The sequence below is a fragment of the Eumetopias jubatus genome, unplaced genomic scaffold (assembly GCF_037043125.1).
Source record: "Eumetopias jubatus isolate StellerSeaLion01/CBP00866 unplaced genomic scaffold, mEumJub1_p1.0 scaffold_5, whole genome shotgun sequence".
In the NCBI taxonomy this organism is placed as follows: Eukaryota; Metazoa; Chordata; class Mammalia; order Carnivora; family Otariidae; genus Eumetopias; species Eumetopias jubatus.
In genome coordinates, this window is record NW_028274811.1 from 18,555,551 (window position 1) to 18,699,729 (window position 144,179).

The following is a 144,179-nucleotide window of genomic DNA, read 5'->3' on the forward strand; positions in this document are numbered from 1 at the left end:
CTACCCTCTGTCAATAAGTAAATCACCACCCTAGGTTTACCATTACAGTTAAATAAAACAAAATATGTGGAAGAAGAGAATGAATGTTTCCTGTTTTTATTTTGAAGGGTTTTCGCAAATACCTTAATCTCATAATTTTGTATTTTATATTTAACAGGTTATCAATTGGCACATGATTTTGGGCAAGTTAATTAAACCTCTTTGAGCCCATCATTCCTCATTCCTAACAGGGAAAAATGATAGCAGCTGCTACATTACTGCACAGGATTGTCAGACTCAGATGGAATAATATAAATGGAATTTGTACAAGTGTTGGTTGTTACATTGTTAGTTGGGAAATACCTGCCTGTGTTTTACTCAGCCAGATTGGCCACATAGTTGATACATTGCACCAAAGTAGAAGGCTAGGTTCATCTTCCCTGCCTATTTGTATTTGGGGGTTACTTCTTGATCAATTTGTGCAAAACAAGTTTGGCTTATTTTAATAGTATGAACTGGGTGTAGGGAGTAAATGACTATAGCACAAACCTATATGTTAGTGCTCTCATAATCTTTTTTTTTTTTTGAAGATTTATTTATTTGACAGAGAGAGAGCACAAGCAGGGGGAGCTGCAGGCAGAGGGAGAAGCAGGCTCCCTGCTGAGCAGGGAGCCCAGTGCGGGCTCGATCCCAGGACCCTAGAATCATGACCTGAGCCAAAGGCAGTTGCTTGACCAACTGAGCCACCCAGGCTCCCTGAGTGCTCTCTTATCTTTAAGGATACCCTAGGAACTTGGAATTATCAAATTTTTTTTGACAAAATGCTTTTTTTTTTTTTTAAAGATGTTATTTAGTTCAGATATAGGGAGTGTGAGAGAAAGTACATGCACGGGGGGAGGGGCAGGGAGAGAGAGAGAGAGTCTCAAGCAGACTCCCTGCTGAGCACGGAGCCCGGATCTAAGGACCCTGAGATCATGCCCTGAATCGAAATCAAGAGTTGGACGCTTAACTGACTGATCCACCCAGGCACCCCAACAATATGCTTTCTTTTCATGTCCTACAAGTTCTTTGCTTGAGAGAGAACGTAGGTATATTTTGCGGAGAGTAAAGCTGGCCATTTTTCCTTCTTTTAGAAGCAGTAAATCTTCAAGTGTGATAAAGAAGGAAATGCAATACTTTTGCTGCTTAAAACTCCAACTGAAGGCCTTAATTCTATCCTCTCTCTATGGGGTGTGTGTGTGTAGGTGGGGCTAGGTACCCAAGCTGAGCATGCAGGAGAGTGAGAGGAAAAGAAAGAGAGGAATCAAAATATTAAGGGAGACACTGGGATATTTACACTGTCTCAGATGTGAAATTAAAGGTCCCCAGAAATTTTACCTTCTTTCTTGCCTCAAACTCCCACTTGGTAAATCCAGATTTTTTTTCTAAGAAATTTATGGTAGTCTTAGGCTGAAGTCATTTTGAAGTAACGCCCCCCCCCCCATTTTAACAGAAATACACGGGCAAAATTCGTGTTGGGTGTTTCATCCTGTTTTTCATCGAAATCATTACAGTTGTTGCATGCCTAAATGATGGAACAAATATTTACTTGTATCAACAGAGATCTACATTGAACAGAATAAAGTTCTGGGGGAAAAACGTGACACTGCTTTGGAAACATGAAAAATATTAATAGAATATAAATATCTGAAGAGTGGCAATGATAGGAAACATAAAAACTAACTGTATTTGATGTATAATATAGATGATGAAGAATTGTGATTTGTCTGCTTATGTTGAGACATTATGCTGCAAAACGAGTTTTGGTTGAGATGCCTGTGGTTTTTCCTTCATTAACGTAAGCAATTTCCATACTGCCAAATTTTTCTTACAAAAGAATATGAAAATCTCATTGGTTTCCCACCTGCACTACTTGCCAGTTTTAATCTATAGCAATTTCTAGGCCTAAGTTTAACAAAAGAGTCTTTACTGAAGTGTTTAAAAATGTAAACCTTTACTCCTATCCCTATCTAAACATGTGATTTGATCATATATTTATGTATTTATACCATATATTTATACCTATATTTCATAAACACTTATCGGTCTTTGAGGGGTGGGAGGGAGGTATTCTTAATCTAAACGGAGTTTTTTGAGGCAGAGTAAAAAAATGGTTTGTTGGTTGTCAATGACAGTATTTATAGTTTGCTGTATTGTAGACATTTCTTTCATTTATTGAGATAGGATTAACTTTGTTTCCTGTCTGGTACTGGAGCCTCGGATAGATCAGAAACTTTGGGATATGTAATTTGAGTAGGCAAATTATTCTCTAGTCAGAGCATGCAAAAATCTTAGTTGCTTCTGACTCTCTAATAAAATGATGGTGGTGTGGCAAACACAGAAGCAGTTCTCTTATTATCTGTACCAAGTAATGGTAGTCACTTCTTCACCTTCAGTTTAGGAAAGAGTGTGAAAAGAGAGGTCAAAAAAAAAAAGTAAAAAACCTATTGTAATAATAAAAAAAACCAAAAACAGCATCTTTCCATATAACTACACCTCTGAAGTTTACACATTAACCTTATCATTAGTCTGGTACAGTACGGAGGGAGAAAAAGATAAATCCTCCATGATTTTAAAATGCATCTGTTTCACTGGAGACTTTTAAGTTTTTCCTGAGAGTGAGAGAGAGAGAGAGCGAGAGAGAGATGGAGAGACTCATGTCTCTTGATACAGTGTATCAAAACACAAATATGTTTGATAAATGAATTTTTAAACAGCGCTGGGCTGTGATTGTTCTTCATGCACACCTTTAATGTCTGACTTGAAAGAACTTTAGACAATAAGTAATATTAGGTAATAATTAACAATTAAAAACGTATTTTCGGAGTCCTCTGCAAATGCCTTCACGGTGGATCGATTTCCACAGCGGTTTTTCAAACTGACACATCTTCATCCCACTTAACCATCTGTAAAGACAGAGTATGGAATCTTCTGCCTTCTCTGTGTGGGCAGATGGGACTGCAAAGTGGAGTGAGAAAACACGGGTTCCACCTTGTGTTCTACAACTTGATAACCTGAGTGATGTTTGGCCTCTCGAAACTTCAGGAGGTTCATTTAAAACACTGAGATAGTAACTATCACGTTACACAGTTCCAAGGACTGATTACCTGAGCTCACAAATGGAGTTCTCTATAGACCGTAAATGGGATGCAAACGTGAGCCACAACTCAGAGTTCCAAGCGGCTGCATCCCTGCTGTAGCACTGAGGTCACAAAAAAGTCGGAAAATGTCAACCCGGTGAGGTCACTCCCTTAGGCCAGGGCCCCAAAATTCTGCACCTGGAGGGCTGTGCTCGGCAGATCCTCGAGAACCTGACTTGGCACAATGGCGCCCTTAGACTCTTTGCTCACCCAAGCCACGGAATTTTTGGTAGCTGTCCTTAATCACGGGAGCATTTTCTTCCAGTTCCCTCCCAGAGACCTCACCAAGCCTCTCCTCTCCTAGCCTCGCCCAGGGAAACATACCCGTATCCACTATTACTCCACGCTCCCCCTCACGCACCGCTCGTGCGGAGGTGGGGATGGAGGAGGGGCTTGGCTTTTATACGCCTTGCCAGCCAATGAACGTGCTGCCTTTCTTCCGGTCGGCGAGCCGGCCAATCCGAGCAGGTCGCTGTAATCTTCGGCTCTACTCGGCTCTTTTCGCTGATGCGGGAGCTTGGGGGCCGCCGCCGCTAGAGAGACGCTTTCCTTTTTTATTTTTTTTCCATGTGTTCACTTCCGGGTCCGGCGCCGATCCGGATGCCCGAGGCAGAAGGATGTTTGACCTCCGGATAAGCGAGGCGCCGCTGTGCATTCATTCCCGGCTGCATCGGTGGCGACAGCAGCGGCCCGGGCGGCGACTCTCCGGCCAGAGGCGGCGGTAGGAGGCACCGGCAGTAGTGCAGGGAGCGAGTCCGAGCCGAGCTGCGTTCCCTCCCTCGCTCGTTCCTTCCCCCCCCTACCTCGCTCGCTCCCTCCCTGCGTGGCTCGCTTTCCTCCTCCGGTCGCCGGCGGGTGTGATGTGCCGCCGCCGCTGCCCCCGCCGCCGCTGACTGACGGAGCAGGGGGCGCCGCCCGCGCCCGGGACCGACCCCGCAGCTCGCGGCCGCGCCTCTGAGGTAAAGCCTCCTCCGCGGTGGCGCGCGGCCGGGTGGCCCGGGCCCGGCGGCAGCCTCGGCGGGGCCGCTGCTCCCCTCTTCCCGGGTGGGGCTGGGTGGGCTGGGGTCCCGGGCTGGGAGGGCTGGGGTGCGACGGGGGCGGCGCCGCAGGCGGGGGCCGCGGAGGACGAGGGGTGGGCGAGGACCCCGGCTGGCGGGCGGCGCGGAGGGAGGGGCCGCGGCCGGGGGGGAGGGGGGAGGTGGTGAGGGCGCCGAGGGCTGGGCGGCCGGGGAGGGGGCCGCGGGCGGCGGGCGGGGCGGGTGCAGAAGTTGCCGAGCGGTGCGGCGCAAGTGGGGACGCGGGGGAGGTGGGCGAGCCGGGAGAAGGCGGGGGCTTCTGCGGGGAGGGGTTTTGAGGTCGGGAGCGCAGCCCCGGCGCTCCTGATTGTGTCCAGACAATTACCCTCGGAGTGGGGGTTTGGGCAGGAGGGAGGGAGGCGTCGGGCTGCTGGAAGGAGGTGTCAGGGGCCAGCATTCATTTCAGGGGTAAACTTCCCGCTGGGGTGTCTGTTGGGGGTGGGGGGCAGGGATTTACCTATTTGATAGAGCTTCTGACTTAGCTCAAAACTTAAGGCATTAGTCGGGGTAACAAAATTTCTCTGCTGACTACTGTTAAGGTGCTGGTTTGTTTGTTTATCCCACATGCAGGGGAAGTGACACACCGAAGCGTCGGTGCTCTTGGTCCACAGCTCCTACCTTTCTTTTCCGTGGGGTGGTGATGGAGATGTGTGTGTGCTTGTGGGGTGGGGGTAGTTAGGCCTGTATTAGGATCATTCCAGTTTTCCCAGGAAAGGAGGAAAAGTTAATGGGTGGGAGAGAAAGAGAGAGAGAGAGAGAGAGAGTCTGTGTGGGAGATGGCTACTGTTGCTATACTGTGGGAATTAGTTGTAACTCTGCTGAAATGAGTAGGGAGGCTGGCCAATAAGTGACCCCCTTTTTAACCTTTTGTTTTAGAACGTCGACTTTAATTGGAAAATTAAAAACCTGATTTTTTAATAAGTTAAGAAAATAAGTCAATATTTCTTGGGCAGTTACTGGTGAATGACATTCGCTCACAGTAAACGATGTTGAACTACATCTGAGTTGGAATACTTTTTAAAATTAAAAATATTTAATTTTTAAACCCGTGGATTTATTTTTGAGCAATATTTGCTTTCTCTCTAAATAAAAAGTGGAGGAAAAATAACACAAATTATAAGAATGAGTTAGGGTTAGAAAGATAGGAGGCCAGTTTAGGAAACCATTTTCCACCAAAAATCAGATGCAGTTTGTGACATTCTTAATAACTTTTTTCGGGGTGGGGTGGAGAGTTCTGCCTAGTGTATTTCATAACTCTTTCCAAACTTTGCTCCAGCTGTATTCTGAGCTAAGATAAAGTATCTTTTGTATGTATTAGCCCTTATCATTGCACTTTAAGGTGAAAATCATATTTATTGGCATTGAAAGGAAGATATTATCAAATCAACTGCATGGCTTTGGCATAGATTCTCTGGAATGTACAGACACTTTGGCTTCCAGGAGCTTGCATTTCTGCATATGCATCAGGTATTAGTACTTCTAATTAGAACGGGGACAGAAAGATTAATTTTAATATTGATATATATGAGACTTTTTGGGGGGATCTTAGAAAGTGATAATCTTCAGTGATGATTTATTGTGCTCTACTGCCATTCATCAACTCAGAAATTAATGCATTATGTAATTATTGTTTTCATTGTTAGGTTTACAAAGGGTTAACTCTTACCGAAATCTTCAACACATGGTATTCATTTATTCCTTCAAATAAAAAGACTGGAATTAAAATCAAGGGATAGTTCAGTTCAGCCCAGACCTTTACTCTGTGGTGAGGATGGAAGAGTGGTTAGAATATGAAGATGAATCAGACCTAGTAGCTGTCTTAAAGGGAGAAGCAGACATGCACAGAAATAATGGCAACACAGGACACCTGTGGGATTTATTAGAGGTGCATGGAAGCATGGAGTGTGTGTGTGTGTGTGTGTGTGTGTGTTGTGTAGAGAGAGAGAGAGAGAGACTAATTTTTGACTGTGGAATTATGAATGACTTCAGAGCTGCTAGCACTCCATTTGGGCATTAAAATATTTTAACGGGCGAATGAGGGCTTGGTGTGTGTGTGTGGGGGGGTGCTTAGTTTTCTAGGCAAAGAGAACAGCTGGAGCACAAGCATGTTGGTTGGGTATTATGGGGACTGTTGAGCTGCACATGAGGCTGCTGGGCCAGGAGGTCTTTATGGGAGAAGAAGCTGTGAAAATAGGTGGAGATCAGGCAGTGGAAGTCCAGAATGCCTTGTATTTAAAAAATGAGTCAGTTTGAGGTATAAAGGTCCAAATGTCCAGATTTTATGCTTCTAGGAAGTAGGTAGGCAAATAAGGATAGTAAGTTCAAGGAAACAAACTATAACAGAATAATCAACTTGTTATTATTTATGGTAATGGAGGAAAGCAGAGAGGTATACAATCTACAACACTCCATACCTGGCTTTATTATATTTCTGTACTTGAATTTGAATATGGGTGTGTCTGGAAATCTGGTAAGTGGTTGTATATGAAATGAATCCAGGGTGTAAAAATGAACCTCTGGAAGAAATGGGAAGCTCTCTGTTTATTTCTCTGTCCCCTCTGTAACCCCCTCTGGACTGGCAATAGGCTATTTTTCTTGTGTAGTTTATTGATTCAGAGTTTTTCAGAAGGGAACAAGTGGTTGTTTAAGTTTTGGAGGGTTTCCCAAAAGGATATTTCAAACTAAATTGAGGGCATGCTGCACTGTTAAACAACAAAACAAAACACAGATCATTGGATAGTTATATTATTGTTAATGCATTTGAACGTGAGATTCACTATGGATAAAGTGAAATGTAAGGGATCTACATACAGGGAGAATTGACCATGACAGTGGGATGATGAAATGGGAAATGTTCACGGTTCCAGATAATATGTAAGGTTTTTAGTTATCTTAAATATTAAATGACCCTAAAATAATTTAACCCCAAACTTTATCTCTATTAAAGAAGTACTTAGAGGGTGCCTGGGTGGCTCAGTCGGTTAAGCGTCTGCCTTCGGCTCAGATCACGATCCCAGGGTCCTGGGATCGAGCCCCGCATCAGGCTCCTTGCTCTGCAGGGGAGCCCACTTCTCCCTCTCCTCCCCACTTGTGCTCTCTCTCACTATCTCTCTCTCTCTTTCAAATAAATAAATAATACTTAAAAAGAAGAAAAAAAGTACTTAGAAAAAGACCACCGTCACAATGACAGTGTTTAAGTCTATGTAGACTCACCTTTCTGGGAAGATTGTTCGATGGATTTTACTAATTATTCCCCTCTAGGTATCCAGAAAGGGTGTATATATTATAACTGAATTTGTGAACCTGCGTATAACTGAATTTTCATGAACCTTCCATTTAAAACACTAATACTTGTTAAAATTTATTTATAACAAGATTTTATTTATTTATTTGAGAGAGAGAATGAAATAGCACATGAGAGGGGGGAGGGTCCGAGGGAGAAGCAGACTTCCCACTGAGCAGGGAGCCCGATGTGGGACTCGATCCCAGGACTCCAGGATCATGACCTGAGCTGAAGGCAGTCGCTTAACCAACTGAGCCACCCAGGGGCCCACTTGTTAAAATTTATTAACTGCCTACTTTGTATGGCGACAATAGATGATACTGTCAAGAGAACTCTTCTTGTTAGATGGTGTATAACTCTTGCTTTTGACAGTTGGAAATAGTCATCTAGAGTTTAAGCAACCTTTTTAAGGTATAGCACAGTGCTTATTTAATTCATTTTTTTCCTGACTTCAGAGTCTTAAACCACCGATAATCTGTTGTTTTCGAATCTTCCGTCCTCTTCCTTTGTTTGTTTTCTCTTGAGAGGTTGGCACTTAGTGGTATTGATTGGTATTGTTAGTATATGTTTGAGTGTTGCTTCTTCAGGATGGAACTTTTTTGGAAATGGCAATTTAGGGGGTATCTGTAGTTCTTTAATTGTAGAGATTGCGTAGGAGCGGACAGTATGGTTCTAGTGACTAAAGCTACCTCAGAGTGTCCTTTTGTGATGATCTATAGGGCAGAACCATATTTGGGATTCTTAATGTGTAGAAATCAAGTGTGTATTATCCATGAATGTGAAGTGACTTGGGAGACGCTCTGCATTACTCAGAAAATAAGAAATGAGAGAGAGATAAAAGGACAGATGAGTTTTACACATACATTACAGGCTGCTATTAGCCATGTTTTTTCTAGCTCCCTTCTCAAAGCTGGGATTTAGAAACCATAAATGTTTCCTAAACTATAGGGTTTCCTCCTCTTATGGGACCTTAGGAAGGTGTGTAGTGATTTGTTCTTAAACTATAGTAAGTGATTGGTTATATTCTCTCCTGCCACTCCCTGCCCATCATCTTTGTTATGAGAAAGAATTCTTAATCAGTGATCTTGAAGCGTTTATGTATTTGGTAGAGAAGACACACACTTTGGTCATTTTCTTGGCTAATGATGGATCACACGGTTATAATTTAATGAAAGTCTGATTGCCTTTAGGATATAGCTCAGTTATATCCACATATTCCTAAATCACATCCACATGTTTTATAGCTTTCACTGGAAGTAAGTAAAATCTTATGATACACTTTTTCTTAAGATAATGATAAAGTGTTAGAAGGTTGATTGGTGGGTAGAATAAGTAAAGACTCTTGGGAACAGCCTATTTCAAGAGACCCTGTTTTAACTGACCTATTCGACCCATTCAAAAGATTGATACTCTTCATTCATTTGCTGATCGATGCCCATGCTATACTAAATGGCAGTATACTCTCTATAGTTTGTTTTGGAATTTTTAATCCCACTAGTTATTTTATACTTAGAAGAATTATTTGTGTTTGCCCCCAACAAATTGTTGATGGCACTTGTACTTGATCTTGTAATTACACAGTTTAATGAAACATTATTTAGTGAAATATGGAGGCAAAAAGTTATTTGTGTAAGAACCTCTGGCTCCTTTGAAAACAGGTGAGTAGCTAAAATAATTATAGTTAAAATAGATGTGGGTGAGATAACTTTAAACAATGAGTGAAATCCTCATTAAACCCTAAAAATCTAAAAAGAATCTGCAGTAAGATTGCTTTTAAGTTTTGCAAGATACCTACCTATCCATGTTTAAAAAACAGAAACTGGAAATCACAGGTGATGTACAATAGGTGTGGTTTTGCAAGAAAGACAGTAGAACTGTGATCTGTAGACCAATACTTGAAGAAAAGGCTGTGGCTTTGCATTAAAAGATTGTCTTGGGAGTGTACATTTTTTATGTTTTAGTTGCAATAAAATGTTCAAGATATGTAGATATTTTTATGATTCCCATTTCATGTTTTTTTATTTTTTAAAGTTTTTTTTAATTTTATTTATTTGCGAGAGCGAAGGAGAGCGAGAGAGAGAGAGCGAGTATGAGAGAGCAGGGGGAGGGCAGAGGGAGAGGGAGAGAGAGAATCTCAATCAGACTCAGTGCTGAGTGCAGAGCCCGACTCAGGGCTCAATCTCACAGCCCTCAGATCATGACCTGAGCCGAAACCAGGAGTCAGAGGCTTAACTGACTGAGCCACCCAGGCACTCCATGATTCGCCTTTTAAACTAACTTAGGAACTCTTGGTTAATAATATGTTAAAGAGAGTATCTGCTTCTAAAATATCTATTTTATACCCTGTCTTAGAGATTGATTTAATAGCATCATCTTATAAAAAAGAAATTCTGGTGTTTCTGACTGTATTCATTCATACCTTAGGGTGAATTGTTTAATTATCTAGTGAGGTGATCAATCTGTGGTTTTCACATATTTCCCTGTATGGTCGTTGATCTGATTTCGTTTCTACCTTTCAGCTTTTATATAGAGAGGAGCCTTCGTAGAATCCCAGCATCTCCTCAACCTGAGTAGGGACTGCTGGAGTCAATTGGTAGAGGAAATTGTCCCTTGGAAGAGGAAATGCCATACCCTTGATGTGTACCAGGAGTGTTTGAGCTTGGTGCAAAGCATGCTGGTCTAGCAGCTTAGAGGAGCTGCCCTCCTGAGCCCTCCTAGCTCAGCTCAAGTGAAAAGGAAAACTTTTAGGTTATAGGAAAGGAGGTCCAGGCGGGGAAAGGAAAGATAGATAGGTTATGCTATTTATCTTGGTGTTGCTGCATTTTAATGCCTGAAATGCAGTAGTTTCTGGTATGGAACACTAAAGTATTGAGGTAGGGCTAGTTTTTCAGAGCTTTGGTCTGCCTCTCTGTGATTTTTTTTGGCTCTGCTCTCCTTTTTGTGTTGGATTCATCCTCAGGCTTGTAGCAAGATCACATCTAGACATGCATTGGCCAGGAAATGTTTTGCACAAGCTTACCAGCATACTTTTCCTTTCATGTTTTATTGACCAGAATTAGGTCATGTGTATTTCCTAACCAGTCATGACAAGGGGAATAGGGTTATCATGGTTGATTTCTGTTAAATCAGGATATATCCCCCTGCAGTTGGGGATGGGGTCACATTTTCCTGAGTTACATTGTGGAGGGAGGATATTTTTAAAAATTGTGGGAAGGAAGAATATGGGGGAAATGGATGTTAGAGAGGCAATCAATAGTGACCACTATATCTACTTGTTTTGAGAATGAAAATAAATAATGCATATAAATGCACTTTGAACTTTAAAGGGTTGTACAGATGTAGCGGATGAAAGATTAGAAAGCTGCTTCTATGTTGCTATCTTAAATGTGCTCAGGTATGAATATTTTAGGAGCTTAAAACAGTGTCAGTTTTTTTATTGACTAACTTTGCCTCAACGAAATCAGTTATTCAAGTTGTAAGATCATATATATCTTTTTTCCACGAAACTCATAAAGCTATTATAACTTTAAATTAAGAATTTCTACCTGTCAACTTACTTAAATTTTTTTGAGTTGCTGCGCTCCCTCCTTTCCAAAAATTGCCCACATCTTTGATCTTGTCGGGTTTCTTTCTTCTTCACACTTAGAGGACTGAGTTGAGGAAATGGGAATTTGTCAGTCAGAGGAAGGGTTTATTTTGAATCACGGAATCCTAGTGAGATAGGAGGAAAGGACAGTTTTTACCTATCTTGAGAGAAGCAAAAAACTGGTGGGGGAATGGGGAGACAGGGGAGAATCCCAGAATTTTGGAATTGAAATGAAATGGATCATGGGAAGGTTGAGGGAAATGCTCATGTCACACACCTGGTGGGTAGACTCTTAGTGTGGCGCTCTTTCTGACCCAAGAGGCGGGAGGCCACGAAAAGATTTGCTGGCTTTGCAGTTTTGCTTGAGACCATGGGGTAGTTCTGTAAAGGAGTCGGCCAGCTGCTGTTAGAACGATATATGTTTCCAGGCTTTGGAAAATTTTAGCTAGAGATTTGGTCTTTTTTTTTTTAGTAAAGCAAACTGACAGATTTTTAAATCTTCCCTCAAGCACAGCAACACACGCAGACGGACAGACAGACAAGTAACCTCAAACCTGTCCTGCTTAAATGAAAATGCAGAGGCAGAATGAGTGCTTGGAACAGCTTATGTATGTTTAAATTCAAGAAAGTTGTTATCTTAAAGATTTCTGTGCCTGTAGTATATGTAAAAGAAGGCATGTGTATGTGTGTATTATACATATATATTGAGATACATGCATATATTATATATAAACACAGGATTTTAATTGTAATACTTCTCATTGTAATTGTGGTGCTTGTAAATATACAGAGTAAATCCAGCCACCCTCTGCAAGGGTATTTATGTTAATGACAGTTATTTATAAACAGTGAGATTTGGGGTGATTTTTATTTTTACACTTTTTATTCTTCTCTATATTGTTTGGATTTTATGCTCTAATTAATCATTATTATTTACCGTTAGGAAAAATAGTAAAGTTTTTTTTAAAGAGGAAGAAAAAGTAGAATCCTGGGGTAGGATGTTTTTTATCAACTTAGATTTTGTCACACTTCTGCTTTTATTTGTATATTACCTTAAATAAAGTATGTCTGGAATGCGGGGCTACTTTGCAATTGTCTTTACTTTTAGAATTGTACTTTTTAAAATTATGTACCTTAAAATTTTAAGTTGAAATTGGCCATTTGATACCTTTTGATACGAGTGTACTGCATAAAAGTAGCGGACTTATGAATATTTTGTAGTTATTAATCGTGTTACCTATTTTTAAGATTTGTTTATTTTTGACTTCAGGTGGTATACTTGGCAGTGTATTAGAGGACGCTGTATTAAAGTCAAAGTTATAGTCAGAGTTTCCTCTAGTAAAAAAGGGAAGTGACAATGTTTTTTTCCCTTAGAGCCAGTCTGTGTCATGTTTATTTTCTATTTTTGTGAAATACTTATATTCTAGCAATGAATGCTTTCAAATGGCAGGCAAATATAGTAGGTAATGTCATAGGTATAGAAGAGAGAAAATTGTGTTATTCTTCTAGATTTATGGTGTGCAAATTTCTGGCTACAAGGCCTTTTAATAAAAATCTTGATTTGAAAAACTAATGATGTATGGTGATTAACATAACATAATAAAAAAAAGTAGTGATATACATATATGCTACAATTGTATTATATATGTGTCTGTGTGCATACACAATGAAATATTATTCAGCCTTAAAAAAAAAAAGTCCTGATTTGAAGTGCAAATATAACCTTGTATTGTTTTGGAGGTGAAACTAGTAGATGTCAGTTGCTGGTGACATTTTTAGAAACTGGTATTTGTAGATGCATATTTTTATAAGACATTATTTTATATTCTTTTATTCTAGAGACCTGAAAACAATGTGAATCAAAAAATGTATACATCTTAAAGATGTGGAATCTTGTAATGCCAATTTTCATTTAAAAAACTGTAGATTATTTACTGAGTTTTTTTTTTCCTGACATATGAATATCTGGGCATATTGTGGCTCATATTCTTTTATACATTTGAGGTTCTGAAAGTATTTGTGGTTAGTGACATATCAAAATGTAACCATTTTTTTTTTTTTAAAGATTTTATTTTATTTGAGAGAGCAAGAATGAGAGAGAAAGAGTACATGAGAGGGGAGAGGGTCAGAGGGAGAAGCAGACTCTCTGCTGAGCAGGGAGCCCCATGCGGGACTCGATCCCGGGACTCCAGGATCATGACCTGAGCCGAAGGCAGTCACTTAACCAACTGAGCCACCCAGGCGCCCTGTAATCAACTCTTTAAAATCATTCCTTTGAGTATTTTCTGATACTCTGTTAAACGTTGGTAACTGAGTATGTGTCATATGCATGTTTATTGTATGTTCTGCTGTTGATACACATTTTAGTTACCAACTACTGATGAAGTTGTTTCTGAAGTCCAGTTGAAAAATAAAGTCCTGAGAATTGGGAATGAGAATGTGAGATAAGTCAAAATGTCTTTTACTATAGGCACTTGTTTAGAATCTTCCAATTGAAAATTAGTAAATTTTTTTCTGTGACAGAGTAAATGAGAACAAAAAGGGGTAATTTTTTAAAAAAGATTTTTGTTTATTTGAGAGAGAGAGAATGAAAGAGAGAGAACACGAGAGGGGGGAGGGTCAAAGGGAGAAGCAGACTGCCTGCTGAGCAAGGAGTCTGATGCGGGACTCTGTCCCAGGACTCCAAGATCATAACCTGAGCCGAAGGCAATCGCGTAACCAAATGAGCCACCCAGGTGCCCCTAAAAAGGGCTAATTTTAAAGATAATCCTTGCTGTCCTTGCTGTAAGGCTGGGAGTGCTACCACTGACTAGAAATAAGAGAAAAGTGTTTGTGAAGAAGGCTGTGTGTACCAGTGGTTCTCAGCACTGACTTGACATTTACATTTTTGGGGGACCTTAAAAAACATGATGAATAAAGGGATTTTACCCCTGCTAATTGATATTTGAATCTGGGCCTGGGGCACTGATATATTTTAGGGTTTCTATAGGTGATTCTAGTGTGTGGTAGGGTTGAAAAGGACTGATTGCTCCTTCTCTTTTTACACATCTCTTAGCTCTTAACTTTAAAGTTCTCTTTTTAATTGGGACGGGGTGTGAAAGTGAGACAAGATATGCATAGGAAACATTTGCAAGAGGACCAGGTTAAAGAATCAACTTCTCTTCATAGTTTCGTACCCAGAATCCTTAGTGATGCCACTATATTCATTGCTTATTAGTTTTTCCTACACAGCACCAAAATTAGAGGATTTTTGAAGTTTGGAGTATTTGTTAAAGGGAAATTTATCAAGAATAAATTAAAGCATCATCTCAGATGCCCCTGAAAATCTTAAGAAACCTAAAGTGATAAAAACAGTTGTATCTTAATGTTATATAAACTATAAGAAGGTAAGCATTGTTGCTAATCAAAAGTTTATTAATCATAGCTTATATTTATCATATTTATAATATCATTGAGTTGTATTTTTCCTGGAACATAAGGTTGAAATAGGCCTTAATAGTTTAGTGTAACTGCACGTGTACTGCTTTACTCTCTTTAATACCATTGTTGATGAGGAATATCTCTGTTTTCCCCTAAGTGGAAATAATTTACTTCAGTTATAGTACATTGTGTATATAGTATGTTGTCTATATCCTGTGTAGTCAGTAATTGTATACATGTAAGTGCACTATGATAATACGGTTTTGTGGTTATTGTATCTTGTCATTTATGACAATCAGCGTCTTTTTTTTGTGTGGGTGCCGCATTTGGTGTAGCTTCCTAGGTCACAAACACCCTTACCAGTTACAGTCTTTTGTGATACAATGAGAACAAGCCATTTTATGATGAGTTCAATATGCTAAATTCCATTCAAGGAACATTGTTTGCCTGGTGGCAAAATTGGGTTTGGCAGTTCCTCTGTAAATTTCAAGGGTTAGACTTTTGTAAACTGCCCTAGAAGGACAATTTGTGGTAAAGAAATTTAAGAGCGGATAGAGAGTAGAGGACATGTTCTGTGTGAACTTGGAGAAGACTTTTAGAATTATTTTGTGTTTCACCAAAATTCCACAAGAAAATCAGCACATGATAACAAGGCTCCCAGTAACACTTTGCACACACAGTGATTGAGCAATGGGTACTGTTCTTTAGGACCATAATTTCTTATCAACACTGTTTACATCCAGAATGCTCTGAAAACCAAAAATATTTTCTTGTATGTTTGGCACAAATTGGTTTTTTTCATAAAACTTGTGTTGAACTGTTATGTCTTTATTTCATGGATTTGTTGGTTTCACTGCAGGAATAGTCAATGTTTGATTATAATATACTGTTCCAGACTTCTGTGTGTCGTCCCAGCCTTTTTACAAAATATGTGGTGTATATACACTGTGTCACCTGTCAAAAATCCCCTAAAATTCCATATTCCAAAACATGCTTGGCTGCAGGAACTTTGGAAAAGGGCTTGTGGAAACTGCATTAATTTGCTTCTACTTCTTGTTTCTTCATAGAAACTACTCAGCATCTTATTCCTCTGAAATGGAGTTTCAGTAAGATGCTAGTAAATTTTAGTTTTTTTTTTTTCTCTTGTAAATACATACATACCAAGGGGCACTTTATTTTAATCTGTATTTGTTTAACAGTTGTTGAAAGCTTTTCTATTTTTTTTGGCACTAAGTTATTAACCCTGGTCCTGTGGGCCCCAGTGTGGTCCCAGGAGCATTGTGTAATTAGGATGCTCGGGATGGAAAATGTTTCGGGTAACTGGCATAGCCGAGTATTCATCACACAGTTTAGTCCTTGGGGTTATATAATTTTACCTCTGCACATGGTAACTTCATGCCAGAACACCTGCAGGCAGTCCTCTTTTCACATATCTTGGCTTCCTTTTTTCACAACAGAAAGAAGCAGGGGTGTGGTTGTAATGCCTCTGTTTTAGTTTCCTTAAACTTCCTTAATTTGTTTTTTAAGACTTCACTGCAAAAATCTATATACTTAACTCTGGCTTTTTTTTTCTTCCCCTGGACCATCTTTTCTGTTTTTTTTTCTTTTCTCTCCTTTTCTTTATTACTCCACCCTCCCCTTCTTTAAAATATTTATCTCAACAAGAGAAGTTCATGGTTATGGTATTCTGAATCAGAAAAAAATGCCCTGCTGGTGGGAAAGGTGACATAAGTCTGCATATTCTGGTATCTCTCCCCCCCCGCCCCCCTAGGAGGACCTTACTATAGGGGAGTGATTATTGTACTGCTTGATAGTGTTCTGTGTACATGGTCTTTGCTTTCTTTGCCTGCCTAGACACTGAGGGGTGATGGGGTGGTGTGCACTGTGGTACACGCTTTTTCAGTTGTGTTTTTGAATTCACCAAGATAGTGGGTATTTTACTGTGTAGTTACTAATGGAAGATTTAGAGCTTACATAGTTAGGTTATGTGCACTTGCTGTGTGCACTGAAAAGTGCTGTAATTCTCTTGTACATAGCATACTTTATATTATTGTTTGTTTAAGCTGTGTGATGTCAGGGATTGTGATTGTCTTGTGTGCCATTTCATTTCCTGTATTTGGCACATGATAGACCTCTTATAATTACTTATTTGTTGAATGAATGGATTAATCATTTCATCTTTTTTGTTAGGGAGAATTAACATGGAAGAACCTTGATTAAATGCCTCCTGAGGCACTGTGCTCACTCCAAACCAATTTAGTGTGCATCATCATAGTTGTGTGAGGTATCTCAAACAAATAAATTGGCCCTACTTTAAATATGCTAATAAACACAAGCATCTGACATAGTTACTCAGGCTTAAAAGTAGAGAAAAACTTTATAGAAAGGTTTTCTTTTTTTAAATAGCAGAAGTCAAAATTAAAGGCATTTATGGGCTAGCCAGAAAATTTGAAGGAAGTATTCAATTTTTTGAACATTTCACTTAATTATGATTTTGTCGCAAGGTATTTTTTTATATTAGATAAATTTTTTCCTGTTTTTAAATTTTTGCACACTAAAGTTCACTCCCCCTACTATTAGTGCACGAAACAATTCCATTAGCTCCAGATATTTCCCTCCTGCTGCCCATTTGTAGTCAACCCCTTCTCCTACTCCCAGCCCCTAGCAACCCCTGATCTGTTCTCAGTTTCTGTAATTTTGCCTTTTTCAGTTTCAGAATAGCATATCAATGGAACCATGTGGTATGCAGCCTTTTAAACCTAGCTCCTTTCCCTTTGCATGGGGTATTTGAGATTCATCCAGGGTGAAGAATGTGTCATTTCTTTTTGCTGCTGAGCAGTATTCCCTTAACTGAATGTACCTCAGCATGTTTATCCATTCACCATTTGAAGCATTTGTTTCCCGTTTTTGGCAATTAGGAATAAAGCTGCCCCAAACATTTGTGTGCATTTTTCTTCTCTTTTTGGGAAATTGAAGTTTTCATTTCACTTGGTAAGTTCCTAGGATTGGAATTGTTGGTCATATGATAAATATATGTTTAACTTCATGAGAAACTGCCAAACTTTTCCTAAGCAGCTGTATACTGTTTTGCATTACCACCAGCAATGTCGAAGAGTTCTAGTAATAAGCAGTTCCTGAAATTTAAATTTGCTATCTTGAATTACTTTTTAATAATTAGCTTGTTAATTTGGTTGCACACCAAAATATCATGACCATAATATTTATTGTGAACATGATCTTTTCATTGCCATAGACCTATCAGATAGATAGTGATTTAGGGGAACCTCAATTTTTAGGGAATGCAGTCTTCATGATGTTTCAGGGCTTTTCTTTCTGGGCCAGGTGAGCCAGCCCTGATCTCTGTAAGAAAAACTAGGCGCCTGGGTGGTGTAGTCTGTTAAGCTTCCGACTGTTGGTTTTGGTTCAGGTCCTGATCTCAGGGTCGTGAGCTTGATCCCAACATCAGTTGGGTTCTGCACTCAGTGTGGTCTGCGTAGGACTCTCTCTCCCTTTCTGCCACTCCACCCTACTCTTTGTCTCTTTCTCAAATAAATAAATCTTAAAAAAAAAAAAAAAAAAAGAAAAATTAGGCCTTAACCCTGGTGCCCGTATTGGGACTTAAATTGTCTTTCAGTTCTGTGTCTTTGTCTTCTGGCTACAGCATTTACTTGGAGAAGGATTTTCGTGGTTTGGTCTGGGCAGAAAGAAATCCATAGTCTGGAGAAGTGGTAGTTTAAGCTTTTCTATCAACTTATTGCAAGTTTCATTCTAGAATCTTATAGAAGTCAACTTGGTTATCCATGATTTATTGTCGGTTATAATATCAAGTTCTTTCTATGATGAGAATTGACAATATCAGCTTCCTAAGTAAATTCTCAAATGTCAAATTCTTTTTCTTTTTAAAGGTTTTATTTGTCAGAGAGAGAGAGAGCACAAGCAGGGGGAGGGGTAGAGGGAGAAGCAGGCTCCCCATTGAGCAAGGACTCCAGGATCATGACCTGAACCAAAGGCAGACACTTAACCAACTGAGCCACCCAGGCATCCCTCAGATGTTGATACTCTTGAGTGAACCTTTTAATTTTGTGCCTTTGCCTTGACGTGACGGTTATTTGTAAATATATATTTTTACAAATTTAGGGAATTAGCACTGTAGTTAAAAAAATGTAATTTCATTATGAGAACTGTGTATGAAGCAGCTACTGACTTTTCTGAAGTACTTTCTCATTTATCTGGCATAATCAGTCAGCGACCTGTTAGATAAATTAGGAGATTGAATCTATACTAAAATATTTTATTTTAGTATTCTTTTAAAATGATCAGCTTTATGAGGTAGTACTCTTCTCAGTGTTTTCTAAACATACTCAGATCTTGCTGAGTCAGGGTTCTCATTCTGCACATCAGTTATAAAGTGTGCTGTGATGTATAGATTGTCTGAATTTATCGAGGTGTAAAGGTTGTCTTTGTTCTCTGTCATATTTTTACTAGTTACTTCAATTGTTCCTACTATGTTTGATTTTCTAAAAATAACCTTACTAGAATTATTTTAAGATTAAAGTAAAATATAGTTTAGGGGCTCTTTTTGTTTAATGAGCAAAATATGCATTTTGTGACTTTTAGTGCATTTTTTTTCTTCTGGTTCATAGCTATGTTTTGAAGATTTGAAACTACAGTATAGGGGCACCTGGGTGGCTCAGTCTTTAAGCGTCTGCCTTCAGCTCAGGTCACGATCCCAGGGTCCTGGGATCGAGCCCCGCATTGGGCTCCCTGCTCCCCCGGAAGCCTGCTTCTCCCTCTCCCACTCCCCCTGCTTGTGTTCTTGCTCTCTTTGTCTCTCTGTCAAATAAATAAATAAAATCTTAAAAAAAAAAGAAACTACAGTATAAATGACCTTTGATTCGTGAGGTGTTATTCCACTTGTTGAATCTTCTTAGAGCTGTAAATTGCCTGCCTGTCCATACCTTTTTTCCTTCTTTCTTTGAAAAAAACATGATCTTATAAATTAACATTCCTAAACTTCTAAGTGGTAGTTTGTTCACTCATTCATTCATTCACTCATTTATTCAACAAACTTTTAATAAACATCTGCTATGTATTATGTGTTATAATAGATAATGAGGAGATTGAGTTCAGTAAAATATCCTTGCCCTTCAGGACATCACATAAAATAAATGGGCTATCTTAAGGTTGAAAAGTAAAAACATTGTGCCTTGTCTTTCCTGTAAATTGGTTGTAAAATGTAAAGGTTTCATCAGGTTCACTTTAAATTTTTTTTCTTCCATCAGGAAGCTCAAAGGTTATCTTTTTTTTTTGAAGTTGGCAGCAAGTGATACTTGCCTACTTCTATTAGTTCATTAGGAATTGCATAGTGACAATATTTGAATTCTATCATTTCTTACTTATTAGATGGGAATATATTTAAAGAGAAAATTCCTCTCATCAGTTAGGGTTGATCCTCATTATTAACAGATTCTATATTTGCAGATTTCTCTGCTTGCTAAAATTAATTTGTAACCCCCAAATCAGCATTCTTGGTGCTTTTCCAGGCATTCATGATATGCACATGTTCAGATCGGCAAAAAATGTGTATTACCCAACATGCATGTTCCCACCCAAAGCTGAACAAGGTGATGCTCTGCCTTCTTGTTTTGCTTTTTGGGGTCTATTTAATGCTTTTTTGGGGGTGATTTTGCTTTTTGAAATGACCCCCAAATGTAGTATGGAAGTGCTGTCTAACGTTCCTGAACTCAACCTGTATGATTTGCTTTATTGAAAAAAATGTGTGTTACGTGGGCTTAGTTCAGGCATGAGTTTTAGTGCTCTTGGCTCTGAGTTCAGTGTTAATGACTCAACAATACATATTAAATAAGGCGTCCTTAAACAGAAACATCCGTGAACAAGACTGTGTATTAATCGTTTGATGAAAATGTTGTGACCAAAGACTTGCAGGAACTGAACCCTTTATCTTCCCTAGGAGCATTGGTCCATTGTTCCTGTTTCAGAGTTTGCTACTTTATAGAACATAACTCCTGGGAACCAACTGTTTTTAGTTTTGCTCAGGTACAGAAGGATATCCTTTTTAATCAATATAAAAAATATACTTCAGCGCCATGGGAGTCATGAAGTCGATAGGCTTGAAAGGGCATGGTGAGACCTGTTCTGGGACAGGTTCATTGCTATATCCCCAGACCCTTGGACCATGCTTGGTACAGGGTAGATATTCAGTAGGTATTTGTTGAATGCAAATGAGTGCCCCAAAACAGAATATGACTTTCCTTGACAGCGTGGAGTTAAAATTTAATACTGTTCCTGTAATTGGGATTTGCAGCCATATTTGTATTCTTATAGTGAGATGACCTGCTCATAGAGATTGATATTGTGAATTTTTCATTAATAGAAATTTCCTGTGACCTCTACTTGATTTTTCATCCCCATCATGCTTAAAGGGGCAGGAGATGAGGGTGAGGTATGCTTCTCTGGCTGCACATGTAATAAATGTTTAGGGGGCTGGACATTTTCAAATTAAACATTCCTTCCTATTCCAACCGTTGAGATTCCTTAGCTGCGGTAAGGGGTATTACCAATGAGAGTATAAATTTACCTGTGAAAATAAAAAGAGGAGGCACAAAAGATATTTTGAAGACCTATGATATAGTTGTATCCTAGTTACTAGAAGAGAGTCAGACCTGGATAGTTAGAAAATTTACTTAATTAGATATTCTGTAATGTTTATGTTTATTAAGAAAATTTCTCATTAAAAATTGACTCAGTTATAACATTATAATTTAGCATGTTTTGATACTCCTATGCTGTCATGTATTTATTACATCTTTCAAACTGAGAAATACTTTTTGACCATAACTCATAGAAATCTGTTAATCACAACCTGTAAAAATGTATTTTACATTGTGACCCGTGGATACATATACATTGATATAAAGAACAAAAACAAAATCTCATTGAACAAAACTATTCTTTTTTTTAAAAAAGATTTTATTTATTTATTTGAGGGAGAGAGAGAGAATGAGAGATAGAGAGCACGAGAGGGAAGAGGGTCAGAGGGAGAAACAGACTCACTGCTGAGCAGGGAGCTCGATGTGGGACTCGATCCCGGGACTCCAGGATCATGACCTGAGCCGAAGGCAGTCACTTAACCAACTGAGCCACCCAGGCACCCTGAACAAAACTATTCTTTATGACATATGTGCATTCCATTTTATTTTCTGTATAATACTATTTCATTTTAAAAAGTGCTGCTCAAGACTTCTTACATTAGTTTAACAACCCACTAATTTAGGGTCATGATCCACACTTTGGAGAACCCTGCTCTAATAGAACTGGTGGCAATTTTTAGACTAGAATTTCCTGGATCTTGATAGGAATATACAGGGGGCATCACTGAAGTCAGGTTTCAAAAATGTAAAGTACTTTTGACTATAGTTACTAAATGTTTCTGAGACAAAATAAGTTTCTGTAGTATGTAATTAGAGAAATTAATCTCCATTTTTGACATTACAGTTAATGATTTAGCTTTTAAAAATAAGTGTTGAGTCTTTTCTTAGACAACCACAGTTGAGCTCATGCCAGAAACCAGTAACTGGGACACTTGCTGCTAATAGAAGCATGTGATATACCGGCTAGCCATCACATCACAAATATTCTTACTCATTTAAATTTCAGAGAAGCCTGGAGACATATATTGTAATGTAATTATTAGAGACTGAATAAGGCATTTGACACACTGAATGGGTCATTTAATATACTAAATATGGATTTTTTCATTTAAGTTATAAAGCAGTGACAAGTTATTAAGATATCAATGCTGTGACATGTAACATGTGAAAAACAATTTTTAAAATTTACATTACTTCTAATTTTGTATTTGCAAAAAACATTGACTAACATATTGAATAGGAAAAGGTAACCATAGAACATTTTCACACTTAATATTACAGATACATGGAACAATTCTATATGTATTGCAGCAATATTTTAGAAGCTAGATGGAGTATTAATAAGCATTTTAAAAAATTTAGAACTGCTCATTAATATTTGAAAGCTTTCGCTAACTCTGGGTGGTTTTTTGAGGTAGAACATACTATACTGATATGTTCTCAGACTGCTTACTCTGTTCTATGTAGTTGCAATCTGAAGAAGGTCAGTTGGCTCTGTAATGTATTAAATTATTGGCCCATGAAGATTAGAGAATCTGATTTTCTCTTTTATGTTTTGAAGATTCATCATTGATCATCAAATTAGAAGTATGCCAGTGGCCTACATTTCTGTTCATCTAATCAGATTATGTCTAATGTTTTCTGTATTTAGCAGCTCTTTTTTTAAAATCTTTATTAGTGGATGTTATGACATCAAAATTGTATTTGTTTATGAAAGCAAAACAATTGATTATTTGTATTTGTATGTCAATTCTTGAGGATAATTTAAAAATACATCCCTTTAATAAATTATGTCTTTTAAATGTAGGTATTTAAGTCAGTATGCTGAGAATAGTGATAGAATCAAACCTAATTTGTAAATATTTTGTTACTCTTTATGCACACTCATGTAGCTTTATGCACATTAATTATAAATCCATGTCCATTCTTTTGGTTATAGATGGTTTAGGGTTTTAGTTAAAAGGGTAGTATCTCTTAAATAAAAGTTAAAATATCCTTAAGCCATATAGATCATTATTTAATTTGCGTTATCAGGTGTATGCTAGACATATTTGTATGATACTTTGTTCTCTCAGTTTTTATTTCTCTAGATGCCTGATTTTTAAGTTTTCAAGCTGTGTTTTTCCATTCTCTTCCTTGTAGTTTTTGAATTTAAAATTTCTCAGAGAAATTTTCTGTTACTACTATTGACTGCCTCTGTAGGTATAATACAGTACTAGGATTATTTGTGGGCTTTTAGCAACCAGGGTAATTTTAATGGTCATTCTGAATCTTGTATCTGCTTATATTTCTGTTTTTGCTTGACTGTTAGAAGTCAGAAAAATAAATTTGTTAAGTATGGGTACTGAACTGCATGGTATACATTTTGTATTTAGTATTACATGGTTATATTTCCAACATGACCTAGCTTCTTGCCTGATTCCTTACTTGAAATTTTTCTCAGTTGTTTTGTAGTGTGTGTATTGTAAACTGCCCTAAATACTTTTCTCTAACAAGGTTGGCTTTTAAATAAAGTACAGATATTATTTAGTTTTTAGGATAGATTGTTGCTAAAAATGTATCTATAATTTCGTGAGAAAATGACACACTTTTCAGTGGTTCTTAACTTTTTTGGGTAATATAATCTTCTTACAATCTGTGGAAAGTTATGGATTCTGTCTTAAAAAAATGCTCAGGAGGTCCATGGATTTCAGGTTAAGAATTCCACAACTGTTTCCAGTGTTAGTGGATTGTATTTTCATTCAAAGTAAAGTAAACCAAACCAAAACAAAAACTATGATTTGTAGAGGCACTTACTACTTTACTTTTCAATAACTAGAAATATTCTTATTGGATTTTGATGGTGATTTTTAATTATTATAGGGTGAAGGCTACTTATTTATTCATGGTAGAATTAACATTTTTATTAAATTAATGACTGCTAGAATATTAAAATAATAGAGAAAGATGTAAAAGTAATAGTATCTTGCCTCATATCTCTAGTATTTGAATTTTTCAGTAGATAAAACCACTTTTTTTTTTCCTTGAGGAAGAATTAAAAGCCTGTCGTTAGGTCATAAGAGGAGAAAAGATTCCTTTGTAAAGGATCGTTTAATTAGGATCATAGATAAAAAAAAATTTGGTATTTAAAGAATGGGTCATTTTGATATTTTTCAGGAAGGAATACTGGGAAGCTGAATAGCAGTTCAGTAAGTTTTCACAGACCTTAATATTTAAGTATATAGATTACAAACTTTCCCATGACTGGTTCTAGATTCCTCTCTCCCAAACCCCTTATGTTAATTAACTATCTCTGAATCTGAGGATGTATGAAAGAACTTTTAATTATTTCAGTTTTAAATGCTTTAGGAGTTATTTCTGTAATTTAAAATAATATGCATATACTGTTCTCTTTAATTCTATGTCAAATTATTTTAAGTAGGCTCCATGCCCAGCATGGAGCTCAATGCAGGGCTTGAACTCACTACCCTGAGATCAAGACCTGAGCTAGATCAAGAGTTGGACACTCAACCGACTGAGCCACACAGGTGGCTTTTGCCCCTATGTGAAATTAATAATTTTTTTCTAATTTTAATTTAATTTTTTTCCAGCTTTACTGAGGCATAGTTGACAAAATTGTATGTAAACTGTACAATATGCTGTTTTGTAGACATTGTAAAACGATTATGACAATCAAGTTATTTAAATTCATTACATAGTTACCTTTTTTTTTTTTGTGGGTAGTAAGGATAGTCATCTACTCCCAGCAAATTTTAAATATACAATACAGTTTTATTAAAATACAATACAGTATTACTAACTGAAGTCACCGCGCTGTACATTAGATCCTCAGAAGTTATGGATCATATAACTGAAAGCTTGCCCTTTGACCTACATCTCTCCATTTCTCCTAGCCCCTGGCATCCACCATTCTACTCTGTTTCTATGAGTTTGACTTTTTTTTAGAGTCTACAAATTAATGATTCCCTATAATATTTGTCTTTCAGTCTGGTGTATTTCACTTAGTTTAATGCCCTCGAGGTTTATCTATGGTGTCCCAGTGGCAGAACTTAGCTTCTTTTTTTATGGCTGAATAATGTTCCATTGATTATAGCCAGTTTTCTTTTTCCATTCATCGGTGACAGACACTTAGGTTGTTTCCATATCTTGGCTATTAGGAAGTAGTGCTTCAATGAACATGGCAGTGCAGATATCTCTCTGAGATACTTATTTTAGTTTCCTTTGGATAAATACCCAGAAGCAGGATTACTGGATCGTAGGGTAGTTCTATATTTGATTTTTTGAGGAACCTCCCTATTATTTTCCATAATGACTGTACTAATTTATATTCCCATTAACAAGTGTACAGTGGTTTGCTTTTCTCCATATCCTTGCCAACATTGGTTAATTCTTATCTTTTTGATAATAGCCGTCTTAATAGGTATAAAGTAATACCTGATTGTGGTTTTGATTTGCATTTGCATGATAACTAGTGATGTCGAGCACCTTTTTTGTATACCTGTTAGCTGTTTGTATATCTTCTTTGGAAAAATGACTATTCAGATCCTTTTCCTATTTCTTAATCACATTATTTACTATTGAGTTGTATGTGTTCCTTATATATTTTAGACATTAACCCCTTATTAGACATATGATTTGCAAATATTTTTTCGCATTCCATAGGTTGCCATTTTATTTCATTGGTAGTTTCCTTTTGCTACAGAAGCTTTTAGTTTGATGTAGTCCTACCTGTTCATTTTACTTTTGTTATCTATGCTTTTGGTATCATATCCAAAACAATCATTGCCGAGACCAGTGTCAGGAAGCTTTTTTTCTATGTTTTCTCTTAGGAGTTCTGGTTTCAGGTGTTATATTTAAGTCTTTGGCCCATTACGAGTTAATTTTTGTGAATGATGTGAAATAGGGATCCAGTTTCATTCTTTTGCATGTGGATGTCTAGTTGTCCCGACACCATTTATTGAAGAGGCTGTCCTTTCCCCATTTTATGTTTTGGTGCCCTTGTCAAAGATTAGTTGATATGTATATGGATTGATTTCTGGGTTCTCTGTCCTGTTCTATTGATTTATGTGTCTTTTTTTTTTTTAATGCCAATACCATATTGGTTTGATTTCTGTAGCTGTGTAATATAGATTGAAGTCAGGAAGTGTGATGCCTTCAGCCTTGTTCTTCCTCAGGATTGGTTTGGTATTTGGTCTTTTGTGGTTCTCTATGAATTTTAGGATTTTTTTTTCTTTTTTTTGTTCAGTGATAAAAGCCCTTGGAATTTTGGTAAGGATTGCATTGAATATGTAGATCACTTTGGGTTATTTAATCATAACAATACTAATTCTACCAATTTAAGAATATAGGCTATCTTTGTTGTATTTGTGCCTCTTCAATATTTTTCATTAATGTCTTAACACATTTCAGTGTATAGGTCTTTCACCTTGGTTAAATTTATTTCTAAGTATTTAATTCTTTTTGATCCTATCATAAATGGGATTGCTTTCATAATTTCTTTTTCAGAGCATTCGTTGTTAGTATATGGAAGTTCAACTGATTTTTGTATGTTGATTTTTGTGTCATGTAACTTTACTAAATTTGTTTATAATAGCTAACAGTTTTTGGTAGAATTGTCAGAAATACATCATACCAAAACTAATGGGATATAGCAAAAACAGTTCTTAGTGGGAAATTTATGGTGATAAGTGCCTATATTAAGAATAAAAAAAGACCGCAAATAAAGGAATGTAAGTTTATACTTCAAGGTAAAAGAAAAAAAACTAGAAAAAGAACAAACTAAGTTCAAAGTTAGCAGAAGGAAGGAAATCATGAGATCAGAGCAGAACTAAGTGAAATAGAAACTAGAAGAACAAGAGAAAAATCACAAAATGAAGAGCTGTTTTTTTAAGGATAAAATTGATAAAGTCTTAGCTAGAGTAAGAAAAAAAGAGAAGACTCAAATAAAATTAGAAATAAAAGAGGAGATACTGCAGCTAATACTGCAGAAATACAAAGGCTCATAAGAGACTCTTGTAGGCAGTTATATGCCAACAAATTGTGTAATCTGAAGAAATAAAGTCATAGAAACAAACAACCTACCAAGACTGATTAAGGAAGAAATAGAAAATCTGAATAGACTTGTAAATACTAAGGAGATGGAATTAGCGATCATAAATCTCCCAACAGCAACAACAAACCCCAGGACCTGATGGCTTTACTGGTGAATTCTACTAAACATCTAAAGAAGAATTAATACCAGTTCTTCTGAAACTCTTCCAAAAAATTGAAGAGGAAGTAATGCTCCTAAAGTCATTTCACGAGGCCAACACTACCCTTATGCCAAAGCCAGATAAGAGCACTACAAGAAAAGAATATCACAGACCAGTATCCCTAATAAATATAGATGCAAAAATCCTCAACACAATACTAGCAAACTGAATTTACTAGAACATTTAAAGGATCATACACCATGATTAAGTGGGATTTAAGCCTGGAATGCAAGGATGCTTCAGTGTTTGCTAATCAATAAATGTAATACACCACATTAAGAGAATAAAGGATAAGAATTGTATGAGCACCTTAATAGGTTCAGAAAAAGACTTTGACAAAATTCAACATCCGTTCATGATAAAAGTCTTGAGAGATTCTGTATAGAAAGAATGTACCTCAACATAATAAAGGCACATGTGACAAGCCCATAGGTACCATCATATTCAATGAATTCAATTCAATTGAATTCAATCAATTCAATTCAGTGAAAAGTTGAAAGCTTTTCCTCTAATACCAAAAACAAGACAAGGATACTCCCTCTCACCACTTGTATTCCACATAGTACTGGAAGTCCTAGCCACAGCAGTCAGACAAAAAAACAATAAAAGGTATTCAAATTAAAGGGAAGAAGCAAAATTCTTTTTTTTTTTTTTTTTTTTTTGCAGAGGCATTGTCTTAGAATTTTCTACTAAGAGTGATGAAATTTTAGCTCACACATTTCCACTTACCCTTCTGTCTTTAAATGTTTGGATAGTTATTATGTTTACTTCCTCTATTATTGCTTACCTTTGACACTTTAACAGTCTTAACATCTCTGTTTTGTTCTAGCAAATTTTACATTATTATCTTTTTACTCGGTACTTTGTAAGGTGCAGATATTCTTATTTCTCTTGTTTTTTTTTACCACTTCTACTCCCCTTAGCAGGTGAGCATTTGTCAATTGTATCAAGGTTGGAAAAATTTATATTCTCTTCTGTAACATTTATCTTGCGTTTTTGGGGTAAGATTGATTCTAAAAGCTGAAAATCAATTAACCATGCTTGCACTGTTAGGACATGCAGGAGGACCAAGTAGTATGCTAGAGAGAGTGAGTGGGAGAGAGAGGGAGCATGAGTGGGGGAGGTAGAGGGAGAAGCAGGCTCTCCAAGCAGGGAGCCCAATGCAGGGCTCGATCCCAGGACCCTGGGATCATGACCTGAGCTGAAGGCAGACACTTAATTGACTGAGCCACCCAGGTGCCCCAGTTAACATACAGTTTTATATTAGTTCAGGTATACAATATAGTGATTCAGCAATGCAGTACATTACTCATTGCTCATTGTGATAAGTGTACTCTTTCATCCCCATCACCTGTTGCACCTATTTCACTCATCCTCACACCCACCTCCCATCTGGTAACTGTCAGTTCTCTATAGTTAAGAATCTCTTTCTTGGTTCGTCTCTCTCTCTCTTTTTTCCTTTGTTTTGTGTATTAAATTCCACATATGAGTGAAATCATGTGGGATTTGTCTTTCTCTGACTGACTTATTTCGCCTAGCCTTAAACTTTGTCACTTCATCTGTTATGCAAATGACAAAATTTTATTTTTTTATGGCTGAATAACATTCCATTGAATATACCATATCTTCTTTATCCATTCATCTGTCGATAGACACTTGGGCTACTTCCATAATTTGACTATTTTAAATAAATAATGGTGCCATAAACAGAGGATATATTTCCTGATTAGCGTTTTATTGGCCCTTTCTGCTCTAGCCCAGGAAAATTTTCTTTGAAAATTTTTCTTAATTTTCTCTGTCCTCCACAATACTTAAAATTATTAGTTGGAAATTGGAGGTGTTGGATTGCTTCATCCTATGTGTTTTCCTTTATTTGTTTTCTTATTTTTGTTTTACATATTAAGATTGCCTCCCCACTTGGTTTTTGCTTTTTCCATTTAATGTAGCATTATTTTATCATTGTCCCTCTGTATTACTGTTCTTCTCAGAAGCCTCTGAGGATGATTGTTTTTATTTTTTGTAGTTTTTCTCTTACTTTGTGTGAGTGATCTCCTTTTTCCAGATTTTTCATTTGCTTTTTTGTTTGTATTTTTCTTTTGCATAATTAGCTTTCTTCACAAATACTGTAATTCTGGATTGTTGGTTCATTAGTTTCTTGGTGTCATGACAGACATTCTTTCAGCTATACCCAACACCAATAGACCATGAGTCACAAATCCAAATGCCCAAACAAGTAAGGCAGGTAATATGTATGAGTGAACCAAGCAGAGAAGAAGACAATAAGGAATTCTGGGGACTACAGCAAACTAGAAAGCAAATACCCCACTTGAAAGGGGCAGCTATTACTCAGCTGTAAACACTGTCATTCCCATTCAGGAATCTAGACATTCTACTACAGAAGCCTTTCTTTTGGTGAAATCTCTGTAGTTGATATTTGTTGAGCACTTACTATACTAAGTACTTTAAATAGATTAATTCATCAATTCTCAAAACTGTAAGGTACTGTTATAATGAATCCCTATTTTTACCAACAAGGAAACTAAAATTTAAAGAAATTACACTGCATGACCCGCATCATGAAGTTAGTAAGTGGTACAGTGGGAATATGATTAAAAGAATTCCTGAGTTCATATTTTTACCCACTTTACCTCCTAATATTGTTTTTGCTAACTGACTGACCTCTCAAAATACAGACTGTACCTTTCTGTACCAGAAAATACAACAGGTGAGTAAGGAGGTGATCTGCCAGAAAGAAGTCCACAAAGGCTTCCTAAAGGAAGTTAGATGAAATAGTAAGCAGGAATGAAAAAGAGGGAGGCAGGGGCAAAATGGGGGAATGGGAAAATTGTTACTATTACTATTTCCTATGTAAAACAAAACAAAACAAAATAAAAACAAACCTCTAAAGAAGCCAAAGGAGGGTCCAAAGGAGAATATGGGGGGAGGGGAAATTATACTCTGGCATCACAGAATAAAACCTGTCCCCATTTGGCATTCTGAAGAATTACTTGCCTAAAGACTGGTTCCCTGAGTACTTATTCTAATGTGGAAACTAACAGTCAATAAGTACCATGACAAAAGGTATTTGCTTTCTAGTTTCCTGTAGTCCCCAGTGTTCCTTATTGTCTTCTCTGCTTGGTTCACTCATACATATTACCTGCTTTACTTGTTTGGGCATTTGGATTTGTGACTCATGGTCTATTGGTGTTAGGTAAAGCTGAAAGAATGTCCTCAATTTTCAGAACTGATTTTTCTTTGGTACTAGGATGAATCACTGCAGAAGGCAGAAATGCAGACAGTAATAACAGAGTAAATCAGGCAAGGGAACTCCGTCTCATCCAGGAAATTCTTGGGAGCACGGTAGCACATCGGTTGGCATATGTGAATAATGCTCACGGAGGTGTTTCAGGTGAATGAAGAGCCTGATGTTAGGAGGCTGGTGATAAGTAGCTGGGAGGGCTCTAAGTAGGAATCATACACCTAAAACCTGGAAATGTTTAGAGATAGAAATAACTAATTTATTAATCTACAATATCTATTGACTGCTCTACATGCCCAGTAGTGTACTAGGTTCAGAGATCATGAAGTTACATACAAGAGTCGTCATCAAATTTGACAGGAAATTTTAATACTGTGCATAATTTGTAAGAGTATCCTTAGAAATCTCCTCGTCTAATCCTATTTTATAATTATTAAAATAAGCATAGACATATTAATCGTTGCCCAAGTCTTTGCTATTAGTTGTGTTCCAAGACTTCTTTTTTCTAATCCTCCGTAGGGAGGTGGCATCAAAGAGGTCTGGAAGCACATAGTGAGGGTCCCCAGACCTGGGAGAACTGTTACATTAGAGCAGGGTACAAAGATTGGAACTTAGGTATGAGAAGAGGTTATATTACCTTACATAAAACTCATTCTTAGGAAATGGGAGTTAGAGATTCTTTCTGGGGACTCGAAGAAGTAAGTGGCTATGTTGGAGAGGCCCACATGGCAATGAGCTATAGGCAGCTTCTAGGAACTATAGGCATTGTGTAGGACGTGAGGGTGGCCTCCATGCCAGAGCCAGCAGAAAGCGGGGGCAAAAATGTGAATTCTGCCCATAATCTGAAAGGGCTTGGAAGATTATTCTTCCCTACTTTAGTCTATAAATGAGAATGCAGCCTAGCTGATACCTTGAATGAAGCTGTGAAGTCCTGAGCAAATGACTCAGTTGAGCTGTGCCCAGACTTCTGATCCACGGTAACTGAACTAATACGTGTGACTTTTTGCTAGTTTGTTACACAGCAATAGAAAGCTAGTACTTTTGGTCGTGTCCAAGTATATTGTATTCTTTAGTGTTATAATGAACATAGCGCTTTACCATCTAATTTTGAAATACCTTGTCCACCCTGTCCTGTGATTTAAAAGCATGACAGTCAGAGCAGTTTGTGGTGTGCTGTGCAACAGTGGGAAATGACAAGCGTGCCACATGTGTTCTCTCACAGCTACTCAACTCATGTAGCATGAAGCAGCCATAAATATATGTGAATTAACATGGCTTCATTCTTATAAAAATTTATGAACAATAAAATTTGAATTTCATCTAATTCTCATGTGTTACAAAATGCTATTATTATTTTAATTTTTTCCCCCCAACCAGGTAAAAATGTAAAGACCATTTTTAGTTTGCAGTGTATGAAACAAGCCACAGGCTGAATTTAGCCTGTAGGCCGGAATTTGTGGCTGTAGTGAGTAGCCAAACTTGTAGGCGATACTGATACTGTTAGTAGATAGTTGCTGTAATTGGGAAGGTACTAGCGCTGTTTGAAATCCTTAATAAGAAAATATTTTAATAAAAAATCTAGTTTATAAAAATATTCTGAAGACTAAAAAATCTATTATGGGTTTATGAAGAGTTTCTTGAGTGTGGTGAACTGGATGGGCTAAAACAGAAAGCAGCTTCATTTCTCACTAACCAGTATTATTATAAATCTACTTTGATTATTTCTACTTTTGTCACTCATGGATGATATCTTAGCTTCCATTGATTTCTTGTCACATATTTATAAGAATAAGTTCACTTTTGGTAATGACTTATTTTCAGGTATTAAAAATACCCGTTCTGGTTTTGATGTTCAGTGTTAAGCTAATTCATTGCTTCTTTCAACCACTGTCTCCCCACCTCTCACTTTCAGGCCTGGCTCTTGGTTCTGGAACTTTGGGGAAGGGGTTTGGTTGTCTCCTGACTCTGTCCCCCATTCATTACGCTGGCCCTTAATCCTCTACAGTTCGAATTGGGTGGAGGGATATGAAAGCGAAAGGGCAGAACTCCTTCATTGCTGTACACAAGTATGTGTATGCATTACAAAAAAGGTCTGGAGCATACGCACCAAACTGAAAGTAATGGTTATTACCTCTCCATAGGCAAGTGGGATGGAGGACAAGGGGTGTGGGTATCCCAAGAGGTATTTTTACTTTATCTTTATTATTTGAATTCTTATTACATGTAGATTGTGTTTTGGGTATTTGATTAAATATAAACAAAAAACTACATATTGAAAATAACATGAAAAATTGCAAAAGGAAAATTACTTCTAGAAGTAATAGAAAAAGTATAGAAGTATATAGAAAGGCCCTTTAAGCTTCTAAAGTAAAGTACTAATATGTTCATTAACTACGAAAAGTAACATTTTCAGATAACTTATGATAATGTTATAGGATGGAAAAAACATGAGCTTTCAGATATAGCATGAAGTTTTTTGGATGTGGGTTATTTCTAAAAGTCAACATTTTGAAGTGTCGTTGACATACAATATACATAGGTTTTAAGTATCATTTTATGATTTTGGGCAAATGTATACACCTGTGTAATCCTTTCCCAGTTAAGATGTAGAACAGTTCCTTCCCCCAGAAAGTTTCCTCATGCTAACTCTTCACTCAGATATCCCAACACCCTAGGCAACACTGATGTAATTTCTATCACCACAGCTTATTTTTGCTGATTCTAGAACTTCACGTAACTAGAATCATATAATATGTACTCATTTGTTCCTGACTTCTTTCACTCAAATATCTGAGAGATTTTATTAAAAAAATTATGTTCTTTTAATATATACAGAGCTATTGATATTTTGTTTCATCTTGTAATCCTGTGTTGGATTTTTTAAAAAATTTGTCCATTTCCTTTTTTTTTTTTTTTTAAGATTTTAATTATTTTAGAGAGAGAGAGAGTGCACAGGAGGTGGGAGGAGGGAGAAAGACAAGCAGACTCTACACACTGAGCTTAGAGCCTGATGTGGGGCTGGATCTCATGACCCCAACATCATGACCTGAGCTGAAATCAAGTCAGTTGCTTACCCGCCTAAGCCACCCAGGTGCCCCAAGAAATTTGTCCATTTCATCTGAGTTATGAAATTATTGGCGTAAAGTTGCTCATAATTGTCCTTTATCCTTTTAAAATTTCTAAGATCTTCAGTGATGTCCTTTCTTTCAGTATTGTTATTGGTTATTTGTATATTTTCTCTTTTTATTTTTGATCATTTTTTGCTAGGAGTTACCAGTTTTATTGTCCATTTTCGGAGAATGAATATTTTGGCTTTATTTACTTTCTCTATTGTTTATTTTCTACTTATTGATTTTGTTCCTTGGATAATTTCTTTGGATTTCCTTTCAGGTTCATTGACACTTTATTCTGCTTTATACAATCTACTTTTTTTTTTTGAGAGAGAGAGAGAGTAAGAGAGAGAGCACGAGAGGAGGGAGGGTCAGAGGGAGAAGCAGACTCCCTGCTGAGCAGGGAGCCCAACGTGGGACTTGATCCCGGGATCCTGGGACCATGATCTGAGCCGAAGGCAGTTGCTTAACCAACTGAACCCACCCAGGCGCCCTCCAGTCTGTTTTTAAGTGTATCCAGTGAAGCTTTTCATTTCAGATATGAATCTTTTTATTCTAGAGTTCCCATTTTTTTGTAAGATAGTTTGGCATTTATCTGCTGAGACTACTCCTGTTTTCACTCATTAAGACTAGATTTTCATATAAGTCCATGGGATATTAATAATAGCTCTATTAAAGTACTTCTTAAAGTGATGTCTAATTTGCTCTTTTCTAACTTTTTAAGAAGAAAACCTAGATCATTACCTAAAAGTGTTTTTAAATGTAGGCATTTTAAAGCTGATTTTATTCTAAGCATTGATCTAGATACAGTTTACAAAATTGAATATTTCATTATTATTTTGTTTTTTTCTCATTTCTCGTGATTTTTCAACTCATTATTTAAAAGTGTAATTTTTTTTTAAAGATTTTATTTATTTGAGAGAGAGAAAGAGAATGCATGAGCAGGGGGAGGGGGGAGGGGGAGAAGCAGGCCTCCCGCTGAGCAGGGAGCCGGATCCGGGACTTGCTCCCAGGACTCCGGGATCATGACCTAAGCTGAAGGCAGACGCTTAATGACTGAGCCACCCAGGTACCCTAAAAGTGTATTTAATTTTCAAATATTTGGGGATTTTCTAGATCTCATATAATTTTTGATTCCTTTTTAAATTCTATTTTGATCAGCGAATGTGCTCTGTAATATTTCAGTTATATGAGACTTAAATTATGACACAGCATATGATCTTTCTTGGTGAACATTTAAGGGAAATAGTCTGTAGTTTTTGGATGTTGTATTTTATAAATGTCAGTTTAAGTGCAGGGTATTGATGGTATTAGTTTAGATCTACTGTATCAGTATACATCCTGATATTTTTGCCCCCTTTTTAATTTTTTTAAAGATTATTTATTTTAGAGAGAGAGAGAGCATGCGAGAGTGGGGAGGGGCAAAAGGGAGACGGAGAGAAATATCTCAAGCCGATTCCCTGCTGAGCGTGGAGCCTGATGTGATGGGGCTTGATCCTATGACTCTGAGATCATGACCTGAGTGAAAACCAGAGTCAGTCCCTCAACCATCTGAGCCACCCAGGCGCCCCTTGATATTTGGTCTTCTATTTTATCATTTATTGAAACATTGTTAACATTTTCAATTTCGATTGTCTTTTTTCCTTTGATTTTCTTAGTTTTGGTTTTGTTAATTTTAGTTTTTTTAGTTTTTTATTTTGCTCATATGTATTTATGATTTTTATGTTTTTCAGTTTCACTGGTATTTTTGGCATTATGAAATGGACCTCTGTATCTTTGGAGATATTTCTTTGTTTTGCTTTGTGTGATAATATTACTTTGTTTACTTTGTATGATAATATTATAGCTTCTCAAGCTTTCTTACACTTGCAATTTGCATAGTGTATCTTTGTCTCTTTTTACTTTCAGTCTCTTTGTGTCTTTGTATTTGAAATTGTTTTTAGAGATGAATCTAGTTGGATGTTTCTTTTTTATACAGCCTGACAATTTTCCCTTTTGAGAATATGGTCCATTTTCATAGTCCTTTGTGTGTTTTTGACTGTAGTGTCTTGCTCTTTGTTTTCTTTTTGTCTCATATGTCTTCTTTCTTTTTTGTTTTAATCAGATGTTGTTTATTGTTTTTATATTTTGTCTTAGCTGTTTAGTTATTCCTATTGCAGTTAATTTTTTTTTGGCCTAAGTATTAAAATATACATTCTTTACTTGTCATTGGCTACTTAATATTGAACCACATCATTCTCCACAAATATAACAATCTTAAAATAATGCAGTTCCATATACTACCCCCCCATTTTTGTTGTAATATATTTTACTTCCATTTTTGTTATAAATGACACTAAAAATTTATTTGTGCTTTAATCAGTAATTTATCTTTTAAGGAAATGAATACCCATGCATTTCTGATTTCCAGTGCTCCTAATTTCTTTTTGAAGTTTCACAGTTCCTCAATTTGTAGGTTAATGTTTTTCACTGAATTTGGGACAGTTTGAACCATTGTTTATTTAAATATTTTTTTCTGCTCTATTCTGTTTATTCAGTTTAATAGGACTTTAACAGCTATTTAGTAGTTTTAAAGTCCTGTTTTCTAATTCCACTATCAGGATCATCTTGGAGTCTTGTTTATTTTGTAGCTTGGTTTCCTGGCTTTGGGTCACATTTCTGCTTATTTGCATGTCTGGTAATTTTTAATTGTATGCTAGATATTATAAGTTCAACATTGTTAAGAGTCTGGGTCTTTTGTCTTTTTAAGTATGTTGAGTTTTTTTATGGAATGGAGTGAGTTTAATTTATGCTTTTCTTAATCCTATCTAGGCTTGGTTTTAGGCTTTAGTTGAGTCCTGGAGGGTAGTCTTTACTCTAGAGTATGGTACTTACACTTTTTTTTTTTTTAAAGATTTTATTTATTTATTTGACAGAGAAAGCGAGAGAGGGAACACAAGCAGGGGGAGTGGGAGAGGGAGAAGCAGGCCTCCCGCTGAGCAGAGAGCCTGATGTGGGGCTCGATCCCAGAACATCGGGATCATGACCTGAGCCGAAGGCAGACGCTTAACGACTGAGCCACCCAGGTGCCCCTAGAGTATGGTACTTACTCTTAAGACCTGGTCTTTGTGGAGTCTCAGCTGAATTCCTGCAATATTAATGAGTTCCTTCCACCATGACTACATATGAACTTAAAGCTCTCCCAGCACTGTGCAGCCTTTAGTATGTTCATTATTCATTTAACCCCATAGTAGCCTAGGTATTTCAGAATATTGCCACCCACATGTGTAGTCTAGCTTTCTGCCTACCACTGTCTACCCCCAGAACTGTACCACTGCCTCACCTTGTGTACCACATCCTGCAAATTTCACTTGTTTCAGCAGTGACTGATCTGTGATCACTGTGTACGACCTGTGTTTCACCTCCCGGTACTGTTGCCGGAAAATTACCCCTCCCTAGAGAGCTTGGGTAAAAGTGGGACTCACCTTATGTGTTTGCTTTTTCTTGAAGATCACAGACCACAGTGCCTGTTATTCAATACCTGAAAACAGGTGCTTTATAAGTTTTATTCAGTTGTATAGTTATTTACAGCAGGATGAGAATTTCAGTATCAGTTACTCTGTTATATTTGGAAACGGAATAAGCAGTATATGTAGAACTCATTCAGTTTTACGTATACCAAACAGAGGCTTACAGTTTTATCTGCAAAATATGAGTATGGCAGAAATAATAAGAAACACCTTAAGCACATCGGGTATTGGGACTAATTGCCTATTTGGGGGATTGCTGGGAATTAATCAGAAAATACTATTTGTTTCAACTCTTGTTGTGATTGCATTATATAATCAGTTTCAGAAATAGGAATAAGAAGTCCTTAATATTGATCCTGGTTTCTTTATTAGTGACTATATTTTGAAGTCATTTCTTTAATTGCAAAGAATAGGAATCCACTCAAAGTGTTCAAACAAAAATTGGAGAATTGCTTAAGCTTGCAAAATTGAGGTATGTTAGATGGGTGAATTTCCTAGAGAAGATGAATGGGGAAGACTCCTCCAAAAGCCTTTTTTTGAGCTTTAGTGTTTTCATGTATATATTAGAAAATATAAAAGCACATCTTCTCCACCTGATAAGGTGGGTGCCAGTATTTCTTAACCTTGTGAAATTACGTTTTTTTAAAGGCCTAGTTCAGATGTTATATAAGAATTGTTTCCCGTGATAGGTGGCAAGAATGTTCTTTGCATTACCACTTTTGAAGTCCATTTCCACATATCGTTATAAATAATAATAAATATTTATTAATAAATAGTATTTGAATTATTTCCTTTTTTTAAGAATTTTATTTATTTATTAGAGAGATAGAGAGAGAGTGAGAGCATGAGCGGGGTGGGGAGGGGCAGAGGAAGAGGGAGAAGCAGGCTCCCCAGTGAGCAGGGAGCCCGACGCGGGGCTCGATCCCAGGACCCTGAGATCAAAGTGGAAAATCTTATATTGACTTACTGGTAAAAACTGAAATGGCTTTAAGTTGTAGGGTCTAGATTAATGAATGTATATTGGCTTATGAAATAGCACGTTTTTGATATATTTTTAGTTTTTAATAAATTTCCTTTGTTTTTGTTATCTTTTTGTTATTAAAGTATAGGAAAGAGACTAATGGTTACTTTAAGTCTACTGTGGTTTAAGTGGGAATCAAATAACAATAATCCATTGCTTGAACTTATGGTATTAATATCCCCAAAATGTTTTTTAATTCTTTAAGTTGACTAATTTTCTTTTCTAATATTCTAGCTCTCTATCAATATCAGCTTACATCATTGAAAAGATAATTTTGAAGATATGTTTTGCTGAAAAGACAACTGAGAAAAATTTTACGAATGGGATGAACACGCTCCAGTTAACTGACTACCTACTGCAATTCGAATGTTAACAATTACCCACCTGGTACAGTTAACCTAGTGATGTACCTGTTCTCACAATACCCTATTTCATTGTGCTTGTCTTGATTAAAGAATTCAAAGTGGAGTACCGCAAACTTGATATGGATAATAAAAAGAAAGACAAGGACAAATCAGATGATAGAATGGCACGACCTAGTGGTCGGTCGGGACACAACACTCGAGGAACTGGGTCTTCATCCTCTGGAGTTTTAATGGTTGGACCTAACTTTAGAGTTGGAAAAAAAATTGGATGTGGCAATTTTGGAGAATTACGATTAGGTAAGACTTTTGTTTATTATGTTGGAAGCATTTTTTTTAAACTGAAAGTACTTTCTAATGAAAATGATATAGTTATTGTTTAGTTGTTTAATTGTGATAATTTAAAAGAATATAAATGTTGGAAATTTCTTTCGTACTTGTATTTTCATTTGTAAGGAGTTCCCTAGTATATGAATGTCTGTTTACTTGAGATCATCCATCCGGAATATGAGAAAAAAGAAAGTAAGTTAAAAAGCCCCAAAAAGCTGAAAAAAAAAAAAAAAAGACCCGTGAGGAGCCATTTGCAGTGTATTATTTAAGAATGATATTTAGGTTGCTACCTTTTCAGATTTGAAAACATGTCGTAACTGACTACTTTAGGAGGGTGTGTATGGCTCAAAGTCAAGGTAATATATTGAAACTGCGTAAAAATCAGTGAAATTGGGGAGCCTAGGTGGTGTAGTCGGTTAAGCATCCAACTCTTGGTTTCTGCTCAGGTTGTGAGATCGAGCCCTTGCATTGGGCTCTGCATCCATTGTGGAGTCTGCTTAAGCCTCCTTTACTCTCTTGCTGCCCCTCCCCCCTTCTCTCTCTCTCCAATAAATAAACCTAAAAAAAAAAATCAGTGAAATTTACATTGTAATTCCATCACCACCCACTCCCCAACCAAGTACCTCCAGGGTGGGGCTCTGAAATCTATATTCTTTTTTTTTGGAGACCCAGTGGGAGTGGTAGGGGTAGAAGCAGAGGGAGCGGGAAAGAGAGAGAGAATCTTAAGCAGGTTCCATGCCCTGCTTGGAGCCCTAGGTGGGTCTCAATCACACCCTGAGATCATGACCTATAATGAAATCAGTGTCTGATGCTTAATTCACTAAGCTACCCAGGCGCCCCAAGAAACCTATATTCTTAACAAGGGACACAGAGTACTGATTCAGTTTATTTTTGTAATCAGACTGCTTTGGTAAACATTGGTCTAATTAACCTCCCAACTCTACATTTAAGGCAATTGAAACTCAGTGAGGGAAGGTTGCCTGCTAGATGTCACACAGCAATTTAATGACAGACTCAGGACCAAAATCTAGGCTTTTAACTGCTAGTACAGTAGAGATATGGCTATCTTGAATGAAGAGAACTAACACGGCAGCATGGTTATATGGGCATATCAGTACTGAGGTTCCTTGAGGGCTTTGGTCAATGGACCACCAAGAATGGAAACTTGCGATGTAAAAAGGAAAATTTAGCTTTACAATTTTCCTTAGATATAACCCCACTTTTTAGAAATCCAATTGTATGTTTATCTACTCAATTACTTCTCCTTTTCATCTTGTAAAACACCCTAATTTGTAGTTAGTCCTTCATTTTAATAGTATTTTGTGTTGTTAATGTGCATTAAATCTTTTCATGAAGCAAGCCAATAAAAGGCAAAGACATACTTTGTAAAGAACTGTGATTGATGTGTTTGGCAGACTCTTGCATTTTAGTAGGGACTCACATATTTGAAAGGGTGAATGTTTTACACTTTATTTTCTGAAGGATATTGAGTTGGATATTTTGAAATTCTTAAACTGTTTCTGATTTTGGAATTGGAAAACAAGGTTATTTACTTGTGTAACTTTGAGCACCCTTCATCCATCCAAAATGTACTGCATGTCTGTCATGTAGGAGGCATGATTTGGCACTGATAATACTGGAAAAATATAAAAATTGTACAAGTCAAGTAACCACTTGGGGCCTCAAATTCCTCAACTTTAAAATGGAATTATTTCTACTTCCTAGCTTATTGTGGAGATGAAATTTAGATGATAATGTAAAAGGACCAGCACTGTACCTGCATATTTTAGGAAAACAATGATTGTTCTGCTTCCTTAAAAGATGATATCAAGATATTTGTTCTGTTTTAAAATTAAATTGATGGCATGTTGTATGTACTTTTATTTAAATTTATATGTATAAATTAGCTCTACAGGTATATATTTTTCATATGTATGTATTTGTATTCTTCCTATCTCTGTGGATATGACTATATTGGCCTTTTTTATTTAAAAGTGGTTTCATGTAATTTATTTCAAAATAACTACATACGTATATGTTTACAAATACATTTATGTGTATGTATACCTCCGTGTGTGTGTGTGTGTGTGTGTCTGTACACGCAAAGCGAATCTAGCTGACCCTTTTCACCGGGACAATATGAGAAACTGTGTGTACCATATACAGAAACTGTATATGCTACATATGGTGAAAAAGCAGTAAAATACCCCTTTCTTTTACAGTCTGTGAATAATCAGGAATAGGAATAAAATGATTTATTAGTCTGTCCATCCATCCCTCCATCTATCCATCCATCCATCCATCCATCCATCTATTTATCATCCACCTGGCTGTGTATCTATATCTAATCTGTCTATGGTTATTTATTGTATGTTTGTATATATTTGTTTAAATGTATGATCTGTACTCTGTGTATTTGTGTTTTATGTGTATTTATAATATATATAACATCTATACTTACATAGCTAATTTAGTCATTTTATTCCTTTTTATTGATAGGATACCAAAGAAAGCAGCATTTTACTCCTTTTATAAAGGCCCCAGATAATGTTTCTGTATAAAAAAAGTTGTTCAAAGCATCATTCTTTATATAGCTGTGTAAACATGCTAATGTTAATAGGTGGTTTGGATTCTAAGAGTGCTTGCTTTAAAACAACATTAATAGGCACATCTTGAATATTTGATTCCTGGCCCTAAAATTTTTGTGATTAGTATTGGGTGAGAAAAAATATAAGGTGTACATGTTATAGGGAAGTAACTTTCAGCAAAGATGCTGTTCTGTTGGCATTTTGGGCTGGATGTTCTTTTTTTTTTTGTAGAGGACTGTTCCAAGTACCTCATGTTGTTTAGAACTCTCCTTCTAAACAACAACTTCATGTTGTTTAGAACAACTAAATAAAGGTTGTACCTCCACATACAACCCCAAATACCTTTCCCCTGCCGTTTTCAAATGCCCCAGGTATGATGCACCATTGAAACTGCTCTTACAGGTAATTATTAAGAAAAAAAAAAAAAAAGTTTGACATAAAACTGTCCAAATGCTTTGAGATTTAAAAAAAAAAGGTAAACATTTTAGGGCGCCTGGGTGGCTCAGTTGGTTAAGTGACTGCCTTCGGCTCAGGTCATGATCCTGGAGTCCCGGGATCGAGTCCCGCATCGGGCTCCCTGCTCAGCAGGGAGTCTGCTTCTCCCTCTGACCCTCTTCCCTCTCATGCTCTCTCTCATGCTCTCTCTATCAAATAAATAAATAAAATCTTTAAAAAAAAAAAGTAAACATTTTAAATAATGTAAATTACATTTATGTAATTGATAGTACATTTTTATTTGTTTTTTATTGTAAAATGATTAATGTATTTTTGGTTTTATTTTATCTTTATATGTATTGGTGGTAAGACTTGCCTTCTTCCTATTTGTAGATCTGTGTCTAGCTTAGACAGTCAACCGAAACCCCTAGAAATACTGGGGCACTGAATGAGAACAAACATAGCTAGCTAAAATACAGTGTTTTATTGTATATATTTCTTCGTTTTTCTTCTATTATGTTTTGACATCTTAAAAAAATCTTTCTGCCTGGGGAGAGACTACTCCTGCTGGGTCTAGCCAATTCTTAGAGATAGCAAAGGAGCGTGCCTTTGTTCTGCAGAGTAACTGGTCCAGAGCTATACTGCCTCTGTCTGGCCTGTGTATTCTAGGAGGCAGTCCTCTTCATTAATGATCCCATGGCTAGGTACGAGACGAGAGACCACCTGTATAGCCCAAAGACCCTGGAATTATTTGCCACCAGAATTATTCAAACTAGCAATCCTGAACTGTTGATCCTGCCAGGCCTTGGCTTTCTGCAGAAACTCCAATAAAGGCTTTGGCCTCAGCTCCCTTTCCTTTGTTTCTGTCTCCCATCACTTGACCAAAACATGATACTTTTCCTGTGACTCTCTGTCTAGGACCTGAGAGGATAATAAACTTTGTTTACCTGAGCCTCTTCTTTTTTTTTTTTAAAGATTTTATTTATTTATTTGACAAAGAGAGACACAGTGAGAGAGGGAACAAAAGCAAGGGGAGTGGGAGAGGGAGAAGCAGGCTTCCCGCGGAGCAGGGAGCCCGATGTGGGACTCGATCCCAGGACCCCGGGATCATGACCTGAGCCAAAGGCAGACGCTTAAGGACTGAGCCACCCAGGCGCCCCTCATGAGCCTCTTCTATGTCCCCTCTCGTGACTACCCCTGAATGACCCGTCACATAAAAGAACACAGAGCAAGGCTGTTACATATAGCTTTATGAGATACTATATCTGAAATAAGTTATTGTAACTTTTGACATAATGAAGTATACCACAGGAGTTTCAGTAACTGCTCTTATTTTTGTTTCTTTTCTTCTATATAGTTCATAATTCTTCTTGTTTGATTGCTTTTAAGAATTGTTTTATTGAAAATTCTGCAGGCCTTACAATATATATCAAATAAATATGCAGATTTGAGTGCATCCATCATTTTTATGCTTATTGATTTTCTACTGCTACTAACTGAAGCATATCATGGAACTTAATTGAGAAATGTAATAATAAGGAACAGATTGTGATGCTCTAACAAAGAGGTCCTAGAATATAGTGGTATTAAGCAAAATAGGTTTTTGTTGTTTTTTGCTTTTTTCATGTAACACAAACCAGAGGGAGAGCACCCGGGGCTGTCAGGGCAACTCTGCATCCTCAGTATATGGCTTCAGTCTGTGTGTGTAAGATCGCTCCTTTGGTTGCTGTCTCGCAGCTAGCCAGCCAGCAAGAAGAAGAAAATGGGCCAGGAGAGCACACATTCATTTTTGGAAGTGAGGAGGGACAAACCTTTGCTCATATCTGGAACTTAATCACCTGGCCACACCACCCTGAAAGAGAGGCTGGAAATGTAGTCTCTAGCCGACAGCCACTTTAAAACCGAGTCATTCTATTATTATAGAATGGAAGGCTTGGATATTGGTGGGCAACTAAGTTTGTTCTGTAAACATATACATACCTTCTGTAGAACATAGTTTTTTATGATAATTACCACCCAAATACCACCAAATTGGTAAAACCATCTTTTCAAGTTCAGTATAGCACAAAGTTCTACCAGAAATGTCCTTTGAAATTGGATTAAAACATCAGTTAATTGGAACCAGCCTGCTTGGAGCCTTGTCTTAACTGGATTCCCTCTACACATACATTCCCTCTCTCTCACTCATATTATACACATAAAGACATACTTTGCGTGTCATTTGTTTGTTCATGCATGAAACAAACATTGAGTAAAAGCCAAGTGTGTGAGGCTCGGCCTGTGTTAGGTAACACAAATGCATTGGTAGTATTGTTTCATCATTGTTCATGTTTAAAAAATATAATCCTCAGAGTTCAACAAAATTATTTAATGTTCAAAAAAAGATGATGCTTTAAGGGTTTAGTGCTTTCTGCTCTGACCTAAAAGTAGACATTTTATTGTATAAATGCCAGGAGAAACAGTACTTGTAGAAGAATTTGGTATATTTTGGTTCTGTGGATTTTGTATTTAACCTCACTTCTTGTCCTGTGGATAATTTTTCCTTGTGTACCTGTGACTAAGCATCATAGGCATAGTTGTGAAAAGATGATAATGTCTTGAGGAAATACAGATTCTGTCTTTGAACTCAAAACAATTATTCCTTTGTGAGACACCTGTTCCTCAAGATGAAGTTCCTCACTGTATCATTAAATGATTCACTCGGTGCTTACTCAGGGAAGCCTACAGTTTCATACGTACTGTATTCTTGAAAGTATAGATGAAGGCACATCTAAGTGTTGAACTAATTGACTAAAAATTTTTTTAGTTTTCTGGTATTTTTTTTTTTTTAAATATATATGAGATCAGCGAACACTTCAATGTACAGTCCTCTTGAGTTCCATCCCTGTGCCAGCTGTCATGGGTTAGGAGCCCTATGCTACATAGCATTGGTACAAATCCTTGTTTTTTTCCATCTTTTCTTCATTTTTATAAAATAAGGACAAAATTCAGAAGAGTATTATCGTATTTGTATGAACAAACACTGCTGTGTGTATCTGATACTGAAATTTTGCCTGGTTTTACTGCCATTCATTAGCTACTGTAGAAGAGGAAGTTAGGGGTATTATGGTAGAAAATCACATGTGTGAAAGTTGATGATTGCGTATTCTGTGTTCAGTAGTTATGTGAACAGGGCCAGTTACCATCACAATAAAGAAAAAACAGCTATCATTTTTTCTGTTTTTCTCATTATAAAAATAATACAGGCTTATTGAAACAATGTTGGAAATTCAGAAATCACATTCTGTTTTTTATTCTTTTTACTGTACTTGTGAAGAAACATGTTAATTTATGTATCAGAGATATTAAATCTTTGGTTTGTTACTTACCTGTTGTTTGTATATGGTAAATTTTTTTCAGCATACAGACGTTTAACATATTTTATGCTTTCCAGTCTGTATAAAGTCTTCTTAACTTTTTCCACCTTTTTAAAATGCTCAGAAAGGCTCCTATATATTGGGTGATTTTTTTTTTCTTTTATGATCTATATCTACATTTTAAAATATTCAGAATTTAATTTGGTTATAAGGTAAGACGTTAAGAACCCTTGTTCCCCTCAAAGTCGTTACCTAGTTTTCAGATTCAGTTACTGAATAATGTTTCTTTCTTTGTTTCATTTTTAATATATTCCAGATTTTTTCTGTGTTAATATACTTACTAGATTACATATGAGCTGTAATGAGATTACGTCTCATAATAATGAAGGATTTAAAATGAGATGGTGACTGGGAAAGGAATTTTGTATTCCTTTCTTTATATAGGAGTTCTGGTTTTGAGATTTATTTTAGCATGTGTTTGACTATTGATTTACTTTCTGAGTTGTGTGCCGTATTCCAGCAAAATAATAATCTTTCCATTTTTGTAAGTGGGCTAATGTATTTATTAGTATTACCTTCTACCCTGAATCCGGGTGAAATGCTAAATACGTCATTGAGTTGATAAATTTAAGATTTCCTTGTCATTGGGGTTTTTGCTATATAGTTGGAAGCAAAGACTTTTGCTTTATTTGAAGATTTATTAGAGAGAGAGCAAGAGAGAGCACGCATGCGCATGCACAGGAGGAGGTGTAGAGGATGAGGGAGAGGGAGAATCTCAAGGAGGCTCCCCACTGAGCGAGGAGCCCAAGGCAGGGCAAGATCATAGGACCCTCAGGAGTTGGATGCTTAACCGACTAAGCCACCCCGGTGCCCCCCCCCTTTTGCTTTATTTAAATATGTTATGTGCTTTTTTTTTTTCCACCCAGAGTAGAGTTTTGCATACTATCTCTTTAAAAATTAATTATTGGTAGAATCTGACGTTTTTTCTTTCTTTTTCAAGGGAAAAATTTATATACAAATGAATATGTGGCAATTAAACTGGTAAGTTCATGTTTCTAATTTTCCTGTTTTGTCTTTGATGATTAGCCTATATTTTAATTACTTTTCTGTTTTCCTATCATTTATAATTTGAGTGTTTACTGGGGAAGTGATACGCATAACTGGGTTTTTTTGTTGTTAAGCTGCAAGCATCAGCACGCCCCTCAAGTATGTGATAATGTATAGATGTCTGTTGTCTTTCTGTGCCACGAAAACTCAGTCCCTTTACTTTGATAGCATTATAGAATTTCGTTTTCGAATTTTGGTACGATTTTTCATTTAAAGAAGCTGGCACATTGGCATTTTTAACTATTGAAAAACTAGAAAGCAAAATTTCTCTTAACGATTCAAGCGTTTGGACAAAAGTGTCCTTAGTATTCAGGATTACATTCTTTGAAACTCTATTTCCAGGTAGCTTCCAAAATCTCTTTTTCTACTGATCTTTTTTATATGGTAATAACTGGCTCTTGTTTGACCTTCAGGGAATCAGAGATTATTGATGTGAGTGGAGGGTAGCAGAGAAAGCAAACTCCCATGGGACCTATCTAGAGTCCTAACTGTGCCAACTATGACAGCTGTAAGGCAGCTCTTCTCTGGAGGAATTGGGATCCGGGAATTTTTATGAGACCTAACTTTCTTCAGGCACAACTTTTCTTTCTGGCTGGCCAGCCAGGTTTCCCTGAGGTTAAGCACGGCTTTGTTTTTCCAGTCCGCTTGCCATTGTCAATCTTGCTTCTGCCAAAATAACCACTGTTATTAGGGTAATGTGGGATTAATATAGAAGGAGAGACTATTAGAAGAAGAGGCAACAGAGAGAAGTAGAAAAACTTTCAGGATGAGCTAGAAAACTGTACTCCTTAATTTTAAGTGTCTTTGTGATTGTAGACTGAGTTTTGTTTATTTTCACTGGGAAGTAAAGATGCACAATAGGGTTGTGACTCCACCAGGAGATACTGGCTGGCTGACAGGTCGTTTGGGACTGGCTTTTGCCTGGATGAGTTCACCATAGTTTTAAGGTCTGCTCCTTGGCTTTATGATAGCAGATCTGTTTGCTTTTAAGATCGTCACTGGCAATTAAAGGTGGATTTACGGTAACCGTTCAGTTCACCCAATCAGTCAAGCTCTCAGAGATGTAAATATTTGGAAGAATTAACTTCTAATTCAAAATGAGGTATTTTACTATTACACATCCACAGTGCCCAAATCAGTATAAACGTGTTTGCTTTCTGTAGGCTGATATGCATAGAAAGTAAGTTAAAATGACAAAGTTCTCTTCTGAGCATGAGATCAGAACAAGGGGCATTGGTTTGTGTGAATCACAATAGGGAGGCCGAGGTTGCAAGCATTGGACAGTGTCTGAAAGGGCATTGCTGACTTTCATTTCTTTGGAATTCTTCCTTTTTCCATGTTCTAGGCCAGCGGTCCAGGATCTAGACATTGTGTGGTGTTGGGAGTGGGGGTGGCACACAAGGACAGCAATGTGGCAACACCCGTATTTGGTGTTAGTGCTATAGCAGCGCTGCTCGGGGGCGTGGTTCGTGGTGCTGAACTGACAGCCTGGGGCATATCAACCACGGTGTCGCAGCAGGAGCCACGGCTCTAGGCTGACCTGTCCTTGTCTGATTCAGGCCTTAATTGGTAACCCTTAGGTCTTGTTAGCCTCAGATTTGGGACTTGTTTACCCTGCTTGCACCACTGGTGCCTTAGTAAACATTTAGTATGTCGTCTTTCATTCATATATACACGTGTGTACAACTCTTTTTAGTTTATCTTCATGCCATATCACTATCCCCTTAGTTACTGTTTCCCTCTTTTTTTTTTCAGTTTCCCTCTGCTCTGACTTACTCCTTTTTATAAAGCACAGTGATCAGCACTACATATAATAATTGTGGTTTCTTTGTGAAACTGGCAGTTTTTTTGGATCTGTGTCTAGTATTTTGAGGTTTAAGTATGACATATAGAGTCACCTTTGCCTTGAATTCATCCAAAAATATATTGGTAGGACAGAAGACATTTCATATAAACTATTGGACCATAGTTTGGTACTTAGTTTATTAAATATGTTTGTATATGAAATATAAAATTTCCTTATATGTTTTCTTGTTTGTGTATATAACATATAATTTTGTTCAGAACCTGCGTTAAAAATAATCACTTGAAAATGTTATGTCTCTCTACCTTCAGTGCCATCTGATTTCTATATTTTGGTACAAATAGGGGCATTTTGATAACAGTGGTGTTCAGAGAGCAGATTTCAGTGACAACTTTCAGTTCTGCTATCTCTTAGAAAGGTTTTCACATTTATTTAATGTTATCCTAGTTCATGTTGATAGTTTGTTTCTGGGTAATTTGTTAATCTGACCTCAGCTGGTACCCTTATCTGTTGTTGTTTGCACTTATCTAATAACCTGGTGTTCATGAATAATGAAAATGTCAGCCTGTTAGACTTTTGTTATATGGTGGTGTAATAAAATTTTACTGCTAGTAAAGTACTGGAATCAAGCTGAACTGACTCACCTAAATTAGATCTGAGTTTGTCTTTTTATCTAGGGAGTTTTAGTGAGTAAGTTATATATTTAATTTCACTGGTGATTGCATAAGTGGGCATTTTTGATTACATACTATTTTTATGGTTACATACTTTTTTTATGGTTACATACTTCTGTAGAGTTAAGTGAAGAATTTATAGGTATAGCACTCACTATGTGGAAGGCACTGTTTTAAGTCATATATGTAAATGTATGTATATATAATATAAATAATAATATGCATGTATGTATAATGAAAAGGATAAAGTTTTATCCCCTCTTTTGTAGAGGAGGAAACTGAGATGTACAAAAAGGTTAAGTAATTTGCCAAAGCCACTCAGCTAGTCTGTAGTAGATTTAGGATTCAGGCTCAGAAAAGTGTAGTTTTAGTGTCTGTCCTTTAACTATTCTGTCCTGCCTCTCAAGAGCTAAGCTCATTGTTTTCTCTTACAATAATGTTATGACTGTAATTGTTCCCCTGGGATTTCACTCATTCCTTATCTGAAGTCTTTGTCCTGGGTTATAGTTTTCATTATAATAGGTCTTGGTATAGATTTGTTTTTAAAGTTCTTTTGTTTGGGATCCACATTTCTCCTGAGTCTGTAGTTTGTTGTCTTTCATCAGTTCTCAAAGATAGCAATTACTTCTTCAGTTGTTGCTTCTGCTCACTTCTTCCCCTCCTGTCCTCCTGAGACTCTTATCAAATGTCTATTAAATTTTCTCAGTGTATTATCTAGGTCTCTGATCTTTTTTCTTTTTTTCTGTATTTTCCATTTTTCTTCTTTCATAATGCATTCCGTATAATTTTATAGAGGCATTCTACATCATTTTCTAGTTCTATAGATGTTTTCCCTTATATCTTCTAGTTTCCAAAATTTCTCTTCTATTGTGTTAATTTGCTGGCAGACTGAGTTTGCAAGTTCAATTATTGAAGTCTTAAAATTTTTTTGAAGTTCTTTTGATTTTGTTTAAATATTGTTACTTTGTTATACTTTCCTATTGGATCTTGTACAGATTTCCTGTTACTTTCCTGTTAAATAGTTTTTTTCTACAGATATTTTCACACATTTCTTGTTTATTACTTATATCTAGAGTCTCTTTTGCTTTTGTTTTTGTTGTTTCTTTGTGTGTGTGTATGTGTGTAAATCTTAAAAACATTATGTTGGGTGAAAGAAGCCAGACACACACATATAAAACATACACTGAAAAATGTCATTTATATGAAATAGAACAACAGATGAAACTCATCGAAAGGTGATAAAAGTCAACAAGGGACTGCCTCTGAGGGAAGGATGATGGGAATGTTCTGAAGGTTTTTTGAGGTGGTGGTTGTGGGAGTATATGTAGTTAACTAAGCTCATGGATGTAATGCTTATGAACTTCGTGTTTTATTGTAAGCTATACCCTAGTTAAAAAAGATTTTAAAAATATCTTGCTCCTGTCAAAATTTTCATATTTTCATCTTTGTTCTTTCTCCACTTGTCTGTGACGTCCCTTTAACCTAGAACCTTTACATGAGAAATACACAGCTCAGAGGTGAATTCTTGGGAACGGGAGAAAAAGAGTAAGGGCCACCGTTTTCCCTAGTCACGAATGTTTGGAGTATAATTTTCTTCAGAGTCAAAGAGTCAAACATAGAGATTTCTTTACTGCTTCTTCTAATAGCCAGTTAACCTTATGTACATTTATGGTATCAGTTGATTTTAATTGAATGTAAAGTTGATTTTTATTTGGATCTAATGTTAGAGAAAGATGCTTAGTAGAATATTAAATTATGAGTTTACACCAAGATTTATAACATTTGGGATTGGGGCCTAGTGATATTTTAATAATTTAAATATTTTTTGTTATTTTTGTTTATTTTTTAATTAGGAGCCCATGAAATCCAGAGCACCACAGCTGCATTTGGAATACAGATTCTACAAGCAGTTAGGATCTGGAGGTAAAGTCTTGTATTAATTTTTAAATTTGTAATGAATTGTTATAATAACTCTTTGGTTTCAAAGAATAGATTTTATTTTTTTATTTTTTTAAAGATTTTATTTATTTGACAGAGACAGAGATAGCGAGAGCAGGAACACAGGCAGGGGGAGTGGGAGAGAGAGAAGCAGGCCTCCCGCAGAGCAGGGAGCCTGATGTGGGACTCGATCCCAGGACCCTGGGATCATGACCTGAGCTGAAGGCAGACACTTAACGACTGAGCCACCCAGGCGCCCTCAAAGAATAGATTTTAAATTTGGTTAAAATGAATCACTTCTTAAGGCTATCCTTACAAGACATTTCCTTACTAGAGTCTTAATGTTCTCATTTTATTTTATTTTTTTTAAAGATTTTATTTACTTATGTGTCAGAGAGAGAGAGAGGCAGGCAGAGGGAGAAGCAGGCTCCCTGCTCAGCAGGGCGCCTGATGCAGGACTTGATTCTGGGACCCTGGGATCATGACCTGAGCCCAAGGCAGACGCTTAACCTGATGGAGCCACTCAGGTGTCCCTCTTTTTATCTTAATTATGACATTTTTTGGAGCTTACTGTGTTGGTGCTAATATGAATAGAGAACATTGTGAAAAAATTGAATTTGAGAATACAAGATGCATATGACTCCTATAGTCTTAGCCTTTTTGGTGATATTATAGTTGTTGAAATGACTTATGACATAGTGGTAGGTTGAAAAATGGCCCTGTAAAAGATATCCATATCATAATCCTTGGAACCTGTAAATTTACCTTTGCAGGTATGATGAATTTAAAGATCTTGCAATGGGTAGATTATTCTGGATTATCTTGGTATCCCCTAAACACAGTCACAAATGTCCTTGTAGAAGAGAGGCAGAGGGATATTTTATATACACAGAAGAGGAGAAGGCAAAGTGGCTACAAAGGCAGAGATTGGAGTGACAGAGCCGTAAACAGGGAATGATGGCAGTCACGCAAACCTGGGAGCGGCTTCTAGGATCCTCCCTCAGAACCTTCAGAGGAAACTTGCCCCTGCCCACACCTTGGTTCAACCTAATGACGCTGATTTCAGATTTCTGGCCTCCAGATTTGTGACAAAATAAATTGCTGTTTTAAGCCACAAGCATGCAGTAATTACATTGGCTGTAGGAAGTTAGTACTGGTGAATTTTTTTTTTAAGTACAGGTGTATTTTTATGTAAACTCTAAAATTAGTGAGAATGGATATTTTTTGCCATTGGAAAAAAACTAATGAGAACATTTCCTATAGTATGTTGCATTGCCTTTATGTGGAAACCTCTCACAGCTATACTTTTTCTGTTTACTTCTGTTCTGCTAACTGTAATGATTTTGTATGTGTAGTTTCTTATCAGGTAGGGATATTTTGTTTCCCCAGATTTAATAAAATGGAATTTTTTCATTTGTCTTTTTGTAAGCACATATGTTTACACTCTAGTTCATAGAGCTGAGCACTTCTTAATGCATTATTAATTTTGCACGTTCTCTTTTTCCAGCAGCATACTTTCCAAATGAGTAGTCACTGTGGGGACGGACAATAAGTTGACATTTTGTATTAATATTTTTATCACAGTAGGCTTCTTATCATGCACATCTAAGTCTGATACAGATAGCCGTCCAGGAGTTATCAAAATTATCACTGACAACTGAGATTTAAAGGATGGGGGAATAAAACTAATTATGTGTGAAACCATACATATTAGTTAGAAATAGCAAGTGCTAGAAAGCCTGAAGAAACTAAGTTAAAAAAAAAAAAGTTTATTGGCTCATCTACTGGAAATTCAGAGAAGGGACCTATTTATAAGATATTATTGTACCCAGGATTTCAAATACTGCCATCAGGGACGTTCTTGAATTTGTTTCTGTGCTCTGCCTGTGTGTGTGTGTGTGTGTGTGTGTGTAAGATTCATTTTCTGGTTGGCCCTTTTTATGAGATGGCAGAGGTAGTTACCAGTAGCCTAACTTAGCAGTTATGTCATTTCTTTTCTTTTTGTTTTTTTAGTAAAGATTTTATTTATTTATTTGATGGAGAGAGAGACAGAGAGAGAGAGGGAACACCAGCAGGGGGAGTGGTAGAAGGAGAAGCAGGCTCTCTGCCAAGCAGGGAGCCTGATGCAGGGCTCGATCCCAGGACCCCGGGATCATGACCTGAGCCGAAGGCAGACGCTTAACGACTGAGCCACCCAGGCGCCCCTCTTTTCTTTTCTTTTTTTAAAGATTTTATTTATTTAGTGGAGAGAGGGAGAGAGAGCGAACACAAGCAGGGGGAGTGGCAGAGGGAGAGGGAGAAGCAGACTCCCCGCTGAGCAGGGAGCCTGATGTGGATCTTGATCCCAGGACCCTGGAATCATGACCTGAGCCGAAGGCAGATGCTTAACCGACTGAGCACCCAGCCACCCCTATAATGTCATTTCTTTCCTGAAAATCTAGCAAAAGTTCTAGGACCAAATCTTACTGTCTTATTTTGTGTCCCATGCCTTTCCTTGTTTTAATTGCTATTTGATTGCCCAGACTTAGATCTTTTGCTCATCTCAGCAGCTACCTGAAACTCTGGGACTAAGAATGGGGCAAGGTGGTTGCCTATTGGGAAACTGAGGTGTTAATCAGAAGGAAGATTGGATGCTGGGGAGATAAAAGGTAATTAGATTGGTCATTACTAACATAGTAAAGCTATCAGTTGGAAAAATAGGATTGAACACTTTAATTAGAGAAGAATGAATAAGTCAGTTTAGAGTTTAGGGAGTCATTGAATACCAGAGGTACACTTAATTTTATTATTATATTCTTTGCCTTTTTTAACTTTAAAAGTTATGTCAGAGTAGTAATAAAAAGGAAGTCTGCGTCTTTACCACTTGAATGCCATAGGGCTGCAGTGTTCCACAGTGACAGGGTCCACCATGTAGAAGACAGTCAGTATATATCAGGTGCTCCCCTGGGCTCCATGGCATAGCATTTACATAGGTCAAAATATGAATGCTATTGCATGGAGCTGACAAAATTGTGAATATTTTTGAGTATTTTATGTGAATCATGTGAATTTAGGTTACTGTATAGTTTTTTATCAATCATGAATTTTAAAAACATTTTTGAGTGTCCCTGTGAGCTTTGTAGAAAAACAAGAGTTCAGTTGTTTGGGGGAGGGACTGATGATTTTAAATAGTTTGAATTTGGGGCTGCTGGCTGGCTCAGTCAGTAGAGCATGTGACTCTTGATCTCAGGGTCCCAAGTTCAAGCCCCACAGTCAGCGTCTAGCCTACTAAAAAAAAAAAAAAAAGAAAAGTTTGATTTTGGAATTGATACTTGAAAGGATTATATTTTCAGACTGCTCTTAATCATAAATAAGCCATTCAAAGTAATTTAACTTAGAACTCTCTTAAGGTACTTTAAGTTTTATTTAGGTAGCGGTTTGCTTGTTAGTATTCTCTTTAAAAATAGGTATAATTAATCAATATCCACACTATTTAATGAACTCCTAAGACTTGACCCCAAGAATATGGGCAGTCCACTTCAAAAGTGGGCAAAGGGCTTAAATAGACATTTCTGCAAATATATACAGATGGCCAATAAGCACCTGAAAAGATGCCCAGTATCAGTAATCATTAGGGAAATGTAAATCAAAAGTACAAAGATATACCACTTCATACCCATAGAATGGCTGTTATCAAACAAATGAAAGACAACCGGCAACCAGTAAACAAGTGTTGGTATGAATGTGCATTGCTGGTGGGAATGTAAAATGGTACAGCTGCAGACATTATGGAAAACAGTTCCTCAAAAAAGTTAACCATAGAATTGCCGTTTGATCCAGCAATTCCACTTCTTGTTATCTGTACCAAAGATTGCATGCTAGCAGATACTCGTATACCCATGTTCAGAGCAGCATGATTTGCAGTAGCCAAAAGGTGGGAACAACCTGTGTCCATCAGTGGATGGATGGATAAACAAAATGTAATCCATACATACAATGAAATATATTATTCAGTTTTTTTTAAGATTTTATTTATTTGAGAGAGAGAGCACGAGAAGGGGGAGGGTCAGAGGGAGAAGCAGACCCCCTGCTGAGCAGGGATCCCGATGTGGGGCTCCATCCTAGGACTCCAGAATCATGACCTGTGCTAAAGGCATATGCTTAACCAACTGAGCCAGCCAGACACCCTGAAATATTACTCAGTCTTAAAAAAGAAGGGAAGTTTGGACACATGCTACAATATAGATGAGCCTTGAGGACATTTTGCTAACTAAAATAAGCCTGTCATGAAAGGACAAATACTATGTGATTCCACTTATTTGAGGTACCGAGAGTAGTCAGATTGAGAGAGACAGGCAGCAGAATGGTGGTTGCCTGGGGCTGAGGGGAGAGGGAAATGGGAAAATACTATTTCATGGGTATGGAGTTTCAGTACGAAGTGATGAAAGAGTTCTGGAGATGAGTAGTGGTGACACTTGCCCAGCAATGTGAATATTTGCCTCATACCACTGACCTTTATGTTTACAAATGGTTAAAATAACACATTTTATATCATGTATGCCTGACCGCAATAAAAACAAAAATGAAAAGATGGATTTATTTAGAATTATTTATTGAGCTGTCTGTGAAAACATATATAATTTCTCTAGTTCTGCCTGTCTGGGTTTTGAACCCCATGTAAGTCCATATGTCTCTCGTTCTCTTTCTCTAACTGCCCAGCGAATATCCTTGTTTTCTCTCTCATTTGTTCACTGAATCCATTCTATACAGACAGTGGGACCGTACAGCTTTAGTGCATAGATGAGGGATTGCCTCTCTCTTACTACTTAGCTTTCTGTAGGATTAGAATATTGTGTTTTATACCAAGATCACTTTCTGTAGTAGCAAAAATGTAATATTTTGAATAGTCTTGTCACATCCAGTCAGCATTTCCTGAGTCAGATAAGATCTAGATTTGGGAGTCATCAGCACATAGGTGGTTTCTAAAGCTAAGGGAATGGTTGAGATCCCCCAAGGGAGAGTACAGAGCGTGACATGAGAAGAGAAACAGAGACAAAAGCATGCTGACCATGGTGTTGGGCACAGATGACTTTGTCAGTAACAAAAATCATGATAGCAGTAGTTTACACAAGTGGAGGGATATTTTGTGAGGAAAAATCAACAAGGAGTTTTCAGGTAGACAATTGTAGGGTTGATATAGCTGCTCAGAAGTAAGGCACTGGCTCTCTTTAGCTTCCTGCTCCTGTTCTTAGTATGTGGCTTTCATCTTAAGAGCCGGAATTTTTTGAAACTGAAGGGAGGGAGAAAAAGATGAAATTGGTGTCTAAATAAGGATAACTTCCAATTCTTTATCTCTTGCCTCTGTTCTTAAAATTTAGTTACTCATGTATGTCCCTAGGGGAATGAGAAATTCTGTAACCTAGAATTTCGCTCCCTCCCTTCTTTTCTCCTTACTTTTCCAGTGATTTTTCTCTCTTCCCAAAGACCTGTTTGCTCTTTTGGATTATCTTGTGCCATCAGTGGCACATCCATTCAAGCTGAAAACATTAGTTGCCTTTGATTTCAGCCAATTGGGATGATCCCAAAGTTCTGTCATACCATTTAGCGTAAAATCCAAATTTCTTTCTCTTTATGCTAATCCACTTTTTGGTTGCTCTCAACTTACTCTTCCTTGAAAAGATCTTATTATTTTCATCTGTCTGTATTTTCTTTTGTGGAATGTCTTTCTTTCTCAATGAATTCCTTCTTTCTTCAGGCCCTAGCTAAATGTCACCCCTTTTGCAATGCATTTCCTGACATTGTTTTTTTCTTTGCAGAAATGCTTCTTCTTTGACCTGACATTATTTTGAATATATCTTTAGTTTTCTTGTATCATATTATATTACGTTATTATTTGCTTATGTCTGTCCCCTCCATTAACATTTGAACTGTTTAAGGGCAGTGAAATGATGTATTCGCTTTTTTATCCTTGAAACTGAGCAGAGCGCTTGACAATTGTAGTTCCTTGGTAGATGGTTGAACTGATTTCTTAACTGATTTCTTTTTTTTTTTTTAAGATTTTATTTATTTGAGAGAGAGAGAATGAGAGATAGCACGAGAGGGAAGAGGGTCAGAGGGAGAAGCAGACTCCCTGCTGAGCAGGGAGCTCGATGTGGGACTCGATCCCGGGACTCCAGGATCATGACCTGAGCCGAAGGCAGTCGCTTAACCAACTGAGCCACCCAGGCGTTCTCCTAACTCATTTCTTAAATGAGAAAGACTGTTTTCTCTTACTAGATGTGAAGTTGTGATATATAATATATTCCATTTCAAAATTTCCTATAGTTTCTTTTTTTTTTTTAACTTCTGGGATTGGTGTTGGAAGTTTGATATACCAGTATTATAAAGATTGTTATATTATTAAGTTTTTAGTTTATTTCATTTCTGACATAGAAGCATAGTCATACCACTTCAAAAATTTTACTTGTTTTAATTTATTTCATTTGTGTATTATTCTCTAATTAGGCAAATTTAATTCCTCATTTTAGGGATCTGGAAGTTGAAGGAAAAAATCAATAAGTATTTTTTAAAATAACAGAAATGATAAGCCTAGACAATAGCCAGATAGTTACCTACTTAACTGAACTATACAGTTCAGCCATCTAAAAATAATCACTTTCTAGAGAAGCATAGTTTTAATTATTAGAATAATCCATTTTTTTTATTTACTTGAAAAAAAGTTTAGTTGAATTGTTGATACTTGATGAGAATGCATGGACTATGTTTTGAAATTTATGAGGTAATTTTCTCTGAAGATCAGTGATTCTGAGTATTGCTTCTTTATGTTAATTCTTCATATCAGATGGTTTTCATAGGCTCTGCTGGGGAAAACTTTGCAATTATTTATTCCTTAGCATTTCTTTATTAGCTGATAATCTTTCTAACAGAAAGTAAAATAACCTTTCTTTGTCATAAGTTACTGCTTACCAAAGGAAGTAGAATAATCTTTTTTCTGTTATAAATTACTGTTGTTGGCAATCTGCAAATATAGGAGTGATATTAAACACCCTGTTTGAGACCATGTGTATGTTAAATCATTGTTTCTAAGTGAGTGCCTTGGCTTTTTGATGTGCCCTGAACTATGTAGTTCTAAACAATAATTTGATAATAGCAGCAGTGGCTCTTTTTAAAATTACACCTCTCCATGGTATTGCCTTTCAAGAGCTGTTAAAAGAGCTCCTCTCCCTGCCTTGTACTGACCCCTCTGCCTTCTTGGTTTGTGCTTTGTCAAAAAGCCAGGATTTAGGTGTTGCCTGTGTGTTTTGATCTGGTTTACAGATGCCTCCATTTTCACATCCCTCTTTTCAAGACAGTTTAGGTCTGTCTGCTAGCTAAATATGTGTTGGTGAGTCCATAATGTATGGAAATTTGATCATACTCTTTACTTTAAAGAAAGGTTGTAACAGTACAAAGCTTTTAAAGCTGGCCGTATCCATTTGTTAATATCTAAAGTTCCTTTTATTCATTGAGAAGCCTGAGTTTTTCTGTGTTGAAGAAATTTAAGAAATTCTACTCTTTCTGTGTATCTTATGTCTATTTGAGGAAGCTGAGAGGAAAATATTGTAAAAACCGTGAAAGTGAAGTGAATATACTGATTAGAATGTCACCTATTGTATTTTGGTATTAACAAACAATAAAGAATACTGTGTGGATGAGCCAGTGGTTAGTGTAGACTTAATCTCAGCTCAGATAACCAACAGTTGATGTAGCAGCTTCTGAGAGTTCCCTTTTCTGTCTTAGCTGAATTGCTTTTAGAAGACCTCTTAAGTATACGTAATATTTCTCATTCCTTACGGAGGCCTCTCTGTATGGGAATTTGTCAGCTATGCATTGCTGAACTCTTACCAATTTATATGTGACTACCTACATATGTATATTGCTACTTTTTACAAAGTTTTTATGTTAAAGTCCTTATAGTTGATGGACAATGTGTGCATTTAAAGAATGCTATGTGTTACCAATATAAGAAGGAAGGGTTAACTGTTAGTGGTTTTAGTTTGGTTTATATGGTGCAGGTACTAGAATAGTTGTATATGATGTGGTAATTATAGTATTTTTAGTGAGAAATTAATCACGTAAGAATCTTAAAAAAAACATACCTTTGAATAGGGTAGGACTAAATGGTGATGGATTTAATTTTCTAAAATGCAGCATCATTTTTAAATTTATGTAATCGTGAAAAGATTGAAAGTGTAAAGCCATTAAAAACAGTATGATGATTCCATATTTCACTTTTATTTTTGATTTATTTTGATTTAAATATAAAGTAGCACATTGTGAGAAAAAAATTTGCAAACTAGAAGCTTGGGGGTAAAAATGATACAGAGGATTTATTTTTTCCTTAATTAATTAGGCCCAGAGGATAATAACTAAATTATGAAAAATATAACATTATATAACGAATATAATTTTATTCAGTATTCGATATAATGAACAATACTCATTTGTAGGTGTTATTTTTTGAATGTTCTCTGAAATTTAAAATAGTCTCAATGTGTAAATAGAATTATCACAGAAAGGACTTTTTTTTTTCTTTTTACAGTGGGGTGGCTTTATTTCATTTGGGGTTAATTGGTAGAATTTTATTACTAAATGTGGGTGCTGGAATTTAATGGAACCACTGTTGGCCAAGTCTGGAACTAAGTGCACCTACTTGTTCACATCACAGCTTGCTGTTCAGCTTGGTCAGCAATTCTCAAAACTTTTGAGTCTCAGGATCCTTTTTTAGCCTTCAAACTTTTTTTTTAAAGATTTTATTTATTTATTTGAGAGAGAGAGAATGAGAGAGAGAGAGAGCACATGAGAGGAGGGAGGGTCAGAGGGAGAAGCAGACTCCCTGCTGAGCAGGGAGCCCGATGCGGGACTCGATCCCAGGACTCCAGGATCATGACCTGAGCCGAAGGCAGTCGCTTAACCAACTGAGCCACCAAACTTTTTGACGATCCCGGAGACCTTTTGTTGCTGTGAGTTATTAGCTGTTGATATTTACCATATGAGAAATTAAAACATAAATATAAAAATGTTGCTATATTAATTCACTTTAAAATAACACTAACATTTTAAAATCACTATTTTACTAACCATATTTTCCAAGTCAAAAAAATGTGAGAAAAGTGTCCTTATTTTACAAATTCGCACAGTTCTTTAATGTCTGGCTTACTAGAAAACAGCTAGATTCTCCTTATCTTCTTTGTTCAGTCTGTTGCCATATCACATGTCATGTAACCTCTGGAAAATTCGACTGTTCACTTGTGAGAGGAGAGTGAAAAAGGTAAATGACATCTTAGTGTTATTATAAAAATAATTTTGATGTCACTGACCTCCTAGAGGGTCTCATGGGCCATCCCCCCGCCAACTGTGTGCCTCCAGACCACATGTTGAGAACTGCTCAGCTAAGAGTATAAGCATTTTGTTAAAGGTTAAGAACGCCCCAAAGTAAAACTTCCTTGGAAAAGAACATAGCCTATGTGATACTATGTGTATAGTATTTCTAATCAGATTTTAGGTTTTCTGAAGTACATCTGTAAAGTCAAATTTCCTAATCAGAATGTTAATGCTTTTGTTCTAATCCTTCCCATAAGAACAATACCAGACCTGAAAAACGGAACGAAACAACATGATATTATTTCTTTTAATGATAATGTTTAACGATCGCCCAACTCTAAGGAACTCAAGTACTTCAATACTGGCACAAAGTACTAAGCAGTCTTTAAGAGTGCTTGTTAGACCTCCTGATGTTGCTCTGTGACTTAAATGTTTTGTCACTTAAATGGAAGGCTGAAATATAAAATGAAGTGTTTAATAAAATCAATTTTAGGAGACTAAGGGTGAGATTGTATTTTCAATAATATATGAATTTTTTATTTTTGCCCATTCTTCAGGTTTCTTGGGGAAAGATATACTTGTCTTGAAGATGAGGGTGCTAATAAGCAGCCCTGAAAATTAGTGATATTGGAAATTATCAGAACTAACTTTCATAAATTCACAGTGGATGGCTCTTTATAGTAGTCTCACAAAGAATTTTAAAACAGTTCAAATTGGGTGCAGTGTAAGTTGATAGTTGAAACTTCACTGGACATAGATCAAATACAAATCTTGTTCCTGCTTCTGAGTTGGTTTGCATTCATGCAATTCAGTAGCGAAGTACCTTGATCAAGAGGCATCGGTAATAATGTAACACCTCATTACTCTTCCTTCTAAACCTTGTTTCTGCTTTTCTCTTCTCTTTCGCCGTCTTTTCCTTCATCTCTCCTTCCATAAATCCTCTTCCTGGTGGTCTTGCCTCCCATATTCATATTGGCTGTGGTTGTTTTGTTTTGTTTTTGCTTGGGGTACTCCCTAGCTCCTGTTTGTTAGTTGCAATGTTTCCTAACTCCTAACAATTTAATTTTGTTCGTTCAGTGTTAGAAAACTGCCCAGACTTGTCCTGGGAAATGAAATTCTAGTTTGACCTTTAGAGTGGTTCTTGATTTTTTAAGACAAATTATAACTCTTGATTTTATACTTCAGTGACATGAAATTGGTGTTGAAATACATTATTAATACTTACCTAAGAAGTATACTCATTGATTCATAGAACAGTATGTATCTTAAAGAGTCATTTAGGGTTGTCTTTTTTTTATCCCCCAACGATTTATGCTGAGTCATATTTTAAGGTAAAATTATGTTGCATGATAAAGCTGAAGTATTTTTGTTCAAATTGTAGACTAAGTGTTAAATTTACTCAGTAAAATGTAATGCTGTTTATCGAATTTAGCCATCATGAGTAGGGTAGAGATACATAATTTTGAGACACTTTGAAACCATTAAAGAAAGGAAGTTTTTGAGAAAACCAAATCAGTTTTTGTCCCTTTGCTGATCTTTCTCATGGTGTTATTATAGAAACTCAAAGGTATGTTATATAAATAGCTTCATTGAATGTGCATGTTAGGTACACGGTAATTCTCCTGGCAACGAGTTGGCTTGTATGAAATAGAGCAGAGCATATTTACTTATGCATGCCTTTCCTCATCTGTGAGAAATTGTGTGTGAATAATTATAAATTTCATGTCATGCTTAATAGAGATAGTTTGATAAGAGGAGATTTGAAAGTTGGGTAAAAATTGAAGCTGGCAGCTTGGATGGCAGAACTAGAGTAGAAATTTTTGAAATGCAGCTTTAGAAGAACTGGAAATGAGGCAGAGTAAATTGTTACCTTTGAATAAGTCTGTTCCTTGTGTTAGTGAGGTGCACTGGGAAGGCCGGGGAAACCACACACGTTATAAGGCCCAGAGTCCTAAGGTCTACTTAGCTTTGTTTCTAGGAGCTCTGGAATGAAGCTAACAGTTAATAAGAGTAGCAGTACACCTGTATAATTTTCAATATTTGGGAGAATGTTTAAGAAATACTTGCTCAATGAGTTAATACATGGATTAAATAAATGTAGTCTAAATCATTTTCCAGTTCAAGATTTTGTTTGTGGTTCCAGAAAAATTTTAAAAACGAGCATTTTATTCCTGGTTGTAAAAATAGCATGTGTTCTTCATAACAATTTGGAAGTAGAAATCACCTGTGCTTCCAGTAATCTGTTAGCTTTCTGGTTTTTCCTTCCGGTATCTTTTCGTATGTGTGTTTAATGATTCATTAGAAACATTTTATTTTAAAAGTAATGTATGGTTGTTGTAAACAACAAAATTGATCACTTCATACTTATAAGAAGTAAAAAGTAGAAGTTTGTCCGTCACGATTTATTTCCACAGGTAATTAAAAGTCTATGTTATGTTCCACAGTGTGGGTATAATATAATTGGTTTTGTTAGTCTGGAGTTGATGAATGTTTAGGTGGTTCCCATTTGGTTTCTTTTTCTTTTTCTTTTTTTTTTTATTGTTACCAACAACAGCTTCGATATAATTGTACGCATGTTTTTGCTTGTTTTGAAAGGTTAGGGCAGTTTTCCTCCAAAAATGTCCCAATTCGTATTTCTCCAATAAGATTTTAACTCACAGCTTTGTTAGTCTAGGCTAATTAATTAGCCTTTAAATTGTTAATTTTGGCACTACACTAAAACTTGTCCGGTGGTAGTTTCTTAAAGTTGCAGTATAGAGTTAGAAGCCATATGGAAAAACCTTTTCCTATTCTCTCTTACATTAAAATCCATTATACTTTAGATTATTTACCTGTGCATTTTTTTTAAGATTTTATTTATTTATTTGACAGAGAGATAGAAAGCAGAAGTAGGCAGAGAGGCAGGCAGAGGGAGAGGGAAAAGCAGACTCCCCACTGAGCAGGGAGCCCGACGCGGGGCTCGATCCCAGGACCCTGGGACCACAACCTGAGCCTAAGGCAGCCACTTAACTGACTGAGCCACCCAGGCGCCCCTTACCTGTGCATGGATTTACAAACACATGCCTTGGTCGCTTGGAAAATACTGGTTTACTGAATTAGATTTTCAGTTATTGCTATATTTATTACCTAAAATTAAGTCATAATAGTTAGTGTCACCACGGTTTATCAGAAAAGGTATTGTATTTTTCTCTTTTTAGTATTGGGAAGTTTTCAAAGGTCATCTTGGCAGGTACAGATTTAGCCAAAATCTGATTTTTATGTGAAAGCTTAAATTTTATTATTGGTAACAAATAGGAACAAGTAAATTATTTCACTTTTTCTTAAAGTAACAGACTCTTTGTTCATTTTTGAGAATGCCTTTTATTTTTTTTGCTTCATTGCACTGTTGAATAAAAGAGGTGAAAGTGGATATCCTTGTCTTGTTCCCAGTCATAAATGGAAAGCATTCATTCTTTCACCGTTAAGTATGATGTTAGTTGTGAGTTTCTTATAGAGGCCCTTTACCAGGTTGAAGAAGTTAACCTTCAATTCCAGATTTGCTGAGAGTTAATGTCACACATGCTTTTTCCGTATCTATTAAGATGATGTCATGGTTTTTCATCTTTATTCTGTTACTGTGGTGAATTGCATTGGTGGATATTTGGATGTTAACATAAACTTGCATTCCTGGGTTAAATTATCCTTGATCATGGTGTCTTGTCCACCCTTAATCCATAATGTCCCACCCTGTGCATAAGGATGTAGTGGATATTCTGTAAACATTCATTGAATTACTTAAGACAGTGAAAGTTCTTAAATGATTTTGTTTTTGGAAATCTTTGAAAACATTTGAATAAATCAGTCATTTTTTTTTTGTTTTTTTTTTTAAAGATTTTATTTATTTGTCAGACATAGAGAGAGAGAGTGTGTGCACAAGCAGGGAGAGGGGCAGAGGAAGAAGCCGATTCCTTGCCAAGCAAGGAACCCGATGTGGGACTCGATCCCAGGACCCCAGGATTGTGATCTGAGCCGAAGGCAGATGCACTTAACTGACTGAACCACCCAGGCGTCCCTAAATCAGTCATTTAATCAACCAAAGTATATTGCTGCCTTATTGAGAGGTCATTTCACAACAACTTCAATTATTAGGAATACAGATAGTGACTCAGAAGGAAGTCAAAAAGCCCTTTGACAGTCCTTTCATGGAAGAACCTCAGAACCTGTTTATTTTTACATTCCATATATAGTTCTAACAAGCTTGATGATCTGGTTTGCTTGCATCCTACAGATCAGAAGCAATAAACTGAAGAGAAGTGAGTTATTAGAGATTGCTAAATTAACAGCATGAAAATTAACTTTCAGTGGTAGAGTGGGGAAAACAAGGCATTGTGGAAATAATTTTAAAAACTTAGTAGCTGAGAAGTTTTAATGTCTTAATTGCAGCTCCAGGCTCTTAGTAGCGTAATAAAAGCAGTGTATAGCACAATAAAAGTAGTATTTCAGAGTTGGAATAAACTTTAGTGAGCTTCTCATTCACTATTTCTGAACTTTTTTTTTTTTACTTTTACACGTGTGAGGGGTAGATCTGACACATGGATGCAAGACAGGCTCTGATAAGAGTGGCTTACACTAAAATAGTGATACCCTGTGATGAAGGGAAGTACCGTGTGTGTGTGTGGCGGTGTGTGCTGACATACACACATGGAGGGGTTGGACGGGAATCTCTTTCTGGGGAGGGGGATCGTGTATGGAGTTTGAACTTATCCCCTTTTCCCCACTCGCACCATGATTTATTATCTTGCCTTCCCATCCCCAGATGTTTTGCTGCCTCACTCATTCACATCTGAGGAAAGCTGGTCTTATCCAAACCACTAATGTTATGGAGAAGCAAACTGAAATGTATTTAAAAAAATAGGACAGTTTAGAAAAGAGTAAGAGAGTTTTATCTTGAGAGAGTCTTTTCCCTTCTAAAATTACTAAAAACAAACAAGCAAGCAGGAAAAACAAATCACTTGGAAGTAAAAGTGAGACATTGAAGATGGAAGAAGTTTACTTTGTACAAATGAATAAATAAATACATTGTTAAGATAAATTGATCACTGATGATATGTTAGTTTATTGTGAAACTCTTAGTTCTAAAAATCAAATACAGATTTCTGTGCATTTAGACTTCAAATTTGGAGTTTGTATTATTTTATATTATCATATAATAAATTACTTAGTATTTAGTGGCATAGTGCAAGAGACTTCCTTATCTCCCAATTTCCATGGGCCAGGACTCCAGGGTTGGGTGAACTGGGTCTTCTGTTGACGGTTTTGCCAGGCTGTAATCAAGGTGTAAGCCTGCACTAGAGTCTGGCTTGAGGCTCAGAGTCCTTCTCCAAGCTCACTGGTTATTTCCAGAGTTCAGTTCCTTACGGCTACGGGATTGAGGCCCTCAGTTCCTAGAGCCTGTCCACCATTCCAGGGCATGTGGTGTCTTCTACGACAGGACAGTTTCCTTCTTAAAAATCAACAAGAGAGCTTCTCTGCTGCTTTGAATATCTTCGACTTTTAGACCCTCTTTTTTAAAGGGCTTACCTGATTAGGTTAGGCCCACTGATGGGGCCTTATTTACATCACTTTTGTCACATAACGTAACCTAATCACAAGAGTGAAATCTGGGGTCTTACCTGCACTCACGGGGAGGGAATTGTATGGTGTGTGTACACCAGAGGACGGAATCTTGGAGGGTGATAGAGCATTATGCCTCCCTCAGACTTATACAAGAGAGCAGCGACTTCTTTGTTAAAAAAAAAAAAAAATGAATTTTTTCAGTGCAGCAAGTGTTTCTGTAGGCCATAGAAATATGAGGCTAGAAGGCCCCGTTCCTGTCTCTGGTGAGGTGTTGCAGACCAACAAGGAAGCACTGTCTGTGATGTCGTTCAGTAATGCACCTGCAGGACAGGTATAACCAGACTGCCCTGTGAACATGAAAAAGGTACGGGGAGAGAGAAGGTTGGCTTAGGAAAAGTTCATTGTGTGTATGGAAAAAGTGCAAATAGTGCTGCACTTCTTAAAACAAAAAATATTTCTTAAATTGCTTATTAATTTTCTAGGAAGAAAAGTTGGATATTTAAGATGAGGAAAAGATTAAAATCCTTTTTCTTTCCCCCCAGATGGTATACCTCAAGTTTACTATTTTGGCCCTTGTGGTAAATACAACGCCATGGTGCTCGAACTGCTGGGACCTAGTTTGGAAGATTTGTTTGATTTATGTGACAGGACGTTTTCTCTTAAGACAGTTCTCATGATTGCTATCCAGCTGGTAAGTCAAGTAGAAGGTTCTGAAAGTGTTTGAATGGTTGTATGGTTCTTTTGGTCATACATTCATATTGAAAGTTTCAAGTTTTGTGGTGTTATCTTTACAGAACATTTGATCTAATGAAGTTTCTATTAGGATGCATAGAACTTAAAATAACTAAGCCAACTGTATTTTATTTGGGTGAAAGAATTAATACCTTACTGCTTTAAGATCAGAATGTCCTCAAGTTTGAGAATTGTTTCTAGCCCTATTTTCATATAGAAGATGAATGCTTAGAAAAGAGAACCCTCAGAAACATGGATTTATAATGTTAGTAATAAATTCTAATGGCCTAGAAAAAGAAGAAACAATGAGGGAGTCTTATAAAATATTTAAATTTCAGGGAACCAATGGGGAAACAACTTAGAGGATGATTTAAGGCAGTTTTGAAATCTCTGCCAATAGTATGTTGCAAAATCTTAAAGTTGTTTTTCTCCATTGACTCATTAATTCCACCTCTACAAATATATCCAGTGGAACTCTTCACATACACTTAAAGTTTTTTGTGCAAGGATGTTTATCATAACATGGGAAACAACCCAAATGTAGAGAAATTACAGGATTAGTTGAGTAAATTATTAGTAGCCATAAAATAATACGTAGCCATTAAAAAGTGTGTATTAAAAGAATGTCCTATAACCTGGAAAATGCTCAACATATATCATTAAAAGTGTGGGTCCTAGAAATGCTGTATATTATTATGATCCAGAATTTGTCAACAAATGAAAATGGCCTAAGTGACTGTATGTGTACATTGTGTTGTCTACCTTTATTATGGCTAAATGAAGCAATTTTGTTTTCTTGTTTGTAATGTCCTATGTTGTGATATTTTGTACAATGAACATTATTTGAGAATATGTAAAAGAATTGTTGAAAATGTACTATATTATAATTAAAGTGGTCTTCCAAAATTTTCTGGTTTTAAGATCCTTTAAAAATGTTTAATACCTAAGGAAAGACATAAGTAAGTTATAAAAAGGAAAAAGAAAGATATCTTGAAGGGTACTGTGTTGTTTTTATTTAACAGTTTAGACTGTAAGTTTCTTTAATATAACGGTAACAGTTGCTTGATGATTGAATTGATAAGGAAGAACAAATGGTGACTTTATGAATATGTCTCTTTATATGTCTCAGTTCAAGACTTGGTATTAGTAAATAAAGCTTTTTGATTGTCTGAGGTGGCATCATCTGTAAGTGCTGTCTGAATCCGGCTCACTGGTATGAAAGGAATTCATGAAATTCAAATACTTTCTTCTATAAGTGACCATTACAGTGAAAGCAAAGACTTTTGGTCATAATTGGATATATTTTTGAGAAACTATAGACTGATTATTATGTTACTTTTAAAGGGCTGAAACAGTTTCTAATTATTTTCTTCTTTATGTTGTTTATGAGAATTTTGTCATGTCTCTATCATGCTTTTTTATGCTAGTGACAGCCTAAAATTAAACTTTCTTTCTTTTCTTTTTTTATTTTTTTGTGAATCAAGATCTCTCGCATGGAATATGTCCACTCAAAGAACTTGATATACAGAGATGTAAAGCCTGAGAACTTCTTAATAGGACGACCAGGAAACAAAACCCAGCAAGTTATTCATATTATAGATTTTGGTTTGGCAAAGGAATATATTGATCCGGAGACAAAGAAACACATACCATACAGAGAACACAAGAGCCTTACAGGAACAGCTAGATATATGAGCATAAACACACATTTAGGAAAAGGTATGTGTACCTTTCATAAGTACAGAAATTTGAATTCAGTAACTATGCTAACAGTGTGAGTTTTTATTTGTTACTATGGTTCAATTTTGGTTGGTTGCAGTTGCTTCTGTTGTAATTTTTATTACTCACATCTAGCTAGAGTTTACTTTGATTTATATTTAATACAATTCTTTTAAAATAAGTTGCTCTAGAGTAAATGAATGACAGATATCCTTATATTCACTCTGTCCTTTGTTTTATATGACAACTTGAAATGTTCAACTTTTATACAGTTAGGTAAAGTTTACAACATTTGAGTATATAATTTGTGATTTTTTGACATATGTACACATGTGGATAGCCCACAACCCTGTCAAGATTTACAACATTGTTATCATCCCCTAGACTTCATTCTTGCTTTCTCCCCACTTTCTCCAAAAGTAACCATTGATGTGATTTCTATCACCATAGATTAGTTTCGCTGATTCTGTTACTTCATATAAATGGAATCATCTGGCTTCTTTGGCTCAGTATGAGATTATTGTTTGTTTTTCAGGAATTGGTTTTTTTTTTTCTTTTTTTAGAGAAGGGGGAGGGGCAGGGGGAGAGAGTAAGAGAATCTTTTTTTTTTAATATTTTATTTATTTATTTGAGAGAGAGAGAGAGAGAACACAAGAGGGGGGAGCGGGAGAGGGAGAAGCAGACTCCCTGCCGAGCAGGGAGCCCGATGCGGGACTTGATCCTGGGACTCCAGGATCATGACCTGAGCCGAAGGCAGTCGCTTAACCAACTGAGCCACCCAGGCGCCCGAGAGTAAGAGAATCTTAAGCAGGCTCCACACCCAGCACGGAGCCTGACGTGGGGCTTGATCTCATGACTCCAGGATTATGACCTGAGCTGAGATCATGACCTGAGCCGAGATCAAGAGTTGGACAGGACACTCAACTGACTGAAGCACCCAGGGGCCCCAGTAATTTGTTTCTTTTTAAGGCTCAGTAGTATTCCATTGCACAAATATACCACACAAGTTTTTATTTATTCTAATGTTGATGAACATTTTGATTATTAACAGTGTTTTACTATTAGGAATTTTTATTTTATTTATTTATTTTTTAAAGATTTTATTTATTTGACAGAGAGACACACAGCAAGAGAGGGAACACAAGCAGGGGGAGTGGGAGAGGGAGAAGCAGGCTTCCTGCCGAGCAGAGAGCCCGATACAGGGCTCGATCCCAGGACCCTGGGATCATGACCTGAGCCGAAGGCAGATGCTTAACGACTGAGCCACCCAGGCGCCCCTTACTATTAGGAATTTTTAAATCTTTCAGTGGGCATATGTTTTCAGTTCTTTTGGGTAAATACCTAAAATTGGAATTGCTGTTGGGTCATATGGTAGGTATTGTTTAACTTCATAGGAAACTGCCCATCAGTACCCACAAGCATTCTTAACCATTTCCTGTTTCTACCAGCAGTGAATGAGAGTTGTTTCTTTCAGTCTTGACAACATTTGGAGTTGTCATTCTTTTTCATTCTAGCAGTTGTAGTAGATATGTAGTAGTTTCTCTTCTGAGCACTGTTACTTGTGCTTATTGACCATTTGTATATCTTTTATGACGTGTGTCATTTAATTGTTGATTTGTAGAAATTCTTTATAAATTCTGGATATAAATTCTTCCTAAATATGTGTACTGTGAATAGATTCTTCTAGTCTGTGGCTTACCTACTCATTTTCTTAGTGGTGTCAATAGATGTGCAAAAGTTGTAAATATTTGTGAAATCAATTATTTATCAGTTTTTTTGTTTTATGGTTACTACTTTTTGAATCCTAAGAAATCTTTGTCCCCAGGAGATGAAAGACATTTTATGTTTTCTTCTACCGTCTACAATTAATTTTTACATGGTGTGAATTAGAGGTTGAGGTTCTTTTTATGATACCATATTCTTTCCCATTGAGTTACCTCTTTGCTTTTCTAAAAAAATCAGTTCTAGGTTATGTTTATAGTAGTTGATTCTTAAGTCTTAAACCATGGTCGGTTTTCATATGGGAGAAAGTCAAACTTTATTTTCTGCTTTTAGATTCCATCCCTGACATCTCACTGACAAGGAAGAATAGACAGAAATGTAAACCAATCAGTACTTACCCATCATCACTGCTTAAACATACCTTGCAGTATAGTCACTTTTTGTTCAAGACCTTAGCAGTCATCTGACCCAGGCTTCAACTCCTGGTCATAGCTTCTTCTCTGACCATTCTTCTCAGACTTACCTGCTATATATGGCATGTCCGTGCTTCTTCCTCTCAGTCAGAACTAATAGCACTTGCTCACTAATAGCATTTTCCCTGATAGCTCCTGATAGTAGAGCCATGGTATTTTTTCTCCTCAGGTGTCTGAAATGCCTGAAAAAATGTAAATCTGCCTTACTTTAAGAAAAGTAAGTTTCAAATATCTAAAATTAGTTGCATTCAGGTAGTGTTTGTGGGGGGAGTGCCTTTCAGATACACAGCTTTCTTCAGGATTGTGTCTTCTGTTAAAGTCAGGCACACCTGTATTTATATGAACAGTGTCTGTGAGAGATTTTCATTTCATGGTAGTTGTTAACAGACTATTTCATAACAACTAACAAAGGTTTGCCACCATTTTATTGTGAGACATGAAGTCACAACTTCCTTATGGCCCGGTGTTTTTTTATCTGAACAATGGTAAATGTAACAGCATTCTATTTGTAGAAATGGCAAAGCGAATCTGATACGTTTGTCCTTGTTAGGAAAAGCCTTCAGAGCTTGGGAAATGGCATTTAACTATTACAGTAATCTCTTTTTGCTCCTTTTTCAGGAAGAAAACAAACAAAACATTTCTTTGACAAGTATTGCAAAGAACAAAAGCTTTAATCCTTACTTTCTCCTATTTACAGAAGCCCTGCTTCTCAATTTTTATGTAGTACTTGGGAAGTACATGGACAGTATTAACAGGGAGAAAATTTGTTTCCCAGATTACATGATTTCCTGTTTTTTAAGAAATTAAGAGTAAGCTAAAGTCACATGAGTTTAAGTGCTGAAGAGTTAAAGCATTTTTATAAGTGAGGTGGCTGTGAACATGGGCTTATTAGTGATGTTTTGAGTTTAAAGCACCAGCTTTGTGAGTAGTCAGGAACAGATAGAAAAGAAAAAGTAGTGAAAATGGGATCTTTTAGTGGTGATTTTATTTTGTGTATATATTTTTTCCTTTCCGCTTTGCCTGGACTTTGGTGATTACTCTTTTAAGAGGAATTAAAGCTTTCTTATTCATTCATTTACTCTTGTGCATTCAAGGACTTTCTACACACATGAGCATTTCAAAAGAGAGAATTTGGCCAGACAGACCTTTATTCAGGTTTATAAGTATTTTTCTTTTGTGGAGATTGTGCACTGTATTGGATTTAAAAAGGAAAAAGCTGGAAGAATAGTGTAAAATCACAGTGTGGATTTTAGCCTCTTTATACCTGTGGTATATATATATCTCTTGATGTTCGCTGGATGATTAATGTTAAGAAGGCAGATGTTGTGATTCATTTGTGTACCTCTTATAACTTCTTAAGTCACCGTTCAAGGTGAAATCTTACTAAAGCTGTGTGTGACGTGGATTTCTGTGGTCTGCTGTAGTGGAAGCCTTCTTTATTATGTTGAAATGTTATTTTAAACTCTTTCTGCTTGAGTGTCTTATTTTTAATATCTTTTTCAAGACTTTTTTTGGGGGGGTCAACTGCTTTGAACCTCATTTTATAATCTTCCTTTAGATCACTTTTTTTTTCCTTTCATGAAAAAACTCTTCCTGTTGAAGTCATTTGAAATAAACACTCTGCATTTCTCTTTACTAAGTAGCATTAGAATTGTCTTTTTTAAAAATTAGTATCGGGTATTCATGAACTAAGAGACTAGGATTTGAGGAATAAACTGCCAGTTGCTTTGTAAGTGTTAATAAAAATCTGTGTTGCATAGAAAAATAACATTTCAAGCCTTTAAGTGGTAAGCTCTCTGAATAGGGTGAAGGGATCATAGAATTTATGGTTTTACAAAAATGCCTTCTTTCTGTGCTGTGATTCTTATAATTTCTAAGTTAATTGCCCAAATTCCTGAGGACAGCTCTTAGACTCCCAAACAGCTTCTAAGCAGTTTAAAAACATGTATTTACATTTTATAATTACATTTTAACAGCTTAAAAATGAATTGCACAATTCCTTGCTTTCTTAAACAAAATATGATGAGCATAATTTACATTTTCTGGATGATTCAACTTCATAAGTTTTGTATGATTACTATTATATAGTGATACCTTCAAGTTTAATTGGAGCATATTAGGATGTATACCTTGATCTAAATAAGTTTAGAGAAAATGCATTTAAATAGTAGTGCTATTTTAAATGTAATTTTTTAGAACAGTTTTTGATTCATAGCAAAATTAGGTCGAACGTATAGAGATTTCCCTAATACTCCCTGCCCCAACACAGGCAGCACCACCCCCACTATCAACATCCCTCACCAGAGTGGTACATTTGGTACAAGTGATGAATCTACACTGACACATCATTATCATCTAGAGTCCATAGTTTACTTTATGGTTTACTCTTGGTATTGCACATTCTTTGGGTTTGGATACATTTATAATGACATGTATCAACCATTATAGTATTATACAGGAGAGTTTCACTTCCCTGGGCATCCTCTATGCCCCACCTAATTATCCCTCCCTTTCCACCTCCCTCCTTCCAAACTCCTGGCAACCACTGGTCTTTTTATTGTCTCCCTAGTTTTGCTTTTTCCAAAAACCATATAGTTTGAAATAAACAATATGTAGCCTTTTCAGACTGGCTTCTTTTACTTGATTATATGCATTTAAGGTTTCTCCGTGTTTTTCCATGGCTTGATAGCTCATTTCTTTTTAGTGCTGAATAATACTCCATTGTCTGGATATACCACGGTTTATTTACCCATTCACCTACTGAAGGGCATCTTGGTTGCCTCCAAGTTTTGGCAATTATGAATAAGGCTGCTATAAACATCTATGTGCAGGTTTTTGTGGGACATAAGTTTTCAACTCCTTTGGGTAAATACCAAGGACAATGCTGGATCATATGGTAAATATATGTTGTAAGAAGCCCTTAAACTTTCTTCCAGAGTGACTATACCATTTTGCATTCCCACCACCAAGGAATGAGAGCTCCTCTTGCTCCACATTCTTGCCAGCGCTTGGGATTGTTAACATTTTAGATTTCCACCATCCCAGTAGGTGTGTAGTTCTTTTAGGATTCCTGGGATGAATTCCTGTGTAGAGAAGGACTTTTCCCCTCCACAACACCAAGTACTTCTCAGACACCAGCAGTGTGTCTGAAAATTCAACTTAAATTCTGACACTGTCTTCCTGGAGATAGCATCAGATCCCAAGGTTAAGGATTCCGTCCTACAAGACTGCTCTCCACCCCCTACCTCAGATAACACTTGCAAGTTCTAGGCTATTACCTGTGCTTCTCACTGATCAGGTATAGATTAGAGGCTCCAGCTACCTCCTCCTTAAGTTCAATTTATTTGCTAGAGTGGTTTTGTAGACTCAGGGAAGCACTTACTTAGGTTTACGAGTTTATTACAGGTCATGATAAAGGACACACATCAACAGTCAGATGTAGGATGAGATTCCAAACAAAGGAGCTTCTGTCCTTGTGCAGCTTGGGCCCTGGCTTGGTGATATATGCAAGTGTTCTGGTTTCCCAAGTGTGGAAGCTCTCCCAAAAGGGCCAAAAAGCTGTCCTCTTGGGTTTTTATGGGGCCTTCATTACATACTCATAATTGGTTAATGCATTGGCCTTTGGCTAATTCAACCTCCAGCCTCTCTTCCCTTTCTGGAGGTTGTGGGGTGGGACTGAAAGTTCCAACCCTCTAATCATATGGTTGGTATCCCTGGCAACCAGCCGCTGACCTTGGGTGGGTTCAAGATTCACCTTCATGAGTAACAAGACACCCATTTCACCTTTATGGCTCTGAAGTGTTTTCAAGAACTGGGGCTAAAGACCGAATATATCTTGAGAAATATATTCTGGTCATCTGACCAAATATATATTTCTTATAAATCATTATGTCGCAGTAGTGTTATCTTGTTTTAATTTGTGTTTCCTGATGACATAGGATGTGTAGCATCTTTTCATATGCTTACTTGTCATTTATGTATCTTCTCTCGTGAGGTGTTTTTTAAGGTCTTTGGCCCATTTTTAATCAGGTTGTTTGTTTTATTATTGTTGATTTTAAGAGTTCTTTGTATATTTTGGATAATAGTTCTTTATGAGATGTGTCTTTTGCAAATATTTTCTCCTAGTCTGTGACTTATCTTTTTATTCTCTTGACAGTGTCTTTAGCAGAGCAAAAGTTTTAATTTTAATAAAGTCCAGCTCATCAATTATTTCTTTCAAAGGTCATGCCTAATGTGTTATATCTAAAAAGTCATCTTGAAACCCATGGTCATCTAGATTTTCTTCTATGTTATATTCCAGGATTTTTATAATTTTGCATTTGACAGGTCTTTGATCCATTTTGGTTTATTTTTATAACGGGTGTAAGATCTGTCTCTAGATTCATTTTTATACATATTGATAACCAGTTTGACTACTGTTTGTTGAAAAAACTTAACTTTGCTCCATTGTATTGCTTATTTGTCAAGGTGAGTATATTTATGTGGGTCTATTTCTTGACTTTCTGTTCTGTTCATTGATTTGTCTATTTTTTCACAAGTACTACAGTGTATCAATTACTGTAGGTTTATAAGTTAGTCTGAGAGTAGTTATTTTTTAATAGGGTTTTTTTTTTGTATTTAAATGTCTTGTAGCATACTATTTGTTATCATGTGTAGTACTGTTGCTGGCAGTACTTTTCTGTTCTCTTCTTTTGATTTGCTTCTCTTGATAGCCAAATTTATTGGATTTTATCTAAATTAAGAGAACTGGATTTCAGGAGGACTTCTTTAGGAATCAGATGAATGCATGTGCTAGGTTCCATTGCTCAGAAAACTTTTTTTCTTTATGCATTCTTGTTATTGCCAGATAGGGTGTCTGGATTGGTGAGTTGTTGCTGCACATTGTCTTGCATAATTGTGCTTTTTCTTTTCCTAAATAGGTTTGTGTTTTTATTTAACAAAAACCATCTTAATTATGTAATTTTGAAAAATGTAAATGAAGAAGAGTTTTTTTTTTTGTTGGGTGTTGGGGAAAACTAATTGTCGACATTTTAGTAGGAAATATAAAGTGAAATCTTTGCTTAGTAATTTTTATTTTTTTATTTTTTGGTTTATATATAAAGAATGATTTCAGGGAGAGGTATTTTTTTGTTGGTTTTTTGGAGTTCTCTTGTCTTGCCTGTATTTAGTTTCAGGAAACATGTCTTTTGGACTCATTGTTTTTCATTTTTGTAGGAAAATGAAGTAATGAGTTTATTTTTTGCAAATACATATGTGTATATTAGAAAGTTTTCTGCTTCTAAGCGTTTGATTGATTTTTTTTTTGACAGAGCTAAACTTGAGTAAATGAGAAACGGAATTTTTTTTGTTTCTGAAAGTTGCATTGAAATTCAGTCAAAATAGAAACAGTTCTAGCTGTGTGAGGAATAAAGTCAGTTTTAAAAAAAGGAAAATAATGTTGAGACAAAGAGTAGAAAAGCATTGCAGAAGGTATACAGTAAACACTTGATTAATTGATTAATTGGTTCTACTTTGCTTTTAGAAATGAAAAAAGTGCATACATGTGGTTTAGAAGTCTGCCTTTCTCTTTTAGGTGCATAGTTTTGGGCTAGTCTCTTAACCTTTCTGAGCCTTTGTTTTCTTATTTGGGTTTACTGTTGCTTTAAGTGTAGCTAGAATTTTAAATGATCATCAATATGACACACTGACCCATGCTGGTTGTATGTATTTTATGTGATACTTACATTCTTTTTTTTTTTTTTTTGATGTAGTGTTCCATGATTCATTGTTTGCGTATAACACCCAGTACTCCATGCAGTATGTGCTCTCCTTAATAACCCATCACCAGGCTAACCCATCCCCCCACCCCTGTCCCCTCTAAAACCCTCAGTTTGTTTCTGAGTCCATAGTCTCTCATGGTTTGCCTTCCCCTCCGATTTCCCCCCCTTCATTTTTCCCTTCTTACTATCTTCTTCTTCTTCTTCTTTTTTTTTTTTTAACATATAATGTATTATTTGTTTCAGAGGTACAGGTCTGTGATTCATCAGTCTTACACAATTCACAGCACTCACCATAGCACATACCGTCCCCAATGTCTCTCACCCAGCCACTCCATCCCTCCCACCCCCCACCACTCCAGCAACCCTCAGTTTGTTTCCTGAGATTAAGAGTCTCTTATTGTTTGTCTCCCTCTCTGGTTTCATCTTGTTTCATTTTTTCCTCTCTTCCCCTATGATCCTCTCTCTTGTTTCTCAAATTCCTTGTATCAGTGAGACCATATGATACTTGTCTTTCTCTGATTGACTTATTTCGCTTAGCATAATACCCTCTAGTTCCATCCTTGTCGTTGCAAATGGCAAGATTTTTTTGATGGCTGCATAATATTCCATTGTATATATACACCACATCTTCTTATCCATTCATCTGTTGATGGACATCTAGGCTCTTTCCATAGTTTGACTGTTGTGGACATTGCTGCTATAAACATTGGGGTGCACGTACTCCTTTGGTGTGATACATATATTCTTAAAAAGCAAAATTTTAATTGACTCTTTACATAACTTTTAAACTTATTGGAAAACCTATTTAAAAGATTCTTTAATGATACCTATTGCAAAGTAAATCATCACTTTCTAATTTCTTAGTTGTTCATAGTAAGGGTTCCTATAATAGGGATTCTTGGCTTCCAGGGAAACATCCATTTTCAAACAGACCTTTGTAGTTAAGTGTTTTATAAAATGTAAACAGGGTTTAATAAGGGCCAGATTACCTTTGGGAGATTACCCCCCCCCCCCCCATGAAACAGAGCCCTGAGGAGGTATTCTTTAGTTACTGTGTTTCAAAGATAAAGCCTTCCTCACGACTTCTGTTACTCACTGCGTGGTGAAATTTACTTCCAGATTTGTCAGCTGATGAAAGAACACAAAGAAAAGAATTATGAGGGTAAGGAACGTTTCAGACTGAGTTGCAGAAGTGGTTTATTTTACTAGCTTGTATTTATGACTTGAATTTTTAAATACTGCGTAGGTTTTGAGACTAATACTGCTTTCTGAGACAACCATCTAGGTAAGATTACCTTATCATCATGGCTTGTTGGCACTCTGGTAACTAAAGCCCCACACCTTGAATTTAGAGGGCAATTGCCTTTTATATTGTGTTCCTCTCCTTAGCAAAGAATGCTACTTGGGAGGGGTCAGTATTAGCATATCGTACAGTCTTCTAAATTTATCTCTACAGTATTTCATATTTTTTGATGCTGCTGAAAATGGTATTGCTTTTGAAATTTGTTTTCCAGTTGTCGATTGCTTTCATAGAAGTACAATTGATTTTTATATATTGACCTTGTATCCTGTATCCTTGCTAAAACTCATGTACTAGTTCTAATAGAGTTTTTTGGTAGATTACTTAGGATTTTTCACGTATGTGATCATATGGTCTTGCAGAGAAAATTAGTTACACTTCTTTATTTCCAATCTGAATACCTTTAAAAAAAATTTTTTTTTAAACTAACAAGGGCTTCCACTACAACACTGAATAATGAGAGTGAACATCCTTGTTTTGTTTCTGATTGTAGGGGTACCTTTCGTCATGTAAGAATTACGTTAGTCGTAGGTTTTTTATAGAAGTCCTTTGTCAGAAAGAAATTTTTTTCTATTGCCTATTTAATGAGTGTTTTTTTAAATCATAAATGCATGTTATGTTTCATTAAGTACCTTTTCTGTATCTTTTGAGGTGATCATATGATTTATATCTTTTATTAACATGGTGAATTACATCAATTCATTTTTGAAAGTTAAACCAACCTTAAATTTATAGGATGAACCAGTCATCATGTATTAGCTTTTGAAGGATTTTGCGAGTGTTTTGATGAGAAACCTTTCCTGTACTTCCCTTTGCTTGTAAAATGCCTTTGGTAACATCGTTAATGAAAAGAGTTGGGAAAGATTCCCTTCTCTTCTGCTTCCTGAAAGAGTTTGTGTAGAGCTAGTATCATTCCTTAACTGTTTAATAGAATTCACCACTGATGCCATTTGGGCCTTTGGTTATATTTTGGGAAGATTTTAAATTATAAAATAAATTTCTTTAATTGGTATAGAACTATTCGCATCTTTGTAATTTGTCTTTCAGGACATTTGTTCATTTCTTCTGAGTTGTTTAATTTACTGGCATTGTGTTCATTTATAATATTCTTTTTACAATTCTTTTAATGTCTGTAGGATCTGTCCTTGTGCCCCCTTGTAGCTCCTGATGCTAGTAATTTGTGTTTTCTCTCTTTTAGCCTAGTGAGACAATTAATTTTATTGAATTTTTCATGTAACCAGCTTTTGATTTTGTGCTTTTCTCAATTGATTATCTATTTTGTCTTCATTGGTTTCCTCATTTATCATTATTTTTTCCTTTCTTCTTATATTTGGTGGTATTGGCCTAGACATAGATAAATGGGTCACATTACAGAGTCCTGAAATGGACCCCTACACAGATGCTCAATTGGTTTTTGAGAAGCGTTCAAAATTAATTCAAGGGGGGTAGGATAGTATTGTAAAGAAACTATATGATAATAACTAGGTATTGGTATTGAAGAAAATGACTCTAAAACCCTAACCCACATGGAACAAAAAGAAGAAAAATTACTTCAAATGAGTCCTAGATTTAAATTTAGTAACCAAAACTGTAGAATTTCTTGAAGAAAAAATAGAAAATCTTCACGACCTTAAGACTAGTCAGAGGTTTTCAGATAGGACATAAAAAAGCATAAGCAAATAACAACAAAGCCCTGATAAGTAGGGCTTCATCAAGATGTGAACTTCTGTTCTTTGAAAGATACTATTAAGAAAGCAAGCTACAGTGTGGGTGAACGTGTTTGCAAAACTTATATCTGACAACCACTTGTTTTTTTTTTTTTTTTAAAGATTTTATTTATTTACTTGACAGAGATAAAGTGAGAGAAGGAACACAAGCAGGGGGAGTGGGAGAGGGAGAAGCAGGCTTCCCGCGGAACAGGGAGCCCGATGCGGGGCTCGATCCCAGGACCCTGGGGTCATGACCTGAGCTGAAGGCGGACGCTTAACGACTGAGCCACTCAGATGCCCCACTTATATCTGACAACCACTTGTATCCAGAATACATAAACAACTCTTACAACTTTATAACAAGACACATAGTACAACTTAAAAAAATGAGCAAAATATTTAAATAGACACTTCACAAAAAGATGTATGAATAAGCAATAACACAGTTGAAACCGTGTTCAAAAATATTAGTCACTGGTGAAATTCAAATTAAATCACAGTGAGCTAATACCTCACAGTCACTAGCAGGGCTGAAATACAAAAGAGTGACCATGCTAAATGTGGGATGGACACTACATCAACTGGAATTCTCATACATTGCTGATGGAAATATAAAATGGGACAAACCCTTTGGAAAACAGTATAGAAGTGTCTTAAAAAGTAAAATCTACACTTCCATATGAGGCAGTAATCCTCCTCCTAAAAATTTACACAAGAGAAATGGAAACATATGTCCACACACAGACTTGTACGAGAATGTTCGTAAAAGCTTTATTCACAATAGCCCCAGACTGGAAGTTACTCATGACCCATCAGTTGGTGAATATATAAATATATTGTAGTATACTACTCAGCAATAAAAAGTAATGAACTACCAATGCACACAACAACATAAAAAGATTATGTTGAGTGAAAGAATTTGGACCCAAGGGTCCATACTATACTGTGCTTATCATATGAAATGCTATAAAAAATCAGATTTAATGTAGCCTGACAGAAAGCAGATAAGTGGTTGTTTTGAGGCCAGGGGAGGGGAGAATAACAGGCAATGGGCCATAAGGGAACTTTTTGGAGTGTTGGAAATAGTTGTTGATTGTGGTGGTACTTAGGTGTACATTGTTAAAATTTTTCAAACTGTACCCTTATAATGGGTGTATTTTATTATGTGTAAAGTATACTTCAATAAGAGGAGTTTCTTTTTTAGGGCTTTTTAACTCTGGCTGTATTTCAGAATCATCTGTTAAGCTTTTTTAAAATGCACATTCTTCTAGCTCATGTCATACTTAAGGAATCAGTCTCCAGCATTAGGCCTGCTCATTTGAGGCATTTAAAAGTTTCAGAGGTGATTCTGATTCTTAGTGGGACTTCAGAAATAATTTTTTTTTCTTTGCATGACTCTTTATTCCTAAGGTTCCCAAGATCTAATAAAGTCAAATTGTATGTATAAAATACATTACTCATTTTTCTCATGTTATTCATATCCCCACTTTTACTAATGGCTTTAAAAAGACCTTGAGTCTATTTTATTTATTTGGAAGTTTTCTGTTTTTAATAGCCTATGCTTACATTGTTATAATAGAAAATAGAAGCAAAAAAGAAAAAAATTTGCCATTATACTGCAGTTTTGAGTATATGAAATGAGAAGGTTGGAATGTCCTGTCTAATCGTCCAATCTCATAAACCTAATTCCTAACAATTCAATGCATTTTCTTCTGGGTATCTTTGTTTGCTTGTAGGAAAGGGACACATACCTAGTATTATGTATTTTCAGATATTCATTTTTATATTTAAACAGTCTGTGTTGAGTGCCTGCTCTGTGGCAACCATAATACTTGATCCTGGGGATAATGAGCCAAGAGACATCTGCTGTCCTGTAATCTGCTGTCTGGTGGGAGGCTAGATAAAGACCAGATAATAACACTATATATATATATATATATATATATATATATATATATATAGTAGCAAGTGTTACAGAAGACAGTTGTGGAATGAGATTACATAGTAAAAATTAAAACCTTTTCTGTCCCGTTCATGCTAGTTGAGAGCCATGCTTTGAAAAGTTTGCTTTTTCAAAAGCATTCAGTACTGCTTAGGTAGTATGATGATGACTCATTTGGATAAAACATTTTACACATTTATAATTAAAATACTATTTTTTCCTCTTATTGTTAAAGGTTTTGTATTTTAAAATAGTAAGAAATCTTAAGCATTTGACTTCAGTGACAAAAAAATTGAAAAAAATTTCACTTAGCAAATATAAGTACCTTTTCAAGTTTTCCTTTGTAATTGTCACTCACTTATGTGCTATACAACATTTTGTTACTAAAACAACAGTAGTAGTTTGAAAATGGCAGTTTGTTCTAGCAGCATGTTTTTGATGGTGGCAGAGGGGTTACTAATGTTGGGATGTGTCAAATACAAATGTTTTTAAGAATATATTACACAAAATCCTACTTGCAGTTAATATTAATGGAGAGTATATAGGATGGACATTGTGTGCTTGTGTAAGTTCAAGAAACGCAGGGTTAAATGAAGTTAAACATTTTTATCTCTGGGACTTTTCCTAAACCTTTAATATGTTACATCCTGGGTCTTTAAGATAGGGCTGTAGTACACAGTGACTCTGTATTTGACCATGGAACCCCTTCTGACTTGCTTTATATTTCTATGGGTAGATATCTAAGGAGAGAAATGAGTGCCCAGTAGAATCTTAAAAAACAACAACAACAACAAAAAACCCCAAAAAACCGTAGTGGCATCTTTTAAAGATGCACAATAATTTTAATGTTAAAAACATTGTTTAACTGGACATGATTTGTGGCTTATAAGCGCTAGATATTTTATATTTATATACTGAACGTTGGGAATTAATTTATATGTAACAAAATCAATTCTCCATTCTTAAATCCTTAACTGGGAGAGGAAAGTGAAATTGATGTTTCTCTTACGTTTCAGAACAAAGTAGAAGAGATGACTTAGAAGCTTTAGGTCATATGTTCATGTATTTTCTGAGAGGCAGTCTTCCTTGGCAAGGTTTAAAGGTAATTGTTTTTGTGTTTCCTTTTGAATTTTATAAATTGCTAATATGTTAAGGTTCTATCTTCCAAGTAGTTAATTTTAAAATCACCACCTTCTCAAGATTTTTTTTTCCTTTCTGTTTTAGGCTGACACATTAAAAGAGAGGTATCAGAAAATTGGAGATACAAAACGAGCCACACCAATAGAAGTGTTATGTGAAAATTTTCCAGGTAATGAATAACACCACAGTGGTACATGTGTTTATACACAGAAAACCAGAGCAGTTAACTTCCATTGCTCAAGTTTATGACTGTTTTTCATGCTTAAAAAAAATGAGTTCAAAGTATGATTTAAAAGATGTCAGTGTTTGATGCATAGACCACAGGGACAAATTGTTTATTTGCTCTGTTAAGATGGATTTAATATAAGAAAATCCCATTTTTTGATAGTGTTGACCAATATCAGCTAAAATATCAGTGACATACTTTTAATAAGTTAAAATACTTGCTGAGAAATGCCAGCTATAAAGTTTTGGTGCACAGTGTTAGTCATTTGAGTCTCATTGTCAAGCTCAGAGGAGGTGTGTGATGTTTGATTTACTTTTCAAAATACATTAAGATCTTACAAACCTTAGTACTTTTTGGCTAATGTTACATTGGGGAGCTTTATAAAAATAGTTTTACTTCCATGTGAAGTTTTGGCAATTCAGATTAAGCCAACAAAAATTTACTTAAGATTCCTAAATCAATTAAGAAATAAGAATATTGTGTTGCTAATGTTGTTAAGTAAAAAGTGAACCAAACTGGGAGGTCCCAGACTGAGTTCATACCTCACTTCAATATTCGCACGTCTTCCTGTCTGTTGCTGGGCATCACTGCTGGGGTGCAGCAAGCAGCATGATCTCAGGGAGCCCTTCCTCAAGTTTGCTTCTGTTATTCTTGGACAGCAAACTTTAATTACATATTTTTCATCTTTGCTGTAACATCAGAACTGGAAGATGAAAAATGTATTGACACTAGCAGTGTAGGTGTAGGCAGACTTGGCTGTGTGTTATTAGGAAGCGTATACACATTTCTGCAGGATAAAATGGGGGTGTCAGAGTCACTTAACCAGGTAATTAGCTAGAACGTGGAATAGTGAGAGTCACCCCATGAGGAAGGTCACTGGGTGCCACTCTCATTGCCCGTTGGGCAGTGCATGATCCTGTTCTCACTGGCCACTGTCAGTGAATTGAATCAGAAAAACACGTGAGAGTAACCTTCCATTTCTCACTACAGTGATTTCCTGTGCCCTGATGGTGAAACCCTGTTTTACGAATTGCTCACCGTTTTACCTGTTGATTTTTATGGCTTTTTCTTTCTTTTCCTTTAGGAAAGTAGGATCTTTAAGAAAAATACTTATCTCTAATACATTTGGGAATTACAGTGGCACAGAGAAATTTATGTATTACCAAGTAATTGTTATATGACTGGAAATTCGAAGAAAAATTAAACTCTGCTGCTGTGTTTTATTTCTGAGATCTCTTAGCTTTATTTTGTTTGGTTAGAATTCTGCTCATGGCCCAAATTAGGATTTTGAATCCTCTGTTGGTCAGTTCGTGACTATGTCTGATGGTAAAAGAAATCCATCAAGCTAGTGCAGATGCTTTCATATATAAATCAATTCCCATTAGTATTTTAAATAAATTTTTAAGTTTATGAGCGGAGTATGGTGCTTGTGTTTAAGTAATTATGCTTTATTAAGTTGCTAATTCAATCTTTAGTACTATCCAAGGTTTCTATTCAAAATAACAATGTAAAATAAAAATTTTAGCTTTTCCTAATGAAATGAAGCAAATGTATTTGTTAAATAAAACCTCTTGTTTCTCCCTTGACCCTATTTTTTTCTTCCCTTCTCCTTTTTAATTTCTTTGTGATTAAGTTCCCAAAGTTTCAAATTGCAGTAGAATTTTGTTACTTTTTCATATTTTTATAACACTGTGTTTTTAGACATTTAAATCATTTTATTATTAATGAGTATATAGAGATGTATAGTCAATAATTTTTATTCCTTTCTAGAAGAAATGGCAACATATCTTCGTTATGTAAGAAGGCTAGATTTTTTTGAAAAACCAGACTATGACTACCTAAGAAAGCTTTTTACTGACTTGTTTGATCGAAAAGGATATATGTTTGATTATGAGTATGACTGGATTGGTAAACAGTTGGTGAGTACTCTGTGCTATATAATGAAAGATTATTTGTAGTACTTTTTTTCCCATAGTACAGCTTCTTCAGTGAAAAGAGTTGAAGACAAATAATTTTTTTAAAGGATTCATTTTATTTCATCTTCCTGGGCATTTTAGGCAGCATAATACTAAAATTATTTGAATTTTATAAAAACCCCACATTTGGATCCCCCTGATTTTTGAAGTAATGAGTTATTTTCAACTTTTCATTCCTGATTTATTTCTTACTATCAAATATAATTATTTTTGGGGCGCCTGGGTGGCTCAGTTGGTTGGGCAACTGCCTTCGGCTCAGGTCATGATCCTGGAGTCCCGGGATCAAGTCCCGCATCGGGTTCCCTGCTCGGCAGGGAGTTTGCTTCTCCCTCTGACCCTCCCCCCTCTTACACTCTCTCTCTTTCTCCCTCTCATGTGCTCAATCTCTATCTCATTCTCTCTCAAATAAATAAAATCTTTTAAAAAAAATAATTTTTTTTTGTATAATATCCTGTTACTTTAAAAGATCAGTTAGTCCTTTGTTTTATTTCAGCCATTTCTCAAAACATTTGTAAAATAAAATTATAGGTTTTAATTATACTAGTAGTTTTAGGTTATGTCTTGAATAGACTGATACTTAAAAATTGGAGCATGTTTTGGGTTTTTAAAACTGTTCTAAGTTTTTGTAACTTAAAAAATTAGTCTTGACTATAACTGTAGGATTGGTGCTCATCACTTAAAGGGACACATCATGAAATTCTTTGAAGAGACAACTTTTAAAATATTTATTCTCACTATTTTTTTTAATAAGTTAGAATGTCTTACAAAACTTTCTTTAATTGTGACTTGCTGTTGGCGAATTTTTGTCCATATTTGGAACTACCAAACTCAGATTCATGTATTTTTGAACAACTGACTTATTTCAATGTTTAATCTATATTTTTCTTAGATCCAAAGTGAATTGACTATATAAGTCTCTCCTGAGTCAAAATATTGACAATAAGCCATTTTATTAGCTTATTTTAAAAATCATTTCCTTATTTTCTTAAAATGATTTATTCTGTTTATACATTAGCTTTGAAAATGAGAGACATAAATAAATACACTTTCATTTTTCTGATATGAAAAAATAACCTGAAAGTAAAGACTCCATTAGAAAGTCTTTTATTGATATAAAAGTGAATGCTTGATAAAGTCTTTAAACATTTTTGAAAATAATGTAAAAAAGTAGCTATGTTCTCTTGTTTTAACTTATTTTTAGTGATATATTTCAAGAATGATATCATTTTGTAAGGCTTTACTTTAAGTATCTTTTATTATTTCCTTGATTCCATGAAGCAGCTAAGTAATTTTGAGTACGACTTCTGAAATAGAATGTATTGATGCTAATTCTTGTACCGTAGCCTACTCCAGTGGGTGCAGTTCAGCAAGATCCTGCTCTGTCATCAAACAGAGAAGCACATCAACACAGAGATAAGATGCAACAATCCAAAAACCAGGTTTGCTGCCCTTTCAGATATGAAAGATCTTGATTTGCTTCTGTATTACTTTCTGACAGTTTACAAATCAATTTGGTTTTTTACCATGCCCAGATGATAGGTTTACAGGTGTGCCTATGTGTATGTGTGTGTGTGGGAGCACATATTTACACATGTAGATAGATTTTGGAGGATTGAAATACATTTTTTTCTTCAATAGATAAAACAGATGATATACACAATCTTATCAAGGATCGAGAATGCATAGATTTACAGCAAATAAACCATTTCCCCCTCATGTTCACTCTTTACTAGTTTAAAAATCACATGAAAATGTTTAATGATAAATTTCTAATTAGTGGTATAAATTAGTATAAACTTTGAGCAATATTTGATACTCGTAGAGTGCAAGTGTTTGGGTATCTTGTTGGAATAAATTATAATAGCAGTTGATCTTTCTAACTGCAGTCTAATTTAGCTCAATAAATTATTTGCTGGGTTTCTGCCCTCTGAAAGCTACTATTCTGCATGTTGCAGAAATGCACAAGTAAGGAAAACAACATAACCTATAAGAAACTATTTTGTAATGAGTGGCTAAGAGCTCACTCAGTCTCTGGAATCAGACATACCTGGATATGACTTGATCTTGGACAAATTACTCTTATCTTTCAAAGCCTTAGTTCTCTCATCTGCGAAACAGAAATAATGTCTGTTAATTCCTATAAGCATTCAGTAAATCTCAACTCTCATGGCTAGTGTTATTGTTATCAGAATTACTACAATAAATTCACAAGTAACTATATTACCAAACAGTGTAACCTCTGTCACATGAAATATATTAATAAAGTGCCATGGAAGATCATTGGAATATGGGGGATCTGGAAAGATTTTATGCAGAAGGTGGCTTTTGAGTTGAGCCTGAAGAATGAATGGGATTTTTTAAAGACAGATGAAAGAATAAGGGCATTTTGGGGAGGGTGAACAGTGTAAAATAGGAAGCAGAAGTTTAAAAATGTAGTTTGAGGAATAGTGAGCATTTCAGTTTGCTTTGAGCAGAGAGTAGGTTCTATGCAGACAGTAGGCGTAGCAGATAAATAGAGAGTGAAGAATTTGTATTTCCTGGGTAAGGTAATTGAAAGCTGTTGAAATTTTTGAGTGATGTTCTTGCTTTTCTCTTTTTTGTAAAAAGAAGCTTGATTTAATCCATCTTTGACATAAAACATTTTCCTAATTGGAAGTTAAATAGCATCTTTAGAATTTTCAGTTATAACCCTTTCTGGGGAAGGATAATGTGCTATCCTTTTTTACTCATATCTTTTATCCCATCGGAGTTCCAGTGAGTTAAACAAGAGATGAAAATCAAAGGAAAGAACACAACACAATAAAAATCATAGCAAAATAAAATGCTCCATTTAGGGGATATTGAACAATAGTAAGCTTTAAAGTACAGCCAATTAAGACAGAGTAGTTTTAGAATTTTGCCTTAGAAAAATTGGGACAATAAAGGATCTTAAATATAAATTTCTTCAGATATAAATTAGTACTAGTTGATAGTTTGAATACTATGGTAAGATGCTGCATATAGAAAGAAATGGCTCTAAAGTGAAGACTTGGAGTTTGTGTTTTATAAATCAGAATTAATTTTTCAATTGGATGAAGATCAATAATTCATGTTCTCTGCAGATGTCCTCTTGGGCTGTTAGGTACTATAATGAGAAACTCTTCTTTAAATGTTAAATTCAATTATAATTCAAATGTCTTCAAGTTGAACTTTCTGTGTGTTTCAGACTTGTCTTCCTAGCTAGATTGTGAGCTCACTGAAGGTGGGAACTATGTTTTATTTGTGTAGTCCTTGTTGCACTAAATGTAGGGAGTCGATTTTTGCTTTTCGTTTTGTGTTTTTTCAGGAAACCCTTTAGGGTAGCTTATGTATTAAGTTTGAAACCTGGATATGCGGACTGTCACCATAATAGAGAAATTGTATATCTCAAAAACTTCCTAAACATCAGTGAAGCAGTAAACATTTCAGGTGTATGAGAAACTTGAAATTGACAGTCGCAAAAGAACATTTAGTTAAATGACTAAAATGTTGCAGTGTCCCCAGGTAAGCAGTTTTACCCTAGAGTTGGTTGTTGAAGTTCAGGATCCCGTGACATCTCAGGGAAGGTGTTAGATGCCTGTCACGATTGGTTCTGAGGAGAGGCTGGGGAGTTATCTTCTTAAAGAGGTCCATGACCCTTACATGTTACCTGTCGCTCTAGGCAGTATTTAGGTGTTTATCTCCATTTTAGCACCATTTTCATTCTTTCATCTTCTTTAGATTTAATCTCCTCTAATTTATCTTAGTTTAAGCTACACACCTGCTAAATTCTGGTCCTGAACACGGAGGGTTTAACGAAAAGACCTAGAACTGTCGTAATTGCTGTGATGATAGACTTCATGATGCTTCATACTTCTTACGTAATTTTGCATTGTACAGTTTAATTTGGGAAGCTTAGTGCCAGAACATTTATTCATTGTGCCTGTTTGGACTTAACATCTCTTCTCCCCTAGGCCTACTCCGGCCACTGATGGGTTCAGGCTCCCAATGGCCCAATATACTTGGCACTTTGTGGCAAGTTTTTTTTTTTTTTTGGCAAGTTTTTCTTGACTTCGGTTGAAAAAGAAAGAAAGTAAAGAGCACCAAAGACTTTAAATGTATGTCATTGTATTAAGGAGCTAGTTAGTACTACTGGCAGAGCAGTTGGCTCTTGAGTTTGAATCCCTGCTGTACTTGCAATGTCTTTGACCTTAGTCAGTGTTTAGTCTCAAGCCTCTTCATCATTGAGGTGAGGATGATATTGTCTCTCTCAAAATGGGATAGCACATGCAAAGCAGCTAATGCAGAACCAAACATGTAAAACAATCTTAAAGATTGTATTCCTTCTTTTTATTAATGCTGTCCACATTTTCCTGAAACCTAAAAACTGACCCCTACAAAGCAGCTACTCCTAATTCTGCTAGTAGATTATTATTAGTTTGTGGTTATTGCCATGCCAATTTGCCAAGTCCTATAAAAGCATCAAGAATTATCAGCCTATCATGGGAATGGGTTCCTTAATTTGAACCAGATAAAAGGAGATCAGGGAAGCAAAGGGATTCATATAAAGTAGGATTGTCACTTAATAAAAAAAAAATTGCTTGTCATATCCTCATAGTGTTCTTCTGTATAACACCTGTCACTTTTTAAAGGACTTTCTGTTTTCTCATATTGACCTCACAATCAGAAACATGGTACTTAAGCAAGAGAGAAAAGTTTTCTAGGATCTAAGTACAGCTGTTTAAAGACTATTTTTGTTTAAACCTTGCTAGAAGTAGTTCCTCATCAGAAAACCAAGGGGGACCTCTACTGTAAGAAAATATAGTAGATGGCATTTTAGTACTTTGGTGATTTATTTGGAATGCTTTCCTGGGCACATCATTTTTACTTCCCTTGTTCTTTGTTAACTTCATTTATAAAATTGGAGGGTGGAGCGTATGATATCTAAAGCCCTTTCACTTCTAAATTCTATGGTTCTGTTTTATTTTTGTGGTTGATCATTACCTAATGGTAGCCATGTGACGAAAACCTCTCCACATCCAGTATGCAAAGATAACTGCATCTGTGATTCAGAATAGCCAGGGTATTTTAAATTTCCTTTTATACGTTTGTTTTCTATATTATAAGGATGAGATGTTTAACATATTGGGTTTTTCTTCTTCCATGCATGCCACATGCATTAAATAAATGGCAGTCGGCAGACCACAGGGCAGCTTGGGACTCCCAGCAGGCAAATCCCCACCATTTGAGAGCTCACCTTGCAGCAGACAGACATGGTGGCTCGGTACAGGTATTTTCTGATTTTTGCATGAGTGATTATTTCCCAAATTTATACAACTAACCCTTTTTTGGAACTCATGGCATGACTTCATATCCTAATGAAAAACTTGTTGCTGAACTCTCCATAATTCTCTTCCTTTGTATTTAACCAAAGAGTAAAATTAACATGGTCTAGGAAGACCACCAGGGATACTATGATTTTGCCTTTGTTCATTTTTGCAAGTATATGCAACAGTATTTAAGTTAAGTCATACTCACAACAGGTTAGAAAAACAAACTGTATTACTTGAAATATGTGTTAAGCTTGATTTTTCAGTAATAAGTTCAGACTTTTTTAATGCTGTAAGTAATAGAACACTTTTACAACTTTTCCCTTTCATCAATCATTCCTTCTTTAAACTTCAGTCAATTAAATAGATAGGAAATTTTTTATCCTTAGTACTCAGAAAATACTTTCTGATTAATTGCTCAAATAAACATGACCCCAATTGTTATAATGGTATATTTTGTTTCTAGAAAATACCAGATGGAGAAAATAATTTCAAGAACAAGTATTTATTAAATACTCCCCTCAATTTTCTGGCTATTTCTAAAAATTTAAAGCAGTCCTTTATTTTTTTGAAGTGTTCATTCCTCCTTCCTTCTCTGTACCCTTAGAATACTTTATCTTGCCTTCCCATGCCCCCTAAATTTTCATCTTTTATGTGAATGTAGAAAGGGGAAGGTTACCAAGTCTCTTATTTCTTTTAAAATGCTAATTTAAGGTAATTTAAATGCTGGTTTAAAATAATTGAGATAATAAATGTTATCTCCATCCATTTCAATTTAGAACTTTCTTTAAAAGTTTTGATTTTTTTCTCCACATATTTCCACTTGACTAATTTTCCATTATGTTTTACCAAATTTGCATTTTTCTTGGTGAATATGTAGATATATTTAGTCTGTTGGATCCCGGCTCTGGATTTTATTCTTTCTTGATTTGAATTCTAAAAGTCAGTTCTTGATTAAATCTTATAAGTTCTCATGTTTTTCTCACCATTAAATTTTAGAGGTCATTTAAAGTATGTAATCAAATATTTTTATAGGACTTTGTAGTCTGTGGACCTTTCAGTCCTGTGTAACAGAGGTATTTGATGAGGACTTAGAGGCAAGGGTGCCTGAATTGTAAAAAAATTTTTATGACTCCAATTTATGGCTTTGGAAAAGTTAATAGAGCAAATTATATTTAGTTTCCTAGCACAGACTGGATGGTGTGTGTGTCTGTATACGTTTACACGTTTCTAAGTGTTGTATGTTACAATAGCAGGTGTCTTGCTCAGTGTTCAGGGATATCTGCAACAGTTACAACACTATTAGAAAGCTCTCCCATCTGCACCATTATCACAAATGTGTTATTTTCTTAGTTTCTTCTTACTCTGTGGGATTCGCAGTGGTAGCTCATGGGATCTCCAGACTATCACAGGGTGAATGAGTTTGATTATTGGCTCATCACTCTAGTACTGTATGTTCTCTTTTTTCATATGTTCCCCAAGAGACATTTCCACTCCTCTCTTCTCTCACCATCTCTTTAAAGCTGCTCTGCCTTCGGAGACTACATCTGGCTTCATCCTAATATTCAATACATGATCATTTTTACTTACTAGAATTTTAGTAATACATAAGTAAAACAAAAAATTTTACACTATTTTCATTGACTTCCTGAATATATTTTACACCATTAACTAACCTGACATGACAGACATTAAGCAAGCTTCACTCTTGTGAAAAATTTACTGACAGCCTAAGTGGGCTCATGCCTGAACATTGTTCTTTCCTAAAATATTGACTTCATTTATGCCTTATATCCTACCCGTGTAAAAAGTTTGAAAAGTTACAATATGACACTTGTATAATTGGGCTCATAAAATTGTAATTTAAAGCTAGTAATAAGAAGAGGAAAGAAAAGTGCCTAAAATCTAAGCTAATGTGATCATTATTATAAATATAATACTACATTGGATTCTGAACAAAGGAAGGGAAACAATGTATTCAGTTATTCTCATTGTCTGATAAAGGGAAAAGATAAAGAGAAAATAAAAAATTAGCGTTCAGCAAATACTAAGGCCCTGTTGTCGAATAGTTTCTTAGGAAAGACATTACTGTAATAAGTTGATAGCTATGTGGTGAGAAATAAATATGGTACAGATTTAGGATATTTGGAAGCAGAATCAGGAGTTACCCCAAATAAGCGAGTTGGGGCCTGTGGCATTCGTCCCTCATCTATCACTGAAGTGTTTTCCTGGAGCTCAGAATGGCTCTCAGTGCGGCATTACAAAGCATTCTGGGCTGTTTCCAGTTGACCTGCAGGATGAAACCTCTTGCGGGGCGCCTGGGTGGCTCAGTTGTTAAGCGTCTGCCTTCGGCTCAGGTTATGATCCCAGGGTGCTGGGATCGAGCCCTGCATCGGGCTCCCTGCTCGGCAGGAAGCCTGCTCTTCCCTCTCCCACTCCCCCTGCTTGTGTTCCCTCTCTCGCTGTGTCTCTGTCAAATAAATAAATAAAATCTTAAAAAAAAAAAAAAAAGACGAAACCCCTTGCTATTTTGACTTATAGAAGGTTCCTTGGATATTCATTATTTCAGATGTGTTTTTAATAGGAACTGAATGGTGGAGTCTAAATTTGAACTCCTTGTTTTTCCAGAATTACTATATGTATTACAGGTGAGACATCTGGTTTGCCAAGTTGATCTCATTGTGTTTAAGAACACAAGCCCTAGAGTCAAATTCGAGTTTAAAATCTATGCCATAGATGATTCATCAGTAAAATGGAAAATTTTTTCAGGTTTTTAAAGATTATTTATTTGAGAGAGAGAGAGGGAGAGAGAGAGCAGAGTATGTGAGAACATGAGGGGCAGAGGGAAAAGCGGGCCACCTGCAGGGCTCGATCCCAGGACCCTGAGATCATGACCTGAGCCGAAGGCAGATGCTTAACCGACTGAGCCACCCAGGCGCCCCAGTTAATGGAAATATTAATAATACTTCCACCTCATGGTTTTGTCGTGAGAACTTAATTTAAAAAGTATTAGCATAGAAGGTGGGCCTTATGAAGTACAAATACTAGAATAATCTATTGCTTTTTCAGATTAAGAAACTTGATTAGTCTCTGGGAAGTGAAGTCTAGTGGTACAGCCCAAAGAAAGCATTGTCAAATTGGAATTTATCTAATTTTATTCTGTATCTTTAGTGTAATCATGTTAATCCACTTACCAGAAGGATCCAGCTACACGTTTGATAAATTTTTCCCACACACGAGATTAAAAATTATATTCAAATATCTGTAGACGATATTTTGAATTTGTTCTTGGCTTTTATGTGTTTTGGAAAAGCTCCCAGGGCAATCAGATGTATTCCTCTCTGCTCCCTTTAGAATCCTTGGTAATAAATATGGCTGAGAAACTTAGACCTAGCACTTTCAGTTTCTTGGCCAGTTGTTATTCAGCAAATATACATAAATGTCTACTAAGAGGTACTAGGCATTGTACTGGAGTCTTTGAATAAAGGGAAGAATGACAAAGATAGGGTGCCTGTCCCCATGGAGCTTTCAGACAGTGGGGGAGGTTAATTAAATAGGCATTGTGGTAAGCGGAGAACATATAACGTGCTATGAGAACATATTTAGAAGCACCTGACCTGGATTTAGTGGGTTCAGATTTCCTGGAAAAAGCGAAACTTTTTTGTATTCTGTTTTTTCACCTGTTTCTAAAGTGAAGCATCAGTAGGAGGAGTTAGCAGATGGAAGGGGTCTAGAGAGGACCGTCCCAGGCAAGAAAGCAGCACACGTAAGGTGGTGGAGGAGGGAGAGACATCCTGAGCAATTGACTACAGTCCAGTCAAGCCGGTGTGTGTATTGAGAAATGAGACTAAGGGGTAGGCAGGAGGCAAGTCCTGAAGGACCTAATAGGTCTCATTATTACATTTGGACTTCATTTGAGGATATTGGGTGGCCGTAAAGAGAATTAGATAAGCAAGGTAACTCTATTAGTGTTTTTTCTAAGGATGGCTTTTGTTGGAGACTAGGCTGAAGGGAGAACAAGTCTAAGGCAGGGACACAGCTCTCAGAAGTCCAGCTGAGGGAAAGTGATGGGTAGCAGAGATGAAGAGAACTGAGAGGATTTTCAAGATAATTAGAAGGTAGAATTTAGTTTGGTGTCAGGGCTGAGGGGGAAGGTCATGTCACTTGTCCCTTTTTGACGTGTCTCTGCCTGGCAAACCAGGATGTCCAAAATGAGGTTTTTAAAATGTACCGCTGATGGCAGGTAGTGCTCATCTGGAATCGCATGGGAACTGTGCCTTTCACTGGAGCACGGCTCCTTTGAGCTCAAGGTCAGCTGAAATCCCGGTCCTGGAAAGCGGAGAGGCAACTTCGAGCAGAGGGAGGAAGACAGATATTAGGGGCACTATCGGAAGACTACTTCCCATGAGATGGTGTAGGTCCCGATCGTTGGGAAATCTCCGCTAGTCGTACAGCCTTTGGTTGCAGTTAAAGGAACACTGTTGAGTCTGAGCCCCTGAGGGGAGAAGGGCGGCCTCACAGACGGTGCTGCTGTGGCGTGCAGCCGGGCACCGTGTGTGGAAGTGAAGGACGAACGTTACCTGTTGTGCTGGGCACTCTGGGATTTTCTTCAGTGTAACTGGAGACATACACATGCAGGTGAGGATAGCAGAAAAGAGTGAGACGAATGTATTTCGAAATGGTAAGGAAACATGCGTAGTTACAAGTCAGAGGAATAGCAGGTGCCACACCCCAGCCCATCCTCCATCGTGCTCATCATTAAAACTCCCCTTTCTAAAACATGGCCAGTAACCGCTTTCACTTTGCTTTCTCACATCTTTCAAAACACACAGGTACTCACAAGGGGGAGAATCAAATGATGAGTACAGTCATGTCTTTCTGTTCCATTTTCCAGGGCACTGAAATCTGTAAAAGAGAGTTTGTACAAGGATAGTGGGGTGCCATTAGCAGATAAGTCATGTCCAGCTCAGCTCTGTCAGTTTAGCTTAGTAAATGCCTTGTCCAGGTGTCACTGCGGTAAATCAGCATTACAAGTTTATTTTCATATCCTTTTACAGAAACTTTTACAGTAACGTCTCAAAAGGCTAGAATACTCAGAGTATAGTGCTCTGCTTTGTACTTCTGTAAGTGAAAGTAAAACCATTTTGGTTTATCTTTGCTGAAAGTCTGAGAATCTCACTGTGCCTTCAGGTCATCAGTTGGAATATCAAGAGGATCAATTATAACCCCAGTTCTAGGTTTTAGAATATGTAAGAAAGTTCGTTTCATGTAATACGTGTGAACCCTAGCAGGGGTCCAGAAAACTCTTTGGAAATTACTCTTAACTATATCTCATTTATTAGTGTGCTTTCTTATAGATGGCTTTTAGAAAAAGCTTAGGGCATAAGTAAGATATATAACATTTTAGTATTTCTAATATATTTATTGGATAGAGGGCGATCTGGTTGATTAAGATAGTGAGCCTCTGTTGTGCACTTGGTAGCATGCTTACAATAACTCAGATAGAAATTAGAAAGGTGGGGGCGCCTGGGTGGCTCAGTTGATTAAGCGACTGCCTTCGGCTCAGGTCGTGATCCTGGAGTCCCTGGATCAAGTACCCGCATCGGGCTCCCTGCTCGGCGGGGAGTCTGCTTCTCCCTCTGACCCTCCCCCCATCTCATGTGCTCTCTCTCTCTCAAATAAATAAATAAAAATCTTAAAAAAAAAAAGAAATTAAGAAGGTGGTACTATAACTCATTTGTATGAATTCATTGTATTTGGAAAGTGAATTAAATTAGCCTTATAAAGTCATTGACTACAAAGATACCGTGTGTTATCTTTGTACTCAGAAGTCTATGTGAGTGACTTCTTTTGGAATTAGATGCCGCAGGTAGCCATCATCACTTCTCTCCCGCCCTGAGCTGCAGCCTGTTTCCACACCCTCCCCTTAAACTCTGGTGCACTAAAAGTGACACCACATCTGATGCCTTTTTATTTATTTATTTATTTATTTATTTATTTATTTATTTATTTATTGGTAACACCTTAAAATAAGAACTGTATTAAGTTTCTTACCAAAGTGGGAATATCAGAGAAAATTTCTTTAAGATTTGGTAATATCAGAGAAAATTTAAGAACAAGAACAAAAGCCCTGTAAAACACCTGAATTATTTTTTTTAAATGTCAAACCTCAAAGCAGCTGTCATTTTTTAGATGGACTTTCATTAGAAAAATCAGCTGATGAATACCAGTATTTCAGAGACTCCTATATGTTCCACTTCAAGTTATAATTCTAGAAATGTTACCTAAATGGGATCATTCTTTAGAATTTGGTTGATAAAAATGATTTGTGCATAGTTGTTTGGTTGATTTAGGTGTCTAGGAATATGATGACATGCTATTTATAATAATGTGTCTTTGTTTTTTCTTTGTAAAATCCCTTCCTAAAAGATACTAGTTTTCTTAAGTGAAAACAATTTTAATTGTCACCAGTATTAAGTAGGCCGCTTCTATAGGAGAACTCTGTCATTACGTTGATTCTCTTCTTAGCCCGGGATGTTAGCCTTTACTCAGAGAGTTAGGGAATCTGGGAAACCAAAGAGAAATTACATTAAAAAAAAAATACATAAATGAAGATACTGTTTCTTTCTGGTCTGGTTCTGGTCAACCAGGTGGAATGAGATTTGAAACATTTCACTAAAATTAAACTTATTAAAGTCAGTTATGACTTTATGTGAACTGAAGTAAGTCAGATTATATAATTACCATGTTCATACAGTTGCTCTTGCTGGAAATTTAGAATACTTGGGTTATGAATTTTCAATAATGCCGCTTAAAGTAAGGGAAGGCACGTTGAAGGAGCTGCCTGTAGTTTGAGATGGGGTCCCTCCAGCTTTCTCGGGCCATTGAAGACGAAGGAAGAAAAGAAACCTGTGACTATCACGTTGAGGGAAGAGCAATGGAAATTGTTGAGTGAACTCTTATCTTCTGCATGCAAAACATACTGCTAATTACAGATAGTGGCGAATACAAAAGTGTAAGATAAGAATCCTGCTTTCTAGCTCCTTTCCAATTCAGCGAGGAGCTCTGACGTTTTAAAAATTAAGAATAAAGAACCAAATTATGTTTGATAATTAGGACAAATAATGATTGTTAATTAAATACTTTCAGAAAGAGGGAGAAATGAAGAGAAGAAATTAACATGGAACTCAGTAGAATGCCAGAGAGGAGGAAGCAGGTGCCCCCGAGCAGAGTAGCAGATTGAGACACAGTGGTATTCCTCTTCTTGGCTTGGTTGGCTCTAACAATGATCGAGGCAGTTCTGTGTGTTTTCAGCTGTGGGCACAAATGCAGCATTCCTTTCTAAGTACTTGTTCTGCATAGGATACAGGAAACTCAGCCTCCATAATCCTGTATTCATCTAGATTTGTTGGTTGACGTCTAGTGACTTTTCTGGGAGTTGTGGAGTGGACTGTCAGGCCCACAAGGGCAGGGGTGTTTTTCTTGTGGTTTTCCAAGTTCCTGGAACACTGCCTGGCACGTTGTGGCCTCTCGGTTAGAACATGAGAATTAGTTAAGTTTCAGTAAAATGGGGCTCTGCAAGCAGACCTGTTAAGTCTCATAGTCAGCTGTCAATCTGCTGTCCAGGCCTTTGATATATTAGCATTTTCTTTTTCTTCTGATGAGCTCGGATAAGGAAAGCAGCAGAGGTCTGGCAAGGTGGTAAGGGTTTACTAGAAACTGGAACTGTGGATAGGAGGAGTGACACATTTGAGAGGAGTATGAGAAATTCAGTTTTGGAAGTACTGAGTGTGAAGTACCCCACGTGGTCTAGGTGAGCATGTGGGTGAGCGGTTGGGCTCAGCACGTCCTTTATGTAGAGATTGTAGCCGAAGCCGTGAGTGCAGGCAAAACTGGCTGAGGAACAAGGGCCACCACTCCCGGAGCTCCTAGAATAGCCCTGTCATTGCCCTTCACACTGATTCCATTTCCTCCTCTCAGTCTTGTTAAACGCGTACTCCTGTTTCCCATTGCGTAGTTGAGAACACTGAGCTTTAGCACGATGAGCTCTTTTTCCTGGGTCACATAGCAGGTGAGGGTGAGAGCTGGGCTTTGCTTCTGGACCCATCTGCTCCCGAGTATCAGCTGGCGGCAGGTGACGCTGAAACGTACAGGAAAAGGAAGACTGAGCAAAGGCCACCGGATATATTTTTCTAGGAATCATTGGTAACCTGCAAGCGTGCTCTTACTAGAAACCTGATGTAGCGACAGAGTACAGATTGCAAAGAATTAAGGAATAAATGAGTGGAAAATTTTATAAAAAATGGAAGCGATAAGTTAGGACTATTGTTCTGAAGAAGTTGCAAGGAGAGCAAGAAATAGGGCGGTAAGGTGACTTTATAGATCAAAGAGGACTTGGGAGAGTGCGGGAGTTTTGCTATGATTTTTATTTTGTTTTAGGATTTCATTCATGCATGCATTCATTTATTTCAACAAGTATTTATTGGTTGCCTGTTCTCTGCCAGGTTTAGCGGGGAGATATAGGGGGGCAACAGTCCAAAGTTCTTGCTGTCATGGAGCAGGAGGAGGTGAGAGTGGGTGTCAAGAAACACAATCTGGAAACCAGTATCTGGATAAATTCTATACAAAGAGCTAACAGTAGAGCCTAACATGACATAGTGTGTCTGTATGGAAGTCTCAGATTGTATGATAGAAAAGGGCTGCTTTAGAGATGTTCTCTGAGAATCTGAAAGATAAGAATATAGCCCATCAGCGGGAAGAGAGTTAGTTCAGGCATTGAGAATAGATAATGCCAAAGCCTTAAGTTGGGACTAAGTTTGACATACTGGATGGAGGGCAGTGAACACCGGGGCAGGTAGTATGAGATCAGAGAGGTAAGCAGAACTCAGATGTTGTGGGACTTTGTAAATTGCGGTAAAGAATATGGATCTTTATTTTAAGTGAAATGAGAAGTTGATACTTGAAGAGATTTATGCAGGTTAATTATACATGATCCAATTTCTGTCTTAAAATGAGCACCCTGGTTGTTGTGTGGACAATACATTAATGGAGGGTGGGGGCAGGTGAAAGCAGAAGACCAGTTCATAAGTTGTTGCTCTTATTCACACAAGAGATCATGGTGGCTTGAACTAAAGTCCTGGTAGTAATAGAGGTGGGGAGAACCGATTAGACTGGGGAAGTGTTTTGGGGGAGGATTTAACCAGCCCTGCTGATGGATGAGATGTGGGGTTTCAGTCAAAGAGAGGAATCACCGTGATTTCAGGATCTGGGCATGAACAACCGGGCAGATGAATGGGCAGTATTCGAGGGAGACATAAGCATGGTTACACACTGAAATGAAGGATCCATTGGAAGGAGCAGGACTGAAGTTTGCAAGGGAAAGAATTCGTGCCATAGCAAGGTGCCAGTGGAGATGGGCACACCTTGCGGAGCTGATTTGAGACAGAAGTGTAGGAGTTGGCCTTACACAGCAGAGGGAAAGAGACAAGACAGAAATTTCAAGATGAAAAGGAAGTTAAAAGCAAAATTGGATGGCCTTGAATTTTAATAAAATATTAGACCTATTACTATATTCAGTTATAAACAGCTCAACTACATACTAATTGTTTTATGTTCTGCATATTAACTTTCTAATTTAACCTTAATTTTTATCATTGTATAACCTGTCACTTTGTGCATATATAATTTTTTTTTCTTTTGGCAGGTTGTAAGCTCTACAAATGGAGAGTTGAACACAGATGACCCTACCGCAGGACGTTCCAATGCACCCATTACAGCCCCTACGGAAGTGGAAGTGATGGATGAGACCAAGTATGTATTTGTTTGACTTCTTTTAGTAGCTTTTTGTGCTTCAGCTGTGAATGTTTGAGACTTATAGTCATGTACAATTATTCCAGGAAATTTTTTTCAGGGAATAGGTGCATGCACAACAAGTGATATTTTCAGTTATTTTAATCACTGAGTTTAAAATAGTGCTATTTCAGTAAATATTTTATAATACAAAAATATTCATTTAAGAACTATGCTCAGTTTCTTACTTAGAATTAACAGCATATTTTTGGCTTTTTATTTTTAGGAGTATTGATGCATGAAAATTATTTCTGTAGGGTAGATGCTCAGTTTTTTTTCTTTGTAAGCATAAGAATAAATAATTATTAATTTTATAGTATCCTGCATGTATTCGTATTAGTTTTAAAGTAGTTTTTCTGTGAATGTAAATGATAATGCTGCTTGGAAAAAAAAAGTAAGCATGAAAAACAATGATAATTTCAATGTGGGCTATTTCTGATGATTTCTCCCTCTCTCTCTCCCTCCCTCCCTCTCCTTCCCTCTCCCTCCCTCCCTTTCCCTCTCTCTCACTTTCCTTGTATTTTTCTTTTTGTGTGTGTGTATAGCTGCCAGAAAGTGTTGAACATGTGGTGAGTTTTCAAGTGTAGGCAGGCAGAAATAGCTCCCTTGATTGTAATTTCAGAGATTTAGCATCATTTTGCAAACGAAATTACAATTGGTCAAAGTTGTTCAAAATATTTGGTGTCATTTACAGTAGGTCTGAAAAGCAAGAAATAATTGTTTGAGGAGCTCTTTTGCCTGCTGCAACTTTTTTTTTTTGTTCAAGTGACATAGATTTGGGGGCACTTTTTAATTGAGTAGTTGATAACACCCACTCTGCTTGTGCTTGTGCGTTTGTTCTGTAACACAGAGGCTTCATTTGCTATTTTAAATAGAAAGACAGGATTTTGAGTTTTAAGCTCTTTTTTTTCCAGTTCAAAAAACTATTAAATACACATAGCAGATCCTTCACCCCCACCCACCCCAAGAGCATCACTAAGAGAGTATTTCATTGGCTAATTGTATTGCCGTTGAGTACACATGGAATACGCTGATACATGTATGATTAACTACAGTGAGAGAGTGCTATGGAAGTCCTCATCTGAATAGTTCCTGCTCATTGCAGATTTATGAAAAATATATTCCTGTTAAGTCGAGTTAATGTGAGATTTAAACTCTTCTCTGATCTTTGCCTCTAGTTGTAATGCCGTGTTTCATATGTTCCTCTCAGTTTCAGGACAAATCTTGAGTGAGCCTGGGAGTGAATAAGGAAAGTTGCTTAGATTAGCAAGTTTTGGAACATTCTACTCCTGTCCAAAAGGAGCCTTACATGAATTCCAAAATAATGCTCATTTGCTGGTTGCAAGATGAGGAGACTTTTGTTGGGGATATTTCTTTTTCAAGAGCAGTGATCAAGTATCCATTTTTATCACTTTGGCTGTGGAATTTATTGACAGTATGACCTAGTGGATTTGAGGATGTAGTGAATCAGCTACATACTTGTGCATTTTTACATCAAGAACAAATACCACCATCGATGTTTGCTTGTGCAGTCGTAAGTGGAGTTCTGAAAGTGGTGTGGCCGAGTGGGGCACACAGGTCCTGTGCGTCCAGCATGGGTCGTAGAATCCTGCTTCTACAGCTTAGGGTGCCTTCTTCAAGCTTGTTTCTTTCTCTCTAAACTGAGGCTCATAATAACTGCTTCGCAGGTCACTGAGGAAATTAACTATGATAAAGCACTGCTTTTTTGTCTGGCCCATGGCAGGTCCTCAGGAGCTATTCCCACCCTGTTTATTTCCTGGGGGCCAGCCACCTCTCCCATCTTTGTTCTCCTCAGCCTTGTCCCTCCAGCAGGTGTCCCCTGTTTTTCCTTCCACACCCATACTCTTCACTGAGACTTGGTGTTCTGTGTCCACTTCGTCCTAGACACCTGCTTTGAGCCAAATCGATTCCCCTTTCCCATGTTTTCAGTCACTACTTAACACCGCTTGGGTTTTAGCAATAATCTGAACCCACCCCAGCCCTTAAGTAGATGGCTCACCAGTAGGGAAGATGGCGGTGTATTAACACACGTTCATGGATGCGGTTTCAAATTTGATAGTGGTGATGGATGTAAAACTCTTTGAATGTATTAAAAACCACTGAATTGTGTACTTTAAAAAGCATGAATTTTATGATGATTTGAATTATATTTTAATAGAGCTGTTATTTTTTTAAATATGGAGAGCAGCCCATAATTTCGGTAAAACCTGACTCCAGATGGGTTACAGAAATCCTCTGACCTTCCCTGCCTCTTCACTGGTTAAAGACTTCCAGCACGTCACATTTGGTTTCCCTTTAATCAGGGTGACTCTTACATTCCTGCAAGTTTGTTATTGCATTTCTCATACCTTCTTAGTTTGTGGTGAGGGACTGTGAGTGTGATTTTTTCCTAAATTGCATCTTCTCTCTCCCACCCTTTTATAGGTCTATAGGAACCCGCCAAGAATTCCCTTTCAAAATGTTTCCAACTCCCTCTCTTTCTTCTCACCTGTGATTGGCGGAGGCCCCTCTCACCCACCCCCTTAATTATAATGTATTTCACATTGGACATTTTAGAGGCTCAGGCTTCCTAGAATAGTACCTTATAGGCCCTGATCTATAATTTCCAAGTGACGCAAAATATTCTGTTGTCCTGCATTTAAAATGGCTCATCCATTAGTAATGAGATTTTGCCTTCTTCACTGTGGCTGAGAATTTTCTTTTTGTTCAAGACAGGTGATACAAGTGGTATCACCCTCATCATTCCTTCCAGGAATTTAGGAAAACAAGGCTTCCTTTGGTTTAGTTACTGAGTTTTTAAGTAGTATGTAATTATCTTTTCTCACCTTTATTTCTCTTTGTGTTCGCTTTCGAACATTGCTGAACAGTTACCGTGCATTTGGTAACATGATGATTACGAAGATAAGTCAAGGCCCCTGTGCTGCCTTAGAAAAAATAGCAAGTACACCAGTAACTTTTACATAGTGGTCCTCAGTCCTGGCTTCCAATCACAAGCATCTGGGGAGTTTCAAAAATATGCTAACACCTAGGCTGTGCTATTAGAGTTTCCAATTTAATTGTTCTGTGGTGGGGGTCTGGTTGACGATACATATTTTTTTAAGATTTTATTTATTTATTAGAGTGCGAGCATGAGCAGGTTGGGGAGGGGCACAGGGAGAGGGAGAGGGAGAGGGGCTCCCCGCTGAGCCAGGAGCCCGATGTGGGACTTGATCCCAGGCCTCTGGGATCATGACCTGAGCCAAAGGCAGACGCTTAACCAACTGAGCCACCCAGGCACCCCTGGTTGACAGTATTTTTAAAAAGCTTGTAAGGTGATTCTGAGGAGCACCCAGGATTGAGAATCATTGGTCTAATACCAGGTATTACAGGATTAGCTCATAGGATACAGTGTGACTGGATTTAAGAGACTGGAATGTGCTCTTCCAGCTGGAAGATCAGAGGCATCTTCATGGGTAAGGGTACATTTGCCCTGGTTCTTCAAGATAAGCAGGCTTGGCAAAGGAGTTGGGTGCAGGAGTCCGAGAGAGGAGGCTGAGCAACATGTGGAGCAAGGACAGAGTGAGGCAGGTGTGAGAAGTGACCCATTCGTGTATAGCGTGTGCAAATGCATTCTGGTGGGAGCTGAGATAGTCTAAGTGCCCAGTCTCAAAGGCCCTTCGTAGCCAGGTGAAAACAACAAAAAAAAGACATGATCCTTTCTCAACACAAGCAAGCAAGCTGTGGGTTTTAAGCCAAGAAATGGTATAATCAGATTGAGCCTTGAGACAATTAGTTTGGCAACACTTTTGAGGCTTATGTCATTTCCTGGGGTTCATTAGATTACACAAAATCTATCCGTCCTCCCCTTCTCTCCCTTCTGTAGTACAGACTGCCTGGAAAGGCAGCTTGATGCGAGATGACACTAAGAGGAGAGGGAAATAGATCGGAACCAAATTTGTAAGAGCTGTGTGTGTGGACCCAATGCCTTAGACTGTGGGAGAACCAGTGGTGAGATTTAAAAGGCGGAGTTGGCAAGGTCATATCTCGGTGGGGGCAAGTTGGGATGGCGCATTGGAGAGAGGAAGACACTTAGCTGGACATTTGTTAAGAGGCTCTTAGCAGTGGGGGAGGCCAGAAGTTCTGAAGTAAGCCAGCATTAGAGGATGGGACAACTTTGAAAGTCGTTTCAGACTTGAGGGACTAATTGCATGTGGATGGCGAGGAAGAAATTGAGGATGAGGTTGGATCTGCGGGTTCCCAGTTGGAGTAGTTATGTGGATAGTCTTGGGCTTCTATCTAAACTCTTCTTGCTTGACTGATCAGTTCCGCATTTTTCACACCAAGAGGTCCGGAGATAAGAAATTATGTTTTCATGTATGGATTTGAAGGGGGCAAATCCTTTGTCAAAGAATTAAAGATAGATACCTTAAAAGCTGTTTTCTGTATACTCATCAACCTAGATAAGGAGAGGCGAGGCTCGGGAGTCCTGAGTGGGTAGGGCCTAGCCGCTGTGAAGCAGTCTTTCAGCCAAAGGCAAAGCCAGTGAGTCTTTTCAGAGAAGACAGACAGGAACTTCATGTCCAGACAGAGACCCGTGTGTCAGTTTCAGGTAGATGGCAGAAGGAAGGCTAAGACCTGCATCCAGGAAGATAGTCAAATCCTAGAGGCAGGAAAAGGCCACGAATGGAAGGGAAGTGGTGCAGTGTCACTAGCAAAGCCTCGGCCCTTCTCCTGTGTGTTTTCTACGTAGTTGAGGACTTGGATCCATTATGATCTCCTGTTTACCACCTTAACAGTTTTTACAGCAACAGCCCTCAAGATCATCAGAAGCAGGGTTTAACCATTTATTTTGAAAGAATTTAAGAGTAGAGCTGTGGTGGAATGCCCGGGTGGCTCAGTCGGTTGAGCATCTGCCTTTGGCTCAGGTCATGATATCAGGGTCCTGGGGTCAAGCCCCATGTCGGGGTCCCTGCTCAGCGGGGAGCCTGCTTCTCCCTCTCCCTCTACCCCTCCCCCTGCTTGTGTGCTCTCTCTCTCTCACTCTCTCTTTCAAATAAATAAATAAAATCTTAAAAAAAAAAAGAGTAGAGCTGTGCCTTCAAAGCTTTTGGGCTAGCTACGGAATCCTGTCAGAGGCATGGACATGACTTGTGAGCGCATACTGGCTTACTGGAACCCACAGGCATAAGCAAGAAAGAAAAGCATTGACAAGAACATGATTTAAAAGTCTGGTAATCTTAATCAGTTACCCCAGGGCTGTCAGTAGTCTAGATCTGAAGAGACCCCAAATGAGGCATCAACTAACGAATAAGTAAATATCGCCACTGAGCAGCTTGGAAAAAAATGGGTTTAAAAATTTTAAAGGTGTGGATAATTTTCTAAGATCAGGTAGTTGAATATAGTGATCACCTCACCTGTGGGAACTTCCGTCTGTGCTCATTCCTGCACTATTTGCTATTATTTGCTGTTACTGTTATCAGTAACTTTTGTTCCTGTTCGACTTGCAGCAAGTGTCAGAATTACATTGTTTCCTTTTATACCTTGCTCGCACTCTTGTCAGTTGATAGCATGGTGGCCCCTCAGTATCTGAGGTCCTCAGCTCACAGCTTCTGGGACAAGGACTCACTGGAAATGGAGAAGCCGGAGGGGGAGGCCAGGCAGGTGCACGTAGGCAGAGCAGGGCTTCTTGGGTTTAGACTCCTGTAAGAATCTGATGCAAACCGATTTTCTCCAGGGAAGCTTCCACAGGCACTCAAATCTGCATTTTGTGAGATTTCACTAGGGCTTGTGGGCCCTGGGGTAAGAACTCTAGCTTTAGAACATGGTGTAGAATTTTGACTAGGTTCTTACTCTAGGGGTTGCACTTATGAGGAAAGTCACTCATTTATTCAATAAATACTAAATGAGTACCAACTCTGTGCCCATTTGTGGGATGTATCTGGACAAGCCCTTATGAAGCTTACATTCTGTGTGGAGGCAGATAATCAGTAAATAAATAAGATAAATTCAGATTAGTCTGAGGACCGAGAGGAGTATAAAATAGTCATGTGACAGAGTGGCCATATGGGAGCCACTCTGTTTTAGATGGAGGGTAGTTGATGGGAGACCTAATTTCTTAATCACAGACTGTAAATCAGCTGCTTTGTAATGAGTTTTAAGAAACCAGCCACAGGTTAAATATCAATTTTCTTCTTTTTATAACTATACTCTATTTTGAGAGCATCTCTCCTTTAGTTGGATGCGTTCCTATTGCCTAGAGCAATGCTGTCCTCTGGTGGTAGTCAGTTTAATAGCATGCCAGCTTCCCTGGCAAATCGGTTTCAAGGGTATACTCTATTTGGTGGGATTTATTTCTAACAAATAGATGCCTTTTTTTTAGATTGCCTTTTAATTTAAAAGGCCTCTACAGTTATGATTCATCTGAAAGTTTCATTTAATCTCAAGTAAATGCTTGGATTGGTTTTCTGTGTTAAATAATACATAATTGAAGAAAAGATGACATAAAGAATAGGAAGGACTCTGCTGTCTTGAGCTGGAAAGCAGATTGATGATACTAGAAAAATAAGCCAGACAAGGTAAATTGCTAATACAAGTGTGGAAAATCTGGAACTTGTTGATCAAAACATGTATTACATTAAACCCCCGTTCCAAAAGGCTTATTAAAACACTTTTTAACAAACACTTACTAAAACACCTTTTCAGCAGAAAAATCTTAAAAGATTGTAGTTTGGAATTTGAAGAGACAAATGATAGTATTTGGAAACAGTGAACATTATTAATATAACTTTATGTTAAATAATAGGTCTCCACTGAAATGTGATCATATTCTTAAATTTAATATTCTAAATATTTGGTTTTTACAATATGAACGTTTTATGACTTTTCTAAGTCCTTTATTGGAAGGTTTTCTTTTTTTTTTGAATAATGGTTTTCATCTCTTAGAATCTGAGTTAAATAATTTTTTTCATTGTTTTATTTTAGAAAATTTATATAACAGATTTGAGAAAGTATTTAGGTAGCTGACAGTTACAAATAAAGTTGACTTATTTTTATAAATACAGGAAAAATTGATTGTATCCAGAATCATCCTTTATAGAGGTAGCTCTTTTCAAGGCCCCTGTTGGGTAATTTGTTTCTGGTTGCTCTGGTGGTCACCTCAATAAAAGTAAAATTCATAAAGATTGATAGCTGCCCAGATTTTCAGTTGAGTCTGTAGCAGCTGACATAAATAGGTTTGAATTATTCACACTCCATGGTCTAATCATTATGTGCTGTTTGGGGTTAAAAAATCCAGTTGTGTAATTTGGTTTTGAATGCCCCATAGTGATTTCATAGTCATGGCATAAATCACAGTAAATGGTCTGAAATTATTTTTGACTAACGATAATGTGGGTGGAGAGATTGTGTAATTGAGCTGGGACAGTATGGGTTTCTGTTTATATTTCTTTCACAGAAAGACATAAAAGATAATCTAGCAATTATTTCATCTTCCACAATCTTTTGCTGGAGAGGACACTTAAAGCTAGGTGGTCTACATTATGCTTAGCTTGAAATGACTTGTTTAATAGCCTTCTTTGCAGGCAGGCTGCTAAGAATTAGAGGAACATCATTATAAGGTCACATTCTGTACGAGCTTTGAATTGGCAGCATTTTGTTGATTGAATCACCATGCATATAGATATTTTTTAAATTACAAAACAGGATTTACATATTTACATAAGCACACACACTAGGCTTCGATGGAAAAGACAAAAGAGCCTCTGTGTGTCGCCTGTCTTCTTGATACTTTGATAGATGGACTTACCTTTAAATGTGGAAGGGGAAAAGAGCCAGACCTGTTTTTGAAGGAATGCCAGACTTTTAGAATAGATATATGCATGTGGGTTTGTATTTTTTTGTGAGTTTCTGCTCAGTGATTCTCCTCTGTGAGTTGGCACCAGCCTCAGCATCACTCCCGACATGCTGCATGTGTTTCATCTTCTCATGACTAGGGGAGAACTTAATGTGGAAAAAACCAGGTCTCTCAGGCATCATCTCTAGATTTTTTTTTTTTTTACTTAGGAATGAAACTCCGAATGCTTTTCCCTCATAGACTGCAAGACTGAATCACCTTGATTATGCTATTTTAAATGTTAAGCACAATTTTTACTTTCATTAACTTAGGATCTGTTTGACCTTAACTTTTTTTTCTTTAAGATTTTATTTATTTATTTGACAGAGAGAGGGAACACAAGCAGGGCGAGTGGGAGAGGGAGAAGCAGGCTTCCCGCAGAGCAGGGAGCCCTATGCGGGGCTCGATCCCAGGACCCTGGGACCATGACCTGAGCGGAAGGCAGACGCTTAACGACTGAACCACCCGGGCGCACCCAGTTTGACCTTAACTCTTAAAGAATTAAAAAGTGCCAGTATTGACATGTTAGTTAATGCATTTTCTCTCTTCCAGTTTGTAAATGTGGTGGAAAATGTTTGTTGAAGAGTCTATTTGGGCTTTCTCTTTTTCTTTCTGGAATCTCATCCTTGGTGAAAATCAGTTCCTCAGTATTAGGATAATTATTGCTTTTCTAACAATGACTTTAATAATCATATGTAAATATCAGGAAGAAAGGGAGAGAATGCATAAGATGAATTTTATAAAAGCATGCCCCTGCCAGAGGTTAATGAGTATTCAAAATAAAATACAGTGGGTCAGTGAGGATTCAGAATTCCACACCTCCTCATTTAGTCTTGGTGCAAAGCCTTTTCAATTTAGTGGCTCCTTGTAATGTTGCATAGAATGTTTGGCTGTCTTCATAAAAGGCATGTTGATGAAACTGTAGTAATAACTCTGCCCTAGGTTCACTAATACATACGCTTCACTGGCATGTTCACTGTGTATCTTGCATTAGCCTGTTGCTTTTTACGACCATTGAAATTAATATGCTAAGCTCAGTCTTTACTTTGTGACCCTTTAGTACCTTTATAATACAAGAAGTGTTTCCCTCCATCTGCAGGTGCTGCTGTTTTTTCAAACGAAGGAAAAGGAAAACCATACAGCGTCACAAATGATTCTGGACACAGACAGATCATGGGGAGTTACTTACGTGTTCATCTGCTGTCTTGTGATTAAAATCATCTCTGTAGTGACCACATATATTTCCAAGGACTCACTCTTAGAAACAAAATGTCATACTTTCATACTTCATTTTGTGGTTGTCTTACATTCATATTTTTTTCTAATTTAACTTTTATGGAAGCTTTAAAGTTTTGTCCAAACATGAGTGCTTTGCCCATCAATGAATGGAATGGACCAAGGAGGTGGTACTGACGGATACATTTCTAAAGACATTTTTCAGAAGCTCTCCTCCTGTTGTAGAAAGCAGTACAGTATCTTCAGTGTCAAACAGTTACATGCCTAATCTGTTTTTTTTTTTTTTTATAACTTCTGTAAGAGCATAATCAAGCAGGAATTTTCTCCCCAGTGGATAATGCAACAGAGAAGACGCAGTTGCCCAAATATGTAAAAGAAGTTATTTTGTGAGAAGTTCATTTCCCTGTGTGACATCCGCATTGATTTCAGTATTACTGATGGTACTGCTAGTCATGAGTCATATTAACAGTTCTCTCTGTGAAATCATGGTACAGTCACTGCCCAGAGGTACTGAGGAAAAAGCTCTATGGGTTCGGCAGACGGTAGTGGTCAAACAAATCACCAGTAGCGTGCTAGATAGGAGCTCTGCTTTTGTGGCACCACGACGTGAAGTACAGTGTTGCTGAAGTGGCAAAAGCGCCTTTAAAAAAAAAATGCAAAATATTTGTATAATGTAACTTTATGCTTCCAGATAATAATGTATGTTAGACAGCAAGAAATGAATACTTTGAGAAATTAAATATGTTGGAGTTTTTTTTTTTTTTAAATACACTAAGGAGAAGAAATAAATGTGAATCTCATTGCATTGTGTAAGGTTGAAGTCTGAGGAGATCCCACTGAAACCTGCTGAATGATTACATTCTCCCTTAAGCAGAAAATTTTGGATGTGCCATGCAGTGGTGTCTGTTTATTAATTATTTGCTCTTTGATAAAAAAAAAAATAAGGACCCCCAGCAATAAAAACTGGGTCACTCTATTGCCCTCTGTGCACATTAGTCTCTTGTATTCAACTTTGCTGGTTCTCTGAAATTTTCCTACTTTTTAGTATAATTTTGATGATTGAAAACTATTTTGGAAAGGATGGGTCAGGTGCTTTGCCTCCATAGTCTTTTGAAGTGCCTGCATATGAACAAAGTAACAGTTCTGTAAAAAAGGAAACCCATTCCACTTTTTAAGTATGCTTTGTTTTAAGCCATAAAGACACAGGTGTACTTTAGTCGCATTCTACTAGCCAGATTCTTCAAGAAGAGTTAAGACATAAAGACTGGCTAGAACAAGAATGATGTTTTTCAAATCTCATCTTCACCTTTCATGTAGAAGATTGCTACTTACTCTTTCCATGAAGCCCTTTCTTTGTCTTTAAGTGCATGCCTTCCGGCGTGCTTATTTATTTTTATTGTCTCAAGGTAACATTTAAAATGTGTAATTAAAGTAAATAAATTACATTTTTGACTTCATTATTGCATTTACAGGGATTTAATTGTACTTGGTAATTTATTTTTTCTTATTAGCCAAAAGTTCAGCGTGTTGTTTTTGACAAATTAGGCGCCCATATGAATACTGCAAATCAGGACATTGTTTATCATTGTTGCTCTGAATCGTCTGAATGATCTTTTCAAGTTCTTGATTTTAAAGGCCCACGCTCAGCCTAGAAGACATTTGCTGTATAATTTGGTCAACAGTTTCCATTCTGTCTATTTGTATACTGTCATGATGTCTTAAACGACAGGAGTTACATACTGAGTTTTTATTTTTTGTTTGCCTTGAGCAAGGTAGATGGATGTTTTGGCCATTATAATGTGAAACCACTTTTTTCTTTACAGTATTTGACCAAATTTATGTGTCTATGATATTTGTAAATACATGCGATATCTGTATTTCTTATCATAAGCCTATTTAGTTTTATTCTCAGTAGGGTTTTTGGACTGTACAGTGTTTATATGATCTGAACTCCTTATACATAAGAAGGTGTGTATATTAATCCAACTATGGACTTAAAATATTTTAAAAGTATAAATACCCTTATTTGCTGCAAAGACCAGTGTGTAGACATTTGCTTTTTAGCAATATTTTTAAGTGCTCCATTTTAATGCCAAGGAATAAGTCTTTTGGCAACACAAACTGGTCAATAATAGGTAATGCAGGTATGTTCAGGTTAAGCCAACAATGTTTTGCATTTTTATGCTTCTTTTCTGTCAACACTAATGAAGTCAACATTGCCTGAATGTCTGAATAATGAAACACATCCCTGTTTAAAAGTATGTAACTGAAAAAGAAATAAAAAATAAAGGTAGTTTTTTTAAACTCGCTTTTTCCCCCTTCCTCTAATCACGGGTGAAGTGATGCTACTCATAATAACCTAAGGTAGGAATTTTAAAAATCCGGTTCATTTAGTTTTGTGTATGTGAGAAGCCGAGCTAAAGGAAGACGCTTTTGTGTTTTTTGTTTCTGTTTGGATTTTGCTTTGTGGGAGCCCCAGCATAAAGCGTGCATACCTGGAACTATCTGAGCTTTCCTTCAAGAAAAAACCTTTACACTTCCCTGAACCATTTAATAGAGCAATTAAAACTAATGCCACCAATAAAGCAAGGAAAAGAAACAATCATTTTATTCCTTTTAAAAAATGAAGTCATACTTGTGTGTGCACAGAAATGAAACGTGATTAATCACTTTTTTTTTTAAAGATTTTATTTATTTATTCATGAAAGACAGAGAGAGAGAGAGGCAGAGGGAGAAGCAGGCTCCCAAGGAGCAGGGAACCCGTTGTGGGACTCGATCCCAGGACCCTGGGATCATGACCTGAGCCGAAGGCAGACGCTCAACCATCTGAGCCACCCAGGCGCCTGATTAATCACTTTTCATTGAATGACTTTACCATTGCAGATGGAGAGCATGTATCTGGGACAGACTCTCACAGCTTATCCTGTGCCAGGTGCTCTCAGGGGAGTTTCCCAAAATGGTATTAATAATGCTGTGCTTACTGAAAGATGGTCCAGGTAAGATAAGGCGAAGCAGCACCACTGACACCAGCATTCAGAGGCGGTAGACCTGGAGATGAAACATAACAGTCAAAAGGCCCGATGTAGAAAACTCTGAATGGGGATTCAGTCGGAACGACAGTGCAGCTGCATCAGCCAGCACCCTCTGAATTGTGAGTGGCTTACACAGTGGGGGTGTACGTTATTGTGTCTCACTGACAAGGCCAGTGGAAGGGCCGGCTTCCGACGTGCTTGATCCTGGTGTAGACTCAGGATCTCCCTGTGTCTCTCTTTTGCTTCCTCCTGGGCTGTTTTCATTGCCAGGGACGCTTCTTCTGTGTGATAGTGAAGTGGCCACCCAGCAGCTTCCGACTTCTGCCTTCTTCGTAACCTCAGCCAAAACGAAGAGCAGTTCCTCTCAGCAGTCCTAACAAAATCCTCAGACTGACATTTATTGCTTCCTCGGTTCACAGGCCCACCCCTGAGCCAATTACTGTGGCCAAGGGAATGCTGTTTTCCCACCTTCAGAGGACACACTGGACTGAGACATGAGGTACGAGGTGTGTTAGCCAAGAGGAAGTGAGGGCATGATTACCAGAAGTCAAAGCAAACTGACACTGCTGGGGCAAAATCCATAGGTGGCCATCGTCTTGATGAGAGAAACAGGAGAGAGCCGAAAGGCAAACCTAATCATTTTAAAGTAAAAAATGTTATTATTACTGGACTTTTAGTAGTCTGAATATGTTATTAGAAATTATATATAGCAAGTGAATACATTTGAAAAATGTTCTAGACTCAGGTAAAAAACGGAGAGGTCCTCTACCTTCTTTGGTGTGTTTTTGTTTTTGTGGAGCGTTACAGGTGTTTGTGATAGAGCTGGGTTAGTAGAGTAAAAAGCTGATTTTTCTGCAAGAGTACCAATAAGTGGAGTTACAAAGCTTGGCTGATGTTCAGAATAACTAGTTTCCCCTCTGCCTAAATCTTATACAGACCCACATGTTATTTTCTTAGGAAATTTACTTAATGAGAATGTGTGGATCATAACCAAGGGAAGAACTACATATTATCAGGTTGTATTGCTGGGATATAAAAATGCTTTTGCTAGAAAGAGCAGTTGTTCACAGGAAGGTTCACCATATTGCAACTGTATTCAAATGGAAAAACTGGTCTAGACAGAAGGTTGGCAAACTTTTTGTGGGCCAAGAGGCAAAACTGAGGCTCTTAAATACTTGTGTAACTAGAAAGAAAACAAATTTCCACTAATTTTTATTAATGGAATCCAAATTATATATTAATGCCTGAGTACAATTTAAAAAAAATACAAGTCTAGTAATGATAAAATTGAATTATTTTGAGGGGATAATATTGCACATAGCTGGGGTTTGAAATCCATGGCAAATGTTCATCTGTTACACTGATTGGTAATGTGACTACATATTTCATCTTCGAGAATGTCTTCCCGCAGATAGATACTACCAAATACTGTTATCAGTCCTTACATGTATGATTTTCATTGAACATATTTATCATTTGGAGGGTACTTACAGAATTCCATTAGATTCCACTCGATATTTGCTCTTTGGTATATCATTTCTTTGCAGGTATAATCACTTCCAATTGAAGGCTAAGTAAATATTCCTCAGTTGTACAATTACATGGATTTTGAGATCCCAAAGTCCAGCTGGAACTGTGGTTGAGTTTGGAAGATAGATGCACTGCAAATTTGTGTGGGAATGGAGCTCTTGTTCCCTTTGAACTTGACCATGTGGGAAGTTGTGTAAAGCAGCTTGACATTACTCATGATTTAAACATGAGTTGTAACCGTATTGACTTTGCTGCAGTGTAAGTTTCACATTATAAGTGCTGTTCTGCCTTGTAATTTTAAGTTGAATTTATTAAGAAACATGATCAAATCTGCAGCACAAGCAGAATTCAGGGTTCATCTATAATAGGCAGAGGTGATTCTCATTTAGCAAATTCGCAGTCTTAGTCCTGAGCTGAAAAAAAAAAAAATGCAGTAACACTTTACCTCTGCCCTCAAACTGCTGTATGGTTGGGCCGGTCAGGATCCTCAGTTTCTATTTCTGATACAACTTCACAGAAGTGATGATGGCTAAGACCATAAGGGTGAAGGAAATACACCATTGACTACGAGTTCAATAACCTGACAGATTCAGGTATATTCCACAAAATACCTGCTGACAAGTAATACAGAGTATAAACATTGACTTTAAACATCTTACATTTTGACCAGCTTTGTAGGTTTGTCCAGTATCTTTCTCCACTCCACGCGTTTTTAACCACCATCTGTTGCACCACACCTTAGCAGGTTCCACTTCATTCTGCACTGAATTGGTGTTTTCTCAAGTTCCTTGAAAATATTCCTTAAAATGGTTGTTCGTGAGAGGCTCTTCCTAAAGACTAATTCTCGAGACCCTTCAAGCTCAGCACTGACTTCTCTACTAAACAGAAACTGGGCAGTATCGCTAATGTCTGTTGGCTCATCAAAAGCTAAGGAGAGCTACTTGGAATCATTTACCTTGCTTTTTATTTGACTGTTGGTGTCTTCGAGTCTTCAAGCACCCGTCCTTGCTAAAAAGCTAGTCTTCGACAAATTCATTTTCTCTGCGCACACTTTCTGGCTGCTGCAGTCAAATACAATTAACCTTAAGTCACCATCAGCAAATAGCTCTGCTTGGCTAACAGCCCCTTGTTCTCACTTTTGTGTGTGTGTGAAAGAATTCTACTGCGATGAGATACTCTGTTGTAAGTTTTCTACCTGTTCTGACTGTTGCTTTCCTGTGAGCTGGGGATATTGTGATGAGTGCTTAGTCTGGTAAAGTCACAATAAATTGTATTCTTTTCACATAGCTAGAGTGTCATTGCGTAATAAACACGATGCTTTGCCATATAATTGTATAACATGATCCACATTCCACTGTGCCTTAAAAGTGCTATACTTAAAATTCACTTTACTTTTTTTTACATGATTAATATGCACTTGTAGTTAAAAAATAGTAAAATATCTAAGTGACAATATGTGTGGCACTTGAAATGCTGTTGAATTATAAGTGCATCATTGAGATTTGGAGTGTGCTGAACGGCAGTGTGTAGCAACGTGAATGCCACAGATGGTCTCTGTCACACTTACTCACCTCAGCCATAGACACTATGTAAATGAATGAGCTTGGCTGTGTTACAATAAAACTTTATTCATGGACAGTGAAATTTGAATTTCCTACAATTCTTACGTGTCATGAAATACTCTTTTTTTTTTTTCTCAGCCTTTTATTAATGTGAATACCATTCTTAGCTCTTGGACCAAATAAAAGCAGGAGGTGGGCTGGATTTGACTTGCAGACCGTAGTTGGCCAACCTTGGTTCTAGTCCACATTGGATGGATTTGGATATTTGAAGTAAGTTATTTTGGTACCTGATTGAGTGTCACTGCCTACCAAAAGATAACTTACCCTCCCTTTGTAAAAGGAAGGGCCATTTTTAAATAGCATCAAGAATTATAATGGTAAAGAAAATAACACCACAGTGCATATGGGAGTTGGAAATAAAGCCAGTAAGATATCTGGCTCCCATACGAAGTTAGATGTTGAAGCAGGAAAGAGCCTGAATTTTGAGATCAGACAGATTTAATTTGGTTCTCACTTCTTCACTTAACTTGTAAGAACAACGGCAAAGTTATTTGACTTCTTGGCATCACTGTCCTCCCCTCAAATTGCGGATAATGCCTTCTCTGGAGCGTGGCTCTGAGGGTTAGCGATAATATTTATAATCACTCAATTCAAGGTACCTTTTACCATTCCCCTTATAATAAAGTAGAGTTTAAAACTGAGCAACACCTTGACTTCTCATGCAGAGAGTGTGCTTCTGCTCCGAGACAAGAATAAGGCCTGGTATTTATCAAACTTTGTCTTGGATGGAAGCCATCATTCCTATCTGTTGAGAAATATTTGTACCTGATCCTGTCACATTGCACCATTAGCTATCTTGCCTTCCTTAATGGCAATGATAAATTCAAAGCCATCAATTCTATACCTTTATTGATAAAAATGTCAAACTGCAGAGAGCCAGGGCCAGACTCTGTGTCGAGTCCCTGTATCCTAGCTGAAGGTCAGTATCAATTAATTGAGCCAATACCACAATCTCTATAAGCGTTCAAATGTATGACAATCCTCCGCATTACTACCATCAGCTTCTTACAGATGCTTTGTGGAAATCCAGGGGAACAATCTAGTTCATTTCCTTGGCCGTTTCCATTATCCCATCAAAAAAAAAGGGAACTGGATTTAGTCTGATAGGACTTATTCTAGTGATTCCTTGTATATTGCTAACAATCACCATTTCTATTTCTAATATTACAAATTGCCTTTTAACTAATTCAGTCTAATCTTACTTTGAATCAACATTATTTATCAATCTGTAGGCTACATGATCCATCTTTTAATTTTTTTTAAATAAAAATTTCATTTCCCATCTCTCTTCTATCTTGCTCCATTTTATCACCCTCACGGTCTTTCAGTATGAAATCCATCCAGGTCTGGATACTCAGTTTTCCTTTTTAAATATCTGTACCTGTGATGGGCTTCATTTCCTTCTTGCCATATCTCCCCCCGCCCTAACTTTCCTGGCTGAAGGTTGTTCTTGATTTAAAAAAAAAAAAAAAAAGGATACTAGAAAAAAACTGCAATAAGCTAAGCCTATATTCTCTTTGTCATCACCCTGTAGCCTATTCTCTTCATCTGGCTCGACACACAGTTTACAGAACACTTTTTTTGTTGGCTTTAGTGTTTTTTTTAAAAGAAATCTTCAACTAATTCCAAAAACCTCAACTGAGATTTTACCTTTTTTCATATTCATTGGCTATGCACACAGTTTCAGCTCTTCCATGTATGCTTTTAAAAGCTGAGCTTGTCAGAAGAGACTTTTTTTTTCTTTTGGCAAGCTTATTCCTTTTTTTCCTTATCAGGATCATTTTTAATAGCAGAGCTAGAATCACAGTCTTGAGCTCCCTTCGTGAGGTATCAAAGATCTTAACATGAGTTGCTCACATTCTCTCCAGGTGCTTGACACTTCCACTTTATCACTCAATTCCTTCTTGCTGGTCATTTTTGTGGTCTAGAGTAGATTTTTGCTATCTCTACTTCCTGGGAGATTAGCTTTCTGGCATGGAAAAAATTGTCAGATGTTCTGCTTTTAGAAAAAAAAGGTTCTGTGGACATTTGGAGTTCTCTATCAACTGCTAAAATGTATTCATGTATTTAAATTGTGAGTATTATACACAAAAGATAAAGTTTTCCTAAATTTGATGTTAACCAAAATGAAAACAAGGAAAATGCACATAACTCTATTGCTTCTGATCTTGCTAGTGGAAGAAGAAAATAATGGAAAATAATTAAGTAGGACAGAAAATTAACTTGATTACTCTGTTATATACTTACTATTGATTAAAAATATACCTTTAAAATTTCATTTTATCTCAGAAAAAAACAAATTTTATGTTTTAGTGAGCTAAGGTCTGAGTCACTGAGACAAGTAAGTTTTGTATATATGTCAATTCACATAAGAAATTTCCTCCTCTTGGGAGAGAATTAGATTTTACTTACCTCTTTCCATCTTTTGTGCTTCAATAATATACTTAGAGTCAATAACACAGTGTGTGGTGCTAAATAAAGGTAATACATTTAGGGGTCAAAAAGAATATGAATGCAGATAAGTAGTGCTCTCAATTGCTAATCTAAAAGTGTTCTTCCTACTAGTCATTTTGTCATTGTAAGGATACTACTCTCGGATTTAAAAAAAAATCCTGAAAATAGGCCAACTCTTGTAGGTTTCTTCTATGTGAACATAGATGTATAATTCTATCTATCTATCTATCTATCTATCTATCTATCTATCTATCTACCTACCTACCTACCTATCATTGAGAGCAAAATCACATTGCAAAAATTTATCATTTTGAACATTTTAAATAGTACAGTTTTGTGGAATTAAGTATATTCACAGTGTTGTGCAACCAACACCACTACTTAATTCCAGGACATTTTCATCACCCTAAAAAGAAACCCCGTACCCACTATGCTGTCACTTTCCATGTCCCCTGATACCAGCCTCTGGCAACCTCTCTCCTACTTGCGGTCTCTATTGACTTACCTACTCTGGACATTTCATCTAAGTGAAATCACACAACCTTTTGAAAATAGTTCTTTCCCTCAGCATCATGGCTTCAAGCTTTATCCGTGTGGTAGCATGTATCAGTACTTTATTCCTAATTTATGCCTAGTAACATTTCATCATGTGATCATTTCTGTTGATTTTATTGCATCTCAGCCCCGGAATCCCTATACTACACGTGTTACTGAAGGTAGTGGCTCTTCTCTCTGTAAGGGTAGCCCCCTTAGGAGATGATGGGTTGTTAACTTGCGGAAAGTTCTCAAGAGACTTCTTTTTGGATTTCTACACCCAAATGGCAATGATGACCTGCACTCCTCTTTACTTGCCTTCACCAAGTTGAATGTACCATCATCATATGCCTTAACAATGCAGCTTTCTTCTGCAAATGTTTTCAGGACAAAAAGACATGGGTGAATGAGTACGTCATTTTCATGTGAGCTACATTGTAGGCCTTAATTTCTTTCTGGCTCAGATTAAGTTCATGTGAAATTATGGCTTCAAGTTTACTTTGGGAGTCCTGACACCTAAGGAGGTATCACCACAAGGAAATGACAAAGCTCTGCCTTGTGACTGGGATCTGTTCTCATTAAGTACCTGTGAACTGATTAGGAAAATTAAATATTTGTGTTAAATTGGGCCACACAAGAGTTATTTTGGCTGTGATACTTGTATTTGGGGGCCTCAGCTATACCAAATATTTTGCACAGTTCTTTCTAATTGTGTCTTGAAATCACAGCATCTATCTCAAGTAAAGGAGATCAGATTTGATACTGAAGTGAATTCTATAGTTCCATAATTTTCTAAACTATATTTTGTTTTTTAGAGTAGATGTAATGAATATAATCCTTCTGTTTTCACAACCTGGTATTAAGATATTAGGCCATGGACTCTAAAATTAGCTCTTTGAAAAATGATATATTAGAGCAGTATAATATTACTCTGGCTCCATGCATCTTTTATAATTAACCAAGTATTTCATGACTTAGGTTAACCAGTCCATTGTTACTGTAGTCCTGGGTCCCAAGAAGTGAAGCTCAGCACCCAGCTTGTCTGGCTACCTGTGCTCCTTGGAGCTTCTAAGTATCCTTTTATTAATTCAAATAGCAATATATGCCAGTGATGGAAACCCATAGAGTACAGATGTTTGTGCAGGGAAAGGGAAGTCTCCTTCTGATGCCAAACGAGCAGTTTACCAGACTGCCTCTCCAGAGGCAACCCGTGTTAAGTTTATTGCCTATCCTGAATAGAAATGTTCTATGCACGTGTAAACTTTATACATATTTTATATCGTATATATATGAAATGTATATATATGTATGTATACACATTTACACAAACATATCATATATCTCATATTTCTCTGTATAAGTAGACACATACTGGACATATTGTTTTGTCCCTTGCTTTTTTATTTAAAAATAGATCCTAGAAATTATTTCATATTAGCATAAGGACTACTTGTCAGCATATAGGTAAGTTGGACAGATTTCCAGAATTGGAATTGCTGGGTCAAAGAATATATATGGGGTGCTAGGTGGCTCAGTTGATTAAGTGTCTGACTCTTGGTTTTGGCTCAGGTCCTGATTTCATGGATCATGGGATCAAGCCCCGTATCAGGTTCCACGTTCAGTGGGGAGTCTGCTTAAAGATTTTCTTCCTCTGCTCCTCCCCTACTCTGCACATTCACTCCCCCTCTCTTTCTCTCTCAAATAAATAAATCTTAAAAAAAAAACAACCCCAACTGTGTATATTTACAACTTTAAAAAATTTTTTATCTACTTGAATTTATTTTGATAGGAGTGAGATAGGCATCAGCCTGATCGATTTCCAGATGGGTGCCAGTTTTCCCCAACACTCTCTTTTGGGGAAATCTTTTTCTACTGCTCCAAAATATATGTTTTTTATCATATTCTAAATTTCATATATATATATTCCACGTGTGTGTGTATAAATGGACTGTATTCTGTCCAATCACCTAATTTTTTCAGCTTTTTAATTACCATAGCTTTGTAATATGTTTTAATTTCAAATTAGGTTAGTTACCTACATTTGCATGTTTACTTTTTCTTTTTAATGGTTGAATATTTTTTAGCGAGGTTAAATTTGTTGAGGTATATAATGTGATACTAGTTTCAGATGTTCAACATAGTTATTCAATATCTGTATACACTACAAAGTGATTACTACAAGAAGTTTACTTACTATTCATCACCATACAGTTGACCCTTGCGTGTGTACACCTTTGAATTCATTTTTTTTAGTGTAAAAAAATAATTCTTTATGAGGTTTCTTTTTCTGGACTCACTTAATTTATGGGTTGATTTGATGGAGATTTAAAATAAGTTGAGTCTTATGTAATAACAGGGTATGCATATTATTTTAATTTACCTGGTCGCATTATTTTTTGTATCTTTAAAGTGTTTCCCTTTATATACTAAAATAAGATTATCTCCATTGCTCCATTTTCCAGCTTTAAACAATATCTAGTGATAATCTTGCTAAATTAGAAAAAAATCTATGGCTTATATTTCCTTATACCGTATTCGTTCCTTCTTCTTCCTCTGAGTATTCATTAGATTTTTTTCAACACGTTCATGATGTATAACATCTGTATTCTTTTCTTTGACCAAAGTTTCCACAGTTTTAAAATCTGAATGGAATCAATTTACTTCACTAGTCCTTCGGCTGTGATTTTTCAAGTTATTCTTGAGTCCCGTCACATTTGAGAATTTATGTTATTTGCCTTTATTTGTGAAAAATAGCTTGGTAGGTAATAAAATTTCTGCATCAGCCTTTTGCCGCTGGGCTATCTAGCCCTGCCTCATTGTCTTCTGGTGATGGAAGAAGCTCCATGGAAAGTGGACTCAGTTCCTTTTTCACTCCACCCCCCAGAGGAGACTTGATGGGTTTGCCTGGTGCTCATAGTATCTTTTGAGTTCATCTTTGAAATTTTGGGGTTGATTTTTTTGTCAGTTTTAGAGGAGAAAAATACACCTTTTTTTTTTTTCCTTTTTTTTCTAGTGAGAGAGAGAGGTGTAGGGGAGAGGGAGAGAGTGAATCTCAAGTAGGCTCCATGCCCACTGTGGAGCCTGACATGGGGCTCGATCTCATGACCCTAAGATCATGACCTGAGCTGAGATCAAGAGTTGGAGGCTCAATTGACTGAGTCATCCAGGTGCCCCCAAAATATACCTTTTCAAACTTTTATTTCAGGAAAACATTTTTTTTTCTTTTTTTCTCTTTTAGCCAGCTTCTTATTTGTTTTGTTTCCTTTTTCAGCAACATCGATTATTCCTGTCTTGGAACTCTTTTGTCTGTTTGTCATTTTCTTTCATTTTCTCTTTCCTCTTTGTGCATTGTTTTCTCTTTTTCATTTTATTTTGCTCAGTGTTATCAGTGTGGTTCTCCCTATTCATGACTTTGTTTTCAGTCATGTTAGGGCTCTTTTTTGATGCTTCTTGTGTTTCATACATTTAAATCACAATTTTATTTTTTCTGTTTATTTTATTTCATTAATTTTATATAAAAGCTCCCTATGACCTTCATCTGTGTTTTTATTTGCTTGTTTTGTGACATATATATATACGTGTATATATAGTGACATATATATGTGTGTATGTGTTGTATGTGTGTGTATATATTATATAGTATAATACTATTATTATATATATAGTACCATGGCATATATATGCTTTGTGGTATGGTGTTTATGGTACTTGGTTGTCTTCTAAATTTTCTTCTTGAAGTGTTTTTAAATATATTTTAGCATTTTCTCTTGGAATCTCTCTCTCTCTTTTTTTAAAGATTTTTATTTATTTATTTGACAGAGAGAGACACAGCAAGAGAGGGAACACAAGCAGGGGGAGTGGGAGAGAGAGAAACGGGCTTCCCGCTGAGCAGGGAGCCTGATGTGGGGCTCGATCCCAGGACCCTGGGATCATGACCTGAGCCGAAGGCAGACGCTTAGCGACTGAGCCACCCAGGTACCCCGGAATATCTCTTTACATATTTCATGTTAGCTTATTTTTAGTAATTATCTCGGAATGAAGGCTTTTAAAAAAAGGGGGAGGGAAAACAGAGTCACTTGGCACGATAAAGAAGAGATGGGCCTTTGAAATAGGAGTGTTGTGAGGAGATGAAAGAGTACTAAGGCAAAATGATAAAACAGCAGAGAGAGATGAATAGGGAACTGGTAGAGCTCAAAAAGAAATGAAAGAGAAAAATAAAACCCTAAGAGAAATCAAGACAACATTAAATGCTGCAAAGAATAGACAGCATGAAAATACAGTCAGTGATGAATAGAACAGGCTTGGGATTCCATTTTGTTTTTAGTGAGCTATCTATTTCTTTGAAGATAAAGTAGAGTGAAGGGCCACAAGAGTGAGCTGGATTAATTAATTGTCTCTGTGGGCTTCACAGGTGAAAGACCAACACCCCTTGTGAGTTGGATTACACCATTATCTTGCAGAACTTCTTGATGTGTCGTACTGAACTTTCCTGTGCCACAGGATTTCTTGCAGACTGATTTCCTGTGTGCATCTCATCACACCAGGTACCGGTTCCTGTCCTCCATCTCTCTTGTCTTTTCTTACCCCAGCGGTAGATTTTTTTTTTTTTTCAGTATGTCACTTTTTCCTTACTTAGCTCCATCCCCCTTGCCACAGCTGGTTGTCAGGTGGGTACAGGGACTCTCCAGTGCTCTGTCATGCCCCCAGTTCTTGCCTTTGCAAGGAAGGAGTTGTTGATTTCACTCCTCATCTGATGACCTCTCTGTAATACTGGAGATTTACAAGCTCCTGTGGCTGCCAGTCAGCCTTCTCTCTCCCTGAGGTCTGACACTCACTGTCCTTGTCACCTCCTAGAAGGGAGAGACTGAGTTAATGACATGATGACACTTTGAGTCAGAAACATTGGAGTCTGAATTTATTTTTACCACATTTTGTTGGCCATGGGAAAGTGCCAGGGAAGCATGAGAGGCAACTCCCTGCTGGGGAAGATGTATTGGCTTGTTGCTCCAGGCACAGACTCTCCCAGTGAAAGACCTGGGTAGTTCTCCTAATGGCTCCATACTTCTCTGTTTCCTGACAGGATCCTGAACAAGGTGAGATGTTAACGGTCTCACATCTATTGGTTGGTTAAGACCTGGAGTTAGGAGTGCTGTCCAAGGTACTCAGTGGCAGACAAATCCCAGAAACAGCTTCCTACTCCCCATCTTATATGAAATGATTAGACCATACCCATCAAATGTGGTCCTCCATGAAAGAGCTGCTGAATAAAGGAATAGTTTGATTCTGTTCTAGGACTAGAGTCAGGCTTCCAACCTCGCTGCTTCTCTGGGACCCTGTAACCATGCCTCCTGTCTCATGGCCTCCCACACCATGTCTCCGCTTCTTCTCTGTCTGTAACAATGACATTGTCGTTGGATTTAGGGACCACCTGTTCAGTCAGCATGATCTCATCTTGAGATCATTAACTACAGTGGAAAAGACTTTTTTTTTTTTTTCAAATAAGGTTGCATCCACAGGTTTTGGGTAGATAGATATTTTGGGAGCCACAATTCAACCCACTGTGGAAAACACATATTGGAGAACATTCTCATGTCTGTATATAATAGGATGATGTATGGGAGGGTTATAAGCTGGATGTATGTGAAATTCTTGAGGAGTTAGTGACAGCCCCAGCTCCTTCTTGCCCTCTGATCTCTAACCTAACAGTGAATTCTTACAGCGGTGGTTGGAAAGCAGTGGACGATTGTCAGGCCACTTAAATGCCTGTCTTTGAAGATCACTGGGATCTTACTTGTTGCTTTGCCTCACTGTCAAGGTTAGAGCCACCCGATTTTGAGCCTTGTCCCAAACCCATCTAAGCTTGCTATGTTCTTTTGTATTTTCCATTGCCAACCCTGTGTGTGGCCACAGACTTTAACACATGCTGCCTGGTCCTATAGAACTTCCCTTCTCATATTCCAAGGGTCCTGACCTGATTTCAGAGCAAAGTGCCTTTTCAATGCAGAAAATATTTGCAAATTCTGCAATTGTACTGAGGTGTATTTTGCCACAATTCCATAAGGAAGGGGGCAATAATAATAAAACAGTGGGCATTCATTTTGTTGAGTGCAGCACCAAGGAGGTTAGGTAGCCTGTCTTCTGTTCCCACAGCAAATAACTGACTAGTACTAAGTTTCAAATCTGGGTCTTTCTGAATCCATGCGTTGAGCCACTATGCTGTAAGGCTCCGTTAGAAAACAACCATTTAAATTGGGAATGGGCTTACATCACCACTGTGTGCAAGTTTAATTGGAAACCAACAAGAGGCAATTTGTGAGATCATCTGACTCCTCAAAATAGTATAGAAGATGAAATAATTTATTTTATTGAAGGGATTAATTCCTTGACTGGGGAACTTTGCAGAACTATTTCATGAATGTAATTCTTGCTTTCTGGTAACAAAGGCTGTTTTTAACCTAAATTTTTGATGCTGTGCATGTTGTCTATCTCCTGTAGATGGGAGGGCATTAGAAGTCACCTTGCTCAGTTTAAAAGGCACTGGGGAGAGGGCAGAGGAGAACAACAGAGAACACAGTAAAATGAGCACCGGGTGAAGGCACTCCCATCAACAGCAAGAAAAGCATTGAAATTATACTGCACAGCCTAAAGACACAAAACATTTCATTTCCCTTTGCATGAAACTGGTCTGACCTTCACCCATTCTGAATAACAGGAAATATTATTTTTCTGGTAGCTGTACTGAATTTTAGGCAAGTAGTTCAGCAGAATGCTCAGCATGAATAAATATAGTTAGGAATTGTTAGGGCAGGTTTCTATGAAGAGTGCATATTAAGCAGTAATATAAATGTAAGAGCTTGCAGTAAAATGAAATTCATAATGTAAAGGTCAAACCTGCCTAAGAGAGACTTTTAGGTAAACTATCAGTTGAAAAACCGATTCCCATTCTGTTTTAATAGTTAGCGACGTATGGTGGCTGAGGTGATGTGTTTCAGTTGAGTGGATCTTGTAGCATTATCTTGTGCTTGATTCAGCAGAAATGTGCATGACTTCTGCGGGGCTATGAAAAATGGCTGAATTCCCTCTTCCTGAACCTGAAATTAATGACTAGAAATATCAACCAGGTAGGTTGTCAAAAAAATAGTGTAAGCACTTTATCTAGAGATGGTATATTCTCCCTTAGATAAATGCTGGGGATTTTATGGGATCCTTTAGGAGGGCCAATTTATGTAATATTGAAGTTAGCCACAGTTATTAGCTAAAAACAACTGGAGATAAGAATCAGAGATACTTATTTACTTTTTAAAAAAAGACTTGTTTATTTTAGAGAGGGGGTGAGGGGCAGAAGAAGAGGAAGAGAGAGAATCTCAAGCTGACTCCCTGCTGAACGCGGAGCCCAATGCAAGTCTCACAATCCTGAGATCAGGACTGGAGCTGAAATCAAGAGTCAAATGCTTAACCGACTGAGCCACCCAGGTGCCCCCCTATTTATTTACTTTTTTATCTCCTGCCTAATTTTTGAATTTGAAGTATATTGTTTGGACTTGTCCCAAGTGAGAAGGCTGGTTGGAGCCCTAAGCACTTGTAGGAGAACCAGAAGATCATTAATATCATATCTGGAAAGGTGGTTGAGTCATCACAGGTAGTCCTCATCCTTTGCAGAAATTTGTACTTACTTATTTAATCCTTACATTTGTCACACATTTATTAAACCCCAATCAGATACCAGCCACTCTTCTAGAGATAGAGAGATAAATGAAGCATAGTTATTGTCTTCAAGTCTGTGTGGAGAGGGTGGGCATGGTGAATGAACAGGTACACTAATTAAAAATCAGAGTGCTTAGGGAATGCTGCAGTGGGGATTTGGGGGAGCCCAGCTGGTGCTACCCAATCCTCGGAGGAGAGACATTCAGGAAAAGCTTCTTGGCAGGTGTGTAATTTGAGGGGAATGTAGATGATACTCAATCTCTGGCCTGTTTACTCCTCTGTAAAATATTGAGAAAGTAGCACCTACCTTTCAGGGGTCTAGCAAGGATCACATAAGACAATGTATGTGAAAAAGCCTGGCACAGGTAGGAACTCCATGTTTTCTTTACGATCAATGTGGATGGGTTTCTGCTCTCTCTCTCTCCCTCTCTCTAGTCCTGAAATGCTTGAATCCCAAAGGATAATTTAATCTCAGTATTAGAGTTGTTTAACTCTTAGGCCAGATGTAAAAGCACAATGTAAATTATTAGGCACTATAAACTCATGATTTATCACTCTGAATGAATATGGAAAAGAAGAGATATGTATTAGTTTCTTATTGCAGTTGTAACAGATTATAATAAACTTAGGGCTGAAAATGACACAAATTTATTGCCTTCCTTTTCTGGAGGACAGAATTCTGAAATCAAGTTCACTAGGTAAAATCAGGTTGTTGGCAAGGCTGGTTTCTTCTAGAAGCTCTAGGAGAGACTCCATTCCTTACTTTTTCCTGGGTTCCAGAGGCTGGCCCTTATCACTTGGCTGGTGGCTGCATCTCTCCCCTCCTTGCTTCCAGAGTCACATTAACTTCTCCACCTTCTGATTTCCTAACTCCCTTTCATAAGGACACTTATGATTACATAGGGTCCACGTGGGTAACCCAGTAATCCATCTCAAGATGCTCAACTGATTATCCACAAGGTCCCTTGTGTCATATAAGAGAACATTTACAGGTTCTGGGGATCAGAATAGGGATGTCTTAGAGGGATGCTCTTCAGCCTGCCATAAGCTGAAAAGACCAGAAGACACTGTCCTTGCTTGCACTGTTACCATGTTTTGCCCTTGACACAGTTTAACTGCTCCCAATGTGAGTATGAGCCATCGTACAGAGATAGGGCTGGCCTGTAAAGGGAGATGCCTACCAGCGCCATTGACTATTCACATCCACCGTGCTGGTAGTCAATTTCAGCAAGTCCATAGCAATCATAGTGATTCACCTTGAATTGAGATTCTGTCCCACTCTCACATAGATTCCATCCCACTGCTATTAGATAACAATATTTCTCTTTTTTTATTTTTTTATTGTTATGTTAATCACCATACATTACATCATTAGTTTTTGATGTAGTGTTCCATGATTCATTGTTTGTGCATAACACCCAGAAGCTCTACACAGAACGTACCCTCTTTAATACCCATCACCAGGCTAACCCATCCCACCACCCCCCTCCCCTCTAGAACCCTCAGTTTGTTTATCAGAGTCCATCGTCTCTCATGGTTCGTCTCCCCCTCCGATTTACTCCCCTTCATTCTTCCCCTCCTGCTATCTTCTTCCTCTTTTTTTTTCTTAACATATATTGCATTATTTGTTTCAGAGGTACAGATCTGTGATTCAATAGTCTTGCACAATTCACAGCACTCACCATAGCACATACCCTCCCCAATGTCTATCACCCAGCCACCCCATCCTTCCCACCCCCCAACCACTCCAGCAATCCTCAGTTTGTTTCCTGAGATTAAGAATTCCTCTTATCAGTGAGGTCATATGATACATGTCTTTCTCTGATTGACTTATTTCACTCAGCATAACACCCTCCAGTTCCATCCACGTCGTTGCAAATGGCAAGATCTCATTCCTTTTGATGGCTGCATAATATTCCATTGTGTATATATACCACCTCTTCTTTATCCATTCATCTGTCGATGGACATCTTAGCTCTTTCCACAGTTTGGCTATTGTGGACATTGCTGCTATAAACGTTGGGGTGCACGTACCCCTTGGGATCCCTACATTTGTATCTTTGTGGTAAATACCCAGTAGTGCAATTGCTGGATCATATGGTAGCTCTATTTTCAACTGTTTGAGGAACCTCCATACTGTTTTCCAGAGTGGTTGCACCAGCTTTCATTCCCACCAACAGTGTAGGAGGGTTCCCCTTTCTCCACATCCCTGCCAACATCTGTCGTTTCCTGACTTGTTAATTTTAGCCATTCTGACTGGTGTGAGGTGGTATCTCATTGAGGTTTTGATTTGGATTTCCCTGATGCCGAGTGACGTTGAGCACTTTTTCATGTGTCTGTTGGCCATTTGGATGTCGTCTTTGGAAAAATGTCTGTTCATGTCTTCTGCCCATTTCTTGATTGGATTATTTGTTCTTTGGGTGTTGAGTTTGATAAGTTCTTTATAGATTTTGGATACTAGCCCTTTATCTGACATGTCAATTGCAAATATTTTCTCCCATTCTGTTGGTTGTCTTTTGGTTTTGTTGACTGTTTCTTTTGCTGTGCAAAAGCTTTTTATCTTGATGAAATCCCAATAATTCATTTTTGCCCTTGCTTCCCTTGCCTTTGGTGATGTTTCTAGGAAGAAGTTGTGGTGGCTGAGGTTGAAGAGGTTGCTGCCTGTGTTCTCCTTTAGGATTTGGATGGACTCCTGTCTCACGTTTAGGTTTTTCATCCATTTGGAGTCTATTTTTGTGTGTGGTGTAAGGAAATGGTCCAGTTTCATTCTTCTGCATGTGGCTGTCCAATTTTCCAACACCATTTGTTGAAGAGACTGTCTTTTTTCCATTGGACATTCTTTCCTGCTTTGCCAAAGATTAGTTGACCATAGAATTGAGGGTCCATTTCTGGGCTCTCTATTCTGTTCCATTGATATATGTATCTGTTTTTGTGCCAGTACCATACTGTCTTGATGATGACAGCTTTGTAATAGAGCTGGAAGTCCGGAATTGTGATGCCACCAACTTTGCTTTTCTTTTTCAACATTCCTCTGGCTATTCGGGGTCTCTTCTGGTTCCATACAAATTTTAGGATTATTTGTTCCATTTCTTTGAAAAAAGTAGATGGTATTTTGATGGGGATTGCATTGAATGTGTAGATCACTCTAGGTAGTATTGACATCTTCACAATGTTTGTTCTTCCAATCCATGAGCATGGAACATTTTTCCATTTTGTTGTGTCTTCCTCAATTTCTTTCATGAGTATTTTATAGTTTTCTGAGTACAGATCCTTTGCCTCTTTGGTTAAATTTATTCCTAGGTATCTTATGGTTTTGGGTGCAATTGTAAATGGGATCGACTCCTTAATTTGTCTCTCTTCTGTCTTGTTGTTGGTGTATAGGAATGCCACTGATTTCTGTGCATTGATTTTATATCCTGCCACTTGACTGAATTCCTGTATGAGTTCTAGCAGTTTTGGGGTGGAGTATTGTGGGTTTTCCACATAAAGTATCATATCATCTGAAAAGAGTGAGAGTTTAACTTCCTCCTTGCTGATTTCGATGCCTTTAATTTCTTTTTGTTGTCTGATTGCTGTGGCTAGGACTTCTAATACTATGTTGAATAGCAGTGGTGATAGTGGACATCCTTGCCGCATTCCTGACTTTAGGGGGAAAGCTCTCAGCTTTTCCCCATTGAGAATGATATTCACTGTAGGTCTTTCATAGATGGCTTTTATGATATTGAGGTATATACCCTCTATCCCTATACTCCGAAGAGTTTTGATCAAGAAAGAATGCTGTACTTTGTCAAATGCTTTTTCTGCATCTATTGAGAGGATTGTATGATTCTTGTTCTTTCTTTTGTTAATGTATTGTATCACGCTGATTGATTTGCGGATGTTGAACCAACCTTGCAGCCCAAGGATAAATCCCACTGGGTCTTGGTGAATAATCCTTTTAATGTACTGTTGGATACTATTGGCTAGTATTTTGGTGAGAATTTTTGCATCCATGTTCATCAAGAATATTGGTCTGTAATTCTCCTTTCTGATGGGGTCTTTGGTTTTGGGATCAAGGTAATGGTGACCGCATAAAACGAGTTTGGAAGTTTTCCTTCCATTTCTATTTTTTGGAACAGTTTCAGGAGAATAGGTATTTATTCTTCTTTAAATGTTTGGTAGAATTCCCCTGGGAAGCCATCTGGCCCTGGGCTTTTGTTTGTTGGGAGATTTTTGATGACTGGTTCAATTTCCTTAGTGGTTATAAGTCTGTTCAGGTTTTCTATTTCTTCCTGGTTCAATTTTGGTAGTTGATACATCTCTAGGAATGCATCCATTTCTTCCAGGTTATCTAATTTGCTGGCATAGAGTTGGTCATAATATGTTCTTATAATTGTATTTCTTTGGTGTTGGTTGTGATCTCTCCTCTTTCATTCATGATTTTGTTGATTTGGGTCATTTCTCTTTTCTTTTTGATAAGTCTGGCCAGGGGTTTATCAGTCTTGTTAATTCTTTCAAAGAACCAGCTCCTAGTTTCGTTGATCTGTTCTACTGTTCTTTTGGTTTCTATTTCATTGATTTCTGCTCTGATCTTTATTATTTCCTTTCTGCTGCTGGGTTTAGGCTTTATTTGCTGTTTTTTCTCTAGCTCCTTTAGGTGTAGGGTTAGGTTGTGTATTTGAGACGTTTCTTGTTTCTTGAGAAAAGCTTGTATTGCTATATACTTTCTTCTTAGGACTGCCTTTGCTGTATCCCAAAGATTTTGAACAGTTGTGTTTTCATTTTCATTGGTTTCCATGAATTTTTTTAATTCTTCTTTAATTTCCTGGTTGACCCATTCATTCTTTAGTAGGATGCTCTTTAGCCTCCATGTATTTGAGTTCTTTCCGACTTTCCTCTTGTGATTGAGTTCTAGTTTCAAAGCATTGTGGTCTGAAAATATGCAGGGAATGATCCCAATCTTTTGGTACCGGTTGAGACCTGATTTGTGACCTAGGATGTGATCTATTCTGGAGAATGTTCCATGGTCACTAGAGAAGAATGTGTATTCCGTTGCTTTGGGATGGAATGTTCTGAATATGTCTGTGAAGTCCATTTGGTGCAGTGTGTCATTTAAAGTCTTTATTTCCTTGTTGATCTTTTGCTTAGATGATCTGCCCATTTCAGTGAGGGGGGTGTTAAAGTCCCCCACTATTATTGTATTGTTGTCAATGTGTTTCTTTGCTTTTGTTTTTAATTGCCTTATAAAAGTGGCTGCTCCCATGTTAGGGGCATAGATATTTACAATTGTTAGATCTTCTTGTTGGATAGACCCTTTAAGAAGGACATAGTGTCCTTCCTCATCTCTTATTACAGTCTTTGTTTTAAAATCTAATTGGTCTGATATAAGGATTGCCACCCCAGCTTTCTTTTCGTGTCCATTAGCATGGTAAATTGTTTTCCACCCCCTCACTTTCAATCTGGGGGTGTCTTTGGGTCTAAAATGAGTCTCTTGCAGACAGCATATCGATGGGTCTTGTTTTTTAATCCAATCTGATAGCCTGTGTCTTTTGATTGGGGCATTTAGCCCATTTACATTCAGGGTAACTATTGAAAGATATGAATTTAGTGCCATTGTATTGCCTGTAAGGTGATTGTTACTGTATATTGTCTGTGTTCCTTTCTGGTCTATGCTGCTTTTAGGCTCTCTCTTTGCTTAGAGGACCCCTTTCAATATTTCTTGTAGGGCTGGTTTCGTGTTTGCAAATTCCTTTAGTTTTTGTTTGTCCTGGAAGTTTTTATCTCTCCTTCAATTTTCAATGAGAGCCTAATATTCTTGGCTGCATATTTTTCTCGTTTAGTGCTCTGAAGATATCATGCCAGTCCTTTTTGGCCTGCCAGGTCTCTGTGGATAGGTCTGTTGCCAATCTAATGTTTCTATCATTATAGGTTACATATCTCTTCTCCCGAGCTGCTTTCAAGATTTTCTCTTTGTCTCTGAGACTCATAAGTTTTACTATTAGATGTCGGGGTGTTGACCTATTTTTATTGATTTTGAGAGGGGTTCTCTGTGCCTCCTGGATTTTGATGCCTGTTTCCTTCGAAACATTAGGGAAGTTCTCTGCTGTAATTTGCTCCAATATACCTTCTGCCCCTCTCTCTCTTTCTTCTTCTTCTGGGATCCCAATTATTCTAATGTTGTTTCGTCTTATGGTATCCCTTATCTCTCGAATTCTGCCCTCGTGATCCAGTAGTTGTTTATCTCTCTTTTTCTCAGCTTCTTTATTTTCCATCGTTTGGTCTTCTATATCGCTAATTCTCTCTTCCGCCTCATTTATCCTAGCAGTTAGTGCCCCCATTTTTGATTGCACCTCATTAATAGCCTTTTTGATTTCGATTTGGTTACATTTTAGGTCTTTTATTTCTCCAGGAAGGGTGTCTCTAATAACTTCCATGCTTTTTTCAAGCCCAGCTAGTATCTTTAAAATCATGATCCTGAACTCTAGGTCTGCCATCGTACTAATGTCCGTATTGAGTAGGTCCCTGGCAGATGGTACTACCTCTTGTTCTTTTTGCTGAGGAGATTTTTTCCGTCTTGTCATTTTGTCCTGAGGAGAATAGATGAATGAGAGAACAAAATGCTAACAGGTTAACCACGTCCCCCGCAAATATACTCTAAACAAATCAGAAAAGACCTGAAACCAGGGGAAAAGAAAGGGAAAGAAAGAAAAAAGAAAGAGAAAAAAAAGAAAAAGAAAGAGATAAAAACAAACAAAAGCAGAATAAAACAACAACAAGAAAAAACAATATGATCAAATATGATCAGACTAGTGCATAGATCAGTGCCAAACACTAGATTTTGGGTGTATTTTGGTCTGTTAGAAGAAAGTGCCTCCTAAAACTTTAAGGAAAGAAAGACTTATATATGTACAAAATAAGTGTTGATACAATGAAGGGATGGAAGATGACTGTAAAGATGAAAATTATAAAAGATTTTATAAAAGGAATTGATAAGTTGTTTGAAAAAATAAAGAAGAAGATTTAAAAAAAGAAAAAAAAAGGGAGAGAATGTGATCAGGCAGGAGACTAGAACAAAGCCATATACTAGTGATTTAGGGTATATTTTGATCTGTTAGAAGAAACTGTATCTCACAGTTTTAAAGAGAGAACAACTTATATATACATATATGCCAAAAATAAGGGTGACTACTATGAAGGGATAGAATATGACTCTAAAAATGAAAAATAAAAAAAAAATTTTTTTTAAAGGGATTGATAAGATGTTGGTTGAAAAAGGGAAAAAGAAAATTAAAAAAAAAAAACAGTTAAAAAAATTAACTTTGAAAAACTAAGGAATCATGGTAAAAAAGCCATGAATTCTATGTGCAGTATTCCCCTAGCTCTGGAGTTTGGCTGTTCTCATTGATCGGTAAACTTGGTCTTGGCTGGCTGTTCTTGCTCATCTTCTGGGGTAGGGGCCTGTTGCCGTGGTTCCCAAATGTCTTTGCTGGAGGCGGAATTGCCCCGCCCTTGTCGGTCCGGGCCAAGCAATCTCCTCGGGTTTGCTCTCGGGAGCTTTTGTTCCCTGCACGCTCTCGGTACAGCTTTGGAGGACGAGAGTGAAAATGGTGGCCTCCCAATCTCCACCCGGAGAAACCGAGAACTCGGGGCCCTGCTCCTCAGTGCGCCCCCAGAGAAAAGCAGTCAGTCACTCCTGTCTCCCCGGTCTCCGGCCACACTCTGTGCTCACCTAGCCTGTGACCCAGTGTTTCTATCTCTGGCACCCGACTTGGTGTGGAGTCTCCAAACCCAGCAGATCCCTGCGGTGTGCTCCCGCGCAGCTCCTCCCAGGGGAGGAAGGGGGGTCTCCCTGGATCTGCTGCTTGTTGGGTCCCTGCTGGAGGAGCAGTGGCCCGACTGTGCCATGGATCATGGTTTATGGCAACCCCGAGCTGAGAGCCCACGCCTCGGCTCCGTCTCTGCAGCTGGCTTCCCCCACTCCGATAACTGGGAGTTCTGCCGCACTCAGGCACCCCCGGTCTTTCTGTGACCCCGAGGGTCCTGAGACCACACTGTCCCACGAGGGTTCCACCCCCAGCTTAGCCACTGGAGCGGCGTCCCTCAGCAGAGCCGACTTCTAAAAGTTCCGATTTTGTGCCCCGTGGCTCTATCACTTGCCAGAAGCGGCCGACGGAGGCCCCCTCCCCCACCGTCTATCCTCCTGATTATCGCCTCGGATTCACTTCTCCGCATGTCCTACCTTCCAGAAAGTGGTCTCTTTTCTGTTCAGAGTGTTGTTCGTATTCTTATCTTCGATCTCCTGTTGAGTTTGTAGGTGTTCAGAATGGTTTGATCCCTATTCAGCTGAATTCCTAAGACCAGACAAAATCCAGGTCTCCTACTCCTCTGCCATCTTGCTCTGGCCCCCGATAACAATATTTCTTAACATTTAAATTTGTTTAGTAGCCATGTGGACAGTGTCCAAACAGAATGGTGGTATGCTAAGACTGTAAGGTAACAGTTAAATTAAATGCGGTGATGTTATTTGAGCATAACACATTTTTGCTGAGGGAAGGGTTGCGTTGACTGTATGATTGAGAAAGCCAAATGAGGCAGAGATGTATTTGTTCTATAACACTCATGCTCAAGGTATTAAAATGTATTAAGTTTTGTTAAAATTATCTTAAGTAGAAGATAATAAAATATCATATCGTTTTATTTTCCTAAATCAAATTAAATCGGAGCCTCTGCTTACAAATGTTGGCAAGATATCCACTATCAGTCATGAGGGGGAGGCCCTTCCCAACTCTAGGGTTGAACAAGTGCTTGCAAGTTCAATCAGGCCAGGAATCTGGGGGTAAGGGCTCTGGTCTTCCATGAAGCACAGTTGATCAGACACTGCTCATGGTTTCAGGACAGTTAGAACATTAAAAAGGGAATTAGTGTGCTATTCAGAACATCCATTTCCCCTATGAACAACTAACCCAGTAAATTTTTGTCTGTGGTCTCCTAAGGCCAAAGCTCCTAGGGTTCATTGTTCCCACACTCCATTCTACCAAGGTACTGTGTTGGAGGAAGATTCTGGTCTCTCTTATTCAAGAAGACCATTCTCCCTAACTTAGAGATTTCCAGTCATTCCCCAGCCCATCTTCAACCTCACTCCTTAAATCAAAACCCCATTTCCTTTTCAAGCCCTTGAACTTGCTCATTGTGGATTACCTGCATGTGTAAGAAGGCCTGCCACATGGAGGTACTCCATGTTTTCATTATGATCATCGTTTGCCACTCGTCTTAGTATTTACAAATTAAAGCTCCTTAGCTCTCCTTTGAGAGAAGGAAAACCCTAAAACTTGAAAGCATGAAATCCAGCTAGCCTTCTCTTTTTTGTGTGATGAGCTGTGTGAAATGAAGGCATGGGCAATTTCTCAAGCAGGTGATTCTGATAGGAGTGTTCATGGCTTAAAAGTGAACTGTTGGCTCTGTGCACATCTAGCTGGTAAGGAAAAGTTAAGTGTTCGTTCACTGTTGAGACTGTTGTCTTTGATGTCTCTGCCTTTACTCTTTCTGTGTCCACCTTCCCCTTTAAGTATGCCTCTTGGGTCCCTTGTGCTAGCGACAGCAAGATACGTAATGTTCCCAGCTAATCTCACACAGGATAACACCCAAGTGATGCATTTTCAAAGTTCATTTAGATATGATCCATCAGATCCTGAAAGTAGCGTGAATACCGTTGTCATGATTTTATTAGAGTATCGTAAGAGATCAGCTTCTCTTGGTGATTCATCTCTGTTTTATGGGGTCCAGAAGTCACTCAAAACCTGCTGGATCTATTTTAGTGGAAAGGTTGAGATGAATCTACTTTCAAATGTTAGAGCTTAACTAGAAAGAATTTTAAGAGCTTATGGTTAGGTATACATAACTGTAATATTTATTTACTTAGTAATTTAAACCAACTGAGACCATTTACTACTCTCTTTGGGTACGTACAGTACGTAATAGAATTTTCTGCCAAGACTAGTATGCCCAGGTTTGTGATGTTTGTGGTTTCTTTCGAACTTGCCACCTCCCTGGGAAAACTTCACTCACTCATATCCTAGTGGCTTCCTGTTCCGGCTCCAAGTGGTGACCTAGATTGTCACTTGTAGCTGTCACTTCCTCAGGAGGAAGACCCTTCACCCCCAGGTTAGTGGAGAATGAGATAGCTGTTGCTGGGGGTCCTGTGGTTCTCCTAGTGTCAGGAACACCTAATAGTTTCCATGAGTCTTCCAGTTCTTTAAGGCTGCTTGGAATAAAATCAGGACATCCTTTCTTAGAAGTTTATACCACAGCTTTTTAGGGGCTGTACACCCACTCCAACTCTTTGTGAACAATCATTGAAATAAGTTGTGAAAATCATGCAAAGGTAAGAGGAAGGATGTCAAACCCAACCAGATACCATCACCTCTCAGATGAACTCCTTTCTCCTCTCCTCTGTCTTGATCCTTGTGCCAGCAAAATGAGAGTTAAAAAAAATACACAGTTATATAAAAAAGGGTAGTATTTTTGTAAAAGCCACCCAAAAGGTGACTATTGAAAAAAATAATCTTTAAAAAGTTCTGAATAGACTCATCTAAATTCTCAGTTTAAATTGACTTATTAATACATTTATAGTGAAAAGTGTTTTTTGTTTTCTTTGGCACTATTAATTCTGTTGAATCAATGTCGAATGAGGCAGTGAAGTGTATTGAAATGGGGCAATGATTTACTATAATTGTTTAATTTTGGTTTCCCAGTCTGGATGATGTACCTCCTGCAGGAGGGAATGGGCTTTCATCACCCTTACCACGGAGGAAGGAAGAGGAAAGCCTCCCATCTCTCCAGGGACATTTGCTGGGATTTCTGACCCCTCCTTGACCAGCACTTTCAGGTCTGTCTGTTTACTGTTCTTTCTTTGCTTTTTCTTTTTCTTCAGTCTTTGTGGAATCACTCCGTCCCGTAGCAGGTGATTTTTCCTTTTTGATCTAATAAGGAAATTAGATATAGAAATATAGAGGGTACTTTTTGCTTTTTCCCATGTAGTGTCTTGACAATCATGTTTTCATTTTGAACCTATCATTTTTTATGATCAATTTTAATTTTTTTTAAAAGTAGGCTCCATGCCCAGTATGGAACCCAGTGTGGAACTTGAACTCACAACCCCAAGATCAAGACCCTGAGCTGAGATCAAGAGTCAAACGCTCAACTGACTGAGGTGCCCAGGTGCCCCAATCTGCTTTTAGTTTTTAATCATGTTTATTTGCCACATGGTCTGAGGTATTCATATTTTTCCAAGTGTTTATATATTTAAATCATGATTTAATGAGCTGTCACTTTAAGATTCAATATCTATTTGACTCCTCTTCAAAGAGATAGAGAGATGAGTATGTTTTCTCTTTATTCCAACTTCCCCTCCTACTTCTCCTTCCCTTTTATCACTTGAGGTAGATTGTAGTGTTATTTCTAAATTGCTGTGGTCCATTACATTTATATCCTGTTCTACGTATAATTCTTACAATCTTTACAACAATTTCTCCATTTATCTCTAAATTTATGGGTTATCATACTGCAGACATTGTTTTAAAGAAGACCTCAAAGGAGATGTGTTCCTGATTTCTTGTATGTTTCTTATTGTCAATGACTTTATACTTGAAATGATAACTTGTTTAGATTGAATATTCTTGGTTTCTATTTTCCTTCCCTGAAGACTTGGTAGATATCCCTCTGTTGCCTTCTATAGTGGCCTTTTCTTTTAAAAAAATTGGAGGCCAGCCAAATTTTATTCTTTCTTATAGGAAAAACTGATTCCTGTCCCCTATAGACTACTCTAGCATTAAATTCCAGTAACTTTCTCAGGTTATATGCTGATCATTTTTATAGCAACTGTTTTTCTGGTATGCAGTGCCCTCATTCTTATCTGCATGTTAGAGTCTTCCTTTATTTCAGGAATTTTTCTTTTATTGTATCTTTGAATATTTTTTGTTATGTTTCTTATTTAGGAATGTCAATTATATACATGTTGGATCTCCTTTGGCTCCAGAACAATAATTTTCTTTCAAATACTTTAAAGAAATCTATGCTCTTCTGTATTCTGTGCTTTTAGAAATGGCTTGTTTTTTTTTTTTTCTTTTAATGCCTTTATTGTAACCATCATTTATGTGATAGTTGCATTTTTCTCTTTTTTGACTCTGACACATCACTTTTCATTGTATTTATTTTGTGATTTTTTTTCCTTGAGTTCTACTATGTTTTGTCTGAAGTCTTGTTTCAGAAGGGTTGTGATTTTAAAAATAACTTATTTAAAGAACACGGTGTTTTTCATTTTTGGCCTGATGTGTGTTATTGTCTTGCAAATTTTTATCTGCCTTCTGCTTGCCATATTCTTTTTCTCAGGCTTTTGGTACTACTTTTGTATAAGCTCCAGCTGATTTTTTTCTACTGTTCATCTGTAACGCACTCCTGAATCAGCTCTTTGATGATGGATAGTATAGAGGAGGCCCAGGTAGAGTGCAGCAAGATGTTTGAATTTTATATAGACCATCGCTTTTGAGCACATTCCCACTAATGTTCTACCCTAGGTATTTAAATCAACTCTCTTTGAGTTAGCCAGAAGTTTCTCGGCATGCAGTGAAGCCACAAATGTTTTGGGGTTTTTTTTCTTCTTTCTTCTTTTCTTTTCTTTCTTCTTTCTTTTCTTTTTTTCATAGTGATTTTCCCTGCTTCACTTGCAGTAGCTCTTGAAGAGATGGCATGTCTGCATGTGTTCTTATTCAGCTGGGTAACATCTGCTACCCTGTCATATAAAGTAAGGTTTACTGAGGGTCTTCGTAAACCCAGTTGGCCATTCAGGTGAAGAGTGATTCTTTCTGTCTTGGTTCCACCCACCTAGTGTGACAAATGTCTCACTCAGCTCAGGGCCTGTAGTGGCTCGTGTCTCCTCTGGAGCCCTCACCTGTGTTTGTATTACTTTCATAGTACTTGGCAGCAGTTGTGGTTCAACGTTGTGATTGTTTCTTCATATGTTGTGATTTAGGGTTATGGTTGTTCCTTAGTGTATTAATGATCTGTTGTTATGTAACAACCACCCCAAACCTTAGTGACTTGAATCAACCACAACTTATTATGTCTTCTAATTCTGCGGGTTGCCTGGGCAGTTGTGCTGGTCTCTCCTGGGTTCATTTATGTGGCTGTGGTAAGAAGGAGACTCCGTTGTGATGGCTGAGAGAGTTATCCTGTTTGGGCCTCTCCACGTGGTTTTCATCCTCGCTCGCTTCATCACATGGTGCCCTCTGCATTCTGTGAGGGTGAGGAGCTTCAAGACCTCTCATGGCTGAGCCAAGGAAGTCTCAAAGCAACCCTCGTGCTGTATTCTTCTGGTCAAAGCAAGTCAGAAGACCAGTCCGGTATCAAGGGCTGGCGAAGTCACACCATGTCTGGTCTCCAGTTTCAGAAGGAATTATTATTCCTCTCTTTGAGCAAACAGTCTGACATGTGGAGGTTCATCTTTTGATTTACATTTCTTGACCTTGTTTTTGTTTGGTGTCATAGTAAATAAAGGAGTAGAGACCATTTTGCACTGTTGTCTTCACAGAAAGGTCAGCTATTATTAGTTTTAATGGTGATGAATAATGAGAAAGGAAAACTTATGCTGTTATACCTTCATGTTAATAATGTAGTTCCTTTTTTTTTCTTACTGAAGAGCATAAGACATACTTACGAAGTGTCTCTTCTATATATAGTCAATAGCTCCCTCTCATAATAGTGCAAAGATTTTGAGATCTGACACGGGAAAATATTTCCCAGTTTATATAGTATAGGATAATGAATTTTGGACTGGCAGGCAGGAAGACTGGTTTCTGTTTCTGACTCTAATCCTAACTTTGTGATTTTAGGAAAATCAGTTCATTTTGGTCTCTCACTTACTAAAATGAGGAGGTTCTTAAACTTTAAGGTCATAAAAGTAACTTAAGGGATTTGTTAAAAATTCAAATTCCATCCCTCTCTCCCTTGGAATTCTGAGTCAGTAGGTCCAAGATAAGGTCTAAAAATCCCATTTTTTAAAAAGGTTTTATTTATTTATTTGAGAGAGCGAAAGTGAGAGAGAGAGCATGAGCAAGGAGAGGGGCAGAGGGAAAAGCAGAGTCCCCGCTGATCAGGGTGCCCGACGCAAGGCTTTGATCCCGGGACCCTGGGATCATGACTAAGCTGAAGGCAGATGCTTAACCATCTGAGCCACCCAGATGCCCCTAAGAATCCCATTTTTAAATAAGCATTTGATGTGATTCCTTTGCAGGTGGTCTCTTGACCACAATTTGAGAACTACTTTATGCCATAGGTTTTATAGAACTTTGAAAACTTCAGAACCAGCTCTTCCAAAATTCTGTTGACTATGAAATGTATATATAAAATGTGTCTGTTCATTGAGCAGTGGTGAACTATCTAATTGCCTGTATCACTTAGAAGGTCTTTGAGAATAAATATGCACACTTCGGCTCAGTGCTGTCACATACACCATTATGTAAATGAAAGAAAAAAATGAGTTTCTCACGAACATCGTTAAAATCTGTTGATTCAAAAAAACTGCACGTTTTTGTAATTCTCACCTCTATTTCGTACTTTTCTTCCCCACCATGCAAAATGAAGATAAGTTAATGTTACAATTAATCGTACAGATATGGGGACCCATCTTTAATACATTAAAAACCTATACCTCCCACCACCTACTATGGGAATATATCAGGCTGAGTTCCATGCAAGCCGTTTCTCATCACTCAGACATCCTATCTACTTCAAAGTTAATTATAGGCAGTGAACAATGAAAGTTCTTAAAACCATTTGTCCCTATTGGGTGCTAGGATTATTAAAACAATTTCTTTATTAACGTCAGAAGATAGAGTTCAATGCCTTTTAACATGTAATAGTTCAAGTTCAATGCCACCAACATATAACGTTGCTTTAGATTGGTTTTGGGGTGAGGGCATATGATTTAGTAATAAGCTACTAAAGCTAATACCCTAAAGAATATTCACTTGTAGAGTATTGTAGTTTTTTGTTTTTGACTTTGTGGACCACATTTTTAGCCTGCGGGCTGTTCAAAAACAGGCCATGGGACACCTTTTACCCAGCGGTCGTAGTTTTAAGGCCCCTGTTTATGATAAAAATGCTCGTCAAACTCAGTAAGATTGATTCCAGGTTTGAAACACTGTGTTAGCAATTTGGTTGACAACTTTATTTTTTGTTAGGGCAACTCTCTGTTTGGCCACTTGATGGCAGCATTTACTACGTGCTAACGTTGAACATTCTTATTTCCCCCCACCCCAGGTTGTTCAGCCTTGTTTAACATTGGTAGTGGAAAAGATTGATAGCAATGCAAATGTATTTATAACCACAAGAGATAGTCACCTTCCACCCCGATTAGCCTTTGCATTGATTTACTGAGGAAAAACATCTATTACCGAAAAAAGTCTTAGAGATTAGTATTGCATTATTTTGTTACAGTTGAAATATGTAGGAAAAGTGATCTCAGAGAAGATACGCTTTAATCTAACCAAAAATGTACTTTCCCAATAATTAAAAAAAAAGATACATCATTGAGAATGCAGCTCCTGTTCAGAACACTGTACCACAATTTCCCCCCCTTAAAGCTATATACTTAGTTATTTGAATATTTTCTAATAATGAGCTTGTGTCACATTTTAGATCTGTAAAAAGAGATTTATTCATGAGCTGTTGCTTGGATAAAGCCATTGATCTACCAAAAAAAGAAAATCCCATTTCTCAATTTCTTTGTGAAAATATAATTATGGTTGGAACTAAATTTTTTTTTTTTTTAATGAAAAGGTTTACTGCTTCCTGAAATACATTTTTGTACCCCCTCAAGACTGGAACCGCAGCCACGACTTTTTCTTTTTCTTGCAGACAAAAATGTATCGGTAATGATTCTATAAACATCCTGCCAAGCACTTTCTAGCGGAGGGTGCAGTAAGAGAACTCCTGTTAGAGATTTACATGGAGCACAAATTGGTAGAGATTTACAAGGCAGTTAAGATTTAGTGCTATTGGCTTGAGAGAAGGGAATGTTATTTTTGTTTGTTTTTGTTTTAAACCATCTCGTCTTTTCCCTGGGTCCCTTATTTCTCTGGAAAAAATCGTGGCATTTGGAAAAGTTTGGTGAGTTCTTATGTTCTGAGCTGTTACCAGAGAAGACTCCCCGTATTATAATTTACTGCCATGTGAACTGATCTGCCAGAGTGAGGTTAAGATGCTCAATATAGGGTTGTAAAGGAGACTCTGCTGGAGCGTCAGGGCTGCATAAATGGCAAGACAGTAACATGAGAAGTCTCAGATGGCGAGTCTATATAAATATCGTTGTGGGTGTATATAAAAATATTCTGGGGAGGTGATTCCAGCTCTGCTAGTTTCACTAGCTCAGCTCGATTTTCCTGAGCTCCGTGTATGTTTATTTACATAAAATTGTACATTTCCTTCTGTTTATATACACTAGGCTATTCTGGGTTCTGTAAGGAGACCTCCGTTCCTTACATACTCTTCCTGCAGCTCATGTCATGCTCGTTTAAAACTTTTCTATTATTTTATAACAAAAGCAGTGTGAGGTTACTATAGAGACCTCGGAAAATAGGCATGTGAAAAGTACATAAAAACATCTCTCTCTCTCTCTTTTTTTAAAGATTTATTTATTTATTTTAGGGAGAGAGAGAGAGAGAGAGAGAGAGAGAGTGGGAGGGAGGGGCAGAGGGAGAAAGAGAAAGACAGAATCTCAAGCAGACTCCCTGCTGAGGGCGGAGCCAGACTTGGGGCTCCATCCCAAGCCCCCGAGATCATGACCTGAGTCCCAACCAAGAATCCAATGCTTAACTGACTGCACCACCCAGACGCCCCTAAAAACATAACTCTTACCATGCTCTTCTTTGAATTTTATAGTCCTCTAGTTACATATATAATAGATAGAAAAATATTATAAACGTTGGATCCCACATTCGTTTTGTACAAGCGTTGCCAATCCAGCTGAATACAACTTTTATTGCCACACAGTTTCCTGAACTTCCTTTTTTTCTTTCTTTTTTCTTTTTTTGTAGATTTTATTTATTTATTTGACACAGAGAGACACAGTCAGAGAGGGAACACAAGCAGGGGGAGTCGAGAGGGAGAAGCAGGCTTCCCGTGGAGCAGGGAGCCCGACTTGGGGCTTGATCCCAGGACCCTGGGATCATGACCTGGGCCGAAGGCAGACGCTCAACGACTGAGCCACTCAGGCGCCCCCTGATCTTCCTTTTCTTTTCCACATAAGCACGTACTTCTCATTTTCTGTATTTATCGTTAGGAGAAATGCTACCTGGCTTGCACCCTTGGCGGAACCCTGAAACGAGACCCCTCTAGTCACCTGCCAGGTCTGACTGTGTACATATGGGGACCCGTAAGGAAGACCCAACTCCAGATGGCCTGGTGTCAACAGGGGATACTTTCCAAATCGTATAGGAAGTTTCAGTCTGGATTTGACAGGCATAATTGCTGATATGTTCAGTCTCAGATGAAATCAATGTGGAAAAGAAAAAGGAAATAATAGCCCTGACAGCTTTTGCTGTATGAAAAGTGCTGTAAATTCGAGCAGGCCATGTAGAAAGGAAGGAAGAGCTTAAGTGGATGCACTCGAGAGGGGTGGGGGTGGGGGTGGTACTTTTCCCTGGAGAGCCTGGTTTTCCTCTTGCCCGTGTGTGCTCTGAAACCCCGAGCGCCCGCTCCACAGGGCTGTCTTCCTCCCTGGTAATGCAAGGTGTTGTAAGCCACCTGCCCATAAATACCCACTGGCTGTCAGAACCACCACAGCAACAACCCCCTCGTCGGTGATGCAGGGGTATGTGTGTGTGCGCACGTGTGTGCATGTTCCTGCGCATATTCCATGCACGCTGACTTTTCCACTTGGCATGGTTCAAAGCCTGGCTGCTGGAACTTGAGTCAGTGGTTGGGGGGTAACTACCCACCTCAACCAGTGTGCCGCCTCTGAATACAGGTAACCAGACTAGAGTGAGGACTGCTCCATCTGCTCAGCGGGGCTTCAGCTAGAGCAGAACAGAAGCATCTCCAAAACGAGAATGAAGCAGAGACCGTGCTGGTGGTTTATTCTGGGGGAGGGGGCACTAGGGGTGTATGGAGAACCAGAGGAAGTGATTGAGGGGCCCTCACCTGTCATAAACATTTGGGAAATCTCCCTAAAGCCGAAAGCACACTCAGATCTGGCAAGGTTGCTCCATGGCTTTGGTCAGCCCTGGATCCAAAAGCTTGTTTCTGGGTTTTCGTGCAGTGGAGCTCTGTGTCAGATCTTTATTTTGTTTTATTTGTTGTTTGTCATTTGCAAATGTTCCGTACCTGTGAAATTTTTGTCCGGTAAAAAAAAAATAATGCAGAGAGTTGAAATTGGCATTGATTTTTAATTTAT

The 144,179-nt window shown here is 37.4% G+C and overlaps 1 protein-coding gene across 5 annotated transcripts; it reads left to right on the plus strand.

Moving 5' to 3' along the window:
• Positions 1 to 3,695: 3,695 nt before the first annotated feature.
• On the plus strand, positions 3,696 to 111,180 carry CSNK1G3 (casein kinase 1 gamma 3). 5 transcript variants are annotated; one of them, XM_028103562.2, is made up of 14 exons: positions 3,696 to 4,117; positions 38,579 to 39,006; positions 46,416 to 46,456; positions 50,854 to 50,923; positions 66,418 to 66,566; positions 68,092 to 68,326; positions 82,248 to 82,333; positions 82,456 to 82,540; positions 84,368 to 84,516; positions 85,917 to 86,012; positions 89,765 to 89,860; positions 99,604 to 99,710; positions 100,295 to 100,318; positions 108,740 to 111,180. In XM_028103562.2, exons 2-14 carry the CDS (start codon positions 38,829 to 38,831, stop codon positions 108,792 to 108,794), a joined length of 1,371 nt encoding a protein of 456 aa, XP_027959363.1. In that variant the 5' UTR covers positions 3,696 to 4,117; positions 38,579 to 38,828; the 3' UTR covers positions 108,795 to 111,180. The 5 variants fall into 5 exon arrangements, with proteins under 5 accessions (XP_027959363.1, XP_027959359.1, XP_027959360.1 ...); XM_028103558.2 differs by lacking the exon at positions 89,765 to 89,860 and having other exon boundaries at positions 3,702 to 4,117; XM_028103559.2 differs by lacking the exon at positions 89,765 to 89,860 and having other exon boundaries at positions 3,702 to 4,117; positions 84,371 to 84,516.
• Positions 111,181 to 144,179: the final 32,999 nt, after the last annotated feature.

Coding starts and splice junctions, on each gene's coding strand:
- CSNK1G3 (XM_028103562.2), top strand. CDS start 38,829: ATGGATAATAAAAAGAAAGACAAGGACAAATCAGATGATAGAATGGCA. Junction 66,567..68,091: donor TCATGATTGCTATCCAGCTG/GTAAGTCAAGTA, acceptor TTGTGAATCAAG/ATCTCTCGCATGGAATATGT. Junction 82,541..84,367: donor GTTATGTGAAAATTTTCCAG/GTAATGAATAAC, acceptor ATTCCTTTCTAG/AAGAAATGGCAACATATCTT.